This window comes from Phyllostomus discolor, chromosome 6 (assembly GCF_004126475.2).
Source record: "Phyllostomus discolor isolate MPI-MPIP mPhyDis1 chromosome 6, mPhyDis1.pri.v3, whole genome shotgun sequence".
In the NCBI taxonomy this organism is placed as follows: Eukaryota; Metazoa; Chordata; class Mammalia; order Chiroptera; family Phyllostomidae; genus Phyllostomus; species Phyllostomus discolor.
In genome coordinates this window covers 158,160,500-158,298,965 of record NC_040908.2, presented here as the reverse complement: position 1 = coordinate 158,298,965, position 138,466 = coordinate 158,160,500, and the positions used below count along the sequence as shown (strand labels likewise).

Genomic DNA, 138,466 nt, shown 5'->3' with positions numbered 1-138,466 from the left:
AAGGTCCCATTTGTTTATTCTTTCCTTTATGTCCCTTTCTCTAGGGGAGATATAGGTGAAATTATTGCTGCTTGAAATATCTGAAATTTTCCTGCTTATGTTCTCCTCTAGGACTTTTATGGTATTGCCACTTCTAATATTGTTTCCAGGAACGAGGAGATTAATGAAACTCATTTCCTTTGGTGTCATTACCAGGCATAAACTCCCAGAAATGGAATAGCTTGCTCATAAAACAGTTTCATTTTAATTTTTTTTTTTTTTTTTTAGTTAACTGCATACTTTCTACATGGCTGCACCAGTCTGAAAGGTCACAAACAGTTCAGGAGACATCCCTCTTCCCCATACCAAAAAATACAAATGGTTGTAAGAAAATAGTACAAACAACTATATGCTAACAAATCAGACAATCAGGAGGAAATAGATAAATTCCTACAAACACACAATCTTCCAACGCTGAATCAGGAAGAATCAAAGAATCTGAATAGACAGAATACAACTAGGAAAATTGAAGCAGTAACCAAAAAACTTCAAACAACTGGAAGTCTTGGACCAGATGTCTTCCCAGATGAATTTTACCAAACAGTCAAGAACACCTATTTTGAGCAATTTTTATGAATTTAGTGAAAATGTCTAAAAGACTCCAGTCACTTATTACCTCTAGTAGCTCTCCATTTCTGTATCAAATAATGACTTTATTAAAAACAACTCACGATGTATGTGCCATAACAATATGATAATATATGGTGATTATTAAACAACATAAAACATCTTACTCTGGTAAAAAGGCAAAAATGGAGCTTATTTACAGTCAAATTTATATGCCCTTAAAGTTCATATCTTACAATTTATTTTAAAGAAGAACACAGCTATGATAAATTATGAATGTATAATTATACTCAAATCAAAACTTGATGGTATAAAGATTCTTTATAAACCTATAGGATACTAGCAAATGAAGAATGAATCAATTAATATAAGAAAGGCTACATTGACATAATTCAGAAAAGTTATTTGCATATAAACTATATTTATTATCATGGAATTTTTGTTTGAATTAAAAATTCTATAATAGACACCAAAATCTAGTTTTCCCTAAGCAGTATGATTATAGTGCATTATTTTTGTATTTACAGAAACCTTCATTTTCTAAAAATGTTCAGTGTGAAAGTGTTTGTATATGTGTGCCTTAGTGTGCAATTTGAGTGGTTGTTTTTTGTCAATTAAGAGATGGAAACAACATACATGTATAAGATTTGGTGAGCTGGAAGTAAAGAGTGTTCAGTATGGGCACTGTAGTATTGCTAAGTAAGTACATGAGGCCATAAGGTAGGTGGGGAAAAAAGCAACATTTTAAAAAGGCCTCTGTTTCTTTCTCAATTATCCAGCCTGCAGGGAATAACAGATGATGAAACATCTTATTATACCTGTCCCATGTTCCTGAGAGACCAGCACCGGGTCCAGGCAAAGCCATGGTGATATAAGCCAGGTCACTGAGGGGGCAGTGCTGAACCCCCTCTGGCAGACAGAATGCAGGCAACAAAAAATCCATGATCTGGAACAGGTACAGGTTTAAATTATGGTTTTCTAATTTCTATTTTAGATTTCTTTAGCTTTTTATCTTTATTTGACCTAAAGCATGTTATGAAACTAATGGAGGGAAAGCTATAGTATGCAAATTTTTACTTACTTTTATCAATTTCATTATTTTAAAGACATTCATAAATGGCAATGAAGAACAAAATGTGACTATTACTTATGAAGGTAGTTGGAAAATTTTTTTTACTCTCTTACCTGTCCTTTTACATATTTTATAAATATGTAAAGTTTGATATGAACTTTAAAAAAAATATCTCTACAAGCAGAGGAAACTGAATGAGTTCAGACCAGGATTTTTACAGACCTGCATAAGGATTACTACATCATTATATAAATGCAATTCTTTGTCCATTTCATATTTCTCATATTCCCAAAGAATAGATGAGGTCACATATTATATTATAAACAAAATGCCTGGTTTGTGTGAAATATAACAGCAGAACATAGAATTTAATTGGCCTTCCAAGCACCAAGTTTTTTAAGCAAAGGAAAGCAGATTTCAGAGATTCTCAAGAGGAAGGGGATCAGGAACACACTCAAGCAATTTTACAATTTCTAGGGATATGGGATGGGACCCATGTCAGCTATAAATCTCTCTGAGGTTGTGGGACTGTGGACACATGAGGACATTGCCTTGCACCCTGCACATGTGATCTTTTGGTGAATAGATTAAGTGAATTCTAACAGATTAGAGTAGAGGGTCTTACACAGTAATCCACACTTGCCTCTCAGTCACCTGTGCTAAAAGAATTCCTATTATGGGGTCCGAACACCACTCCCCCAATCAGTTCTGTCTAAGGGCACATGGTAGGTAAACCCTACACGTTCCAGTGTGAGCACTCAAATCTATCATCCACAGGGACCCCGCCAACTTCTTCTCTACTGACCTGCGCCCCTGCTCTGGGAGTCCTGGATCACAGACTATCTTTATTCCTTGTAGATTGAGGCTGGATAGGACCAGGGGATCATGGGGAAGTGGGGACACAATACATCAAGAAACAAGCCAGTGATCTGCATGCTTTACAGTATTGGATAAGGGGGGAAGAATCAAGAAATATATTCATTATCTGCACCTCTCACTTCACTATGCTTTTTTATTACAGAATATAACAACACTTATAGTACATCAAGAACAGAAACAACCTTGTAATTAGACAGGGGTTTATTTGAACTAAATCATTCTAAGAACAACCTGGCCGACTCTGAGGACATCAATCTCTTAATCTATAAGATAAAAAATACTACATAGCATTGAAAATTATTTATTTTGTACCAAAGTGTGGCACCTATTCTATATAAGCTGCATTGCTATCATTTCATCAATTAAATTAAATTGAAAATATTGCAGAGAGTCTGTTTACTTAAAGAGAATGTGCATTGTTGAGCTCTTTTTCTAACTGCTGACAAACAGAAAGAACCAGCAGTGTAACTGCTAAGACACTCAGATGATTTGCCCTTCACTTGGATTTCCTTCCTCCACAACCAGGGATTTCCAGACCTGAGTGATGGCCATTGAGAACTGCACCGTGTTTACAGACTTCATACTCTTAGGACTCTCTGGCAGGCGGGATGTACAGCAGGGACTCTTTGTGCTCTTCCTGCTGCTCTATGGCATCACTGTGATTGCCAATCTGGGGATGATCATGCTAATCAGCATGGACCCACGACTCCACACGCCCATGTATTATTTCCTGAGCAACTTGTCTTTCTGTGATGTCTGCTACTCCTCTTCCGTCTCCCCCAAGATGCTGGCTGATTTCTTATCTCAGCAAAAGAAGATTGAATATCACTTATGTGTGCTGCAGATGTTCTCTTTTGGTGATTTTGGAACTGTGGACTGTGTCTTGCTGTCTGTGATGGCATATGACCGTTATGTAGCCATTTGTAATCCACTTCTGTATACTGTTACCATGTCCAGGAGAGTGTGCATCCAGCTGGTGGCCATTGCCTACACTGCAGGTTTTATGAATACCACCATCTTTACCTATTGCACAACTCGATTGTCATTCTGCAAGTCCAATATCATCAATCATTTTTTCTGTGATGTGCCACCCTTACTAGCCCTCTCCACCTCAGACACAACCACCACTGAAATAGCAATGACCATTTCCTGTAGTTGTATTGCGGTGGTCAAGCCTCATCACTGTTTTCCTCTCCTATAGCTACATCATGACCTACCATCCTTCACATGAAGTCAGCTGCAGGCAGACGCAAAGCCTTCTCTACCTGTACCTCCCATTTAACTTCTGTGGCTATATTTTATGGGACAGTCTTTTTCATGTATTTCCGACCTAGTTCCAGTTACTCCATGGATACTGACAAAGTGGCCTCTGTTTTCTACACAGTTGTCATTCCCATGTTAAACCCACTGATCTACAGTTTGAGGAATAAGGATGTGAAAGGTGCCCTGAAAAAAGCAGTTGACATTAAATCAGTACTGGGTGAAAGTGTGTTCAGTCACAAAGGTTTTATTTGCAGATGTTGACAACTAAAGTTTATGGACATTGGCACAGTTTTCTATAGTCTCACAAATACAATTGTGGATATTCCTTAACCCACCTTGTGCCTAATCTGAATGTGAAGAGTACTCATTATGAATCTTTATCGCTTTGAACCAAAGGAAAGAAGTAATAGGTTTACTCTACTGTTTTGCAAAGAGGATCTTGGTGTACTACTCTGCTCTATTCATGAGTATATATATCCCAGATTGATATGGGCACCGTACCGTCTTCTTCCGTATTTAAAGTTCCACTTTTTTAAGCAATGATCTTGATAAACTTGTGCCAGAAAGGAGTTTTAATAGTTCAAGTTAACTTTCATTTTCTTCTTCATCTGTGCTTGTTCCATCCTATAAATGTCCCACCATAAGATTTAGAAGTAATAAGTAGTAAATGAATGAATAAGAATAAATTAAAACTCTTATGGCTTAGATCAGAATCCCATAAATGCAAGGCTCTTGTCTGTCTCTTTCACTGGTATTTCTACTTTGTCATTTACAATGCTCATTTTCAGGATGCCATTCAAAAACATTGATTGAATGAATGAAGGTGTTTCCCCTGCAACACACATGTAAAAAGCAGCCTTTGTGAATGGAAAAGAAAATAGCTTTCTTTTGTTTTATTCTAGCATGTTCATTTTACTCAGAATTCACCTGTACTTCTTTGCCCAAGGCTGAGTAAGTGCCAGGGACACAGATCATGTCATGAAGACAACTTCTCAGATCCTCTATTTCTGATCATTCTACCCCAGGGGTCAGCAGGATCAGCAGCTCTACATTTATATGGCACATCATAGCCTTCACATCAGACTCTGGATTTGCCCTCTTGCCCTCACTCTGGGGAATAGATCCATGCTCTTGACAACTCTACAGAAACTGTATGAATGATGCTTGGGGATCAAGGACCTTGACCTTCTCTGATCGTCACTATCTTCTTAATGTATCAAGTGTGCTTAATGTATGTTACTTTACCTCCCTTTACAACATGTTCATAGCATTACACTGATCAATGTTTTTGAAAACATGGAATTCCCAATTGATATAGTTTAAGTTGAAGAGTTATAAACAAAAATTTCTGTTTGATGGAGAAAAAGTAACAACCAAGAAGTGTTTACATTACTATCCCAGTTGTAATGACTTAAATTGGTTCTCTGTCAACCTGTGAAATAAACTGAAACCTTAGTCTAAACACAATTGAATTGTGTTCATTGCTTAATGATTTGATGGTAAGTAATGCTAAGATCTATTTTATAATTTAAGGTGATTGTACTTTGTATTTACATTATTACTGAATAACCATGCTGTTATAAAAACATTGTATAATCTCAGGTTTTCAGATTACTCATTTAATTTTAAGGTTGCCATTTTATTAAAAAAACCTGGAGGCTATCTCTTCTTCTTCATGGAAGACAGAATAATATACTGCACAAGGCTTCTCATTTAGGTCTCTTTCTCTTTACATACACACACTCACACACGTCCCTTTAACATATAAAGTGTGCTATATGTACATTTTTCAAACATCATTAGAATGAAACAACACATTTCTCAGCTCTAGTCAAATGTCCCATTCTTAAGTCACAGACATCTATCTCCTTTCAGCGTTGTACTCATATCATTCTTTTATTAAATCACCATCTCCTATATGACATTGTGAGTGTTCTTAGCTCAAGGACGGAGCATTCCTTGTCTATTATCCAAAGCAGCTGCATTATGTCAGTGACACACTATGACAAAACAGACAAATACATGCAAAAATGAGGTACTTGATACCATTTTACCTCTAGTTAGATGTCACTGAAACAACAAATCTTAGGGTAGGAGGCTTGGCAATATATCTTTCATCATTCTTCAGAAAGTACATAAATGGGTGAGGACGCCAAAGTGATGGATCCGTAAAGACCTGCATATGACTTACACTCTAAGCAAACAGCATTCATCTCTCTGAATATTCCTCAGATTTGTCTGTTTCATCCATCTCTGCTCCACTTTCCACTGGAAGTATATTATGAGCAACAGTATAGTAGAATACATTGTATGTTTAAGCATATACCAACAACATATGTTTAATAAAAGATCATACTCACAGAGTGGGTGGAAGTGGATGAAAGTATAAATGTGATAATGGTAATGAAAAAATACAATGAAAATAAATGATTGAAAAGATCCCCATGCGAATGAACTATATTATCAGATTCAGCTTTTAATGGCTGTTAATTTCTATACTCTGTTGAATATCCACCAGCCCCAAAAGAGGAAAATATTCAAAACACACATTTACTGTGTCATTATTATTCATATAAGTTGTATGTTCACAATTATGAGAATGTAGAAAATCATATCTATACCCATATAGATCACATAGATAATGTGATAGATTTAAAATGCATACATACATATATATGTAAAATTTAAAAAAAATTGTGTACCAGGGGGATTCAATGTTATACAATTAAAGAAGAGAAGTTATACTACCCCACAAAATGCCACTTTGGCATAATGGTTACTTTGAAATTCAGTTACTCAAGAAAGCTGCTCTCTTGTCATACATTGGAGACAACATGAGTCCCTTGGTTCACAAATCCTTTGCATTTATTCTGAAGCACTGTGATAAAAATTGTTGTGAATCATTTTGTCTGTAGTCCCCTCCCCTGGATAAGCCAGCCTGCACAGACACATCATTTAACAAGTGGCATCTCTCCACTTAGGGCAACTAATGGACATGGTTTCATCACATCATCATCTCCTACTTGTTCACCCTTTTCTCAGTCTTAAATCCACTTTATTACGGGGAGGAGGAAAACTTTCTCTCTATGAGACTCTCACCTGACTTCTGTGTCCACCCATCTGGGCAGTCTTCTCCCAGTACTGTTAGAAGTATTGAGATAAATTGGTAAATTTGTCTCAGTTCTACACCATGGTCACCCTCTTCTTAAACCTGTTGAGTTACAGCTTGACAAACAAATACATAAATGACACCACTAAGAAAGCCACAGGACTGAAGGAAGATTCCTTGTAAGATACAACTTTCCAAGATGTGTCTATTTCCCAAACCACAAGCTCTAACTGGAAACCCAAAACAGCCTTACCAGCACACACACAACTTCTCTCACAAGAATTTCACCAAACACTCATTTTTCACTTAGTCCAATGCAGTTTATAGGCCCAAAGTATAAGAAAACATTTAAAATTCTTAAAATTGCTGCTTAAATTCGATGTGGCAAAGGATTATAGTTGATTGCCTTAAAGGATATAGTGAATACCTCAGAAAGATGTGTGTGTATGTATATGTAAGTGAGTGCGATCATCTATAAATTACCCTTTGACAAGGGTAGATCACTGGATGAGAGAAGAAGCCAGATTCCCTTGATTCATATGCCAGCTCTGTGCCCAGACACTGAGTGGCACATTGAATAAGTTACTTAATTTTTCTATGCCTCAGTTAACTATCTGTGAAATGGGGAGAATATAGTACCTGTCATTGATTTTTACATAATTAACTAAGTGAAGTTCGAGAAGACTCCCTAAGCCATTTGAAGTACTTCATCGATGTTGATAACATGTGTAGTCTACAACCCAAATAACAATCTTATAACTATACTCAAGAGAAACCAATGACTGTGTTCACTCCAACACTTGTACAAAATATTCACCATTGAATTATTTACAACAGTATGAAAGTGAAAACAACTCAGTTTTTCTCAACACATTAAATCAGAAGTTGACAAACTTTTCCTTAAAGTGATAAGTAGTACATTTTTTAAAGACATGCAGGCTATAAAATTTTTCCACAACCACTGAGATTTGCTTTTGTTTCAAAAAAGGAAACATCAATAATATATAAAGAAATGGTGCATCCCAGCTTCAATACAACTTTATGTGCTATAGTTTGCTGACCCAGGTCTAGGTATGGCACATTATTTCATGATGAGTTTGTACACTGAAAAACCACACAGGAATGAAGATGAATGAACTGCTTCCACATACAACAGGACAGAGAAATTTTACAAACATAGTGTTGAGTGAAACAAGCCAGACAAGGATGTGTAAAATATTATATGACTTGATTACTGTATACCTCAAAAACATACAAACTGATCTAGCATACTGGACATCAATTTGTGATGGGTGTGGGGATAATTTCTGAGATGCTAGTGATGTTCTTTTTCTTTTGGCCTCATTCTGGGTGCACACGCCAATGTATTTTTTTCCTCAGCCACCTCTCTTTCAGTGACTTCTAGAACAGCAACTGGACAACAGCAACTGGACCCAGAATGTTGGTAGGTTTCTTTGGCAAGATGTCAATTCTCTTCTGTGGTTGCTCTCTGAAATTCTTGCTCTTCTGCATTTTTGCAGAGTCTGAGTGTCTGAAGCTGGCAGTGATGGCCCTTGATGGACACAAGGCAAGTAGCAACCACTTCTTCTTTACATTCACCATGTCCAGTGAAGTGTGCACCCTGCTTGTGGCTGGGGAGCATATGATGGGAATTATAGATACTTCAATAAATACAATGTTAATTTGGTACTAATGTTCTTGTAGGTCAAATGACATCAACCATTTCTTCTGAGATGGCCCACCTCACCATCAGCTATACTGATGAGATTCTCAGGTGAATGACTTGGTGATATTCACAGTTTTGGGCTTCATTAACTGATTACTGTATCAGAACATTTTGTTCCAATTGTTATATATCCTAGCACTAATGAAAACCAACTGTGCTGAGGGGAGACTCAAACCTTATGCCACCTGGACCTCCTACTTAACTGTGGTGGTAATTTCTCAGGGAACTTGATCTTCATGTATTTCAGGCCAAGTTTTTCCTACTTCATAGTTCAAGACAAAGTGTGATCATTGTTTTACACCCTTGCGATGCTCATGCTAAACCCTGGGACTTATAACCTATAGCTGAAGATGGGAAAAAGGACCTGGAAAACCTTAGAAACAAAAAATGGCTCCACTGAAAAATTATTTATTGGGCTATGGAAATGTGGACTTATACTTACCAATTTTTATTGCATTGATCTTTTAATTGTACATTCACTTAATTTTCTAAAACTCACTGAGATTTCCAAAGTGTCTACTTCACTTCTATGAGATTTTATCCCACAGCAACTCCTGCACATTTTGTACTGAGGCAGCTTTCATCTATTGGAACTGACAAATTTTGATAAATGACCATTTGAATTATTTATAATAAACTATAACGATTCCATAACAAAGAAAGACTAGGCCCTATATCTCGAAAGCATAGTGATCAAATAGAAGGAAGAATAAATGTGCTTCCTCATATGAACACAATTACCTGCAAACAAAAAGATAAGTGGGAATTAACTGAGAGCTTTGAGTAGTTAGAGAAGCATTCTAGACTGATGGATCAGCTAGTAGAGAGGCCTTGAGTTGGACAAAACCATGTTGTTTCTCTGGATTTAAAAGCTTAGCCACCAATGTGGCTAAGGTATGAAAAGCAAAGAGGACTGGACTCCTGAGTCAATCCCTGTGCTATAATTCACAATTCATTGGCTTCCTCCAGGGGCTGTCCTTCCCTCCAGCACTCTCTAAACTGGTCCATACACCATCATGTGCCTTAGGACATTGTGGAATCTATGATTCTTTTTCCCATCATTGTCATCATGGTGGGGTTTCAAGCATTCTGAGGTTCAGGACTGTGCTTTCTATTTCTTTACCCAAGCTCCAGCATGGCACCTGAAAGAAAGATATCAAACATGTTCACTGATACTGAATGTTTTTACATCTAAGGTAGAAAAAATTCCCTCACAGCCTAGTACATGCCTTCATTTCATTTTTTGTTGCTTCTATGCAAGAACATAAAGTGGTTGTGGATATTAAAATGAGGGAATGTTAAAGACATACAGAAAAATTATTTGAAAAATAAATAAACCAAACAGCATCTATCAAACTATTTGACAACTTCACCTTTGTTGATGATCCAAGCACTGGAAGTGTCTTGTTTAGCAAACAGGGACAAGGATATGAATTTGAAGGATCACACAAGAAGCAAGGGCAATCTTAACTATTTACACAAACCAGAAGTCATTCCATTTCTAGATGCCCTTACAAAATGCCTTTGAGTGAAAATGATAGGGGACTAAAGAGTTGGAAATTTTTAGTTTAAGGAAAATAGTTATTAATCTAGTAAGTAACACATATGTTAAAGCTATTGTTTCAGAAACTATAGATAGATAAGGCCCATCCTGTTTCCTGGGAAAGACAGCCAGCCTCCTGGAGCACTGTCAAAGACGACTACCCAGCGGAAAAGTGAAGGCATCCAGACCATTGTGCTCCAGGGAAGGACAGACAATCACCTGCCCCAGGGAGCAGCTAACTGCCCAGAAGAATGCTAAAGTTTCTTTCACCTAATTCTCCCCAAATTTTAAAACCACTCAAAGCACCATCTTTATTCCCTGTTGAAAATATGTTGGCTTGGGAGGAAAATGTAAGACAGATTTTTTAGGATGCCAACACTCCTTCTCAGATCCCTGGCCATATGAACAAAGCGCCCATAAAAATTTAATCCCTGTTTCTGTTTACTGAATTTGGCACATGACCGGCAGCATGAACATGGTTCTGTACCAATTTCAAAAACATTTCAGATTGCTAGGGATACCCAAGGAGGACAACAAGACTGCTCTGTCTCTAGGAAGGTATTCTTTCTGAGATTCTGAAACACAGTATGGAGGAAAAACAATAGTGGATACTTCTTGTGGCACTAATACGTCCATTTTAACCCATGGCCTTGGAAATTTTACCTCTGGACTGGGTCCTGTCTTGAACAGCAACATGGTAGGAGTGTAACTGGACTAGACTAATGCCCAAGTAGAGATGGGTGTCAACCCTACAAGCACAAAAATAACAGCATTGAGCTAGCACACTCTTCCCCTGTAAGACATCTGAAACATACTTAAATTCAGATTGCATATGCTATAGCTACTATAAACAGAGATGAGTGTAATGTGTGAACTAAAGAGAACTGAAAAGAAGGGAGAAAGTAGAAGGGTTAGCGATTCAAATAATCTGTGTCTTGGTCTGGATACTTTTTACTAGGGTATTTTTAAAAACAAGTTGTATACTTACCACTTATGCATTTTCTGTATGTATATGCTGTGCTATGACTGACTAACGAGCAGCTACCCTGATATCAGTAATATCCATTAATATCAAGTACCTGTTTGAATGTGAAATGTAGATAGCTCTCACTCACTGACAACAATCAGAATTGACTTTCAACTTTGGAAATCTATATGGCAGTTTTCTGTTTGCAACTGCCCCTAAAATCCCACCAATAGTTTTATACCCAGTAGAAATGAGGAAGTGTGTACATACAAAGGTTGTACAAAAATGATCGATGTAGCATTATTTTGATTTTGACATAAATATCTAGTATAATTATTCATTGGAATGAATGAATTTGCACAGCAAAGAGAATGAATAAACTGTCCTCACATGCAATGCCTTGGGGGAATCTCAGGTACATAGTACTGAACCAAAGGATACACACATGAGATAATAAAAGAATGATTGTAATTCTGTACACTTTAGAAGAACATACACAACTATATACATTTTGACATCAGTTGTGTTAAGGTCCACAAACAGTCTCTGAAAGGCTATTTTTCTGATTTTTGTTCAGAGTTTGGGTCCAGGGGCATTTTAACTTTCTAAATTGTACAGTTTATTATATACATATGCATATCTTTAAAAGGGTTTTCTAAAAGCAAAGACCATTTACTATCAGATTATAAATGATTGTGGGATTTCATTGTTAATGTTTAATCACTAACAGTTTCTTATATACACACATTTTCAAAATATTATGGTAAAATTAACAAAGCATACAACTTCCATAAACTATTTCATTCAAAGATTGTGTTTTTTCACCAGAAAGTGCTACCTCCCTTATATATCAGAGGTATTTTTAGCAGCCTTCACTCACCACTTTCCTTGTTCTTGCACCAGGAAGCCTCACTGAACTGGTTTTCTTTGGAGGCATTGACATGTGCTGTACTTTGTGATAAGGTCCCATGCCTCAGGCCAACCCGCCATTAGCTGATAGAAGGATATTTTGAGAAAACTGTTCCCTGTGCATGACTGTGGGGAGAGGGGCACCTGTGATCAGGAAAACGCTGTAGATATAGAATACTTTTTCTCTCTTGTTTGCTCTGAAGTCTTAAATTGTGTTGCGAATCTTTGCCTCTCAATGCATACTTAAAGAAAGCCATTCTATTAGAAAATAAATCCTTTGGGAATCAATTAAATTATCCACTTTTTGACAATATATCCCTGGACCTACTCTATTAGTCTAACCCCAGACCCCACACTGCCAAGAAATGAGTTCAGATCATTCATCCCAGAGTTCCTCATTTCATGAAATTCTGTTTGTCCCTGTCCCAAGGACTGTGGCTATAATGCCACAATTAGCTGCAAAGGAACTAATATTCATCCTTTACAATGAAGTCATGTACTCTGGACATTTTCTGCTCAGTATTTAGAAAAAAGCATTTGATTCTCCTCACTCATAGGTCCTCATTCCATTCTTCTCTATTGAAACCCCACTTTCACCAGAGCCCTACCTCACCACTGATCTGCATAGACAAGTCCCTTTTTGGAAAGATAACTTCCCTTGCAATAAAGGATACAGTAATCTACATTGTAACCCAACATACATTTTCACTGTCAGAAGGCTTCCTCACTATTCCATCTCTCTACTCAAACTCACCTGAGATGTAGAAGGTCTGTCCAGAGGGTATCCAGCCATGGAATATGAAAAAGAGAGGCTTTTACTCAAGAAAACCCACGATATAAGAAACATTGCTCAAAAGACAATGGTATCTCAGCCCACTTCAAAGTAGGCACCTTGGGACCTCTCACAGTTCTCCCACTAGACATCACCTGCCCTGTCATATTTTCCTGGATCTCTTTGAGGCTCTGAAATCTCATTACTTTCAAAGCTGATTTTAGTTTTGGGAAAAGGCAGAGTCACAGGGCACCAATTCAGGGCTAGAGGGGTCTTAGTCACCTGGGTGATCAGATGTTTAGTCAAATGTCCTGTAGGCCACATGATGCACTAGGGGGCACATTGTTGTGATGAAGTTGCCAATCACCAGGTGCCTGTAGCTCTGTCCTCATGAGCCATCCCAACAGTTTACACAGAAATGTTCAGCTTATCATCAAATGTGATGCAGATTCTTTGCTCTACTTGCTTAGTCATTTTGAATGCATTGGCCACACAGCACAAATGCTCATTCAGTGGCTTCTACCATCCAACTAGTGTAGGGAAGTGCTCATTGTCCAATCATGGGGATCCCAGTACACTCTTTTTGGCTGACAGCTTACAATGATGTGACACAAGCTGTTCTTATGTTAACAATGGCTGGACTCTTTCCAGACACTCTTGATATGCTTTCAACTTACACTCCTAACTTCAGGAGGGTTTATTCCCCAGATGGCAACCACACTGTCGTCTCACCATCTGTAGGTTTCCCTTCCCATCTCTGGCCCCAGAGCATAGTCTCCTTCAGAAATTTTGTGTAATCAGTGTTACATATTGTAACTGTGTGTTTCACTGTAAGGCTAGTGAAAGAACTATCACTCATTTCTGCTCATGAATTAATACCTCCAAATACAAGCACTACTAGGGATGACAGTTAGTGTCTATGTATAATAATCCAACCAAATAGCACCGTGTCATAAATCTCATTAGCAAGATTTGTTAATTCAAAACAGATATAATTCTCATGATATCTAAAAGCCAATGGCTCCATTTGAAGGGGCAGCATACTCAAGTGAGCTTGAAATCTTGTGTAGAACCACGCCCTGAGTGCGGAGACATTGACAATGAAATTCAGTCCAAATGCCTCCTCCTATCTCACTCTACCTGTGGCCTTCAACAAACCACTCTCTTTGAACTTCAGATTCCATTCTGTCAAATGAGGGGCTGAAGCTGAATCATCTTAATTCTTTATTCAAGTTACTGCATCCTGGATTATATTAACTGAGTCAGTCAGTGCACATACCCACTGGGCATGATTGAGCAATGGCAGATGGCTGGGAATACACTTATACCAATGGAATACAGTACAGCTGTAGGCCAACCAGACCTGACCTGGAACTTGCAGTGAGAGCAGACAGAGTTTGGGATGCAGGAGTCTCACCACCATCAAGCTGATCTACTTCACAAGCCTTCAGTTCTGAATTTTTTCTTTTGAGATGGTTTTTAAAAGTGAATATTCAACTTTGTTAGTTGTCAGGAACATCAAACATTCCAAATAATGGCTACATTTAAAGGAAAAAAAACCTGTTAGTTATTAGTGAGGATGTTCAACAAGGCACTCACACAAAGGTAGTGTGATACAGCCAGGTGGATTGACAGATTTCATGCAAATCTGTATAATGATATTTACTAAATCTAAATTTTAAATACACAACCACAGACATTTTCAACACCTGGTTTTATATACACGATAAATGGGTGTTTTTGTCTATCAAAGGGTATTACCAGAGTGTTCACACTAAAATTATTGGAAATAACAAGAGAGAAAACAACTGTGCTGCCTCCCATGCTGGCTAAAGTAGATCAATAAAAAACAATATAGTTGTACAAAAGAATGCTTTACACCAGTGGGATCCATATTTGCAACTGAATGCACAATGTGAACAAGTGTGTAACTGCCTACAGCAGCACATACTTTACATGTCTGCTTGTGCTCAGTTCAAAAGTATTCTACCATGATAAGAATAAAGAATGTAATTACTTCTTGGATGAAGAGACAAGTGACTTAAGAGGATTTCTGGTGCCCTGACCTGTGTGACTCAGTTTGTTGGGTGTCATATGCAAAATGAAAAGTCACCAGTTTGATTCCCAATCAGGGCACAGGAGTGGAATGCAGGTTCAGTCTCCTGTGGGTAGTGCACAAGAGGCAATGAACTGCTGTTTCCCTCTCACAATATGTTTCTCTCCCTTTTTTTTCTCCCTCTCATCTCCTCTCTCTAAAAACAAATCAATAAAATATTTTTTAAAAAACGATATCCTCAAGTAGACGGCTTTTGTCATTCTGGTAGTGTTCTATTTGTTGTTTTGTCTTGGTTACAAAGTTATTTATTTTAAATGTATTTAGATATATGCTTATCACTTAAGTAATCTCTTGCACATTACATATCCGAAAGGTTATCCTAAAAGCAAATCTATGTATGTATTATTGAATTCTAAGAAACCTCAGAAATTCATTGTCCTAAAAGGTTTAGTTCCACTTCTGCCTTATCTACAATAAATTCCAGTATATTTTTGGGAAATAATAGACCACCTTTTAAGGAGTATTTCTCTGATAATGTCACTTCACTGATAAATGATTACTGCATTTTTAAGCAAATATGTCTTATTCAAAATATGAGTACCTTCTTATTTTATTGATGTTCAACTACAGTTGTCTCCATTTTCTCCCACTACTCCCACCAGCATCACCCATCCCCTCCTCCCATCCTCGATCTTACCATCCTTTGACTTTGTCCATATGTCCTTTATGTATGTTCATTGATGATCCTTCCCCTATTTTACTCCATTATTACAGTCCACTCTCCCCCTCCTCTGGTTCCTGACAGTTTGTTCTTTATTTCAATGTCTCTGGTTATATTTTGTTTGATCACTTGTTTGGTTGATTAGGTTCCACATGTGGGTGAGATTTTATGATATTTGTCTTTCAACACCTGGCTTATTTCACTTAGCTTAATGCTTCCAGACCCATCCATGCTGTTGCAAAGAGTAGGACCTCCTTCTTTCTTTCTGCTGCATAGTATTCCACTGGGTAACTGTACCATAATTTTTTGATCCACTCATTTACTGATAAGCACTTAGGTTGCTTCCAGCACTTGGCTATTGTAAATTGTGCTGCTATGAACGTTGGGGTGCATAGGTTCTTTTGAATTGGTGTTTCAGGATTCTAAGTGCATAATCCCAGCAAGAAATTGGTGGGTCCAAAGGCAGTTCCATTTTTAGTTCTCTGACAAAATCCCTAGTGTTTTCTAGAGTGGCTACAGCAGTCTGCATTCCCACAAACAGTGCACTAGGGTTTCCTTTTCTCCACAGCCTCACCAGCACTTGTTTGTTGATTGGTTATGTTGGCCATTTTGATGGGTGTGGAGTAGTATCTCATTATGGGTTTAATATGCCCCACTCTAAGGGTTAACATCCTTTCATGTGTCTCTGGGCCCTCTGTATGTCCTCTTTGGAGAATTCTCAATTCATGTCTTTTTTTCCATTTTCTTTTTCGTTGGAACATCTGTTTTCAATTTGTTTCATTTTTTTTTTAATTTTATTGATTATGCTTTTACAGTAGTCCTTTTTCCCCCCTTCATTTGCCTTCATGTTGCACACCCTCTTCCACCCACATTTCCCCCTTTAGTTCCTATCCATGTGTCATAAGTTCTTTATCTTCTACATTTCTCATACTATTCTTGCCCTCCCCCTGTCTATTTTCTACCTACCCTCTACGCTACTTATTCTCTGCACCTTTCCCCCCTCTCTCCTCCTCCCACAACCCTGTTAATTACCCTCCATGTGATCTCCATTTCTGTTGTTTTTCTCCTGTTCTAGTTGTTTGCTTAGTTTGCTTTTGTTTTGGGTGTGCTGGTTAATAATTGTGAGTTTGCTGTCATTTTACCTTTCATATTTTTTATCTACTTTATCTTAGATAAGTCCCTTTCACATTTCATATAATAAGGGCTTGGTGATGATGAACTCCTTTAACTTGACCTTATCAGAGAAGTGCTTTATCTGCCCTTCCATTCTAAATGAAAGCTTTTCTAGATAGAGGAATCTTGAATGGAGGTCCTTGCCTTTCCTGACTTGGAATACTTCTTTACAACCCCTCCTTTCCTGTCAGGTCTCTTTTGAGAAATCAGCTGACAGTCTGATGGGAACTCCTTTGTAGGTGACTGTCTCCTTATCTCTTGCTGTTTCTAGAATTCTCTCCTTCATTTTCATCTTGGGTAATGTAATTATGATGTGCCTTGGTGTGTTCCTCCTTGGGTCCAACTTCTTTGGGATTCTCTGAGCTTCCTGGACTTCCTGCAAGTCTATTTCCTTTGCCAGATTATGGAAGTTCTCCTTTATTATTTGTTCAAATAACTTTTCCACTTGTTGCTCTTCCTCTGCCTCTTCTGGTACCCCTATAATTTAGATGTGGGAACTTTTAAAGATGACCTGGATGTTCCTAAACCTCTCCTCTCCTCATTTTTTTTTGAATTCTTCTTTCTTCCTTCTTTTCTTTTTGGTTGTTTCTTTCTTCCTTCTGGTTCACTCCATTGATTTGAGTCCCAGTTTTCTTCCCTTCACTATTGGTTCCCTGTGTGTTTCCCTTCATTTCACTTAGAATAGCCTTCATGTTTTCATCTAATTTGCCACCAAAATAAACCAATTCTGTGAGCATTCTGATCACCAGTGCTTTGAACTGTGCATCTGATAGGTTGGCTATCTCTTCATCTCTTAAAAGTAATTGCTCTGAAGTTTGATCTGTTCTTCCATTTGGGCTTTTTTTTTTTTTTTTTTTTTTTGGTCCTGTCACATCTGTTATGTGTGAGGGCTGGAGCCTTAGGTATTCACCAGGGCAGGTTAACCCAGTCGCTGGATTGTGACACTGTCTGTCCGAGACGGGTTTCAGAGGGAACAATGGCGCTTCCTCCTCACTCTCTCACATTTCAGTCCCTTCAGTCATTTCCCATAAGCATATTGGGCCTGTCTGGTGGTGATTTCCATGTGGGTGGGCTTGTATACATTCTAGGTCCCTGTTGGTCCCTCCAACAAACTCTCCTGTGAGGTTGGGAGTCTCTCCCTGTGCCTCAACCCCCTCAGGTGTTTTCAATCAGTTTTTTTTCGGCTTTATTTTCCCACGCTGGGGCCCTGTGTTGCATGGCCTATCTTGTTCCCCAGCTTTGCCTGGTTTGTCTACATACAATATAGGTCTGCCTGGTCAGCCACATCCCTGCACACCTCACTTGGTCTGCCCACTGACACCCTAAGCCCAGGGTCTGCCTGCTGCCATGTGTGCACCTGGGAATGGCAAGCCACCACATTTTTTTGTTTGTTTTTGCTGCGACCTGTCTCATCCCCGCACCCAACTTGGCCAGTCACCCAACTCCACCCTTCCTACCAGACTGGATGAATGTGTCTAACTCCTTGGTTGTTGAACTTCTGTACAGTTCAATTTTCTGTCAGTTCTGTGTTTGTTTGTTTGTTTGTTTGTTTCCTTAATTTGGTTGTGTGATGATGCACAGTATGTCTATCTATGCCCCCATGTTGGCCAGCAGTCTCCTGCCCATTTTTTAATTGGGTTGTTTTTTCTGCTGGAGTGGTGTCCTGTAAGTTCTTTGTATATTTTGGAGAACAAATCCCTGTACAAGGTATCATTTGCAAATACATTTCCCCCTGTGCTAGGTTCCCTTTTTGTTTTGCTGTTTTCTTTAGCTGAGCAGAACCTTTTTATTTGATAAGGTCCCATTTGTTTATTCTTTCCTTTATGTCCCTTTCTCTAGGGGAGATATAGGTGAAATTATTGCTGCTTGAAATATCTGAAATTTTCCTGCTTATGTTCTCCTCTAGGACTTTTATGGTGTTGCCACTTCTAATATTGTTTACAGGAACGAGGAGATTAATGAAACTCATTTCCTTTGGTGCCATTACCAGGCATAAACTCCCAGAAATGGAATAGCTTGCTCATAAAACAGTTTCATTTTAATTTTTTTTAGTTAACTCCATACTTTCTACATGGCTGCACCAGTCTGCAAGCTCACCAACAGTGCAGGAGACATTCCTCTTCCCCATACCAAAAAATACAAATGGTTGTAAGAAAATAGTACAAACAACTATATGCTAACAAATCAGACAATCAGGAGGAAATAGATAAATTCCTACAAACACACAGTCTTCCAACACTGAATCAGGAAGAATCAAAGAATCTGAATAGACAGAATACAGCTAGGGATATTGAAGCAGTAACCAAAAAACTTCAAACAACTAAAAATCATGGACCAGATGTCTTCACAGGTGAATTTTACCAAACAGTCAAGAACACCTATTTTGAGCAATTTTTATGAATTTAGTGAAAATGTCTAAAAGACTCTAGTCACTTATTACCTCTAGTACCTTTCCATTTCTGTATCAAATAATGACTTTATTAAAAACAACTCACGATGTATGTGCCATAACAATATGATAATATATGGTGATTATTAAACAACATAAAACATCTTACTCTGGTAAAAAGGCCAAAATTGAGTTTATTTACAGTCAAATTTTTATGCCCTTAAAGTTCATATCTTAGAATTTATTTTAAAGAAGAACACAGCTATGATAAATTATGAATGTATAATTATACTCAAATCAAAATTTGATGGTATAAAGATTCTTTATAAACCTATAGGATACTAGAAAATGAAGAATGAATCAATTAATATAAGAAAGGCCACATTGACATAATTCAGAAAAGTTATTTGCATATAAACTATATTTATTATCATGGAATTTTTGTTTGAATATCAAAAATTCTATAATACACACCAAAATCTAGTTTTGGTGTGTATACCTAAGCAGTATGATTATAGTTCACTATTTTTGTATTTACAAAAACCTTCATTTTGTAAAAATGTCCAACATGAAAGTGCTTGTATATGTGTGTCTTAGTGTGTAATATGAGTGGTTGCTTTTGTCAATTATGAGATGGAAACAACATACATGTATGAGATTTGGTGAGCTGGAAGTAAAGAGTGCTGAGTATGGTCATTGTAGTATTGCTAAGTAAGTACAACATTAGGCCATAAGGTAGGCAGGAAAAAAAGCAACATTTTAAAAAAGCCTATGTTTCTTTCTCAATTACCCAGCCTGCAGGGAATAACAGATGATGAAACATCTTATTATACCTGTCCCATGTTCCTGAGAGACCAGCACCCAGATCCAGGCACAGCCATGGTGATATAAACCAGGTCACTGAGGAGACATTGCTGAACCCCCTGGCAGACAGAATGCTGGCAACAAAAAATCCATGATCTGGAACAGGTACAGGTTTAAATTATGGTTTTCTAATTTCTATTTTAGATTTCTTTAGCTTTTTATCTTTATTTGACCTAAAGCATGTTATGAAACTAATGGAGGGAAAGATATACTATGCAAATTTTTACTTACTTTTATCAATTTCATTATTTTAAAGACATTCATAAATGGCAATGAAGAACAAAATGTGACTATTACTTATGAAGGTGCTTGGAAATTTTTTGTTTTTACTCTCTTACCTGTAGTTTTACATATCTTATAGATATTTTCAGTTTGATATGAACTTTTTTACAAAAAATATCTCTACAATCACAGGAAACTGAATGCGTTCAGACCAGGATTTTTACAGACCTGCATAAGGATTACTGCATCATTATATACATGTAATTCTTTGTCCATTTCATATTTCTCATATTCCCAAAGAATAGATGAGGTCACATATTATATTATATGTAATATGCCTTGTTTGTGTGAAATATAACAGCAGAACATAGAATTTAATTGGCCTTCCAAGCACCAAATTTTTTAAGAAAAGGAAAGCAGATTTCAGAGATTCTCAAGAGGAAGGGGATCAGGAGCACACTCAAGCAATTTTACAATTTCTAGGGAATTGGGATGGGACCCATGTCAGCTATAAATCTCTCTGAGGTTATGGGACTGTGGACACATGAGGACATTGCCTTGTACCCTGCACATGTGATCTTTTGGTGAATAGATTAAGTGAATTCTAACAGATTAGAGGGTCTTACACAGTAATCCACACTTGCTTCTTGGTCACCTGTGCTACCAGGATGCCTATTATAGGGTCCTAACACACCTCCCCCAAGCAGTTCTGTCTGAGGGCACATGGTAAGCCTTACACGTTCCACTGTGTGCTCTCTAATCTATCATCCATGGGGACCCCTTCAACTTCTTCTCTACTGACCCGCCCCCCTGCTCTGGGAGTCCTGGATCACAGACTATCTTTCTCTCTTGTAGACTGAGGCTGGATATGACAAGGGGATAATGGGAAAGTGGGGACACAACACATCAAGGAACAAGACAGTGCTCTGCCTGCTTTAGAGTATTGGATAATGAGGGAAAAATCAAGAAACATATTTTTTATCTGCATGTCTCACTTCAATATGCTTTTTTTACAGAATATAACAACACTTATACTACATCAAGAACAGAAACAACCTTGTAATTAGATATGGTTTATCTGAATGAAATTATTCTAAAAGCAACTTGGTCAACTCTGAGGACATCAATTTCTTAATCTATAAGATAAAAAATACTACATAGCTTTGAAAATTATTTATTCTGTATCAAAGTGTGCTACTTATTCCAATAAGGTGCTGTATTATTATTTTATCAATTCACATTAAATTTGAAATATTGCAGAGAGTATGTTTACTTAAAGAGAATGTGCATTGTTGAGCTCTTTTTCTAAGTGCTGACAAACAGGAAGAACCAGCAGTGTAAAGGCTAAGACTTGCATTTCCTTCCTCCAGAACAAGGCATTTCCAGACCTGAGTGATGACCATTGAGAACTGCACCGTGTTTACAGACTTCATACTCTTAGGACTCTCTGGTAGGCAGGATGTGCAGCAGGGACTCTTTGTGCTCTTCCTGCTGGTTTATGGCATCACTGTGATTGCCAACCTAGGGATGGTCCTGCTAATCAGCATGGACCCCCGACTCCACACACCCATGTATTATTTCCTAAGCAATTTGTCTTTCTGTGATGTCTGCTACTCCTCCTCTGTCTCCCCCAAGATGCTGGCTGATTTCTTATCTCAGCAAAAGAAGATTGCATATAACTTATGCATGATGCAAATGTTCTTTTTTGGTGTTTTTGCAGCTGTGGACTGTGTCATTCTGTCTGTGATGGCATATGACCGTTATGTAGCCATTTGTAATCCACTTTTGTATACTGTTACTATGTCCAGGAGAGTGTGCATTCAGCTGGTGGCCATTGCCTACACTGCAGGTCTTATGGATATCACCATCTTTACATATTGCACAACTCGATTGTCATTCTGCAAGTCCAATATCATCAATCATTTTTTCTGTGATATGCCACCCTTACTAGCCCTCTCCACCTCAGACACAACCACCATTGAAATAGCAATGACCATTTCCTGTAGCTGTGTTGTGGGGTCGAGCCTCATCACTGTTTTCCTCTCCTACAGCTACATCATGACTACCATCCTTTGCATGAAGTCAGCTGCAGGCAGACGCAAAGCCTCCTCTACCTGTACCTCCCATATAACTGCTGTGGCTATATTTTATGGGACACTCTTTTTCATGTATTTTAGACCTAGTTCCAGTTACTCCATGGATACTGACAAAGTGGCCTCTGTTTTCTACACAGTTGTCATCCCCATGTTAAACCCACTGATCTACAGTTTGAGGAATAAGGATGTGAAAGGTGCCCTGAAAAGAGCAGTTGGCACTAAATTATGTACTTGGTGAAAGTGTGTTCAGTCACAAAGGTTTTATTTGTAGATCTTCACACCTAAAGTTTATGGACTTGGTCACAGTTCTCTATCACAAGTACAATTCTGGATATTTTCTTACCCACATTTATGTCTAAACTGAACATGAAGAATAGTCATCATAAATCTTTATGTCTTTGAACCAAAGGAAAGAGGTAATAGGTTTACTCTACTGTTTTGCAAAGAGCATCTTTGTATACTACTCTGCTCTTTTCATGAGTATATATATCCCAGAGTGATATGAGCATAGTACCATCTTCATCCATGTTTAAAGATTCAGTTTTTGAAGCAATGGTTTTAATAAACTTGCTGAGCCAGGAGGGAGTTTTAATAGTTTAAGTTAACTTTCATTTTCTTCTTCCTCTGTACTTGTATCATCCTATAAATTTCCCATTTTAAGACTTAGAAGTAATAAGTAGTAAATGAATGAACAAGAATAAGTTGAAATTCTTCTGCTTTTGGTCAGAGTCCCATAAATGTAAGGCTCTTGTCTGTCTTGTTCACTGGTATTTCCACTTTGTCATTTACAATGCTCATTTTCAGGATGCCATTCAAAAACATTGATTGAATGAATGAAGGTGTTTCCCCTGCAACACACATGTAAAAAGCAGCCTTTGTGAATGAAAAAGAAAATAGCTTTGTTTTGTTTTATTCTAACGTGTTTACTTTACACAGAATTCACCTGTACTTCTTCTTTGCCCAAGGCTGAGTAAGTACCAGGGACACAGATCATGCCATGTAGACAACTTCTCAGATCCTCTATTTCTGATCATTCTACCCCAGGGGTCAGCAGGATCAGCAGCTCTACATTTATATGGCACATCATAGCCTTCCCATCAGACTCTGGATTTGCCCTCTTGCCCTCACTCTGGGGAACAGATCCATGCTCTTGACACCTCTACAGAAACTGTATGAATGATGCTTGGGGGTCTAGGACCTTGACCTTCTCCATAGCCACTATCCTCTTAATGTAGAAAGTGTGCTTAATGTATGTTACGGTACCTCCCTTTACAACATGTTCATAGCCTTATACTAATTAACATTTTTGAAAACATGAAATTCCCAGTTGATATAGTTTAAGTTGAAGAGTTATTAACAAAAATTTATGTTTGATGGAGAACAAAAAAAAAAAACAAGTAGTATTTACATTACTATTCCAGTTGTAATGCCTTAAACTGGATCTCTGTCAACCTGTGAAATAAACTGAAACCTTAGTCTAAACACAATTGAATTGTGCTCATTTCTTAGTTTTTAGATGCTCAGTAATGCTAAGATCTATTTTAATAATTTAAGGTGATTGTACTTGGTATTTACATTATCACCGAATAACAATATTGTTATAGAATCATTATATAATCTCAGGTTCTCAGAATACTCATTTAATTTTAAGGTTGCCATTTTATTAATAACCTGGAAGCTATCACTTCTTCTTCCTGGAAGACAGAATAATAGACTGCACAAGGCTCTTCATTTAGGTCTCTTTCTCTTTACATACACACACTCACTCATGTCCCTTTAACATATAAAGTGTGCTATATGTACATTCTTCAAACATCATAAGAATGAAACAACACAATTCTCAGCTCTAGTCAAAGGTCCCATTAAGTCACAGATGTCTATCTCCTTTCAGCATTGTACTCATATCATTGTGTTATTAAATCACCATCTCCTATATGACACTGTGAGTGTTCTTAATCAAGGACTGAGCATTCCATGTCTATTATCCAAAGCAGCTGCATGATGTCAGTGAAACAGTATGACAAAACAGACAAATATATGCAAAAATGTGGGACTTGATACCATTTTACCTCTAGTTAGATGTCACTGAAACAACAAATCTTAGGGTACGAGACTTGGCAATACATATTTAATCATTCCTCAGAAAGTACATAAATGGGTGAGGACGCCAAAGTGATGGATCTGTAAAGACCTGCGTATGATGTACCCTCTAAGTAAACAGCAATCATCTCTGAATATTCCTCAGATTTGTCTGTTTCATCTATCTCTGCTCCAGTTTCCACTGGAAGTATATTATTAGCAAGAGTATAGTAGAATATATTGTATTTTTAAAGCATTATCCAACAACATATATTTAATAAAAGATCATACTCACAGAGTGGGTGGAAGTGGATGAAACTATAAGCGTGATAAAGGTAATGAAAAAATACAATGAAAATAAACTATTAAAAATATCCTCATGCAAATGAACTATATTATCAGATTCAGCTTTTAATGGCTGTTAATATCTATACTCTGTTGAATATCCACCAGCCCAACAAGAGAAAAATATTCAAAACACACATTTACTGTGTCATTATTCATATAAATTGTATGCTAACAATTATGAGAATATAGAAAATCATATCTATACCCATATAGATCACATAGATAGATAGATTTAAAATACATACATATATATGTAAAATAAAAAAAAATTGTGTACCAGGGGAATTCACTGTTATACAATTAAAGAAGATAAGTTATACTACCCCACAAAATGCCACTTTGACATACTGACTACTTTGAAATTCAGTTACTAAAGAAAGCTGCTGTCTTGTCATACATTGGAGGCCACATGAGTCCCTTGGTTCACACATCCTTTGCATTTATTCTGAAGCACTGTGATAAAAAATGTTGTGAATCATTTTGTCTGTGATCCCCTCCGCTGGATAAGCTAGCCTGCACAGACACATCATTTAATTAGTGGCATCTCTGCACATAGGGCAACTAATGGACATGGTTTCATCACATCATCATCTCCTACTTTTTCATGCTTTTCTCAGTGTTAAATACACTTTATTACTGATAGGAGGAAAACTTTCTCTCTATGAGCCTCTCACCTGACTTCTGTGTCCATACACCTGGGGAGTCTTCTCCCAGTATTGTTAGAAGTATTGAGATAAATTGGTAAATTTGTCTCAGTTCTACACTATGGTCATCCTTTTGCTAAACCTGTTGAGTTGCAGCTTGACAAACAAATACATAAATGACATCACTAAGAAAGCCACAGGACTGGAGGAAGATTCCCTGTGTGATACAACTTTCTAAGATTCGTCTAATTCCCAAACCACATGCTCTAATTGGAAACCCGAAACAGCCTTACCAGCACACACACAACTTCTCTCACAAGAATTTCACCAAACACTCATTTTTTACTTAGTCCAATGCAGTTTATAGCCCTAAAGTATAAGAAACCATTTAAAAGTTTTAAAATTGCTGCTTAAATTCAATGTGCCAAAGGATTATAGCTGGTTATCTTAAAGGATATAGTAAATACCTCAGAAAAGTGTGTGTGTGTGCATGTGAGTGCGTTCATCTATAGATTACCCTTTGACAAGGGTAGATCACCGGATGAGGGAAGAAGCCAGATTCCCTTGATTCATATGCCAGCTCTGTGCTCAAATACTGAGTATCACTTTGAATAAGTTACTTAATTTTTCTATGCCTATTTTTCTATAATACACACCAACATCTAGTTTTCCCTAAGCACTATGATTATAGTCCAATTTTTGTATTTACAAATATCTTCATTTTGTAAAAATGTTTAATGTAAAAGTGCTTGTATATGTGTGTCTTTGTGTGTAATTTGAGTGGTTGTTTTTGTCAATTATGAGATGGAAGCAACATACATGTATAAGATTTGGTGAGCTGGAAGTAAAGAGTGCTCAGTATGATCATTGTAGTATTGCTAAGTAAGTACATTAGGCCATAAGGTAGGCAGGAAAAAAAGCAACATTTTAAAAAAACCTATGTTTTTTTCTCAATTATCCAGCCTGCAGGGAATAATAGATGATGAAACATCTTATTATACCTGTCCCATGTTCCTGAGAGACCAGCACCGGGTCCAGGCACAGCCATGGTGATATAAGCCAGGTCACTGAGGGGACAGTGCTGAACCCCCTGGCAGACAGAATGCTGGCAACAAAAAATCCATGATCTGGAGCAGGTACAGGTTTTAACTGTGGTTTTGTCATTTCTATTTTAGATTTCTTTAGCTTTTTATCTTTATTTGACCTAAAGCATGTTATGAAACTAATGGAGGGTAAGATATATTATGCAAATTTTTACTTACTTTTATCAATTTCATTATTTTAAAGACATTCATAAATGGCAATGAAGAATAAAATGTGACTATTGCTTATGAAGGTAGTTGGAAATTTTTTTTTACTCTCTTACCTGTACTTTTACATATTTTATAAATATTTTCAGGTTGATATGAACTTTAAAAAAGTATCTCTACTATCACAGGAAACTGAATGAGTTCAGACCAGGATTTTTGCAGACCTGCATAAGGATTACTACATCACTATATACATGTAATTCTTTGTCCATTTTATATTTCTCATATTCCCAAAGAATAGATGAGGTCACATATTACATTATATACAATATACCTAGTTTGTGTGAAATATAACAGCAGAACATAGAATTTAATTGGCCTTCCAAGCACCAAGTTTTTTAAGCAAAGGAAAGCAGATTTCAGAGATTCTCAAGAGGAAGGGGATCAGGAACACACTCAAGCAATTTTACAATTTCTAGGGAATTGGGATGGGACCCATGTCAGCTATAAATCTCTCTGAGGTTGTGGGACTGTGGACACATGAGGACGTTGCCTTGTACCCTGCACATGTGATCTTTTGGTGAATAGATTAAGTGGATTCTAACAGATTAGAGTAGAGGGTCTTACACAGTAATCCACACTTGCCTCTCAGTCACCTGTGCTAAAAGAATTCCTATTATGGGGTCCGAACACCACTCCCCCGAGCAGTTCTGTCTGAGGGCACATGGTAAGCCCTACAAGTTCCAGTGTGAGCACTCTAATCTATCATCCACGGGGACCCCACCAACTTCTTCTCTAGTGAATACCCCCTGATCTGGGAGTCCTAGATCACAGACTATACTTACACCTTATAGAGTGAGGCTGGATAGGACCAGCGGATAGTGGGGAAGTGAGGGCACAATACATCAAGAAACAAGCCAGTGATCTGCATGCTTTACAGTATTGGATAAAGAGGGAAGAATCAAGAAATATATTCATTATCTGCACCTCTCACTTCACTATGTTTTTTTAATACAGAATATAACAACACTTATAATGCATCAAGAACAGAAACAACTTTATAATTAGATATGGGGTTATCTGAACTAAATCTTTCTAAGAACAACTTGGCTGACTCTGAGGACATCAATTTCTTAATCTATAAGATAAAAAATACTACGTAGATTTGAAATTATTTATTTTGTACCAAAGTGTGCTACCTATTCTACATAACCTGTATTACTATCATTTCATCAATTCATATTAAATTGGAAATATTGCAGTGAGTTTACTTAAAGAGAATGTGCATTGGTGAGCTCTTTTTCTAACTGCTGACAAACTGAAAGAACCAGCAGTGTAACTGCTAAGACAGTCAGATGATTTGCCCTTCACTTGCATTGCCTTCCTCCACAACCAGGGATTTCCAGACCTGAGTGATGACCATTGAGAACTGCACCGTGTTTACAGACTTCATACTCTTAGGACTCTCTGGCAGGCGGGATGTGCAGCAGGGGCTCTTTGTGCTCTTCCTGCTGGTTTATGGCCTAACTGTGATTGCTAATCTGGGGATGATTGTGCTGATCAGCATGGACCCCCGACTCCACACGCCCATGTATTATTTCCTGAGCAACTTGTCTTTCTGTGATGTCTGCTACTCCTCTTCTGTCTCCCCCAAGATGCTGGCTGATTTCTTATCTCAGCAAAAGAAGATTGTATATAACTTATGCATGGTGCAGATGTTCTTTTTTGGTGTTTTTGCAGCTGTGGACTGTGTCTTGCTGTCTGTGATGGCATATGACCGTTATGTAGCCATTTGTAATCCACTTCTGTATACTGTTACCATGTCTAGGAGAGTGTGCATCCAGCTGGTGGCCAGTGCCTACACTGCAGGTTTTATGGATAGCACCATCTTTACCTATTGCACAACTCGATTGTCATTCTGCAAGTCCAAAATCATCAATCATTTTTTCTGTGATGTGCCACCCTTACTAGCCCTCTCCACCTCAGACACAACCACCACTGAAACAGCAATGACCATTTCCTGTAGTTGTATTGTGGGGTCCAGTGTCATCACTGTCTTCCTCTCCTACAGCTACATCATAAATACCATCCTTCGCATGAAGTCAGCTGCAGGCAGATGCAAAGCCTTCTCTACCTGTACCTCCCACTTAACTGCTGTGGCTATACTTTATGGGACACTCTTTTTCATGTATTTCAGACCTAGTTCCAGTTACTCCATGGATACTGACAAAGTGGCCTCTGTTTTCTATGCAGTTGTCATCCCCATGTTAAACCCACTGATCTACAGTTTGAGGAATAAGGATGTGAAAGGTGCCCTGAAAAGAGCAGTTGGCACTAAATTATGTACTGGGTGAAAGTGTGTTCAGTCACAAAGGTTTTATTTGTAGATCTTCACACCTAAAGTTTATGGACATTGGCACAGTTTCTGTAGACTCACAAGTACAATTTTGGATATTTCCTTACCCACCTTTGTGCCTAATCTGAATGTGAAGAATAGTCATTATGAATCTTTATCTCATTGAACCGACGGAAAGAAGTAATAGATTTACTCTACTGTTTTGCAAAGAGGATCTTGGTGTACTACTCTGCTCTATTCATGAGTATATATATCCCAGAATGATGCTGGCGCCGTACCATCTTCTTCCGTGTTTAAAGTTCCACTTTTTTAAGCAATGATCTAAATAAACTTGTTGTGCCAGAAAGGAGTTTTAATAGTTTAAGTTAGCTTTCATTTTCTTCTTCATCTGTGCTTGTTCCATCCTATAAATGTCCCACCATAAGATTTAGAAGTAATAACAAGTAAATGAATGAATAAGAATAAATTAAAATTCCTATGGCTTAGATCAGAGTCCCATAAATGCAAGGCTCTTGTCTGTCTTGTTCACTGGTATTTCTACTTTGTGATTTACAATGCTCATTTTCAGGATGCCATTCAAAAACATTGATTGAATGAATGAAGGTGTTTCCACTGAAGGGCAAATGTAAAAAACAACCTTTGTGAATGGAAATGAAAATAGCTTTCTTTTGTTTTATTCTATCATGTTCATTTTACACAGAATTCATCTCTACTTCTTCTTTGCCCAAGGCTGAGTAAGTACCAGGGACACAGATCATGTCATGTAGACAACTTCTAAGATCCTCTATTTCTGATCACTCTACCCCAGGGGTCAGCAGGATCAGCACCTCTATAATCATATGGCACATCACAGTCTTCACATCAGACTCTGGATTTGGCCTCTTGCCCTCACTCTGGGGAATAGATCCATGCTCTTGACAACTCTACAGAAACTGTATGAATGATGCTTGGGGATCGATGACCTTGACCTTCTCTGATAGTCACTATCTTCTTAATGTATAAAGTGTGCTTAATGTATGTTACTTTATCTCCCTTTACAACCTGTTCATAGCATTACACTGATTAATATTTTTAAAAACATGGAATTCCCAATTGATATAGTTTAAGTTGAAGAGTTATTAACAAAAAATTTTTTATGGAGAAAAAAAACAACCAAGTAGTATTTACATTACTATTCCAGCTGTAATGCCTTAAATTGGTTCTCTGTCAACCTGTGAAATAAACTGAAGCCTTAGTCTAAACACAATTGAATTGTACTCATTCCTTAGTGGTTTGATGGTAAGTAATGCTAAGATCTATTTTATAATTTAAGGTGATTGTACTTTGTATTTACATTATTACTGAGTAACAATGCTGTTATAAAAACATTTGATAATGTCAGGTTCTCAGAATACTCATTTAATTTTAAGGTTGCCATTTTATTAAAAACCTGGAGGCTATCTCTTCTTCTTCATGGAAGCCAGAATAATAGACTGCACAAGGCTTCTCATTTAGGTCCCTTTCTCTTTACATACACACACTCACACAAGTCCCTTTAACATATAAAGTGTGCTATATGTACATTCTTCAAACATCATAAGAATGAAACAACACAGTTCTCAGCTCTAGTCAAAGGTCCCATTCTTAAGTCACAGACGTCTATCTCCTTTCAGCATTGTACTCATATGATTCTTTTATTATATCACCATCTCCTATATGACATTGTGAGTGTTCTTAGCTCAAGGACTGAACATTCCTTGTCTATTATCCAAAGCAGCTGCATGATGTCAGTGAAACAGTATGACAAAACAGACAAATATATGCAAAAATGTGGGACTTGATACCATTTTACCCCTAGTTAGAAGTCACTGAAACAACAAATCTTAGGGTACGAGGCTTGGCAATACATCTTTCATCATTCTTCAGAAAGTACATAAATGGGTGAGGATGCCAAAGTGATGGATCTGTAAAGACCTGCATATGACGTACCCTCTAAGTAAACAGCATTCATCTCTCTGAATATTCCTCAGATTTGTCTGTTTCATCCATCTCTGCTCCACTTTCCACTGGAAATATATTATGAGCAAAAGTATAGTAGAATTCATTGTATTTTTAAGCATTATCCAACAACATATATTTAATAAAAGATCATACTCACAGAGTGGATGGAAGTGGATGAAACTGTAAATGTGATAAAGGTAATGAAAAAATACAATGAAAATAAACTATTGAAAAGATCCCCATGCAAATGAACTATATTATCAGATTCAGCTTTTAATGGCTGTTAATTTCTATACTCTGTTGAATATCCACCAGCCCAACAATAGAAAAATATTCAAAACACACATTTACCGTGTCATTATTCATATAAGTTGTATGCTCAAAATTATGAATATGTAGAAAATCATATCTATACCCATATAGATCACATAGATAGAGTGATAGATTTCAAATACATACATACATATATATGTAAAATTTTTTAAAAAATGTGTACCAGGGGAATTCAGTGTTATACAATTAAGGAAGACAACTTATACTACCCCACAAAATGACACTTTGGCATAATGATTACTTTGAAATACAGTTACTCAAGAAACCTGGAGTCTTCTCATACATTGGAGGCAACATAAATCCCTTGGTTCACACATCCTTTGCATTTATTCTGAAGCACTGTGATAAAAAATGTTGTGAATCATTTTGTCTGTAGTCCCCTCCCCTGGATAAGCCAGCCTGCACAGATACATCATTTAACAAGTGGCATCTCTCCACTTAGGGCAACTAATGGACATGGTTTCATCACATCATCATCTCCTACTTGTTCACCATTTTTTCAGTCTTAAATCTGCTTTATTACTGGGAGGAGGAAAACTTTCTCTCTATGAGACTCTCACCTGACTTCTGTGTCCACCCATCTGGGCAGTCTTCTCCCAGTATTGTTAGAAGTATTGAGATAAATTGGTAAATTTGTCTCAGTTCTACACCATGGTCACCCTCTTCCTAAACCTGTTGAGTTACAGCTTGACAAACAAATACATAAATGACATCACTAAGAAAGCCACAGGACTGGAGCTAGATTCCTTGTAAGATACAACTTTCCAAGATGTGTCTGTTTCCCAAACCACAAGCTCTAACTGGAAACCCAAAACAGCCTTACCAGCACACACACAACTTCTCTCACAAGAATTTCACCAAACACTCATTTTTCACTTAGTCCAATGTACTTTATAGACCCAAAGTATAAGAAAACATTTAAAATTCTTAAAATTGCTGCTTAAATTCGATGTGGCAAGGATAATAGTTGATTGATTGTCTTAAAGGATATAGTAAATACCTCAGAAAAAAGTGTGTGTATGTATGTGAGTGCGATCTTGTACAAATTACCCGTTGACAAGGGTGGATTACTGGATGAGGGAAGAAGCCAGATTCCCTTGATTCATATGCCAGCTCTGTGCCAAGACACTGAGTGTCACTTTGAATAAGTTACTTAATTTTTCTATGCCTCAGTTAACTATCTGTGAAATGGGGAGAATATAGTACCTGTCATTGATTTTTACATGATTAACTAAGTGAAGGTCGAGAAGACTGCCTAAGCCATTTGAAGTACTTCATCGATGTTGATCACACATACAGTCTGCGACCCAAATAACAATCTTATAACTATACTCAAGAGAAACCAATGATTATGTTCACTCCAACACTTGTACAAAATATTCACCATTGAATTATTTACAACAGTATGAAAGTGAAAACAACTCAGTTTTTCTCAACACATTAAATCAGAAGTTGACAAACTTACCCTTAAAGTGATAAGTAGTACATTTTTTATAGATTTGCAGGCTATAAAATTTTTCCACAACCACTGAGATTTGCTTTTGTTTCAAAAAAGGAAACATCAATAATATATAAAGAAATGGTGCATCCCAGCTTCAATACAACTTTATGTGCTATAGTTTGCTGACCCAGGTCTAGGTTTGGCACATTATTTCATGATGAGTTTGTACACTGGAAAACCACACAGGAATGAAGATGAATGAACTGCTTCCACATACAACAGGACAGAGAATTTTACAAGCATAGTAAATGTTGAGTGAAACAAGCCAGACAAAGATGTGTAAAATATTATATGACTTGATCACTGTATACCTCAAAAACATACAAACTGATCTAGCATACTGGACATCAATTTGTGATGGGTGTGGGGAGAATTTCTGAGATGCTAGTGATGTTCTTTTTGTTTTGGCCTCATTCTGGGTGCACACACCAATGTATTTTTTCCTCGGCCACCTCCCTTTCAGTGGCTTCTAGAACACAACAGCAACTGGACCCAGAATGTTGGTAGGTTTCTTTGCCAAGATGTCAATTCCCTTCTCTGATTGCTCTCTGAAATTCTTGATCTTCTGCATCTTTGCAGAGACTGAGTGTCTAAAGCTGGCAGCGATGGTCCTTGATGGACACAAGTCTTGTAGCAACCACTTCCTTTTTACATTCTCCATGTCCAGTTAAGTGTGCACCCTGCTTGTGGCTGGGGAGCATATGCTGGGAAATATAGATTTTCAATAAATACAATGTAATATGCTACTAATGTTCTTGTGGGTCAAATGACATTAACCATTTCTTCTGATATGGCCCACCTCACCATCAGCTATATTGATGAGATTCTCAGGTGAATGACTTGGTGATATTCACTGTTTTGGGCTTCATTAACTGATTATTGTATCAGAACATTTTGTTCCAATTGTTATATATCCTAGCACTAATGAAAACCAACTGTGCTGAGGGGAGATTCAAACCTTATGCCACCTGGACCTCCTACTTAACTGTGGTGGTAATTTCTCAGGGAACTTGATCTTCATGTATTTCAGGCCAAGTTTTTCCTACTTCATAGATCAAGACAAAATGTGCTCATTGTTTTACACCCTTGCGATGCCCATGCTAAACCCTGGGACTTATAGCCTATAGCTGAATATGGGAAAAAGGACCTGGAAAACCTTAGAAACCAAAAATGGCTCCACTGAAAAATTATGTATTGGGCTATGGAAAGGGGTGTGTGTGTGTGTGTGTGTGTGTGTGTGTGTGTGTGTGTGTGTGTTTATAATCTCCCAATGTTAGATGTACTGTGTTGCAAAAAGTTGAACTGCTTTTAATTCATTTCATATCAACCAGTAACTATTTATACTATGTTTCAGCCACAGCAAAATGTGTCATTTCCAACATACTCTATGCTCTCTTTTATTTCTTGAATGTATACATGGTACTCTCTATTTGTCCAAATGCTGTGGACTTATACTCACCAATTTTTATTGCATTGATCTTTTAATTGTACATTCATTTAATTTTCTAAAACTTACTGAGATTTCCAAAGTGTCTGCTGCACGTCTATGTGATTTTACTCCACAGTAACTCCTGTACATTTTGTACTGAGGTAGTTTATCATCTACTGGAACTGACAAATTTTGATAAATGGTCATTTGAATTATTTATAATAAACTATAACTATTCTATAATAAAAAAAACTAGGCCCTATATCTCCAAAGCATATTGATGAAATAGAAGGAAGAATAAATGTGCTTCCTCATATGAACACAATTACCTGCAACAAAAAGATAAGTGTGAATTAACTGAGAGTTTTGAGTAGTTAGAGAAGCATTCTAGACTAATGGATCAGCTAGTAGAGAGTCCTGGAGTTGGACAAAACCATGTTATTTCTCTGGATTTAAAGCTTAGCCACCAATGTGGCTAAGGTATGAAAAGCAAAGGGGACTTGCCTCCTGAGTCAATCCCTGTGCTACAATTCACAATTTATTGTGCTCCAGGGGCTGTCCTTCCCTCCAGCACTCTCTAAACTGGTCCATACACCATCATGTGCCTTAGGACATTGTGGAGACTATGATTCTATTTCCCATCATTGTCATCACGGTGGGGTTTCAAGCACTCTGAGATTCAGGACTGTGCTTTCTATCTTTACCCAAGCTCTAGCATGGCACCTGAAAGAAAGATATCAGATATGTTCACTCTTATTGAATGTTTGTACATCTAAGGCAGAAAAAATTCCCTCACAGCCTAGTACATGCCTTCAATTCATTTTTTGTTGCTTCTATGCAAGAACATAAAGTGGTTGTGGATATTAAAATAAGGGAATGTTAAAGACATACAGATAAATCCTTTGAAAAATAAATAAACCAAACAACATTTATCAAACTATTTGACAGCTTCAAATTTGTTGATGATCCAAGCACTGGAAGTGGCTTGTTTAGCAAACTGGGACAAGGATATGAATTTGAAGGATCACACAAGAAGCAAGGGCAATCTTAACTATTTACACAAACCAGAAGTCATTCCATTTCTAGATACCCTTACAAAATGCCTTTGAGTGAAAATGATAGGGGACTAAAGAGTTGGAAATTTTTAGTTTAAGGAAAATAGTTATAAATCTAGTAAGTAACACATATGTTAAAGCTATTGTTTCAGCAACTACAGATAGATAAGGCCCATCCTGATTCCTGGGAAGGACAGCCAGCCTCCCGGGGCACTGTCAATGATGACCACCCAGTGGACAAGTGAAGGCATCCAGATCATTGTGTTCTAGGTAGGGCAGACAATCACCTGCCCCTGGGAGCAGCTAACTGCCCAGAAGAATGCTAAAGTTTCTTTCACCTAATTCTACGCAAATTTTAAAACCACTCACTGCACCGTCTTTATTCCCTGTTGAAAATATGTTGGCTTGGGAAGAAAATGTAAGACAGAGTTTTTAGGATGCCAACCCAGCTTCTTCTCAGATCCCTGGCCATATGAATAAAGTGCCCATAAAGATTTAATCCCTGTTTCTGTTTACTGAATTTGACACATGACGGGCAGCATGAACATGGTTCTGTACCAGTTTCAAAAACATTTCAGATTGCTAGGGATACCCAAGGAGGACAACAAGACTGCTCTGTCTCTAGGAAGGTATTGTTTCTGAGATTCTGAAACACAGTATAGAAGAAAAACAATAGCAGATACTTCTTGTGGCACTAATATGTTCATTTTAACCCATGGTCTTGGATATTTTACCTCTGGACAGGGTTCTGTCTTGAACAGCAACATGGTAGCAGTGCAACTGGACTAGACTAATGCCCAAGTAGAGATGGGTGTCAACCCTACAAGCACAAAGATAACAGCATTGAGCTAGCACACTATTCACTTGTAAGACATCTGAAACATACTTAAATTCAGATTGCATATGCTATAGCTACTATAAACAGAGATGAGTGTAATGTGTGAACTAAAGAGAACTAAAAACAAGGGAGAAAGTAGAAGGGTTAGCGATTCAAATAATCTGTGTCTTGGTCTGGATACTTTTTACTAGGGTATTTTTAAAAACAAGTTGTATACTTACCACTTATGCATTTTCTGTATGTATATGCTGTGCCATGACTGACTAATGAGCAGCTACCCTGATATCAGTAATATCCATTAATATCAAGTACCTGTTTGAATGTGGAATGTAGATAGCTCACACTCACTGACAAAAATCAGAATTGACTTTCAACTTTGGAAATCTATATGGCAGTTTTCTGTTGCAACTGCCCCTAAAATCCCACCAATAGTTTTATACCCAGTAGAAATGAGGAAGAGTGTACAGGCAAAGGTTGTATAAAAATGATCTATGTAGCATTATTTTGATTTTGACATAAATATCTAGTATGATTATTCATTGGAATCCTGCACAGCAAAGAGAATGAATAAACTGTCCTCACATGCAATGGCTTGGGGGAATCTCAGGTACATAGTACTGAACCAAAGGATACACGCATGAGAGAATAAAAGAATGATTGTAATTCTGTACACTTTAGAAGAACATACACAACTATATACATTTCGGCATCAGTTGTGTTAGGGTCCACAAACAGTCTCTGAAAGGATATTTTTCTGACTTTTGTTCAGAGTTTGGGTCCAGGGACATTTTAACTTTCTAAATTGTACATTTTATAATATGCATATACATATCTTTAAAAGGGTTTTCTAAAAGCAAAGACCATTTACTATCAGATTATAAATGTTTGTGGGATTTCATTTTTAATGTTTAATCACTAATGGTTTCTTATATACACATATTTTCAAAATATTATGGTAAATTAACAAAGCATACAACTTCCATAAACTATTTCAGTCAAAGATTGTGTTTTTTCACCAGAAAGTGCTACCTCCCTTATATATCAGAGGTATTTTTAGCAGCCTTCACTCACCACTTTCATTGTTCCTGCACCAGGAAGCCTCACTGAAATGGTTTTCCTTGGAGGCATTGACATGTGCTGTACTTTGTGTTGAGGTCCCATGCCTCAGGGCCAACCAACCATTAGCTGATAGAAGGATATTTTGAGAAAACTGTTCCCTGTGCATCACTATGGGCAGTGGGGCACCTGTGATATCAGGAACACGCTGTAGATATAGAATACTTTTTCTCTCTTCTTTGCTCTGAACTCTTAAATTGTGCTGCGAATCTTTGCCTCTCAATGCATACTTAAAGAAAGCCATTGTATTAGAAAATAAATCCTTTTGGAATCAATTAAATTATCCACTTTTTGACAATATATTGCTCTCCATACTGTGGATGTCATGGGGAGTGGGAGTTACACCACAGGGCTCTCACATTTATGAAGATCACCTTTGCATCCCTCTTGAAGAGAGTGTTGCCTGAAGCAGCTGGCATCCCTGGCCACAGGGAGCACCGAGGGGGAAGGGGAATGAGTGTGGGGAGGAATCTGAAGAAGGTGACCAAGGAGGACTCTGCCTCCTGCACATATACACCGGAGAAATAAGACAATGGTTAGAGCTCTTCAGTCAAACAGGTGCAGCACTCTCTTGAGTTTCGCTGGTGGAAACATTCTTAGGTAGTTTTTCAACACACCTAGCATTTTTTTAAAGTCTGTAGTTCTTGCTCAATAACCCTGCTAGTAGAAAAATAACACATGATAAAACATATAATTAATCATATCTGCCACATATTCCTGAGAGACCATGTTCAATGCCCAGGGACCAGACACGGACTTGGCAATGTAACCCAGCTCTGTCGGGAGGCAGGGCTGAATCCTGCTGCAGATGGACTGGATGGAACACGGAAGTCCGTGCACCGGGACGGGACAGGGACTCGCTGTTTGTCTGGTTTCTGTTTTAGATTTCTCTCATTTTTATCTTCCTTGGACTGAATTGGTGCTATGAAAGCTATGGAGGATATAAAAGGTTATAAAAAATTTTAATTATTTTTACCAATCTAATTACTTTAAAGATGTATACATAAATGGCAGGATATAAAATAAAATGCAAGCATAGATTGAGGAGCTGGGAGGATTTTTTATTCTTAATCTCTTACCTGTACTTTTCATATTTTTAATTACTGTCAGTATGGATATTTTATTTATTTATTTATTTATTTATTTATTTATTTATTTATTTTATTGTGTTATTACATTGTTCCATTCACCTCCCTTCTACCCTCACACCCCCTCACACCCACATTCCCCCTACATCGACCTTTAGTTCATGGCAATGGGTCACATATATAAGTTCTTTGACTTCTCCATTTCCTATATTTTGTATATTTTTAAAAGAAATATTTCCTTTTTCTTAAAGATGTGTCTAGGGAGGCACATCTTTAAGAAGAGATGTTCAAATCAGTTCATGCCAGGTGTTTGGGGAACTACATACTGATCACTACATCATTACACATATTTTCTTTTTCTGTTCTCCTAGCTTCAACTCCACTGTCACTGTATTCTCACAGAACAGAAGGGGTCACATATGACATACATGATATATTGATTGGGTAAATTATAACAGTGGGACATAGAACTCAATTAACCTCCTAAGTCCAATTTAAAGCAAAGAGAGGCAGATTTCAGAGCTACTCAAGGAAAAGACGAATCAAAGAAAACACTAAGAAATTTCCTCAGAATACTAAACATGGAACTGCCTTTTAACCCAGCATTTCTATTGCTGAGATTATATCCTAAAAATCCTGCAACACCAATTCAGAACAACCTATATATGCCAATGTGTACAGCAGCACAATTTACAATGGCCAAGTGCTGTAAACAGCCTAAGTGCCCATCAGTAAATGAGGGGATCAAAAAACTGTGGTACATTTACACAATGGAACACTACACAGCAGAAAGAAAGAAGGAACTCTCACCATTTACAACAGCATGGATGGAATTGGAGAATATTATGCTGAGTGAAATAGGCAAAGCAGGGGAAGACCATCTGCTGTCACCTCTACATAGAACCTAACCAACAAAACAAACAAAGTGGCAAAATAGAACCAGAGACATGGAAATAAAGAAGAACCTGACAGTTACCAGAGAGGATGGGAGAGGGAGAAGGGGAAAAATAGGGGGAAGAATGGTAAGGGTCAAGTCAAGGAACATGTATCAAGGACCCATGGACAAAGACAACTGTAGGGAGGAGAGATAGTGGAAGGTGGGAGGTGGGTAGAGCAAGGGAAAGTAATGGTGGGGGGGGATGGAGACAACTGTACTTGAACAACAATGCAAAAACCAATCCAATGAGCACAACTCACCAGAATTTTCACTTGCAATCCTTTCTCAATCTTTTACTCTACCTTTGAACTAAGCATAAATAGAAGGCTTTAAACAAAAAGAAAACAATCTTATCATGAGGTGTGGGTTACTGAGCTAATTAATTTAAGAACTATTGCTTCAGCTATGAGAACATCAATTTCTTAATCTCTAACAAAGGAGTAACAGAAACTATCACAAATACTACATAGGTTGGTATGGAAATAGCATGACTTAATATAAAAACTGTGCCAAAAACTTGGAAGAATGCTATGTAAATGTAAGAGACATTTTCACTAATATTTATTATATTTACATGATATAGCATGTATTTCCAAAGAGTCAGATTTCCTCATGGAGTTCTACCATTCTTTACCGCTTTTTCTAATTACTGAAAATTATAAAAAAACCCCAGCAATTTATCTAATAAGACAGATGATGTTAACACTGCGCATCCATTTCCTAGCTCCACAACCAGGGATTTCCAGACCTGAGTGATGGCCATTGAGAACTGCACCATGTTTACAGACTTCATACTCTTAGGACTCTCTGGCAGGCGGGATGTACAGCAGGGGCTCTTTGTGCTCTTCCTGCTTGTTTATGGCATCACTGTGATTGCAAACCCAGGGATGATCCTGCTGATCAGCATGGACCCAAGACTCCACATGCCCATGTATTATTTCCTGAGCAATCTGTCATTCAGTGATGTCTGCTACTCCTCCTCTGTCTCCCCCCAAGGTGCTGACTCATTTCTTATCTAAGCAAAAGAAGATTGCATATAATTTATGTGCTTTTCAGATGTTCTTTTTTGGTACCTTTGCAGATGTGCAATGTGTCATGCTGTCTATGACGGCATATGACCATTATGTAGCCATTTGTAATCCACTTCTGTATACAACAGCCATGTCTGGAAGAGTCTGTACCCAGCTAGTGGCCATTGTGTACATCCGAAGTCTGGTGAACTCTGCAATTATTACTTATTGCACAATTCAATCATCATTCTGTAATTCCAATATCATCAATTACTTTTTCTGTATCTTCTCACTTTACTATCCCTATCCACCTCAGACACAACCATTAATGAGGTAGTGATGTGCACTTCCAGTAGCTGTGTTCTGGGGTTCAGTATTGTCACTGTCTTCCTCTCCAACAGCTACATCATAAATACCATCCTTAGAATGAAATCAGCCAAGGGCAGACACAAAGCCTTCTCTACCTGTGCCTCCCATTTAACTTCTGTGGCTATGTTTTATGGGACATCCTGTTCATGTATTTCCAACCCAGCTCAAGTCACTCCATGGACTCAGAAAAAGTGGCCTCTGTTTTCTACTCAATTGTCATCCCCATGTTAAACCCACTGATCCACAGTTTGAGGAACAAGGATGTGAAAGATGCCCTGAAAAAAGCAGTTGGCACTAAATTATGTTCTGATGGAAGCCATGTTTTCACCCAAAGTGTTTATTTGAAGATCCTGAGAGCTAAAGTTCAGGTGTTTGATATACAATAGTATGGGTTCACCAGTGCCTGGTTATAAGTATTTTCAACTACTAATCATTGTGTCTAAATTAAATATAGGGACCAGTCATTAATGATCTTAATTGATTCATGTATTTGATATACATTATTATTTTTTTAAAGATTTTATTTATTTATTTTTAGAGAGGGCAGGGAGAGAGAGAGAGAGAGAGAGAGAGAGAAACATTAATGTGTGGTTGCTGGGGGTCACAGCTTGCAAACCAGGCATGTACCCTGACTGGGAATCAAACCTGCAACACTTTGGTTCACATCCCGGGCTCAATCCACTGAGCTATGCCAACCAGGGCCTATATACATTATTACTGACTCACTAGTGCCCAATGATAAATATTTTCCTTTACTTTTCATTGTTCTAAATTAAACATAGGAAACAGTTATTATTGATCTTAATCTTCTCCCCAAGCTAAGGGAGACTAGTAATAGGTAAACTTCACTGTGTTTCAGAGAGGATTTTATCCCTGCCTTCTTTATTCACTGGTAAGTCCCAGTGAGACATCATGGTCTGAGCAACTGCTCTACCCATGTCAATTCAACTCACCCTCCCAAGGTTCCATTTGTTTAAACAATGGGTGTAATAAACTTGCTCATTCAGGAGAGTTCATGGGTTAAAATAGGTTTGTCTTATTCCTATGTAATTGTCTCACTCTATAAATATTGCATCAGAACACTTACAAGTGTAAGCAGTAAATAAATAAATAACAATTAAAAAAACCTTTGCCCTGAACTGAAAGTTTCATTCCTGCATGACCCTTTCCATTCTTGTTCACAAATATTTCTACCTGCCTACTGACAATGCCCTTCTTCCAGGATGTTTTTTGTTGAATCACTGAATGAGTGCCCTCTGCAAAACTGAAGCAATAAAGAGCCTTTGTAAATTTTTTAAAAAATACTGAGCTCCCTTCATTTTATTTTATTCTGTGTTGTTATGTCCAACTTACACAAAGGTCATCAGTTCTCCTTGTCTTTCAGTCTAAGCTGAATAAGTTTCAGGGACAGAGATCACATACAGAGAACTTCCTGAATCCTCTATTCCTCATCGTTCTGCCCCAAATTTATTAACAAATATCCAAAGGATCAGGAGCTGTAGATTCATACTGCACCTCAGAGTTCACATCTGCCTATGGATTCCCCTCCTTGCCTTCACTGTGGAGAACAGACATGACCTTATTGATAAATGTACAGAAATGCATGAATGGAAGTTGGGCTTAAAAACACCAGGACCTCCTCAAGGTCACTGGAAAGGAAAACTCCATCTTGGTGTGCGTATAGCTCCACACTAGTTAAAACAAAATTTTTAAAAATGAATTGCCCAATTGATACAGATTAAATTGTAAAGTCATAGTTATAAACAAAAATATGTGTTCAATGGAAAAATAAGGAAAAATAGTAGTGTTCCATTTGTAATGGTTTACGTTTGCTCTCTGTATATCTGTGAAATAAACTGGAAGTATATTATAGACAACTCTAATAGTGGTCATTTCTGAGTATGTCATTGCTATTCTAATAGCTTAATTAAGTTAATCGCTTGTGTTGGTCTCCTGGCAGTCAATTGACAATTACCAGGTACGAAAAACAGAACACAATGTCCGATTCCAAAGAGTGCTTATTTTATTTTATGTAGTTGTCAGGAAGGGAACAAGGAGACATTCTTTTCTGAGTCCAAAAGGACAGGTACTGCGTCATAGAAGACTTTCTCTTTAGGTCCTCATCCCTAGTGTTATCTGTGCCTAGTGTTATCAGTGTATGAAAAGTGCTGAATGTCACATGCTTCCAAGCATGGAAGCATTTATAAGCATTAAACAGTACATTAAAAGCATTCAATTCTCAGCAAGAAAATTGCTTTCAATTACTGATTGAAAATTTTAAGACAAAATAATATTACTCTTACCTCTATTCTTTTATAATATATAATTTTGTTGTTGTTCATAGAATATTTAACACATCAGAACCTCTAATCATTGTCCAAACCCCTTCCACTTTCAACTACCTTATTAAAAACATACTAAATATATTCATATTTATAAAAATGAAATCTCTTCATGATGTATAAATTTGCATTGGATTGTCATGATTCACATATATGTTTAGGGGGGAAATATAGCATTTTGTTACATTTTTCTTTAAAGATACTGAAAGAATAGCTGTTACATATCATCAGCAAGTGGAATTTTTGTTCCCATTTGTGTCTTATTTTCATTTTAAGGGAATGATCAAATGGCAGACAGGTTAGGATAAGAACTGGACTTTGAAGTGAGACACACCTGAATTCAAATCTGTTTAAATCCTTTCCTGTCCCCAGTAAATTCAATAAAAAGAAAAAAAAAAAAGGGAGAAAAAATCCTTTCTGCATTAACTGTGTAAGCTTAAAGCACTTAATTGTTTTAAGTCTCAGATTCCTCATCTTTTTATCACAGGCTTAATATATACATTATTAGGATATATATATATATATATATATATATATATATATATATATTCACACGTTTGTGATTCTTGAAGAGAGTTTCTAATATCATACAGAGCCAACCATCTGCTCATCAGGAGATAAAGCCCTGCTGCTGAAAGAAGAGACTGTATCCTTCCTATACTCATGTCAGGGAGTGAAGTCTCCAGGATCCACCTTCATCTTCAGTAGAGCCTGCTCACCCCACAGTCACATTCCTGTGTGCATCCTAGCCTCAGAGGTTGTGGGGCTCTCTGCTATCCATCTCAGAACTTCTCTGTCCTGTCCCTGCCTTCACTCTTAGAGCTGCGTGGAGGTTTTCTCATGGCCACCTGTGCTGGCCACACCATTCCCATGTGCAGGACAAATCCCTGGACCTACTCTATTGGTCTAACCCCAGACCCCACACTGCCAAGAAATGAGTTCAGATCATTAATCTTGGAGTACCTCATTTCATGGAATTCTGTTTGTCCCTGTCCCAAGGACTGTGGCTATAATGTTACAATTAGATACAAAGAAACTAATATTTATCTGTTACAGTGAAGTCTTGTACTCTGGACATTTTCTGCTCAGTATTTAGAAAAAACAAATTTGATTCTCTCGCTCATAGGTCACCATTCCATTCTTCTTTATTGAAACCCCTCTTTGGCCAGAGCCCTACCTCCCCACTGATCTGCAGAGACAAGTCCCTATTTGGGAAGATAGCTTCCCTTGCAATAAAGGGTACAGTAATCTAGATTATAACCCAATATGCATTTTCACTATCAGAAGGCTTCCCTCACTACTCCATTCATGTACTCAAATTCCCCTGAGGTGTACAAGGTCTGTCCAGAGGGTATCCAGCCAAGGAATACGAAAAAGAGAGGCATTTACTCAAGAAGACCCACGATACAAGAAACATTGGCCAATAACAAGGACAAAGCATCTCAGTCCCCTTCAAAGTAGACACCTTGGGGCCTCGCAAAGTTCTCCCAATAGCCATCATCTGCTCTGTCATATTTTTCTGAATCTCTTTGAGGTTCTGAAATCTCTTCAATTTCAAAGGATTTTAGTTTTGGAAAGTCCATAAATTGCAGGGTGCCAAATCTGGGCTGGAGGAGTCTTGGTCACCTGGGTGATCAGATGTTTAGTCAAAAAACCGTGCAGGAGACATGATGCACTAGGGGGCACATTGTTGTGATGAAGATGCCAATCACCATTGCCCATAGCTGCAGCCTTCTAAGTCATCCCTATGGTTTCCAAAAGAATGTTCAACTGAACATAAAATTTGTTGCAGATTCTTTGCTTTAGTTGTTCAGTCATTTTCAATGCGATGGCACACAGCACACATACTCACTCAATGGCATCTACTGCCCCCACTGACTAGTGCAGGAAGTGGTCATTGTTCACACAGGTGCATTTTAGTGCACTCTCCTTGGCTGACAATTACATCAATGTTGCACAAACCATTCTCTTTATATTAACAATGGCTGGACTTTTTCCAGGCATGCCTCATATATCTTCTTTCAACTTACAGTCCTAACTTCAGCACAGGTCATTCCCCAGAAGACAACCACACTGTCATCCCACCATCTGTAGGTTTCTCTTCCCATCTCTGGCTCCTGAGTATGGTCCCCTTCAGTAATTTTGTGTAATCAATCAGTGTTATATGTCAAATCCATAACTATAGTTCTTTCTGCTCAGGTATTAATATCTCCAAGCAAAAGTGCTGGGGACTGCCCTGCCTGGTCTCAGGAAGCTATAAACCCCGCTGACTTAGGCTGAGTAAAAGACCTCTGGACCAGGAGCCACTCAGACAAAACTTATTTCCCTGGCATGAACGCTGCCTGTTCTAATGCCTGGCTTCCCTTTTGCATGACTGGCAGTCAGTGACAGGTAACAATTCTCTAAGAAAGAGAATGAATCTAAGACAGATGTGATCACATAGGAATGTCCTAAGTGAAGAGACTCAGGGCTGTGGATAAGAAGGGGTGATGGCCTCAACCCCTGCCCCCTTGGCTTTGTCAAAGCCTGAGTTCCTGTGAGAAATCCAAGTCTCCTGGCTGCCTTTGTCTTCTCTGTTAACTCAACCCTGCAGGAAATAGCAGGGGTGGTGCAGCCCAGACCAGAACCAGCGGAACCCCAAGGTAATCAGGCCTGTGACATAGAATATGCAAGATACTGTTAGATCTGTTTGCCTGGAGGATGTTATTAGGTTAAATTTTGAAGGCACAGACAGGAAACCAAAACTGCCCTTTGAGCCCTGTTAGATAAAACCCCAATCTCTGCCCAGAATCACAGCAGGGGTTCTGTCTACACCTTTGACAGTCACCTACTTCTTTTGATCTTTTCCACCAGACTGTGAATCCACAAACTAAGTCTTTTCTGAATAAAAATCTGCTTGGGAATGGAGACGAGGTGCTCTCCCCACCAGAGGGAGTGGCCATTCCGTTTTTACTGCCCCACAGAAATTGCTTTTCTCTGTGTATGTCTTTCTCATGTTTCCACGAGCCATCTGCAGCGTTCTATGCTCATTGCGGGCTGGTGAGCACGCATCACAAAAGCACTACCAAGGATGAAGGGTCTATGTATAATAACCTAAGCAAATAGCTCTGTGTGGTAAAAATCTTGTTAGCAAAACTTGTTAAATCAAAACTGATATAATTCTCATGATATCTATAAGCCTGTGGAGCCATATGAAGAGGCAGCATACTCAAGAGATCTTGAAATCTTCTGTAGAAACACACTCTGAACTGTGGAGGCAATGAAAACAACATTCAGTGCAAGTGGCTCCTCCCATCTCACTCTACCTGTGGCCTTCAGCAAACTGCTCTTTCTCTTTGGGCCTCAGGCTCTACTCTGTCAAATGAGGGGCTAAAACTGAATCATCTTAATTCTTTATTCAAGTTACTGCATCCTGGATTTTATTAACATGAGTCTATCAGTGCATGTACCCACTAAGCATGACTGAGACAATGACAAATGGCTAGGAATACACTCATTCCAAGGGAATACATTACAGCTGCAGGCCAACTGGACCTGAACTGGCAGTGACAGTGAGAGCAGACAGACAGTTTAGGGTGCAAGAGTCCTCCTACATCAAGCTGGATCTACTTAACAGGCCTTCAGTTCTGACTTTCCACTGTGAGACACAGTTTGTAAAAGTGAATATTCAACTTTGCTAGTAGTCAGCAATATCAAATACTCCAAATAATGTCTATAGTCAAAGGAAAAGATCCTGTTAGTTATTGCTGAGGATGTTCAACACGGCACTCACACAAGGGTAGTGTGTTACAGCCAGGTGGATTGACAGACTTCATAGAAAACTGTATGATGGTATTTACTAAATCTAAATTTTATATACACACCCACACACATTTTCAACTCCTGGTTTTATATGCAAGATACATGGGTGTTTTTGTTTACCAAAGGGTATTACAAGAGTGTTCACACTAAAATTATAACTAATAACAAGGGAGAAAACAACTCAATGCCTCCCATGCTGGTTAAAGTAGATCAATAAATAACAATATAGTTGTACAAAAGAGTGCTCTACACCAATGGGATCCATCTTTGCAACTGAATGCAACAACATGAACAAGTTTATAACTGCCTACAGCAGCTCAAGCTTTAGGTGTCTGCTTGTGCTTGGTTCAAAATTAATCGACTGTGATAATAACAAAACATGTAGTTATTCCTTTGGATGAAGAAATCGTGACTTAAGAGGATTTCTGGTGCCCTGACCAGTGTGGCTCAGCATGTTGGGTGTCATATGCAAAATGAAAAGTCACCAGTTTGATTCCCAGTCAGGGTACAGGCCTGGCTTGCAGGTTCAGTCTCCTGTCAGGGTGTGTACAGGAAGCAACCAACTGCTATTCCCCTCCCACAAAATGTTTCTCCCCCTCTTTTCTCCCTCCCATCCCCTTTCTCTAAAAACAAATCAATAAAATATTTTTAAAAAGGATACCCTCAAGTAGAAAGAAGGCTTTGGTGATTCTGGTAATGTTCTATTTGTTGTTTTGGTCTTACTTACAAGGGTATTTGTTTTAAATTTATCTAGCTATATTCTTATCATTTAAGAAATATCATGTATATTACATATCAAAAAGGTTATCCAAAAAGCAAATCTATGTTTGTGCCATTAGATTCTAAGAAACTTCAAAAATTTATTGTTGTAAAAGGTTTGGTTCCAGTGTTGCCTTGTCTACAATAAAGCCCAGTAAATTCTTGGAAAATAATTGAACAACTTTTAAGGAATATTTCTGTGATAATATGTCACTTTGTGTATAAATGATTACTGCATTTTTAAGCAAATATGTCTTATTCAAAATATGAGTACTTTCTTTTTTTATTGATGTTCAGCTACAATTGTCTCCATTTTCCCCCTCTATTGCCACCCACATCACCAATCCTCTCTTCCCATTCTCCATCCTACCACCCTTTGACTTTGTCCATGTGTCCTTTATGTATGTTCATTGATGACCGCTCCCCTTTTTCATTCCATTATTACCCTCCCCTCTCCCCTCTGGTTACTGACAGTTTTTTTTTCTTTATTTCAATGCCTCTGGTTATATTTTCTTTGCTTGTTTTTTGGGTGATTAAGTTCCACTTGTGGGTGCGATCTTACGGTATTTGTCTTTCAACACTTGGCTTATTTCACTTGGCATAATGCTCTCCAGATCCATCCATGCTGTTGTGAAGAGTAGCAGCTCCTTCTTTCTTTCTGTTGAGTAGTATTCTATTGTGTAATTTTACCATAATTTTTTGATCCTCTCATTTACTGATAGGCACTTAGGTTGCTTCCAGCACTTGGCTATTGTAAATTGTGCTGCTATGAACATTAGGGTGCATCGGTTCCTTTTAATTGGTGTTTCAGAATCCTAAGTGCATAACCCCAGCATAGAATTGCTGGGTCAAAAGGCAGTTCCATTTTCAGTTTCCTGAAGAAATCCCTAATGTTTTCCAGAGTGGCTAAAGCAGTGTGCATTCCCACAAACAGTGCACTGGGGTCTGCTTTTCATCACAAGCTCACCAACACTTGTTGTTTGTTGATTGGTTATGTTGGCTATTTTGATGGGTGTGGAGTGGTATCTCATTGTAGTTTTAATTCGCATCTCTCTAATGGCTAGCATCCTTTCATGTTCCTTTGTGCCCTCCTTATGGCCTCTGGAGAATTCTCCATTCACATCTTTTGCCCATTTTTTAATTGGCTTGTTTTGCTTCCTGGAGTGGCGTCTTGTCACTTCTTTATATATTTTGAGATCAAACCTTTGTCCAAGGTATCATTTGCAAATACATTTTACTATGTGGTAGGTTCCCTTTTCATTTTGCTGCTTCCTTTAGCTGTGCAGAAGTTTTTATTTGTTGAGGTCTCATTTGTTTATTCCTTCCTTTATGTCCCTTGCTCTAGGGCAGATATAGGTGAAAATACTGCTGCTTGGAATATCTGAGATTTTCCTGCCTATGTTCTCCTCTAGGACTTTCATAGGGTTGCCACATCTAATATTATTTTCAGGAACAAGGATATTAGTGAACCTCATTTTCTTTGGTGCCATTACCAAGCATAAACTCCCAGAAATGGAATTTTTTCATCATGAAGAAGTTTCATTTTTATTTTTTTTAGTTAAGTCCATACTGCTTTCTACGTGGCTGCACCAATCTGCAAGCTCACCAACAGTGCATGAGACATCCCTCTTCCCCATACCAAAAAATACAGATGGTTGTAAGAAAATTGTACAAACAACTATATGCTAAGAAATTGAACAATCATGAGGAAATAGACAAATTCCTACAAACACACAATCTTCCAACACTGAATCAGGAAGAATCAGAGAATCTGAATAGACAGAATAAAAACTAGGGAAATTGAAGCAGTAACTAAAAAACTTCCAACAAAAAAAAGTCCTGGACCAGATAGCTTCACAGGTGAATTTTTCGAAACACTCAAAAAACACCCATTTTGAGCAACTTTTATGAATTTAGTGAAAATCTCTGAAAGACTCCAGTTTACTTCTTACCTCTAGGTTTCCATTTCTGTATTTTAAAATGAGTTTATTAGAAACAACTCAGGATGTATATATCATAACATATATGATAATATATGGTGATTATTAAAAAACATAAAACATCTCACTTTGGTAAAAAAGCCAAAACTGACTTTTACAGTCAAATTTATATTCCCTTAAAGATCATTTCTTAGAGTTTATTTTAAAGAAGAACATAGCTGTGATAAATTATGAATGTATAATTATGCTTATAAAAAATTTGATAGTATAAAGATTCTCTAGAAACCTATAGGATACTAGCAAAAGAAGAATGAATAAATTAATATAAGAAAGGCTGCATTGACATTATTCAGAATAAATATTGCATATAAGCTATATTTATTGTGATGGAATTTTTGTTTGTATATTAAAAATCTTATAATAGACACCAAAATCTAGTTTTCCCTAAGCACTATGGTTATAGTCAGTTTTCTCTGTATTTACAAAAATCTTTATTTTGTAAAAATGTTTAATGTGAGGGTGTATACATGTGTCTTTGTGTGTAATTTGAGTGGTTGTTTTTGTCAATTATGAGATGGAAACAACATACATTTATAATATTTGTGAACTGGAATTAAAGAACTCTCAGTGTAGTAATTGTACTTTGGTAAGTAAATACAATATTAGCCAAAATGGTAGGGAGGCACAAAAGCAACATTTTAAAAAGGCCCTTGTTTCTTTCTCAATTATCGAGCCTGTAGGGAATAACAGATGATAAAACATTTTATTACACTTGTCACTTGTTCCTGAGAGACCAGCACCCAGGTCCAGGCAAAGCAGGGTGATATAAGCCAGGTCACTGAGGGGGGAGTGCTCAACCCTCTGGCAGACAGAATGCAGGCAACAAAAAAATCCGTGATCTGGAACAGGTACAGGTCTTAACTGTGATTTTCTCATTTCTATTTTAGATTTCTTTAGCTTTTTATCTGTATTTATCTTGCAGCATGTGATAGAACTAATGAAGGGTAAGAAATATTATACAAACTTTTCCTTACTTTTATCAATCTCATTATTTTAAAGACATTCATAAATGGCAAGGAAGAATAAAATGTGAGTACTATTTATGAAGGTGATTGGACATTTTTTTGTTTTTACTCTTACTTATACTTTTACATATTTTATAAGTATTTTTCATTTGAAGTGAAGTTTTTTGAAAAAATATATCTCTACAAGCACAGAAATTTGGACAAGTTCAGACAAGGTGTTTTTTAGAAACCTGCATAAGGATGACCACATCATTTTTCAGATGTAATTCTTTGTCCTTTCTACATTTCTCATTTTCTCATATTCTCACAGAATAAAAGAGGTCACGTATTATATTATATATGGTATGCTTAGTTTGTGTAAAATATAACAGCAGAACATAGAATTTAATTGGCCTTTGAAATACCAAGTCTTTTTAACCAAAGGATTGCACATTTCAGGAATTCTCAAGAGGAAGGGAATCAAGAACACACTTGAGCCATTTTACAATTTCTAAGGAACTGAATGAAGCCCAATTCACATGGAGATCATTCTCAGGTTATGGGACTGTGGACACATGAGAACATTACCTTGTATCTTGCACATTTGATCTTTTGGTAAGTAGATTAAGTGGCTTCTAGCAGATTAGAGTAGAGGGTCTCACACACTAATCCACACTTGCCTCTGGGTCACCTGTGCTACCAGAATGCCTATTATGGAGTCCCAACACACCTTGCAGAACTGCACACCCCAAGCAGTTCTGTCTGAGGGTGCATGGTAAGCCCTACACGTTCCAGTGTGCGCACTCTAATCTATCATCCATGGTGACCCCTCCAACTTCTTCTCTAGCCAACCCCGCTGTTCTGGGAGTCCTGGACCACAGACTGTCTTTATCCCCTGTTGAGTGGGGCTGGATAGGACAAGGGGATAGTGGGGAAGTGGGGACAAAATACATCAAGAAACAGGCCGGTGATCTGCATGCTTTACAATACTGGGTAAAGAGGGAAGAATCAAGAAATATATTTGTTATCTGCATCTCTCACTTCACTATGCTTTTTTATTACAGAATATAATGACACACTACATCAAGAACAGAAACAACCTTGTAATTAGATGTGGTTTACCTGAATCAAATCATTCTAAGAACAACATGGTGTACTCTGAGGACATCAATTTCTTAATCTGCAAGATAAAAATACTACCTAGTTAGGTATGAAAATTATTTATTTTGTATCAAAGTGAGCTACCTATTCTATATAAGCTGTATTATTATCATTTTATCAAATCACATTAAATTGGAACTATTGCAGAGAGTCAGTTTACTTAAAGAGAATGTGCATTGTTGAGCTCTGTATCCAATGGCTGACAAATAGAAAGAACCAGTAGTGTAACTGCTAAGACACTCAGATGATTTTGCCCTTCACTTGCATTTCCTTCCTCCACAAATAGGGATTTCCTGACCTGAGTGATGGCCATTGAGAACTGCACTGTGTTTACAGACTTCATACTCTTAGGTCTCTCTGGTAGGCAGGATGTGCAGCAGGGACTCTTTGTGCTTTTCCTGCTGGTTTATGGCATCACTGTGATTGCCAACCTGGGGATGATGCTGCTGATCAGCATGGACCCCCGACTCCACACTCCCATGTATTATTTCCTAAGCAATTTGTCTTTCTGTGATGTCTGCTACTCCTCTTCTGTCTCCCCTAAGATGCTGGCTGATTTCTTATCACAGCAAAAGAAGATTGCATATAACTTCTGCGTGGTGCAGATGTCCTTTTTTGGTGCCTTTGCAGCTGTGGAGTGTTTCATGTTGTCTGTCATGGCGTATGACCGTTATGTAGCCATTTGTAATCCACTTCTGTATACTGTTACCATGTCCAGGAGAGTGTGCATCCAGCTCGTGGCCACTGCCTACACCGCAGGTTTTATAGATATCACCATCTTTACCTATTGCACAACTCGATTGTCATTCTGCAAGTCCAATATCATCAATCACTTTTTCTGTGACTTCCCACCTTTACTAGCCCTCTCCACCTCAGACACCACCACCACTGAGATAGCATTGACCATTTCCTGTGGCTGTGTTGTGGGGTCCAGTGTCATCACTGTCTTCCTCTCCTACAGCAACATCATAAATACCATCCTTCGCATAAAGTCAGCTGCAGGCAGACGCAAAGCCTTCTCTACCTGTGCTTCCCATTTCACCACTGTGGCTATATTTTATGGGACACTCTTTTTCATGTATTTCCGACCTAGTTCCAGTTACTCCATGGACACAGACAAAGTGGCCTCTGTTTTCTACACAGTTGTCATCCCCATGTTAAACCCACTGATCTACAGTTTGAGGAACAAGGATGTGAAAGGTGCCCTGAAAAAAGCAGTTGGCACTAAATAATGTTCTGGTTGAGGCCATGTTTTCACACAGAGTGTTTATTTGAAGATCCAGAGAGTTAAAGTTCAGGTATTTTTTAAATTGTTTTCAGTTACAATTTTTCACCTTTTTCCCTATTGCTCCCCTCCACCCTGCCCCCTCAAAGCTCCACAGGAAATGTCCCACCATTCTCCATCCCCCTGAGTCCTCTATTTGTGTCTCTTGCTTGTTCCTTCCCCTTCTTTCTCTCTTTATACTCCTCCCTTGCCCCTTCTGGTCACTGTCACTTTGTTCTTTATTTCCTAATCTCTGGTTCTATTTTGCTCTTTGGTTTGTTTTTGTTTTGTTTTGTTTTGTTTTGTTTTGTTTTGTTTTGGTTAGATTCCACTTATAGATGAGATCATATGGTATTTGTCTTTCACCACCTGGCTTACTTCACTTAGAATAATGTTCTCTAGATCTATCCATGATGTTGCCACGTTAGGAACTCTTTCTTTCCTTCTTCTCTGTAGTGTTCCATTGTGTAAATGTCCCATCATATTTTGATCCACTCATTTACTGATAGGTACTTAGCTTGCTTCCAACACTTGGATCATGTAAATTTTGCTGCTATGAACATTGGAGTGCCTCAGTTCTTTTCAATTGGTATTTCATTTATATTATAGTATAATCCCAGCAGTGGAATTGCTGGGTCAAAATGCAGTTCCATTTTAAGGCATTTTGACATACATATCTATTGGCTTTAGATATTTTTCATTACTGATCATTGTGTCTAAATGAAACATAGGGGTCAATCACTATTGGACATAATCTCCTCCAGCTAAGGGAGACTAGTAATACCTTTACTTTAATGTTTTTCAAAGAGGGATTTTTTATGCCTCTTTCTCTAATCATGGGTAAGTCCCAGTGAGACATCACAGGGAGAGCACCCCTTCCTTATGAACTGACTCATGTCAGTTCAAATCACTCTCCCAAGGTTTCACTTTTTTCTTGAACAATGGATATAATAAACTTGCTCATTCAGGAGGAGTTTAAGTGTTGAAATTTGTTTTTGTCTTATTCCTATGCACTTGTATCACCCTATAAATATTTCATCATAACACAGAATTATATGTAGTAAGTAAATAAGAACTTTAAAAAGAGCTCTAGCCAAAAGTGAAAGTTGCATAACTGCATGGCCCTTTCCTGTCATGTTCAAAAATATTTCTACCTTGCTATTGACCATGCCCTTTCCCAGGGTGTTACTCAAATACAATTGTTGAATGAATAAACATGTATCCTCTGCAAAAGTGATGCAATTTTTTTTTTGAAATACACAGTTCCCTTTACTATATTTTACTCTATTCTAATATGTTCACCTTAGACAAAAGTTATGGGTGCTCCTTGTCTTTCAGCCTAGTCTGAATAAGTTTCAGGGACAGAGATCACATACAGAGAACTTCCTGGATCCTCTATTCCTCATCGTTCTGCCCCACATTTATTGACAAATATCCAAAGGATCAGGAGCTTAGATTCATACTGAACCTCAGAATATTCACATCAGCCTATGGATTTCCCTTCTTGCCCTCACTGTGGAGAACAGACATGATCCTATTGATGAATGTATACAAAAGCATGAATGAGAATTAGGCTTAGTAACACCAGAACCTCCTCAAGGTCACTGGATAGGGAAACTCCATCTTCATGTGCTCATTGCTCCACACTACTGAAAACAAAATTTTAGAAAATGAATTGCCCAACTGATACAAATTAAATTGTAAAGGTATAGTTATGAACAATAAACGGGTTCAATGGAAAAATAAGGAAAAATAGTATTTCATTTGTAATGATTTACATTTGTTTTCTGCCTGTGAAATAAACTGGAACCATATTTTACACACAACTCTAATAGTGGTCATCTCTGAATATGTCAACCCTATTCCAGTAACTTAATTAAATTAATTGCCTTGTGTTGGTCTTCTGGCAATCAATTGACAATTACCAGCTATAAAAAACAGAACACAATTTCAGATTCCAATGAGTGCTTATTTTATTTTATGTTGTTGTCAGAAAGGGAACAAGGAGGCATTCTTTTCTGGGTCCACAAGGACAGGATACTGGGTGATAGAAGGCTTTCCATTCAGGTCATAATCCCTAGTGTTATCTATGCCTTCAGTGTATGAAAAGTTCTGAGTGTCTTGTGCTTCCAAGCATTGAAACATTTATAACAATAAACCAGTACATTAAAAGCATGCAATTTTCAGCAGGTAACTTGCCTTCAATTACTGACTGGGAAGAGTTTAAAGACAAAAATATTTTATTACTCTTACCTCTTTTCTTTTATAATACCAAATAATTTCATTGTCGTTTATAGAATATTTAACACATCAGGACCTCTCAATCTTTGTCCAAACCCCTTGCACTCTCACTTTATTAAAAACATACTAAATGTATTCATATCTATTTATATTGTGCAAAGTTAGATTTGTTGGGCATAATTTGCATATATGTTTAGGGGGGAAACTCCCATGCTTTTTTATTTATCTTTTTCTTTAAAGATACTGAAATTATAGCTTTTGCATATGGTCAGTAAAGCTAAATTTTTGTTTCCGTTTGTGTCTTATTTTCATTTTAAGGGAATGATCAAATGGGAGACAGGTTAAGATAAGAACTGTTACAAACTGACAGTAACCAGTGGGGAGAGAGGAGGAAAATGGGGGAGAAGGGCTAAAGGTTTACAGGAACAACTATATAGGACATATGGACAAAAACAAGGTGGGGTGGAAACAGGGGAGGGAGGTGGGGATGGCTAGGGTGGTGGGGACGGGTTGGGGGGAAGGCAGAAAACTGAACTTGAACAACAATAAAGTGTAAACATAAGAACCAGAATTTGAAGTGACACATATCTGCATTCAAATCTCTCCAAATAGTTTCCTGTCTTCAGTACATTCAATAAAAAAGAAAAAAAAGGAGAAAAAAAATCCTTTCCTTGTTAGCTGAATAACCTTAGAGCACTTAATCTTCTTGAGCCTCAGTTTCCTCATCTCTTTATCACAGGTTTATTATATACATTATTAGGAGAAATATATATCTAATCACATATTTGTGATTCTTCAAGAAAGTTTTTAAAATCATACAGAGCCAACCATCCACCTATGAGGAGCTAAGCCCTGCTGCAGAGAGAAGAGACTGTGTCCTTGCTGGCCTCAATCAAGGAGTGAAGTCTCCAGAATCCACCTTCATTTGCAGTAGAGCCTACTCACCCCACAGACACATTCCTGTGTGCATCTTAGCCTCAGGGGGTGTGGGGTTCTCTGCAACCCACCTCAGAACTTGTCTTTCCTGACCCTGCCTTCATTCTTAGAGCTGAATAGAGGTTTTCTCATGCCCACCCATGCTGGCCACACCATTCCCATGTGCATGCCAAATCCCTGGACCCAATCTATTAGTCTAACCCCAGACCACATACTGCCAAGAAATGAGTTCAGATCATTCATCCCAGAGTTCCTCATTTCATGAAATTCTGTTTGTCCCTGTCCCAAGGACTGTGGCTATAATGCCACAATTAGCTGCAAAGGAACTAATATTTATCTGTTACAGGGAAGTCTTGTACTCTGGACATTTTCTGCTCTGGACATTTAGAAAAAAGCATTTGATTCTCTTCACTCATAGATCACCATTCCATTCTTCTCTATTGAGACCCAATTTTGGCCAGAGCCCTACCTCACCACTGATATGCATAGACAAGTCTCTCTTTGGGAAGATAGCCCCCCTTGCAATAAAGGGTACAGTAATCCACATTGTAACCCAACATACATTTTCACTATCAGAAGGCTTCCCTCATTACTCTATCTCTCTACTCAAACTCACCTGAGGTGTACAAGGTCTGTCCAGAAAGTATCCAGCCATGGAACATGAAAAAGAGAGGCATTTACTCAAGGAGACCCACTATACAAGAAACATTGCTCAAAGGACAATGGTATCTCATTCCCCTTCGAAGTAGGCACCTTGGGACCTCTCACAGTTCTCCTAGTAGCCATCACCTGCCCTGTCATATTTTCCTGGATCTCTTTGAGGCTCTGAAATCTCATTACTTTCAAAGCTGATTTTAGTTTTGGGAAAAGGCAGAGTCACAGGGTGCCAAATCAGGGCTGGAGGGGTCTTAGTCACCTGGGTGATCAGATGTTTAGTCAAATGCCCTGCAGGCCACATGATGCACTAGGGGGCACATTGTCCAGATGAAGCTGCCAATCACCAGGTGCCTGTAGCTCTGTCCTCATGAGGCATCCCAAAAGTTTACACAGAAATGTTCAGCTTAACATCAAATGTGATGCAGATTCTTTGCTCTACTTGCTTAGTCATTGTGAATGCATTGGCCACACAGCACACATGCTCATTCAGTGGCTTCTACCATCCAACTAGTGTAGGAAAGTGCTCATTGTCCAATCATGGGGATCCCAGTACACTCTTTTTGGCTGACAGCTTACAATGATGTGACACAAGCTGTTCTTATGTTAACAATGGCTGGACTCTTTCCAGACACTCTTGATATGCTTTCAACTTACACTCCTAACTTCAGTACGGTTCATTCCCCAGATGGCAACCACACTGTCGTCTCACCATCTGTAGGTTTCCCTTCCCATCTCTGGCCCCAGAGCATAGTCTCCTTCAGAAATTTTGTGTAATCAATCAGTGTTACATATTGTAACCCTGTGTTTCACTGTAAGACTAGTAAGAGAACTATTATTCCTTATTTCTGCTCATGAATTAATACTTCCAAACACAAGCACTACTAGGGATGACAGTTACTGTCTATATATAATAATTGAACCCAATAGCAGGTGTCATAAAATCTCATTAGCAAGATTTGTTAAATCAAAACAGATATAATTCTCATGATATCTATAAGCCTGTGGCTCCATTTGAAGGGGCAGCATACTCAAGTGAGCTTGAAATCTTGTGTAGAACCATGCCCTTACTACATAGACATTGACAATGACATTCAGTCCAAATGCCTCCTCCCATCTCACTCTACCTGTGGCCTTCAACAAACCACTCTCTTTGAACTTCAGGTTGCATTCTGTCAAATGAAGGGCTGAAGCTGAATCATCTTAACTCTTTATTCAAGTTACTGCATCCTGGATTATATTAAGATGAGGCTATCAGTGCACGTACCCACTGGGCATGATTGAGCAATGGCAGATGGCTGGGAATACACTTATACCAATGGAATGCCATAGAGCTGTAGGCAAACCGGACCTGACCTGGAACTTGCAGTGAGAGCAGACACAATTTGGGATGCAGGAGTCTCACTGCCATCCAGCTGGTCTACTTAACAGGCCTTCAGTTCTGAATTTTTGTTTTGAGACAGTTTGTAAAGGTGAATATTCAACTTTGTTAGTTGTCAGGAATATCAAACACTCCAAATAATGGCTACATTTGAAGGAAAAAATCCTGTTAGTTATCGGTGAGGATGTTCAACAAGGAATTCACACAGGGGTAGTGTGATACGGCCACATGTATTGGCAGATTTCATGCAAAACTATATAACGATATTTACTAAATCTAAATTTTAAATACACACCCACACACATTTTCAACTCCCGGTTTTATATACACGATAAATGGGTGTTTTTGTCTACCAAACGGCATTACCAGAGTGTTCACACTAAGATTATTGGAAATAACAAGAGAGAAAACAACTCTGCTGCCTCCCATGCTGGTTAAAGTAGATCAATACAATCAATATAGTTGTGCAAAAGAATGCTCTATACCAGTGGGATCCATCTTTGCAAATAAATGCAACAATGTGAACAAGTGTATAACTGCCTACAGCAGCACATACTTTACGTGTCTGCTTGTGCTCAGTTCAAAACTATTCTACCATGATAAGAATAAAGAATGTAAGTACTTATTGGATGAAGAGACTAGTGACTTAAGAGGATCTCTAGTGCCCTGACCAGTCTGGCTCAGTTTGTTGGGTGTCATATGCAAAATGAAAAGTCACCAGTTTGATTCCCAATCAGGGCACAGGAGTGGAATGCAGGTTCAGTCTCCTGTGGAGTAGTGCACAAGAGGCAATGAACTGCTGTTTCCCTCTCACAATATGTTTCTCTCCCTTTTTTTCTCCCTGCCATCCCCTGTCTCTAAAAACAAATCAATAAAATGTTTTTTAAAAAAGGATATCCTCAAGTAGACGGCTTTTGTCACTCTGGTAGTGTTCTATATGTTGTTTGTCTTGGCTACAAGATTATTTATTTTAAATTTATTTAGCTATATACTTACCACTTAAGTAATCTCTTGCACATTACATACCAAAAAGGTTATCCTGAAAGCAAATCTATGTATGCTCCATTAGATTCTAAGAAACTTCTGAAATTCATTGTCCTAAAAGGTTTAGTTCCACTGCTGCCTTATCTACAATAAATTCCAGTATATTTTTGGGAAATAACAGAGCAACTTTTAAGGAGTATTTCTGTGATAATGTCACTTCACTGATAAATGATTACTGCATTTTTAAGCAAATATGTCTTATTCAAAATATGAGTACTTTCTTTTTTATTGATGTTCAACTACAGTTGTCTCCATTTTCCCTCACTACTTCTACCAGCATCACCCATCCCCTCCTCCCATCCTCGATCTTACCATCCTTTGACTTTGTTCATGTGTCCTTTATGTATGTTCATTGATGACCCTTCCCCTATTTTACTGCATTGTTACACTTCCTCTCCCCTCTGGTTACTGACAGTTTGTTCTTTATGTCAATGTCTCTGGTTATATTTTGTTTGCTCATTTGTTTGGTTAGGTTCCACATGTGGGTGAGATTTTATGATGTTTGTCTTTCAACACCTGGCTTATTTATCTTATCTTGGTGCTTCCAGACCGATCCATGCTGTTGCAAAGAGTAGCACCTCCTTCTTTCTTTATGCTGCATAGTATTCTACTGGGTAACTGTACCATTATTTTTTGATCCACTCATTTACTGATAAGCACTTAGGTTGCTTCCAGCACTTGGCTATTGTAAATTGTGCTGCTATGAATGTTGGGGTGCATAGGCTCTTTTGAATTGGTGTTTCAAGATTCTAAATGCATAATCCCAGCAAGAAATTGGTGGGTCCAAAGGCAGTTCCATTTTTAGTTCTCTGACGAAATTCCTAGTGTTTTCCAGAGTGGCTACAGCAGTCTGCATTCCCACAAACAGTGTACTAGGGTTTCCTTTTCTCCACAGCCTCACCAGCACTTGTTTGTTGATTGGTTATGTTGGCCAATTTGATGGGTGTGGAGTGGTATCTCATTATGGGTTTAATTTGCCCCACTCTAAGTGTTAACATCCTTTCATGTGTCTCTGGGCCCTCTGTATGTCCTCTTTGGAGAATTGTCAATTCATGTCTTTTTTTTCCATTTTCTCTTTCGTTGGAACATCTGTTTTCAATTTGTTTCGTCTTTTTTAAATTTTATTGATTATGCTTTTACAGTATTCCTATTTCCCCCCTTCATTTGCCTTCGCACTGCACAACCTTTTCCACCCACATTCCCCCCTTTAGTTCCTGTCCATGTGTCATAAGTTCTTTATCTTCTCCATTTCCCATACTATTCTTGCCCTCCCCCTGTCTATTTTCTACCTGCCCTCTATGCTACTTATTCTCTGTACCTTTTCCCCCTCTCTCCTCCTCCCACACCCCTGTTAATTACCCTCCATGTGATCTCCATTTCTGTGGTTCTGCTCCTGTTCTAATTGTTTGCTTACTTTGCTTTTGCTTTTGTTTTAGGTGTGGTGGTTACTAATTGTGAGTTTGCTCTCATTTTACCTTTCATACTTTTTATCTACTTTATCTTAGATAAGTCCCTCTAACATTTCATATAATAAGGGCTTGGTGATGATGAACTGCTTTAACTTGACCTTATCAGAGACGTGCTTTATCCATTCTAAATGAAAGCTTTTCTGGATAGAGGAATCTTGGATGAAGGTCCTTGCCTTTCATGACTTGGAATACTTCTTTGCAACCCTTCCTATCCTGTTAGGTCTCTTTTGAGAAATCAGCTGACAGTCTGATGGGAACTCCTTTGTAGGTGACTGTCTCCTTATCTCTTGCTGCTTCTAGAATTCTCTCCTTCATTTTAATCTTGGGTAGTGTAATTATGATGTGCTTTGGTGTGTTCCTCCTTGGGTCCAACTTATTTGGGACTCTCTGAGCTTCCTGGACTTCCTGCAAGTCTATTTCCTCTGCCAGATTATGGAAGTTCTCCTTTATTATTTGTTCAAATAACTTTTCCACTTGTTGCTCTTCCTCTTCCTCTTCTGGTACCCCTATAATTCAGATATTGGAACTTTTAAAGATGACCTAGATGTTCCTAAACCTCTCCTCTCCTCATTTTTTTTTTTGAATTCTTCTTTCTTCCTTCTTTTCTTTTTGGTTGTTTCTTTCTTCCTTCTGGTTCACTCCATTGATTTGAGTCCCAGTTTTCTTCCCTTCACTATTGGTTCCCTGTGTGTTTCCCTTCATTTCACTTAGAATAGCCTTCATGTTTTCATCTAATTTGCCACCAAAATAAACCAATTCTGTGAGCATTCTGATCACCAGTGCTTTGAACTGTGCATCTGATAGGTTGGCTATCTCTTCATCTCTTAAAAGTAATTGCTCTGAAGTTTGATCTGTTCTTCCGTTTGGGCTTTTTTTTTTTTTTTTTGGTCTTGTCACATCTGTTATGTGTGAGGGCTGGAGCCTTAGGTGTTCACCAGGGTGGGTTAAGCCAGTCGCTGGATTGTGACACTGTCTGTCCCAGATGGGTTTCAGAGGGAACAATGGTGCTTCCTCCTCACTCTCTCAGATTTCAGTCCCTTCACTCATTTCCCATAAGCATATTGGGTCTGTCTGGTGGTGATTTCCATGTGGGTGGGCTTGTATACATTCTAGGTCCCTGTTGGTCCCTCCAACAAACTCTCCTGTGAGGTTGGGAGTCTCTCCCTGCACCTCAACCCCCTCAGGTGTTTTCAATCAGTGTTTTTCGGCTTTATTTTCCCACGCTGGGGCCCTGTGTTGTGTGGTCTATCTTGTTCCCCAGCTTCGCCTGGTTTATCTACACACAATGTGGGACTGCCTGGTCAGCCACATCCCTGCACACCTCACTTGGTCTGCCCACTGACACCCTAAGCCCAGGGTCTGCCTGCTGCCATGTGTGCACCTGGGAATGGCAAGCCACCACATTTTTTATTTCTTTTTCTACGACCTGTCTCAGCCCCGCACCCAACTTGGCCAGTCACCCAACTCCACCCTTCCTACAAGACTGGATGAATGTGTCTAACTCCTTGGTTGTTGAACTTCTGTACAGTTCAATTTTCTGTCACTTCTGTTTTTGTTTGTTTGTTTTTTTTTTGTTTGTTTCCTTAATTTGGTTGTGTGATGATGCACAGTATGTCTACCTACGCCCCCATGTTGGCCAGCAGTCTCTTGCCCATTTTTTAATTGGGTTGTTTTTTTCTGCTGGAGTGGTGTCCTGTAAGTTCTTTGCATATTTTGGAGAACAAATCCCTGTACAAGGTATCATTTGCAAATACATTTTCCCATGTGCTAGGTTCCCATTTCGTTTTGCTGTTTTCTTTAGCTGAGCAGAACCTTTTTATTTGATAAGGCCCCATTTGTATATTCTTTCCTTTATGTCCCTTGCTCTGGGGGAGATATAGGTGAAATTATTGCTGCTTGAAATATCTGAAATTTTCCTGCTTATGTTCTCCTCTAGGACTTTTATGGTGTTGCCACTTCTAATATTGTTTCCAGGAATGAGGAGATTAATGAAACTCATTTCCTTTGGTGCCATTACCAGGCATAAGCTCCCAGAAATGGAATAGATTGCTCATAAAAGTTTCACTTTATTTTTTTTTAGTTAACTCCATACTTTCTACGTGGCTGTACCAGTCTGAAAGGTCACAAACAGTGCACCAGACATTCCTCTTCCCCATACCAAAACATACAAATGGTTGTAAGAAAATAGTACAAACAACTATATGCTAACAAATCAGACACTCAGGAGGAAATAGATAAATTCCTACAAAGACACGATCTTCCAACACTGAATCAGGAGTTATCAAGGAATCTGAAAAGACAGAATACAACTAGGGAAATTGAAGCAGTAACCAAAAAACTTCAAACAACTAAAAGTCTTGGACCAGATGTCTTCACAGGTGAATTTTACCAAACAGTCAAGAACACCTATTTTGAGCAATTTTTATGAATTTAGTGAAAATGTCTAAAAGACTCTAGTCACTTATTACCTCTAGTAACTTTCCATTTCTGTATCAAATAATGAGTTTATTAAAAACAACTCACGATGTATGTGCCATAACAATATGATAATATATGGTGATTATTAAACAACATAAAACATCTTACTCTGGTAAAAAGGCCAAAATTGAGTTTATTTACAGTCAAATTTATATGCCCTTAAAGTTCATCTCTTACAATTTATTTTAAAGAAGAACATAGCTATGATAAATTATGAATGTATAATTATACTCAAATCAAAATTTGATGGTATAAAGATTCTTTATAAACCTATAGGATACTAGCAAATGAAGAATGAATATATTAATATAAGAAAGGCTACATTGACATATTTCAGAAAGGTTATTTACATATAAACTATATTTATTATCATGGAATTTTTGTTTGAATATTAAAAATTCTATAATAGACACCAAAATCTAGTTTTCCCTAAGCACTATGATTATAGTCCATTATTTTTGTATTTACAAAAACCTTCATTTTGTAAAAATGTTCAGTGTGAAAGTGCTTGTATATGTGTGTCTTTGTGTGTAACTTGAGTGGTTGCTTTTGTCAATTATGAGATGGAAGCAACATACATGTATAAGACTTGGTGAGCTGTAAGTAAAGAGTGCTCAGTATGGTCATTGTAGTATTGCTAAGTAAGTACATGAGGCCATAAGGTAGGTGGGAAAAAAAGCAACATTTTAAAAAGGCCCTTGTTTCTTTCTCAATTACCCAGCCTTTAGGGAATAACAGATGATGAAACATCTTATTATACCTGTCCCATGTTCCTGAGAGACCAGCACCAGGTCCAGGCACAGCCATGGTGATATAAACCAGATGACTGAGGGGACATTGCTGAACCCTCTGGCAGACAGAATGCAGGCAACAAAAAATCCGTGATCTGGAACAGGTACAGGTTTAAATTATGGTTTTCTAATTTCTATTTTAGATTTCTTTAGCTTTTTATCTTTATTTGACCTAAAGCATGTTATGAAACTAATGGAAGGTAAGAAATATTATGGAAACTTTTACTTACTTTTATCAATTTCATTATTTTAAAGACATTCATAAATGGCAATGAAGAATAAAATGTGACTTACTTATGAAGGTGGTTGGACATTTTTTTTTTACTCGTTTACCTGTACTTTTACATATTTTACAAATATTTTCAGTTTGATATGAATTTTAAAAAATATATCTCTACAATCACAGGAAATTGAATGAGTTCAGACCAGGATTTTTACAGACCTACATAAGGATTACTACATCATTATATAAATGCAATTCTTTGTCCATTTTATATTTCTCATATTCCCAAAGAATAGATGAGGTCACATATTATATTATATATAAAATGCCTGGTTTGTGTGAAATATAACAGCAGAACATAGAATTTAATTGGCCTTCCAAGCACCAAGTTTTTTTAAGCAAAGGAAAGCAGATTTCAGAGATTCTCAAGAGGAAGGGGATCAGGAACACACTCAAGCAATTTTACAATTTCTAGGGATATGGGATGGGACCCATGTCAGCTATAAATCTCTCTGAGGTTGTGAGACTGTGGACACATGAGGACATTGCCTTGTACCCTGCACATGTGATCTTTTGCTGAATAGATTAAGTGGATTCTAACAGATTAGAGTAGAGGGTCTTACACAGTAATCCACACTTGCCTCTCAGTCACCTGTGCTAAAAGAGTTCCTATTATGGGGTCCGAACACCACTCCCCTGATCAGTTCTGTCTAAGGACACATGGTAGGTAAACCCTACACGTTCCAGTGTGAGCACTCAAATCTATCATCCACAGGGACCCTGCCAACTTCTTCTCTAGTGACCTGCCCACCCTGCTCTGGGAGTCCTGGATCACAGACTATCTTTATTCCTTGTAGATTGAGGCTGGACAGGACCAGGAGATCATAGGGAAGTGGGGACACAATACATCAAGAAACAAGCCAGTGATCTGCATGCTTTACAGTATTGGATAAGGAGGGAAGAATCAAGAAATATATTCATTATCTGCACCTCTCACTTCACTATGCTTTTTTATTACAAAATATAACAACACTTATACTGCATCAAGAACAGAAACAACCTTGTAATTAGATAGGGGTTTATCTGAACTAAATCATTCTAAGAACAACTTGGCCAACTCTGAGGACATCAATTTCATAATCTATAAGATAAAAAATACTATATAGGTTTGAAAATTATTTATTTTGTACCAAAGTGTGCTACCTATTCTATATAAGCTGCATTACTATCATTTCATCAATTATATTAAATTGGAAATATTGCAGAGAGTCTGTTTACTTAAAGAGAATGTACATTGTTGAGCTCTTTTTCTAACTGCTGACAAACAGAAAGAACCAGCAGTGTAACTGCTAAGACAGTCAGATGATTTGCCCTTCACTTGGATTTCCTTCCTCCACAACCAGGGATTTCCAGACCTGAGTGATGGCCATTGAGAACTGCACCGTGTTGACAGACTTCATACTCTTAGGACTCTCTGGCAGGCAGGATGTGCAGCAGGGGCTCTTTGTGCTCTTCCTGCTGGTTTATGGCCTAACTGTGATTGCCAACCTGGGGATGATCGTGCTAATCAGCATGGACCTCCGGCTCCACACGCCCATGTATTATTTCCTGAGCAACTTGTCTTTCTGCGATGTCTGCTACTCCTCTTCTGTCTCCCCCAAGATGCTGGCTGACTTCTTATCTCAGCAAAAGAAGATTGAATATCACTTATGTGTGGTGCAGATGTTCTTTTTTGGTGTTTTTGCAGCTGTGGACTGTGTCTTGTTGTCTGTCATGGCATATGACCGTTATGTAGCCATTTGTAATCCACTTCTGTATACATTTACCATGTCCAGGGGAGTGTGCATCCAGCTCATGGCCACTGCCTACACTGTAGGTTTTATGAATACCACCATCTTTACCTATTGCACAACTCGATTGTCATTCTGCAAGTCCAATATCATCAATCATTTTTTCTGTGATATGCCACCCTTACTAGCCCTCTCCACCTCAGACAAAACCACCACTGAAATAGCATTGACCATTTCCTGTAGTTGTATTGTGGGGTCCAGTGTCATCACTGTCTTCCTCTCCTACAGCTACATCATAAATACCATCCTTCGCATGAAGTCAGCTGCAGGCAGACACAAAGCCTTCTCTACCTGTACCTCCCACTTAACTGCTGTGGCTATATTTTATGGGACAGTCCTTTTCATGTATTTCCGACCTAGTTCCAGTTACTCCATGGATACTGACAAAGTGGCCTCTGTTTTCTACACAGTTGTCATCCCCATGTTAAACCCACTGATCTACAGTTTGAGGAATAAGGATGTGAAAGGTGCCCTGAAAAAAGCAGTTGGCACTAAATTATGTACTTGGTGAAAGTGTGTTCAGTCACAAAGGTTTTATTTGCAGATGTTGACAACTAAAGTTTATGGACATTGGCACAGTTTTCTATAGTCTCACAAATACAATTGTGGATATATCTTTACCCATCTTTGTGCCTAAACTGAATGTGAAGAATAGACATTATGAATCTTTATTGCTTTGAACCAAAGGAAAGAAGTAATAGGTTTACTCTACTGTTTTGCAAAGAGAATCTTTGTGTACTACTCTGCTCTATTCATGAGTGTATATATCCCAGACTGATACGAGCACCGTACCGTCTTCTTCCGTATTTAAAGTTCCACTTTTTTAAGCAATGATCTTAATAAACTTGTGCCAGAAAGGAGTTTTAATAGTTCAAGTTAACTTTCATTTTCTTCTTCATCTGTGCTTGTTCCATCCTATAAATGTCCCACCATAAGATTTAGAAGTAATGAATGAATAAGAATAAATTAAAACTCTTATGGCTTAGATCAGAATCCCATAAATGCAAGGCTCTTGTGTGTCTCTTTCACTGGTATTTCTGCTTTGTCATTTACAATGCTCATTTTCAGGATGCCATTCAAAAACATTGATTGAATGAATGAAGGTGTTTCCCCTGAAGGACAATGTAAAAAGCAACCTTTGTGAATGGAAAAGAAAATAGCTTTGTTTTCTTTTATCTAGCATGTTCATTTTACTCAGAATTCACCTGTACTTCTTCTTTGCCCAAGGCTGAGTAAGTGCCAGGGACACAGATCATGTCATGTAGAAAACTTCTCAGATCCTGTATTTCTGATCATTCTACCCCGGGGAGCAGCAGTTTCAGCAGCTCTAGATTTATATGGCACATCATAGCCTTCCCATCAGACTCTGGATTTGTCCTCTTGCCCTCACTCTGGGGAACAGATACATGCTCTTGACAACTCTAAAGAAACTGTATGAATGATGCTTGGGGATCAAGGTACTTGACCTTCTCTGATAGTCACTATCTTCTTAATGTATCAAGTGTGCTTAATGTATGTTACTTTATCTCCCTTTACAACATGTTCATAGCATTACACTGATTAATGTTTTTGAAAACATGGAATTCCCAATTGATATAGTTTAAGTTGAAGAGTTATTACCAAAAATTTATGTTTGATGGAGAAAAAGAAACAACTAAGTAGTATTTACATTACTATTCCAGTTGTAATGCCTTAAATTGGTTCTCTGTCAACCTGTGAAATAAACTGAAACCTTGTTCTAAACACAATTGAATTGTGCTCATTGCTTAATGATTTGATGGTAAGTAATGCTAAGATCTATTTTATAATATAAGGTGATTGTTTTGTATTTACATTATTACTGAATAACAATGCTGTTATAAAAACATTGTATAATCTCAGGTTCTCAGACTACTCATTTAATTTTAAGGTTGCCATTTTATTAAAAAAACCTGGAGGCTATCTCTTCTTCTTCATGGAAGACAGAATAATATACTGCACAAGGCTTCTCATTTAGGTCTCTTTTTCTTTACATACACACACTAACACACATCCCTTTAACATATAAAGCGTGCTATATGTACATTCTTCAAACATCATAAGAATGAAACAACACAGTTCTCAGCTCTAGTCAAATGTCCCATTCTTAAGTCACAGACATCTATCTCCTTCCAGCGTTGTACTCATACCATTCTCTTATTATATCACCATCTCCTATATGACATTGTGAGTGTTCTTAGCTCAAGGACTGAGCTTTCCTTGTCTATTATCCAAAGCAGCTGCATTATGTCTGACACAGTATGACAAAACAGACAAATATATGCAAAAATGAGGTACTTGATAACATTTTACCTCTAGTTAGAAGTCACTGAAACAACAAATCTTAGGGTAGGAGGCTTGGCAATACATCTTTCATCATTCTTCAGAAAGTACATAAATGGGTGAGGATGCCAAAGTGATGGATCTGTAAAGACCTGCATATGACGTACACTCTAAGCAAACAGCATTCATCTCTCTGAATATTCCTCAGATTTGTCTGTTTCATCCATCTCTGCTCCACTTTCCACTGGGAATATATTATAAGCAACAGTATAGTAGAATACATTGTATTTTTAAGCATTATCCAACAACATATGTTTAATAAAAGATCATACTCACAGAGTGAGTGCAAGTGGATGAAACTATAAATGTGACAATGGTAATGAAAAAATACAATGAAAATAAACTATTGAAAAGATCCCCATGCAATTGAAGTATATTATCAGATTCAGCTTTTAATGGCTGTTAATTTCAATACTCTGTTGAATATCCACCAGCCCAAAAAGAGGAAAATATTCAAAACACACATTTACTGTGTCATTATTCATATAAATTATATGCTAACAATTATGAGAATGTAGAAAATCATATTTATACCCATATAGATCACATAGAGTGATAGATTTCAAATACATACATACATATATATGTAAAATTTAAAAAAAAAAATTGTGTACCAGGGGAATTCAATGTTATACAATTAAAGAAGAGAAGTTATACTACCCCACAAAATGCCACTTTGGCATAATGGTTACTTTGAAATTCAGTTACTCAAGAAAGCTGCTCTCTTGTCATACATTGGAGACAACATGAGTCCCTTGGTTCACACATCCTTTGCATTTATTCTGAAGCACTGTCATAAAAAATGTTGTGAATCATTTAATCTCTAGTCCACTACCCTGGATAAGCCAACCTGCACAGACACATCATTTCATAAGTGGCATCTCTCCACATAGGGCAACTAATGGACATGGTTTCATCACATCATCATCTCCTACTTGTTCACACTTTTCTCAGTCTTAAATCCACTTTATTATGGGGAGGAGGAAAACTTTCTCTCTATGAGACTCTCACCTGACTTCTGTGTCCACCCATCTGGGCAGCCTTCTCCCAGTATTGGTAGAAGTATTGAGATAAATTGGTAAATTTGTCTCAGTTCTACACCATGGTCACCCTCTTCCTAAACCTGTTGAGTTACAGCTTGACAAACAAATACATAAATGACATCACTAAGAAAGCCACAGGACTGGAGGAAGATTCCTTGTAAGATACAACTTTCCAAGGTGTGTATTTTCCAAACCACAAGCTCTAACTGGAAACCCAAAACAGCCTTACCAGCACACACACAACTTCTCTCACAAGAATTTCACCAAACATTCATTTTTCACTTAGTCTAATGCAGTTTATAGGCCCAAAGTATAAGAAAACATTTAAAATTCTTAAAATTGCTGCTTAAATTCGATGTGGCAAAGGATTACAGTTGATTGTCTTAAAGGATATAGTGAATACCTCAGAAAGATGTGTGTGTATTTATATGTATGTGAGTGTGATCATGTATAAATTACCCTTTGACAAGGGTAGATCACTGGATGAGAGAAGAAGCCAGATTCCCTTCATTCATATGCCAGCTCTGTGCCCAGACACTGAGTGGCACTTTGAATAAGTTACTTAATTTTTCTATGCCTCAGTTAACTATCTGTGAAATGGGGAGAATATAGTACCTGTCATTGATTTTTACATAATTAACTAAGTGAAGTTCGAGAAGACTGCCTAAGCCATTTGAAGTACTTCATCGATGTTGATCACATGTATAGTCTGCGACCCAAATAACAATCTTATAACTATGCTCAAGAGAAACCAATGAGTGTGTTCACTCCAACACTTGTACAAAATATTCACCATTGAATTATTTACAACAGTATGAAAGTGAAAACAACTCAGTTTTTCTCAACACATTAAATCAGAAAGAAGTTAACAAACTTTCCCTTAAAGTGATAAGTAGTACATTTTTTAAAGATTTGCAGCCTATAAATTTTTTCCACAACCACTGAGATTTGCTTTTGTTTCGAAAAAGGAAACATCAATAATATATAAAGAAATGGTGCATCCCAGCTTCAATACAACTTTATGTGCTATAGTTTGCTGACCCAGGTCTAGGTTTGGCACATTATTTCGTGATGAGTTTGTACACTGAAAAACCACACAGGAATGAAGATGAATGAACTGCTTCCACATACAACAGGACAGAGAATTTTACAAACATAGTGTTGAGTGAAACAAGCCAGACAAGGATGTGTAAAATATTATATGACTTGATTACTGTATACCTCCAAAACGTACAAACTGATCTAGCATACTGGACATCAATTTGTGATGGGTGTGGGGATAATTTCTGAGATGCTAGTAATGTTCTTTTTGTTTTGGCCTCATTCTGGGTGCACACGCCAACGTATTTTTTCCTCAGCCACTTCTCTTTCAGTTACTTCCAGAACACAAGTGCAACTGGACCCAGAATGTTGGTAGGTTTCTTTGCCAAGATGTCAATTCCCTTCTGTGATTGCTCTCTGAAATTCTTGATCTTCTGCATCTTTGCAGAGTCTGAGTGTCTGAAGCTGGCAGTGATGGTCCTTGATGGACACAAGGCAAGTAGAAACCCTTCCTCTTTACATTCTCCATGTCCAGTGAAGTGTGCACCCTGCTTGTGGCTGGAGAGCATATGCTGGGAAATACAGATACTTCAATGAATACAATGTTAATATGCTACTAATGTTCTTGTGGGTCAAATGACATTAACCGTTTCTTCTGAGATGGCCCACCTCACCTTCTGCTATATTGATGAGATTCTCAGGTGAATGACTTGGTGATATTCACAGTTTTGGGCTTCATTAACTGATTACTGTATCAGAACATTTTGTTCCAATTGTTATATATCCTAGCACTAATGAAAACCAACTGTGCTGAGGGGAGATTCAAACCTTATCCCACCTGGACCTCCTATTTAACTGTGGTGGTAATATCTCAGGGAACTTGATCTTCATGTATTTCAGGCCAAGCTTTTCCTACTTCATAGATCAAGACAAAGTGTGCTCATTGTTTTACACCCTCGTGATGCCCATGCTGAACCCTGAGACTTATAGCCTATAGCTGAAGATGGGAAAAAGGACCTGGAAAACCTTAGAAATAAAAATTGACTCCACTGAAAAATTATGTATTGGGCTATGGAAAGGTGTGTGTGTGTGTGTGTGTGTGTGTGTGTGTGTAATCTCCCAATGTTAGATGTACTGTGTTGCAAAAAGCTGAACTGCTTTTAATTCATTTCATATCAACCAGTAACTATTTATACTATGTTTCAGCCACAGCAAGATGTGCGATTTTCCAACATACTCCATGCTCTCTTTTATTTCTTGAATGTGTACATGGTACTCTCTATTTGTACAAATGCTGTGGACTTATACTCACCAATTTTTATTGCATTGATCCTTTAATTGTACATTCATTTAATTTTCTAAAACTTACTAAGATTTCCAAAGTGTCTGCTGCACGTCTATGTGATTTTACTCCACAGCCACTCCTGTACATTTTGTACTGAGGTAGTTTATCATCTACTGGAACTGACAAATTTTGATAAATGGTCATTTGAATTATTTATAATAAACTATAACTATTCCATAATAAAAAAGCTAAGCCCTATATCTCTAAAACATATTGATGAAATAGAAGGAAGAATCAAAGTGCTTCCTCATATGAACACAATTACCTGCAAACAAAAAGATAAATGGGAATTAACTGAGAGCTTTGAGTAGTTAGAGAAGCATTCTAGATTGATGCATCAGCTAGTAAAGAGGCCTTGATTTGGACAAAACCAGGTCTTTTCTCTGAATTTAAAGCTTAGCCACCAGTGTGGCTAAGGTATGAAAAGCAAAGGGGACTGGCCTCCTGAGTCAATCCCTGTGCTACAATTCACAATTCATTGGCTTCCTCCAGGGGCTGTCCTTCCTTCCAGCACTCTCTAAATTGGTCCATAAACCATCATGTGCCTTAGGACATTGTGGAATCTATGATTCTATTTCCCAACATTGTCATCATGGTGGGGTTTCAAGCATTCTGAGATTCAGGACTGTGCTTTCTATTTCTTTACCCAAGCTCTAGCACAGCACCTGAAAGAAAGATATCAAACATGTTCACTGTTATTGAATGTTTGTACATCTAGGGCAGAAAAAATTCCCTCACAGCCTAGTACATGCCTTCAATTCATTTTTTGTTGCTTCTATGCAGGAACATAATGTGGTTGTGGATATTAAAACGAGGGAATGTTAAAGACATACAGATAAATTATTTGAAAAATAAATGAACCAAACAGCATTTATCAAACTATTTGACAACTTCAACTTTGTTGATGATCCAAGCACTGGAAGTGTCTTGTTTAGCAAACAGGGACAAGGATATGAATTTGAAGGATCACACAAGAAGCAAGGACAATCTTAACTATTTACACAAACCAGAAGTCATTCCATTTCTAGATGCCCTTACAAAATGTCTTTGAGTGAAAATGATAGGGGACTAAAGAGTTGGAAAATTTTAGTTTAAGGACAATAGTTATAAATCTAGTAACACATATGATAAAGATATTGTTTCAGCAACTACAGATAGATAAGGCCCATCCTGATTCCTGGGAAGGACAGCCAGCCTCCTGGGGCACTGTCAAAGATGACTACCCAGTGGACAAGTGAAGGCATCCAGACCATTGTGTTCCAGGGAGGGCAGACAATCACCTGCCCCTGGGAGCAGCTAACTGCCCATAAGAATGCTAAAGTTTCTTTCACCTAATTCTACCCAAATTTTAAAACCACTCACTGCACTGTCTTTATTCCCTGTTGAAAATATGTTGGCTTGGGAGGAAACTGTAAGACAGAGTTTTTAGGATGCCAACCTACCCTCTTCTCAGATCCCTGGCCATATGAATAAAGTGCCCATAAAGATTTAATCACTGTTTCTGTTTACTGAATTTGGCACATGACCAGCAGCATGAACATGGTTCTGTACCAGTTTCAAAAACATTTCAGATTGCTAGGGATACCCAAGGAGGACAGCAAGACTGCTCTGTCTCTAGGACGGTATTGTTTCTGAGATTCTGAAACACAGTATAGAAGAAAAACAATAGCAGATACTTCTTGTGGCACTAATATGTTCATTTTAACCCATGGCCTTGGAAATTTTACCTCTAGTCTGGGGTCTGTCTTCAACAGCAACATGGTAGGAGTGCAACTGGACTAGACTAATGCCCAAGTAGAGATGGGTGTCAACCCTACAAGCACAAAGATAACAGCATTGAGCTAGCACACTATTCCCCTGTAAGACACCTGAAACATACTTAAATTCAGATTGCATATGCTATAGCTACTCTAAACAGAGATGAGTGTAATGTGTGAACTAAAGAGAACTGAAAAGAAGGGAGAAAGTAGAAGGGTTAGCGATTCAAATAATCTGTGTCTTGGTCTGGATACTTTTTACTAGGGTATTTTTGAAAACAAGTTGTATACTTACCACTTATGCATTTTCTATATTTATATGCTGTGCTATGACTGACTAACGAGCAGCTACCCTGATATCAGTAATATCCACTAATATCAAGTACCTGTTTGAATGTGGAATGTAGATAGCTCGCACTCACTGACGAAAATCAGAATTGACTTTCAACTTTGGAAATCTATATGGCAGTTTTCTGTTGCAACTGCCCCTAAAATCCCACAATAGTTTTATACCCAGTAGAAATGAGGAAGTATGTACATGCAAAGGTTGTATAACAATGATCAATGTAGCATTATTTTGATTTTGACATAAATATTTAGTATGATTATTCATTGGAATCCTGCACAGCAAAGAGAATGAATAAACTGTCCTCACATGCAATGGCTTGGGGGATCTCAGGTACATAGTAATGAACAAAAGGATACAGACATGAGAGAATAAAAGCAGAATGATTGTAATTCTGTACTCTTTCTAAAAACATAAGCGACTATTTACCATTTTGGCATCAGTTGTGTTAGGGTCCACAATCAGTCTCTGAAAGGATATTTTTCTGATTTTTGTTCAGAGTTTGGGTCCAGGGACATTTTAACTTTCTAAATTGTACATTTTATAATATGCATATACATATCTTTAAAAGGGTTTCTAAAAGCAAAGACCATTTACTATCAGATTATAAATGATTGTGGGATTTCATTGTTAATGTTTAATCACTAACGGTTTCTTATATACACACATTTTCAAAATGTTATGGTAAAGTTAACAAAGCATACAAATTCCATAAACTATTTCATTCAAAGATTGTGTTTTTTCACCAGAAAGCTCTACCTCCCTTATATATCAGAGGTATTTTTAGCAGCCTTCACTCACCACTTTCCTAGTTCCTGCACCTGGAAGCCTCACTGAACTGGTTTTCCTTGGAGGCATTGACATGTGCTGTACTTTGTGATAAGGTCCCATGCCTCAGGGCCAACCCGCCATTAGCTGATAGAACGATATTTTGAGAAAACTGTGCCCTGTGCATGACTGTGGGGAGAGGGGCACCTGTGATATCAGGAAAACGCTGTAGATATAGAATATTTTTTCTCTCTTCTTTGGTCTGAACTCTTAAATTGTGTTGCGAATCTTCGCCTCTCAATGCATACTTAAAGAAAGCCATTCTATTAGAAAATAAAACCTCTGGGAATCAATTAAATTATCCACTTTTTGACAGTATATTGCACTCCATACTGTGGATGTCATGGGGAGTGGGAGCTACACTACAGGGCTCTCATGTTTATGAAGATGACCTGTGCATCCCTCTTGAAGGGAGTGTTGCCTGAAGCAGCTGGCATCCCTGGAGACAGGGAGCATGGAAGGGGAAGGAGAATGCGTGTGGGGAGGAATCTGAAGAAGGTGACCAAGGAGGACTCTGCCTCCTCCACATAAACACCAGAGAAATAAGACAGTGGTTATGATAGGGGTTTAAGACTTGGGAAAATTTAGCTGAAGGTAAATAGTCATAAATCTAGCAAGTCATGTGTATGTTAAGCTTTTTGTTTCAGAAACTACAGATAAGGCCCATCTGGCACCTGAGGAAAAAAAAAGTGACCTTCTGGAGTGCTGGCTAAAAATACCACCTGGAGACATCCCTACCAGGTGACTACCCTTCCCCTTGGAATTTTAAAGACTCTCACTAACTCCTGTTTGCCCTCCCCCAACCCCCTTATAAAAGATCTGGCCAAGAAAGAAAGGGAAAGATGGTTCGTTAGCCACCTTCTCAGATCGCTGGCCATCTTAATAAAGCGCCTATAAAAGATTCAATCACTGTCATTGCTTATTGGATTTGGTAGTGACAGGCAGCACGAACGCCGGTGTCTTTTCCAGTTACAGTTAGAGCTCTTCAGTCAAACAGGTGGAGCACTCTCTTGAATTTGGCTGATGGAAACATTCTTAGGTAGTTTTTCAACACATCTAGCATTTTTTTAAAGTCCGTAGTTCTTTCTCAATGACCCTGGCTGTAGAAAAATAACACATGATAAACCATATAATTAATTATATCTGCCACATATTCCTGAGAGACCATGTTCAATGCCCAGGGACCAGACATGGACTTGGCAATATAACCCAGCTCTGTCGGGAGGCTGGGCTGAACCCTGCTGCAGATGGACTGGATGGAACATGGAAGTCAGTGCACCGGGACGGGGCAGGGACTCTCTGTTTGTCTGGTTTCTGTTTCAGATTTCTCTAACTTTTATCTCCCTTGGACTGAATTTGTGCTATGAAAGCTATAGAGGATATAAAAGGATATAGAAAATTTTAATTATTTTTACAATCTAATTACTTTAAAGATGTATACATAAATGGCAGGATATAAAATAAAATGTAAGCATATATTGAGGAGATGGGAGGATTTTTTATTTTTAACCTCTTACCTGTACTTTTCATATTTGTAATTATTGTCAATATGGACATTTTATTTATTTATTTATTTATTCATTTTATTATGTTATTACATTGTTCCATTCCCCACCTTTATTTCCCTTCTACCTTCACACCCCCTCATACCCACATTATCCCTACATCCACCTTTAGTTCATGGCCATGGGTCATACATATAAGTTCTTTGACTTCTCCATTTCCTATACTTTGTATATTTTTAAAAGAAATATTTCCTTTTTCTTAAAGATGTGTCTAGGGAGGCACATCTTTAAGAAGAGATATTCAAATCAGTTCATGCCAGGTGTTTGGGGAATGGCATACTGATCACTACATCATTATACAGATTTTCTTTTTCTGTTCTCCTAGCTTCAACTCCACTGTCACTATATTCTCACAGAACAGAAGGGGTCACATATGACATACATGATATATTGATTGGGTAAATTATAACAGTGGGACATAGAACTCAATTAACCTCCTGAGACCAATTTAAAGCAAAGAGAGGCAAATTTCAGAGCTACTCAAGGAAAAGACGAATCAAAGAAAACACTAAGAAATTTCCTCAGAATACTAAACATGGAACTGCCTTTTAACCCAGCATTTCCATTGCTAGATTATATCCTAAAAATCCTGCAACACCAATTCAGAACAACCTATATATGCCAATGTTCACAGCAGCACAATTTACAATAGTCAAGTGCTGTAAACAGCCTATGTGCCCATCAGTAAATGAGGGGATCAAAAAACTGTGGTACATTTACACAATGGAACACTACACAGCAGAAAGAAAAAAGGAACTCTCACCTTTTACAACAGCATGGATGGAATTGGAGAATATTATGCTGAGTGAAATAGGCAAAGCAGGGAAAGACCATCTGCTCTCACCTCTACACAGAACCTAACCAACAAAACAAAGTGGGAAAATAGAAACAGATACATGGAAATAAAGAAGAACCTGACAGTTACCAGAGAGGATGGGAGAGGGAGAAGGGGAATAATAGTGGGAAGAATGGTAAGGGTCAAGTCAAGGAACATGTATCAAGGACCCATGGACAAAGACAAGAGTAGGGAGGAGAGATAGTGGAAGGTGGGAGGTGGGTAGAGCAAGGGAAACTAATGGCGGGGGGGATGGAGACAACTGTACTTGAACAACAATGCAAAAAACAACCCAATGAGCAGAACTCACCAGAATTTTCAGTTGCAATCTTTTCTCAATCTTATGTTCTACCTCTAAACTAAGCATAAATAGAAGGCTTTAAAAAAAAGAAAACAATCTTATCAGGAGGTGTGGGTTACTGACCCAATTAATTTAAGAACTATTGCTTCAGCTATGAGAACATCAATGTCTTAATCCCTAACAAAGGAGCAACAGAAACTATCACAAATACTACATAGGTTGGTATGGAAATAGCATGACTTAATATAAAAACTGTGCCAAAAACTTGGTAGAATGCTATGTAAATGTAAGAGATATTTTCACTAACATTTATTATATTTACATGACATAGCATGTATTTCCAAAGAGTCAGATTTCCTCATTGAGTTCTACCATTCTTTGCTGCTTTTTCTAATTACTGAAAATTATTTAAAAAAAAAAACAGCAGTTTATCTAATAAGACAGATGACGTTAACACTGCACATCCATTTCCTTCCTCCACAACCAGGGATTTCCAGACCTGAGTAATGCCATTGAGAACTGTACCGTGTTGACAGACTTCATACTCTTAGGACTCTCTGGCAGGTGGGATGTGCAGCAGGGACTCTTTGTGCTCTTCCTGCTGGTTTATGGCATCACTGTGATTGCAAACCCAGGGATGATCCTGCTGATCAGCATGGACCCAAGACTCCACATGCCCATGTATTATTTCCTGAGCAATCTGTCATTCAGTGATGTCTGCTACTCCTCCTCTGTCTCTCCCCAAGATGCTGGCTCATTTCTTATCTAAGCAAAAGAAGATTGCATATAATTTATGTGCTTTTCAGATGTTCTTTTTTGGTACCTTTGCAGATGTGCAATGTGTCATGCTGTCTGTGATGGCATATGACCATTATGTAGCCATTTGTAATCCACTTCTTTATACAACAGCCATGTCTGGAAGAGTCTGTACCCAGCTTGTGGCCATTGTGCACATCCAAAGTCTGGTGTACTCTGCAATCCTCATTTATTGCACAATTCAATTGTCATTCTGCAATTCCAATATCATCAATCACTTTTTCTGTGTCTTCTCACTCTTACTATCCCTCTCCACCTCAGACACAACTATCAATGAGGTAGTGATGTGCACTTCCAGTAGCTGTGTTCTGGGGTTCAGTATTGTCACTGTCTTCCTCTCCAACAGCTACATCATAAATACCATCCTTAGAATGAAATCAGCCAAGGGCAGACACAAAGCCTTCTCTACCTGTGCCTCCCACTTAACTGCTATGACTATGTTTTATAGGACACTCCTGTTCATGTATTTCCAACTCAGCTCAAGTCACTCCATGGGCACAGACAAAGTGGCCTCTGTTTTCTACACAGTTGTCATCCCCATGTTAAACCCACTGATCTACAGTTTGAGGAACAAGGATGTGAAAGATGCCCTGAAAAAAGCAGTTGGCACTAAATTATCTTCTGTTGGAAGCCATGTTTTCATCCAAAGTGTTTATTTGAAGATCCTGAGAGCTAAAGTTCAGGTATTTCATATACATTAGTATGGGTTCACCAGTGCCTGATTATAAGTATTTTTCATTACTTATCATTGTACCTAAATTAAACATAGGGACCAGTCATTAATGATCTTAATTGATTCATGTATTTGATATACATTATTATTTTTAAAAAATTTTGATTTATTTAATTTTAGAGAGGGAAGGGAGGGAGAGAGACAAAGAGAGAGAAGAAACATCAATGTGCGGTTGCTGGGGGTCATGGCTTGCAGCCTAGGCATGTGCCCTGACTGGGAATTGGACCTGCAACACTTTGGTTAGCAGCCCATGCTCAATCCACTGAGCTACCCCAGCCAGGGCCTATATACATTATTATTGACTCAGTAGTGCCCAATGATAAATATTTTCCTTTACTTTTTATTGTTCTAAATTAAACATAGGGAACAGTTATCATTGATCTTAAGCTTCTCCCCAAGCTAAGGGAGACTAGTAATAGGTAAACTTCACTGTTTTTTCAGAGAGGATTTTATCCCTGCCTTCTTTATTCACAGGTAAGTCCCAGTGAGACATCATGGTCTGAGCAACCCCTCTACCCATGTCAATTCAACTCACTCTCCCAAGGTTCCATTTGTTTAAACAATGGGTGTAATAAACTTGCTCATTCAGGGAGAGTTCATGGGTTAAAATAGGTTTGTTTGTCTTATTCCTATGTAATTATGTCACTCTATAAATATTGCATCATAACACTTACAAGTATAAGCAGTAAATAAATAACAATTAAAAAAACCTTTGCCCTCAACTGAAAGTTTCATTTCTACATGACCCTTTCCATTTTGGTTCACAAATATTTCTACCTGCCTACTGACAATGCCCTTCTTCCAGGATGTTTTTTGTTGAATCACTGAATGAGTGCCCTCTGCAAAACTGAAGCAATAAAGAGCCTTTGTAAATTTTTTAAAAAATACTGAGCTCCCTTCATTTTATTTTATTCTATGTTGTTATGTCCAACTTAGACAAAGATCATCACTTCTCCTTGTCTTTTAGCCTAGGCTGAATAAGTTTCAGGGACAGAGATCACATACAGAGAACTTACAGAATCCTCTATTCCTCATTGTTCTGCCCCAAATTTATTAACAAGTATCCAAAGGATCAGGAGCTGTGGATTCATACTGCACCTCAGAGTATTCACATCAGCCTATGGATTCCCCTCCTTGCTTTCACTGTGGAGACATGACCTTATTGATAAATGTACAGAAATGCATGAATGGAAGTTGGGCTTAAAAACACCAGGACCTCCTCAAGGTCACTGGAAAGGAAAACTCCATCTTGATGTGTGTATAGCTGCATGCTAGCTAAAACAAATTTTAAAAAATGAATTGCCCAATTGATACAGATTAAATTGTAAAGTCATAGTTATAAACAAAAATACGTGTTCAGTGGAAAAATAAGGAAAATAGTAGTATTCCATTTGTAATGATTTACACTTGCTGTCTATATTTCTGTGAAATAAACTGGAAGCATATTATAGACAACTTGAATAGTGGTCATTTCTGAGTATGTCATTGCTATTCTAATAGCTTAATTAAGTTAATTGCTTGTGTTGGTCTCCTGGCAGTCAATTGACAATTACCAGGTATGAAAAACAGAATACAGTTTCAGATTCCAATGAGTGCTTATTTTATTTTATGTTGTTGTCAGGAAGGGAACAAGGAGACATTCTTTTCTGAGTCCAAAAGGACAGGGTACTGCGTCATAGAAGACTTTCTCTTTAGGTCCTCATCCCTAGTGTTATCTGTGCCTAGTGTTATCAGTGTATGAAAAGTGCTGAATGTCACATGCTTCCAAGCATGGAAGCATTTATAAGAATTAAACAGTACATTAAAAGCATTCAATTCTCAGCAAGAAAATTGCTTTCAATTACTGATTGAAAATTTTAAGACAAAAATAATATTACTCTTACCTATATTCTTTTATAATATCAAATAATTTCGTTGTTGTTCATACAACATTTAACACATCAGAACCTCTAATCATTGTCCAAACCCCTTCCACTCTCTACTACCTTATTAAAAGCATACTAAATATATTCATGTTTATACAAATGAAATCTCTTCATGATGTATAAATTTGCATTGGATCGTCATGATTCACATATATGTTTGGGGGAAAATATACCATTTTCTGTTACAGTTTTCTTTAAAGATACTGAAAGAATAGCTGTTACATATAATCAACAAGTGGAATTTTTGTTCCTGTTTGTGTCTTACTTTCATTTTAAGGGAATGATCAAATGGCAGACAGGTTAGGATAAGAACTGGACTTTGAAGTGATACACAACTGAATTCAAATCTGTTCAAATCCTTTCCTGTCCCCAGTAAATTCAATAAAAAGAAAAAGAGGAGAAAAAAATCCTGTCTGCATTAACAGTGTAAGCTTAAAGCACTTGTTTTAAGTCTTAGATTCCTCATCTTTTTATCACAGGCTTAATATATACATTATTAAAAGAAATATATATATATATAATCCGACATTTGTGATTCTTCAAGAGAGTTTCTAATGTCATACAGAGCCATCTGCCTATCAGGAGCTAAGTCCTGCTGCAGGGGGAAGAGACTGTGTACTTCCTGGCCTCATGTCAAGGAGTGAAGTCTCCAGGATCCACCTTCATCTGCAGTACAGCCTGCTCACCCCACAGTCACATTCCTGTGTGCATCCTAGCTTCAAGGGGTGTGGGGTTCTCTGCCATCCACCTCAGAACTTGTCTTTCCTGACCCTGCCCTCATTTTAGAGCTGAGTAGAGGTTTTCTCATGGCCACCTATGCTGCCCACACCATTCCCATGTGCCGGCAAAACCCCGGGACCCACTCTATTTGTCTAACCCCAGACCCTACACTGACAAGAAATGAGTTCAGATCATTAATCCCAGAGTTCCTCATTGCATGGTATTCTGTTTGTCCCTGTCCCAAGGACTGTGCCTATAATGGCACAGTTAGCTACAAAGGAACTAATATTTATCTGTTACAATGAAGTCCTGTACTCTGGACATTTTCTGCTCAGTATTTAGAAAAAATAAATTTGATTCTCCTCACTCATAGGTTATCATCCCATTCTTCTCTATTGAAACCCCACTTTGACCAGAGACCTACTTCACCACTAATCTACATAGACATGTCCCTTTTTGGAAAGATAGCTTCCCTTGCAATAATGGGTACTGTAATCTAGATTATAACCCAATAGACATTTTCACTATCAGAAGGCTTCCCTCACTATTCCGTCCTCTGTCCTTCTACCAATATTCCCCTGAGGCTACAAGGTCTGTTCAGAATGTATCCAGCCATGGAATATGAAAAAGAGAGACATTTATTGAAAAAGATGCAAGACATAAGGAACATTGGACAATAACAAGGACAAAGTATCTCAGTCCCCTTCAAAGTAGACACCTTGAGGCCTCTCAAAGTTCTCCCAATAGCCATCATCTGCCCTGTCATTTTTTCCCGAATCTCTTTGAGCCTGTGAAATCTCTTCCATTTCAAAGGATTTTAGTTTTGGGAAGGTCCATAAATTTCAGGGTACCAAATCTGGACTGGAGGGGTCTTGGTCACTTGGATAATCAGATGTTTAGTCAAAAAGCCCTGCAGGAGACATGATGCACTAGGGGCACATTGTTGTGATGAAGCTGCCAATCACCATTGCCCATAGCTGCAGCCTTCTAAGTCATCCCAACACTTTCCAAAGGAATGTTCAGTTTAACATAACGTTTGTTGCATATTCTTTGCTCTAGTAACTCAGTCATTCTGAATGCATGGCACACAGCACACATACTCACTCAATGGCATCTACTGCCCCCACTGACCAGTGCAGGAAGTGGTCATTGTTCACACAGGTGCATTTTAGTCCACTCTCCTTGGTTGATAGTTACATCAATGTTGCACAAACTGTTCTCTTTTTATTTATAATGACTGGATTTTTCCAGGCCTGCCTCATATACCTTCTTTCAACTTACAGTCCTAACTTCAGTAGGGGTCATTCACGAGAAGAGAACCAAACTGTCATCCCAACATCTGTAGGCTTCTCTTCCCATCAATGGCTCCTGAGTATAGTCTTCTTCACTAATTTTGTGTAATCAATCAGTGTAACATGTCAAATCCTTAACTATAGTTCTTTATTTCTGCTCAGGCATTAATATCTCCAAACACAAGCACTACCAAGGATGAAGGGTCTATCTATAATAATCTAAGCAAATAGCTCTGTGTGGTAAAAATCTGGTTAGAAAATTTGTTAAATCAAAACAGATATAATTCTCATGATATCTATAAGCCATGGCACCATATGAAGAGGCAGCATACTCAAGTGATCTTGAAATCTTCTGTAGAAACACACTCTGAACTGCAGAGGCAATGAAAACAACATTCAGTCCAAGTGCCTCCTCCCATCTCACTCTACCTGTGGCCTTCAACAAACCAGTCTTTCTCTTTGGGCCTCAGGTTCCACTCTGTCAAATGAGGGGCTGAAGCTGAATCATCTTAATTCATTATTCAAGTTACTGCATCCTGGATTTTATTAACATGAACCTATCAGTGCACATACCCACTGGGCACAATTGAGCAATGGCAGATGGCTGGGAATACACTCATTCCAATGGAATACAGTACAGCTGTAGGCCAGCCAGACCTCACCTGTAACTTGCAGTGAGAGCCGACAGATAGCGGCAGATGCAAGAGTCTCACCACCATCAAGCTTGTCTACTTAACAGGCCTGCAGCTCTTTTTGCTGTGAGACACAGTTTGTAAAACTGAATATTCAACTTTGTTATTTGTAAGGAATATCAAACACTCCAAATAATGGCTACAGTTAAAGGCAAAGGTCCTGTCAGTTATTGGTGAGGATGTTCAACAAGGTACTCACACAAGGGTTGCGTGTTATGGCCAGGTGGATTGACAGACTTAATAGAAATCTGTATGATGGTATTTATTAAATCTAAATTTTATATATACACCCACATACATTTTCAACTCCCAATTTTATATGGAAGATAAATGGGTGTTTGTGTCTACCAAAGGGCATTACCAGAGTGTTCACACTAAAATTATTGGAAATAAAAAGAGAGAAAATAACTCCACTGCCTCCCGTGATGGTTAAAGTAGATCAATAAATAACAATATAGTTGTACAAAGAATGCTTTACACCAATGGGATCCACCTTTGCAACTGAATGCACAATGTGAACAAGTGTATAACTGCCTACAGCAGCACATGCTTTAGGTGTCTGCTTGTGCTTGGTTCAAAATTAATCAACTGTGATAATAACCAAAAAAGTACTTATTCCTTTAGATTAAGACACTAGTGACATAAGAGGATTTCTGGTGCCCTGACCAGTGTAACTCAATTTGTTGAGTATCATATGCAAGATGAAAAGTCACCAGTTTGATTCCCATCAGGGTACAGGCCTGGCTTGCAGGTTCAGTCTCCTGTCAGGGAGTGTACAGGAGGCAACTAACTGCTATTCCCCTCCCACAAAATGTTTCTCCTTCTCTTTGCTCCATCCCATCCCCTCTCTCTAAAAACAAATCAATAGAATATTTTAGAAAAGGATATCCTCAACTAGAAGGCTTTGGTGACACTGGTAGTGTTCTATTTGTTGTTTTGGTCTTACTTATAAGGGCATTTATTTTAAATTTATGTAACTATATACTTATCATTTAAGTAATATCATGTACCTTACCTATCAAAAATGTTATGCAAAAAGCAAATCTATGTTTGCACCATTAGGTTCTAAGAAACTTCAAAAATTTATTGTGGTAAAGTGTTTAGTTCCAGTGTTGCCTTGTCTACAATAAAGCCCAGTAAATTCTTGGAAAATAATTGAGCAACTTTTAAGGTATATTTCTGTGATAATATGTCACTTTACTTATAAATTATTACTGTATTTTTAAGCAAATATTTCCTGTTCCAAATATGAACACCTTTTTTATTGATGTTCAACTACAGTTGTCTCCATTTTCCCCCTCTATTGCCACCTACATCACCCATCCCCTTCTCCCATTCTCCATCCTACCACCCTTTGACTTTGTCCATGTGTCCTTTATGTATGTTCATTGATGACCCCTCCTGTATTTCATTCCATCATTAACTCCTCCCTTCCCTCTGGTTACTGACAGTTTCCTCTTTATTTCAATGTCTCTGGTTATATTTTGCTTGCTTGTTTGTTTGGGTGATTAGGTTCCCCTATGGGTGAGATCTTATGGTATTTGTCTTTGAACTCCTAACTTATTTCACTTAGCATAATGTTCTCCAGATCCATCCATGCTGTTCTGAAGAGTCCTTCTTTCTTTCTGCTGTGTAGTATTCTATTGGGTAATTGTACCATAATATTTGATCCTCTCATTTACTGATAGGCACTTCGGTTGCTTCCAGCACTTGGCTATTGTAAATTGTGCTGCTATGAACATTGGGGTGCATTGATTCCTTTTAATTGGTGTTTCAGAATCCTAAGTGCATAACCCCAGCATGGAATTGCTGGATGAAAAGGCAGTTCCATTTTCAGTTTTTTGAGGAAATCCCTACTGTTTTCCAGAGTGGCTAAAGCAGTGTGCATTCCCACAGACAGAACAATGGGGTTTCATTTTCTTCATAAGATCACCAGCACTTGTTGTTTGTTGATTGGTTATGTTGGCTATTTTGATGGGTGTGGAGTGGTATCTCATTGTGATTTTAATTTGCAACTCTCTAAAGGCTAGCATCCTTTCATGTGTCTCTGGGCTCTCTGTATGGCCTCTTTGGAGAATTCGTTGCTCATATCCTTTGCCCATTTTTTAATTGGCTTGTTTTGCTTCCTGGAGTGGTGTACTGTCACTTCTTTATATCTTTTAGAGATCAAACCCTTGTCCAAGGTATCATTTGCAATTACATTTTCCCATGTAGTAGGTTCCCTTTTCATTTTGCTGTTTTCTTTAGCTGCGCAGAAGCTTCTTATTTGATGAGGTCCCATTTGTTTATTCTTTCCTTTATGTCCCTTGCTCTAGGGGAGATGTAGGTGAACATATTGCTGCTTGGAATATCTGATATCTTCCTACCTATGATCTCCTCTAGGACTTTCATGGTGTTGCCTCTTCTAATATTATTTCCAGGAACAAAGATATTAGTTAAGCTCATTGCCATTGGTGCCATTACCAAGCATAAACTCCCAGAAATGGAATTGCTTGCTCATAAAACAGTTTTATTTTAATTTTTTTAGTTAACTCCATTCTTTCTACATGGCTGCACCACTCTGCAAGCTCGAGACACCCCTCTTCCCCACACCAAAAAATACAAATGGTTCTAAGGAAATAGTACCAACAACTATATGCTAAGAAATTGATCAGTAGGAAATAGATAAATTCCTAGAAACATACAATCTTCTAACACTGATGAGAAAGAATCAGAGTGTCTGAATAGAAAGAAGACAACTAGGGAAATTGAAACAGTAACCAAAAAACTTCCCCCCCCCCAAAAAAAAAAGTCCTGGACCAGATGTCTTCACAGGTGAATATTATCAAACATTCAAAAAACGCTATTTTGAGCAACTTTTATGAATTTAATGAAAATCTCTAAAAGACTCTAGTTCACTTATTGCCTCTAGGTTTCCATAACTATATCATGTAATGAGTTTATTAGAAAGAAGTCAGGATATGTATCATAACATATATGATAATATATGGTGATTATTAAACAACATAAAACATCTCACTCTGGCAAAAAAGACAAAATTGACTTTATTTACAGTCAAATTTATATGCCCTTAAAGTTCATTTCTTAGAATTTAGTTTAAGAAGAACATAGCTATGATAAATTATGAATGTATAATTATGCTCATAACAAAATTTGATGGTATAAAGATTCTCTAAAAACTAACAAGATAGTAGCAAAAGAAGAATGAATGAATGAATGTAAAAAAGGCTGCACTGACATTATTCAGAATAACTATTCAGGCTACATATAAGCTATATTTATTCCGATGGAATTTTTGTTTGAATGTCAAAAATCCTATAAGAGACACCAAAATCTAGTTTTCCCTAAGCTCTATGGTATAGTCCACTTTTTCTGTATTTACAAATATATTTATTTTGTGAAAATGTTTAATGTGAGAGTGTATATGTGTGTCTTTGTGTGTAACTTGAGTGGTTGTTTTTGTCAATTATGAGATGGAAACAACATACATGTATAAGATGAGGTGAGCTGGAAGTAAAGAACACTCAGTGTAGTAATTGTACTTTGGTAAGTAAGTACAATATTAGGCAACAAGGTAGGGAGGCACAAAAGCAACATTTTAAAAAGGCCCTTGTACCTTTCTCAATTATCAAGCCTGTAGGGAATAACAGATGATAAAACATCTTATTATACTTGTCACTTGGTCCTGAGAGACCAGCACCCAGGTCCAGGCAAAGCAGGGTGATATAAGCCAGGTCACTGAGGGGGCAGTGCTCAACCCTCTGGCAGACAGAATGCAGGCAACAAAGAAATCTGTGATCTGGAACAGGTACAGGTTTTAACTGTGGTTTTCTCGTTCCTGTTTTAGATTTCTTTAGCTTTTTATCTGTATTTAACTTACAGCATGTTATAGAACTAATGAAGGATAAGAAATATTATACAAACTTTTACTTACTTTTATCAATTTCATTATTTTAAAGACATTCATAAATGGCAAGGGAGAATAAAGTGTATTATTTATAAAGGGGATTAGACATTTTTTGTTTTTACTCTCTTACTTGTACTTTTACATATTTTATAAGTATTTTTCATTTGAATTGAAGTTTTTTTGAAAAAATATATCTCTACAAGCACAGATATTTGGACAAGTTCAGACAAGGTGTTTTAGAAACCTGCATAAGGATGACCACATCATTTTTCAGATGTAATTCTTTGTCCTTTCTACGTTTCTCATTTTCTCATAATCCCACACAGTAAAAGAGGTCATGTATTATATTATATATGATATGCATGGTTTGTGTGAAATATAACAGCAGAACATAGAATTTAATTGGCCTTACCAATACCAAGTCTTTTTAACCAAAGGATTGCACACTTCAGGAATTCTCAAGAGGAAGGGAATCAAGAATGCACTTAGCCATTTTACAATTTCTAAGGAATTGAATGAGGCCCAATTCACACGGAGATCATTCTGAGGTTATGGGACTATGGACACATGATAACATTACCTTGTATCTTGCACATTTGATCTCTCGGTAGGTAGATTAAGTGGCTTCTAGCAGATTAGAGTAGAGGGTCTCACACACTAATCCACACTTGCCTCTGGGTCACCTGTGCTACCAGAATGCCTATTATGGGGTCCCAACACACCTCCACCAAGCAGTTCTGTCTGAGGGTGCATGGTAAGCCCTACACGTTCCAGTGTGTACACTCTAACCTAACATCCATGGTGACCCCTCCAACTTCTTCTTTAGTGAACCCTGCTGTCTGGGAGTCCTGGACCACAGACTATCTTTATCCCTTGTTGACTGAGGCTGGATAGGACCAGGGGATAATGGGGAAGTGGGGACACAACACATCAAGAAACAAGCCAGTGATCTGCATGCCTTACTGTATTGGGTAATGAGGGAAAATAAAAAAAATATATATTTGTTATCTGCATCTCTCACTTCACTATGCTTTTTATTACAGAATATAAAACACTTACACTACATCAAGAACAGAAACAACCTTGTCATTAGATATGGTTTATCTGAATCAACTCATTCTAAGAACAACTTTGGCCAACGCTGAGGACATCAATATCTTAATCTATAAGATAAAAAGTACCACATAGGTATGGAAATAAAATGAATTACTTTGTCTCAAAGTGTGCTACTTATTCTATATAAGCTGTATTATTATCATTTTATCAATTTATATTAAATTAGAAATATTGCAGAGAGTCAGTTTACCTAAGGAGAATGTGCATTGTTGAGCTCTTTTTCTAACTGCTGACAAATAGAAAGAACTAGCAGTGTAACTGCTAAGACACTCAGATGATTTGCCCTTCACTTGCATTTCCTTCCTCCACAACCAGGGATTTCCAGACCTGAGTGATGGCCATTGAGAACTGCACCGTGTTTACAGACTTCATACTCCTAGGACTCTCTGGCAGGCAGGATGTGCAGCAGGGACTCTTTGTGCTCTTCCTGCTGGTTTATGGCATCACTGTGATCGCCAACCTAGGGATGATCCTGCTCATCAGCTTGGACCCCCGGCTCCACACACCCATGTATTATTTCCTGAGCAATCTCTCATTCAGTGATGTCTGCTACTCCTCCTCTGTCTCCCCCAAGATGCTGGCTGATTTCTTATCTCAGCAAAAGAAGATTGCATATAACTTTTGTGTGGTGCAGATGTTCTCTTTTGGTATTTTTGCAGCTGTGGACTGTCTCATGCTGTCTGTCATGGCATATGACCGTTATGTAGCCATTTGTAATCCACTTTTGTATACTGTTATCATGTCCAGGAGAGTGTGCATCCAGCTGGTAGCCACTGTCTATACTGTAGGTTTTATAGATATCACCATCTTTACCTACTGCACAACTCGATTGTCATTTTGCAATTCCAATATCATCAATCACTTTTTCTGTGACTTCCCTCCTTTACTAGCCCTCTCCACCTCAGACACAACCACCAGTGAAATAGTAATGATCATTGCCTGTAGTTGTATTGTGGGGTCCAGTCTCATCACTGTCTTCCTCTCCTACACCTACATCATGATTACCGTCCTTCACATGAAGTCAGCTGCAGGCAGACACAACGCCTTCTCTACCTGTACCTCCCACATAACTGCTGTGGCCATATTTTATGGGACAGTCTTTTTCATGTATTTCCGACCTGGTTCTAGTTATACCATGGACACTGACAAAGTGGCCTCTGTTTTCTACACAGTTGTCATCCCCATGTTAAACCCACTAATCTATAGCTTGAGGAATAAGGATGTGAAAGATGCCCTGAAAAAAGCAGTTGGCACTAAATTATGTACTGGGTGAAAGTGTGTTCAGTCACAAAGTTTTTATTTGTAGGTCTTCAGAGCTAATGGTTATGGACATTGGCACAGTTTTCTATAGTCTCACAAGTACAGTTCTGGGTATTTCTTTACCCACGTTTGTGCCTAAACTGAATGTGAAGAATTAGTCATCATGAATCTATGTCTTTGAACCAAAGGAAAGAAGAAATAGGTTTACTCTACTGTTTTGCAAAGAGGATCCTGGTGTACTACTCTCCTCTCTTCATGAGTGTATATACCCCAGAGTGATATGGGCATAGTACCATCTTCCTCCATGTTTAAAGTTCCAGTTTTTTAAGCAATGGTTTTAATAAACTAGCTGAGCCAGAAGGGAGTTTTAATAGTTTAAGTTAGCTTTCATTTTCTTCTTCTGTACTTGTATCATCCTATAAATTTCTCATTATAAGACTTAGAAGTAATAAGTATTAAATGAATGAATAAGAATAAGTTGAAATTCTTCCTCCTTAGCTCAGAGTCCCATAAATGCAAGGCTCTTGTCTGTCTTGTTCACTGGTATTTCTACTTTGTCATTTACAATGCTCATTTTCAGGATGCTACTCAAAAACATTGATTGAATGAATGAAGGTGTTTCCCCTGCAACACACATGTAAAAAGCAACCTTTGTCAATGCCTATTTCTTTGTCAAAGAAAATAGCTTTGTTTTGTTTTATTCTAACATGTTCACTTTACACAGAATTCATCTGAGCTTCTTCTTTGCCCAAGGCTGAGTACTAGGGACACACACCATGTCATGTAGACAACTTCTCAGATCCTCTATTTCTGATCATTCTACCCCAGGGTCAGCAGGATCAGCAGCTCTAGATTTATATGGCACATCATAGCCTTCACATCAGACTCTGGATTTGCCTTCTCGCCCTCAGTCTGGGGAACAGATCCATGCTCTTGACAACTCTACATAAACTGTATGAATGATGCTTGGGGATCGAGGACCTTGACCTTCTCCAATAGCCACTATCCCCTTAATGTAGAAAGTGTGCTTAATGTATGTTACTTTATCTCCCTTTACAACATGTTTGTAGCATTATACTAAATAACTCTTTTGAAAACATGAATTTTCCAATTGATATACTTTAAGTTGAAAAGTTATTAACAAAAAATTATGTTTGATGGAGAAAAAAAAACAACCAAGAAGTGTTTACATTACTATTCCAGTTGTCATGCCTTAAATTGGTTCTCTGTCAACCTGTGAAATAAACTGAAACCTTAGTCTAAACACAATTGAATTTTGCTCATTGCTTAGTGGTTCGATGTTAATAGTGCTAAAATCTATTTTAATAACTTAAGGTGATTGTACTTTGTATTTACATTATTACTGAATAACTATTAACACTGTTATAAAAAAACATTACATTATCTCAGGTTCTCAGAATATTCATTTAATTTTAAGGTTGTCACTTTATAAAAATCCTGGAGGCTATCTCTTCTTCTTCGTGGAGGACAGAATAATAGGCTGCTCAAGGCTTTTCATTTTGGTCCTTTTCTCTTATATACACACACACTTTTCCCTTTAACATATAAAATGTGCTTAAAGTATGTTGTTCAAACGTCGTAAGAATGAAACAACACACTTCTCACCTCTTGTTAAATGTCCCATTCTTAAGTCACAGACATCTATCTCCTTCCAGCATTGTACTCATATCATTCTGGCATTATATCACCATCTCCTATATGACATTGTGAGTGTCCTTAGCTCAAGGGCTGAGCAGTCCAAGCCTATTATCCAAAGCACCTGCATGGTGTCAGGGACACAAAATGACAAAACAGAGGAATATATGCTAAAATGAAGTACTGGTAACATTTTACCTCTTTAGAGTTCACTAAAACAACAAATCTCAGGGTATGAGGCTTGGCAATACATATTTCATCATTCTCCAGAAAGTACATAACTGAATGTGGATACTAAAGTGATGAATCTATGAAAACCGACATTTGACGTACACTCTAAGTAAAGAGAATTCATCTCTAATGATTCCTCAGATTTGTCTGTTTCATCTGTCTCTGCTCAAGTTTGTTGGGAACTGCCCTGCCTGCTATCAGAAGCTGTAGCCCCTGCCTAGGCTAAGGCTAAGGGTATGCCATTGGAACCGTAAGCCAGCAAGGAGACAAACGCTTGTCTTCCTGGCAGGAGCACTGCTTTTGCTGCTTCATTCATAACTGAACTCCAAAGCTTGGTCGGTTAGCCAAAGACAGGTAAGATTCCCCAAGGGGGAGACAACCTCAGATAGGCATGATCACGTGGGAGGCCCCCAAAAGGACTTTGGGGGCTACAGCAAAAGGGGGTGATGGACCCTTGCTCCTTGGCTTTGATATAGCCTGAGTCCTCAGCGTCTGGGAGAAAATCTCCTTATCTCTTGGTTGCCTTAGTTCCCTTGCTCCACCTAAGCCTGAAACAATGACAGGGTGGTGCAACTCTGTGCTGAAAAGGGCAGGTTCCCCAGGTGATCAGGCCTAAGAAAGAATATGTAAAATCCTGTGAAACCTGCTTTGTTTAGAATGTTCTCAGTTGAATGAAAGGTTCCAAGGAGGAAGTTAGTTTGTTCCTTATAAGTCTTAGAGCTCTTTGGCCCTGACTCACAATAGACTTGCAGAGTTCCTTGTTATCTATTGTTCCTTACTTCCTTGTAATGAGTAATGTACTTTACCTGAATTATTATGCAAAACGAGCCCAATAAAAGCAGGTTTGGATGGTAATTTGGTGCGGTCCCCACTAGAGGGGTGGCCATCCTGTCCCTACTTCTCCACAGAAACTTGTCTGTCTCTGTGCATGTTTTTTCTTGCATGTTTTTTGATGAGCCATCTGTAGCGTTCCATGATCACCGCTGGCTGGTGACCCACGCATGACAAGTTTCCACTGGAAATATATTATGAGCAACAGTATAGTAGAATACATTGTATTTTTAAAGCATTATCCAAGAACATATACTTTATAAAAGATCATACAGGGTGGTGGAAGTGGATGACAGTATAAGGGTGATAAATGGTAATGAAAAAATGCAATGAAAATGAACTATTAAAAATATCCTCATGCAAGTGAACTACATTAGCAGATTCAGCTTTTAATGGCTATTAATTTCTATACTCTGTTGAATATCCACCAGCCCAACTGTTACAGGACACACAACAAGGGGGGCGGGGGCCTGGGACAATATACTATTATTGAAAGAAGGCCCCGGGTCCGTTATGTCCGCCGCCCAAGGAAAGACGTCTCTCAATGCCAGAGATTCGTGAAAAGGAAAGGAAATGTTTATTTAATGCTATACAAACTTCAAGTAGTGACTTAATGTCTTTATCAAAAATTCTGAAGTCCCTAAAAACACCCACAAACACACAGTCCTTCCTTCCTTCCCCCTTTGCCCAGTCCAGAGTACCGTATCTCAGGAAAGGAAATAGAAGTCCATGGCTCAGGCAGTCCTCTGGTTCTTCCCAGTTAGTCCTCCATCTAGACTGGGAGACCTCCCTGGGTTCCCGGCACCCTCGGCTGAGTCACCGGGATCTCTGCTAAAACCAGGTGGTGGTTCCCCTTCTAAAGCTGTGGGGGTCCCCACTCTGTCCAGGCCGAGTGGTTCTCCCTCTCTCAGGGCTGTGGGAAGGGAGAGTCCCCACTCTGTCCAGGCTGCGTGGTTCTCCCTCTCAGGGATGCAGGAGTCTTCACTCTGCTTAAGCTGTGTGGCTCTCTCTCCAATGGCCATGATCCTCTCTGCACTTCCACAGCCACATGGTTCTCTCCTCTCCTCAGGGCTGCGCATGGTTCTCTCTCCTAAAGCAGCATGGTTCTCTCCTCTCAATGGCGGCAGCCTCTGGGTTTTAAATCCCCGTGCCCACCTTCCTCTGCAGCGCCATTTCTGATTCCTCCCACACTCAGCTTCACATGCCAGAACTCATATCCTTCCAGCTTTACTGGAATGCCATCATGAGCCTGGGCAGGTGTGGCCCCATGTCATGGAGCCAATCATCTCCAAGCTCCCACGCAGGTGCTGTAACTCGGGGGGACCTGCCCCCCCAGTTACGTCTTGGTGGGGAAGTTACTTCCATTCCCCTTGCTCAGGGCTTGGCCACAGCTATTTCACATATCTAAGCGACCAGCCAAAGGCTATAGATATGTTAAATGACCACACCAGAGCTTAGGTGTAAAGCTGTTGCTATGCAAAACAGCTCTCAATGGCCCTGCTCCATTTGTCCCTTCCCCCAACCGACACCCTGGCCAGAGGTGGGGGGGTGGGGGGGGTGGGGGGGGTGATGGAGACATCTTAAAATCTCCTGGACACCTTAAGTTCTAGACCCCATTTCAAATGCCCATTTGGGGTCCCCCGTCTTGGCTACACCCTGTAACACAATAAGAGAAAAATATTTAAAACACACATTTACTGAATCATTATTCATACAAACTATATGCTAAGGATTGTGAGAATGTATAAATTCATATTTATACCCATATAGACAACATAGATAGAGTGATAGATTTCAAGTACATACATACATATATTTGTAAAATACAAAAATTGTGTCCCAGGGTAATTCAATGTTATACAAATAAAGGAGAGAAATTATACTACCCCACAAAATGTCACTTTGGCACAATGATTACTTTGAAATACAGTTACTCAAGAAAGCCACTGTCTTGTCATACATTGGAGGCAACATAAATCCCTTGGTTCACATATCCTTTGCATTTATTCTGAAGCACTGTGATAAAAAATGTTGTGAATCATTTAATCTGTGATCCGTTCCCCTGGATAAGCTAACCTGCATAGACACATCATTTAATGAGTGGCATGTCTCCACATAGAGCAACTAATGGACATGGTTTCATCACATCATCATCTCCTACTTGTTCACCCTTTTCTCATCTTAAATCTGTTTTATTATTGGGAGGAGGAAAACTTTCTCTCTACGGGCCTCTCACCTGACTTCTGTGTCCACCCATTAGCAGAGTCTTCTCCCAGTATTGGTAAATTTATCTCCCTTCTACACCATGGTCATCCTTGTGCTGAACCTGTTGATTGATGGTTTGACAAACAAATACATAAATGACAACACTAAAAAAGCCACAGGGCTGAAGGTAGATTCCTGGTGAGATACAACTTTCCAAGATGTGTCTAATTCCCTAACCACAAGCTCTAACTGGAAACCAGCAACAGCCTTACCAGCACACACACAACTTCTCTCATAAGAATTTCACCAAACACACATTTTTTCACTTAATCCAATGTACTTTATAGCCCCAAAATATAAGAAAACATTTAAAATTCTTAAATTGCTGCTTGAAGTTAATTTGGCAATGGACTGTAGCTGGTTGTCTTAAAGGATATAGTAAATACCTCAGAAAAGTGTGTGTGTGTGCATGTGTGTGTGATTATGTGTAGATTATCCATTGACAAGGGTAGATCACTGGATAATGGAAGAAGCCAGATTCCCTAGATTCATATGCCAGCTCTGTGTCCAGATACTGAGTGGCACTTTGAATGAGTTACTTAATTTTTCCATGCCTCAGTTAAGTATCTGTGAAATGGAGAGAATATAGTACCTGTCATTGATTTTTACATGATTAACTAACTGAAAACTGAGAACATTGCCTAAGCCATTTGAAGCACTTCATCCATGTTAATCATATATATAGTCTTTGACCCAAATAACAATCTTAGAATTACACTCAAGAGAAACCAATGATTATGTTCACTCCAACACATGTACAAAATATTCAACATTGAATTATTTATAACAGTATAAAAGTGAAAACGACTCAGTTTATCTCATCACATTAAATCAGGAGTTGACAAACTTTCCCTTGAAGTAATGAGCAGTGCATTTCTTTTAAGATTTGCAGGCTATAAAATTTTTGCACAACCACTGAGATTTGCTTTTGTTTCAAAAAAGGAAACATCAATAACATATAAAGAAATGGTGCATCCCAACTTCAATAAAACTTTATGGGCTCTAGTTTGCTGACCCATAATCTAGCTTTGTCAAATTACTGCAGGATGAGTTTGGACATTGGAAAACTACACAGCAATAAAGATGAATGAACTGCTTCCACATACAACAGCATAGAGAAATTTTACAAACATAGTGTTGAGTGAAACAAGCAAGACAAAGATGTGTAAAATATTTTATGATTTGATTACTATATACCTCAAAAACATACAAGCTGATCCAGCATACTGGATATCAAGTCCTGATGGGTGTGGGGAGAATTTCTGAGATGCTAGTGATGTCCTTTTTCTTTTGGCCTCATTCTGGGTGCACACACCAATATGTTTTTTCCTTGGCCACCTCTCTTTCAGGGACTTCCACTACACAACAGCAACTGGACACAGAATGCTGAAGGTTTCTTTGCCAATAAGTCAATTCCCTTCTGTGGCTGTTCTCTGCAATTCTTCATCTTCTTCACCTTTGCAGAGTCTGAGTGTCTAAAGCTGGCAGTAATGGCCCATGATGGACACAAGACTTGTAGCAACCCTTCCTCTCTACATTCACCATGTCCAGTGAAGTGTGTACGCTGCTTGTGGCTGGGGAGCACATGATGGGAATTATAGATACTTCAATAAATACAATGTTAATGTGCTGCTTATGTTCCTGTGGGTCAAATGAGATTAACCATTTCTTCTGAAATGGCCCACCTCCCCTTTTGCTATATTGATGACATTCGAAGGTGAATGACTTGGTGGTTTTCAGTTTTGGGCTTCATTAACTGATTACTGTATCAGAATATATTGTGCCAATTATTATATATCTTAGCACTAATGAAGACCAACTGTGCTGACTGGAGGTTCAAACCTTATTCCACCTGCACCTCCTACTTAACTGTGGTGGTAATTTCCCAGGGAACTGAATCTTCATGTATTTCAGGCCAAGTTGTTCCCACTTTATAGATCAAAACAAAATAAGCTCATTGTTTTACACCCTGTGATGCTGATGGTAAACCCTGGGACTTGTAGCCTAGAAGCCGAACATGTGAAAGAGGACCGGGAACCACTTAGAAACAAAAAATGGCTCCATTGAAAAATTATGTTTTGGGATATGTACCCAATGGTACGTATACTATGTTGCAAAAAGTTGAACTGTTTTTGATTTATTTGGTATCAACCAGTAACTATTTATACGATGTTTCAGCCACAGCAAAATATGTCATCTTCTAAATAATCCATGCTCTCTTTTATGTCTTGAATGTATATGTGGAACCCTCTGTTTGGACAAATGCTGCTGAATTCTAGTTACCAAACTTTTATTGCATTGATCTTTAATTGTACATTCATTTAATTTTCTAAAACTTACTGAGATTTCCAAAGTGTCTGCTGCATTTCTGTGTGATTTTATTCCACAGAAACTCCTGCACATTTTGTACTGAGGCAGCTTATCATCTACTTGAACTGACAAATTTTGATAAGTGATCATTTGAATTATTTATAATAAACTATAACTATTCCATAATGAAAAAAGACTAGGCCCTATATCTCCAAAGCATATTGATCAAATAGAAGGAAGAATAAATGTGCTTCCTCACATGAACACAATCACCTGCAAACAAAAAGATAAGTGGCAATTAACTGAGAGCTTTGAGTAGTTAGAGAAGCATTCTAGACTGATGGATCAGCTAGTAGAGAGGCCTTGAGTTGGACAAAACCATGTCATTTCTCTGGGATTTAAGAGCTTAGCCACCAGTGTAGCTAAGTTATGAAAAGCAAAGGGGACTGGCCTCATGAGGCAATCCCTGTGCTGCAATTCACAATTCATTGGATTCCTCCAGGGGCTGTCCTTCCCTCCAGCCCTCTCTAAACTGGTCCATACACCATCATGTGTCTTAACACATTGTGGAATCTATGACTCTGTTTCCTAATCATTGTCATCAGGGTGGAGTTTCAAGCACTCTGAGATTCAGGACTGTGCTTCTATTTCTTTACCTAAACACTAGCATGGCACCTGAAAGAAAGATATTAAACATGTTCAGTGTTATTGAATGTTTGCACAGGTAAGGCATAAAAAAATTCACTGACAGCCTAGAATATGCCTTCAATTCATTTTTTCTATTTTGTATGCACAAACAAAAAGTGGTTGTGGATGCCAAAATAAGAAAATGTTAAAGACATACAGATAAACTCTTTGAAAAATAAATATACCAAACAATATTTATCAAGATATCTGTCAACTTCACATGCCTCTGTTCTGCTTTGTTGATGATCAAGTCACTGGAAGTGGCTTGTTTAGCAAACAGGGACAAGTAGATAAATTTGAAGGATCACACAAGAAGCAAGGACAAAGCCCTGGCTGGCATAGCTCAGTGGATTGAGCGCGGGCTGGGAACTAAAGTGTCCCAGGTTCGATTCCCAGCCAGAGTACATTCCTGGGTTGCAGGCCATAACCCCCAGCAACCGCACATTGATGTTTCTCTCTCTCTCTCTCTCTCTCTCTCTCTCTCTCTCTCTCTCTCTCCCTCCCACCCTTCCCTCTCTAAAAATAAATAAACAAAATCTTTTAAAAAAAAGAAGAAGCAAGGACAAACTTAACTATTTACACAAACCAGAAGTCATTCAATTTCTAGATGCTTTTACAAAATGCCTTTGAGTGAAAATGCTAATGCACTAAAGAGTTGGAAAATTATAGTTTAAGGAAAATAGTTATAAATCTAGTAAGTAACATGTTACGGAAAAGTCACTCAGACGCAGGGAAGATGATGTAGCACAAACTTTATTACCTGGTGGGCTCAGAGGGGATTTCCAAATTCTGAGCCGAAAAAGCTGCTTCAGGAGTCCTTTTTATATACCAGTTACACAGGCAGAAAGGGAGGGGGTACCAGCTGCTGAAAGCAAACATTCAGAAGCAGGAACAAGGTCAGTGGCCTTGAGATAACCAGCCGTTGCCTTGGTAATGACTGGTCAGCTTCTACAGTCCTGTGTGAAATTTTACAAGTGTTACAGGTACAGAGGAACTTTTGAAGTTTTTCTTTTCCTGCCACAGCACATATGTTAAAGCTATAGTTTCAGAAACTACAGATAGATAAGGCCCATTCTGGTTCCTGGGAGGGACAGCCAACCTCCTGGGGCACTGCTAAAGACCATTGCCTGGGGACAAGTGGAGGCATCAGGCCCAGGTGTTCCAGGGAGGGACAGACAACCAACCTGAGAACAGCTAACTTCCCCATAAGAATGTGAAAGTTTCCTTCACCTAATTCTCCCTGAATTTCAAAATCCCTCACTGCACCTTTTTTATTCCCTGTTGAAAATATGTTGGCTTATGAAGAAAATGTGAGACAGTTCTCTTAGGGTAAGAACCTGTCTTCCTCTCAGATCCCCGGCCATCTGAATAAACTGCCCATAAAGATTCAATCCCTGTTTCTGCTTACTAGGTTTAGCGCATGACAGGCAGCATGAACATGGTGTCTTTTCCAGTTTCAAAAACATTTCAGATTGGTAGGGAAACCCAAGGAGGGCAATCAGACTGCTCTGTTGTATAAGAAGGTATTGTTTGACATTCTGAAACACGGTATGGTAGAAAAACAATAGCAGATACTTCTTGTGGCAATAATATGTCTATTTTAACCCATGGCCTTGGAAATTTTACCACTGGACTGGGGGTCCTGTCTTGAACAGCAACATGGCAGGAGTGACACTGGACTAGACTAAAGCCCAAGCAGAGATGGGTGTCAATCCTACAAGCACAAAGATAATAGCATTGAGCTAGAACACTATTCCTCTATAAGACAACTGAAACGTATTTAAATTCCCATTGCATATGCTTCTAGCTACTATAAGCAGAGATGAGTCTAATGTGTGAGCTAAAGAGAACTAAAAAACAGGGAGAAAGTAGAAGATTTTAGCAATTCTAATGGTCTGATTCTTGTTCTGGATACTGGTTGCTAGGATACTTTTTAAAACACGTTGTATACTTACCACTTAAGCATTTTCTGTGTGTACATGCTGTGCCATGACTCACCTAAAGAGCAGCTGCCATGAGAAAAATTCTCATATTAACATAAAGTGTCTCTTTGAATGTGGAATGTAGATAGTTCCCACTCACTGACAGGCGTCAGAATTGACTTTCAGCTTTGGAAAACTATATGGCAGTTTTCTGTTGCAGCTGCCCTTAAAATCCCGCCAGTAGTTTTGTACCCAATAGGAATGTACCTGGAAAAGACACTGGCTACCTGTCAATACCAAGTCCTATAAGCAATGACAGTGATTGAATCTTTATGGGTGCTTTATTCATATGGCCAGCAACCTGAGAAGATGGTTGGTTCATACCCTAACAAACCTTCTTTTCTTCTCTTCTTGGCCAGAATTTTTATAAGGTGGGGGTGAGTGGATAAACAAGGAGAGGTGAGGGCTTTAAAGTTCAGGTAGGATTAGATGAGCAAAGCTTCAGCATTCCTGTCTGGACAGTTAGCTATTTCCAGGGGAGGGTGGTCATCTGGAAGACAAAAGGTCCAGATTTCCCCAGGTGGTAATCTTGTATAAGTGCCCCAGGAGGCCAGCTGTTTACCCAAGAGCCAGGATGGGCCTTATCTGCAGTTTCTGAAAGGAAAGCTTTAACATACACATTACTTGCTAGACTTATAACTTTTTTACCTTAAGCTAAAACTTTCCATGTCTTGAGTCCCCTATCAGAAATAAGAAAGTATGTACAAGCAAAGGTTGTACAGAAATGATCAATGTAGCATTGTTTGGGATGTGACAAAAAATATTTAGTATGATTATTCATTGGAACACTGCACAGCAAAGAGAATGAATAAACTGTCCTCACATGCAATGGCTTGGGGGAATCTCAGGTACACAGTAATGAACAAAAGGATACAGACATGAGAAAATAAAAGCAGAATGATTGTAATTCTGTACTCTTTCTAAAAACATACGCAACTATTTACCATTTTGGCATCGATTGTGTTAGAGTCCACAAACAGTCTATGAAACGCTAGTTTTCTGATTTTTGCTCAGGGCTTGGATGCAGAGGCATTTTAACTTTCAAAAGTCTACATTTTAAAATAAACATACACATATCTTTAAAAAGTTTTTCAAAAAGTAAATACTATTTCCTATCAGATTACAGAAGATTGTGGGATTTCATTATTGATTTTTTACTTTCTAATAGTTTTTTTCTTTTAAAGATTTTATTTATTTATGTTTAGAGAAGGAAGGGAGAGAGAAAGAGAGAGAGTGAGAGAGACATCAATGTGGGGTTGCTGGGGGCCATGGCCTGCAACCCAGGCATGCGCCCTGACTATGAATAGAACCTACTGTGCTTTGTTTTGCAGCCTGCACTCAATCCACGGAGCTACGCCAGCCAGGGCCTTCTAATAGTTTTTATATACTCACATTTTCAAAATACTATTGTAAAGTCAAGAAAGCATACAACTTCCCTAAACTGTTTCATTAAATGATTGTCTTGTGTCAGCAGATACTGGAAACTCACTCATATATCGGAGGTGTTTTTAGCAGCCTTCACTCACCACTTTCCTTGTTCCTGCACCAGGAAACCTCACTGAACTGGTTTTCCTTGGAGGCATTGTCCTGTGCTGCACTTTGTGATAAGGTCCCATGCCTCAGAGCTACATAGTGATTATATGGGAGGAGATTATGAGAAGACTGTTCTCTGTGCCATACTCCCTGGGGAGCACCTGTGATATCAGGAAAACCCTGTAGATATAAAATATTTTTCTCTCTTGTTTGGTCTGAACTCTTAAATTGTGTTGTGAATCTTCCCCTCTCAACTCATACTTAAAGAAAGCCATTCTATTACTGTTACAGAACACACAACAAGGGGGGCCTGGGACGATATACTATTATTGAAAGAAGGCCCCGGGTCCGTTATGTCCGCCGCCAGAGGAAAGACGTCTCTCAATGCCAGAGATTTGTGAAAAGGAAAGGAAACGTTTATTTAATGCTATATACAAACTTAAAGCAGTGACCTAATGTCTTCACCAAAATCCCAAAGTCCCTTAAAACACCCACAAACACACAGTCCTTCCTTCCTTCCCCCTTTGCCCAGTCCAGAGTACCGTATCTCAGGGAAGGAAATAGAAGTCCATGGCTTAGTCCTCTGGTTCTTCTCAGTTAGTACTCCCTCTCGACTGGGAGACCTCCCTGGGTTCCCGGCACCCTCGGCTGAGTCACCGGGATCTCTGCTAAAACCAGGTGGTGGTTCCCCCTTCTAAAGCTGTGGGGGCCCCACTCTGCCAGGCCGCGTGGTTCTCTTCTCAGGGCTGCAGGAGTCTTCACTCTGCCAAAGCTGTGGGGTTCTCTCTTGCAGGGCTGCGCATCTCTCTCCCCCTCCAACGGCTGCTGCGTCTCGGTTTGAATCCCGGTGCCAATCTTCCTCTGAAGCCCCATTTCCGGCTCCTCTCACAATTGGCTACAGCTGCCAGATTCTGGGCAGGTGTAGCCCTGTGGTGTGGAGCCAATTATCTCCAGGCTCTTCTGGATCTTTTTACAGATCCCTATTTGAGGCTCCCCTCTTGGCTGCACCCTGTTACACTCTCACAATTGGCTACAGCTGCCAGATTCCGGGCAGGTGTGGCCCTGTGGTGTGGAGCCAATTATCTCCAGGCTCTTCTGGATCTTATTACAGATCCCTATTTGAGGCTACCCTCTTGGCTGCACCCTGTTACATTGCAACATAAAACCTCTGGGAATGAATTTAAACTATCTACTTTTTGACAATATATTACTTTCCATACTCTGGATGTCATGGGGAGTGGGAGTTACACTACAGGGCCCCCACGTTTATGAAGATCACCTTTGCATCCCTATTGAAGGAAGTCTTGCCTGAGGCAGCTGGCATCCCTGGATACAGGGAGCACCTGAGGGGAAAATGAGTGTGGGGAGGAATCTGAAGGAGGTGAACATTGAGGACACTGCATCCTCCACATATACGCCAGAGAAATAAGGCAGTGGTAAGAGCTCTTCAGTCCCACAGGTACAGCACGCTCTTGTGTTTAGCTGATGGAAACCTCTTGGGTGGTTGTTCAAGACACCTAGTATTTTTTAAGTCTGTAGTTGTTTCTCAATGACCCTGCCTATAGAAAAATAACACATGATAAAACATATAATTAATTATATCTGCCACATGTTCCTGAGAGACCATGTTCAATACCCAGGTACCAGACATGGACTTGGTGATATAACCCAGCTCAGTCGTGAGGCAGGGCTGAATCCTGGCGCAGACAGACTAGATGGAACACGGAAGTCAGTGCACCGAGATGGGGCAGGGACTCCCTGTTTGTCTGGTTTCTGTTTTAGATTTCTCTCATTTTTATCTTCCTTGGACTGAATTGGTGCTATGAAAGCTATAGAGGGTATAAAAGGTTATACAAAATTTTAAGTACTTTTATCAATCTAATTACTTTAAAGATGTATACATAAACGGCAGGATATACAATAAAATGCAAGCATAGATTGAGGAGATGGGAGGATATTTTATTTTTAATCTCCCACCTGTACTTTTCATATTTTTAATTATTTTCAGTATGGACATTTTATTTATTTATTTATTTTATTATGTTATTACATTGTTCCATTCCCCCTTTATTCCCCTTCTACCTTTACACCCCCTAATACCCGCATTCCCCCTACATCCACCTTTAGTTCACGGCCAAGGGTCATGTGTATAAGTTCTTTGACTTCTCCATTTCCTCTACTTTGTATATTTTTTAAAAGAAATATTTCCTTTTTTTTTTTGATTTGTCTACAGGAAGAGACATTCAAATAAGTTCATGCCAAGTGTTTGGAGAACAGCATACTGATTACTACATCATCACACAAATTTTCTTTCTATTCTCCTACCTCCAACTCCACTCACTATGTTCTCACAGAACAGAAGGGGTCACATATGACATACATGATATATTGATTGGGTAAATTGTAACAGTGGGACATAGAACTCAATTGACCTCCAAAGACCAATTCTTTAAAACAAAGACAGGCAGATTTCAGAGCTACTCAAGGAAAAGAGGAATCAAAGAAAACAATAAGAAATTTTGTAACAGGGTGCAGCCAAGAAGGGAGCCTCAACTAGGGATCTGTAATAAGATCCAGAATAGCCTGGAGATAATTGGCTCCACACCACAGGGCCACACCTGCCCAAAATCTGGCAACTGTAGCCAATTGTGAGAGGAGCTGGAAATGGGGCTGCAGAGGAAGATTGGCGCTGGGATTTAAACTGAGATGCGGCAGCCATTGGAGTGGGGAGGACTATGCGCAGCCCTGCAAGAGAGAACCCCACAGCTTTAGCAGAGTGAAGACTCTCGTGGCCCTGAGGGAGAGAACCACGTGGCTCTGGCAGAGTGGGGACTCCTGTGGTCCGGGGAGAGAGGACCACGTGCCTTTGCCAGAGTAGGGACGCCCGCAGCTTTAGGAGATATGGTACTCTGGACTGGGCAAAGGGGGAAGGAAGGAAGGAAGGACTGTGTCTGTTTGTGGGTGCTTTAAGGGACTTTAGGATTTTTGGTGAAGACATTAGGTCCTTACTTTAAGTTTGTGTAGCATTAAATAAATGTTTCCTTTCCTTTTCACAAATCTCTGGCATTGAGAGACGTCTTTCATCTAGCGGCAGACATAACGAACCTGGAGACTACTTTCTGTAATAGTATATCATCCCAGGCCCCCCTTGTTTGTTCTGGAACAATTTCATCAGAAATCTAAAATAGGAACTGTCTTTTAACCCAGCATTACCATTGCTGGGATTATATCCTAAAAATCCTGCAACACCAATTCAAAAGAACTTATATATGCCAATGTTCACAGAAGCACAATATACAATAGCCAAGTGCTGGCAACACCCTATGTTCCCATCAGCAAATGAGTAGATCAAAAAGCTGTGGTACATTTACACAATGGAACACTACACAGCAGAAAGAAAAAAGGAACTCTTACCTTTTGCAACAGCATGGATGGAATTGGAGAATATTGTGTTAAGTGAAATAGGCAAAGCAGAAAAGACCATAGGATCTCACCTATAACCAGAGCCTAATCAACAACAACAACAACAACAACAACAAAACCAGCAAAATAGAACCAGAGACATGGAAATAAAGAAGAACCTGACAGTTACAAGAGAGGATGGGAGAGGAAGAAGGGAGATAATAAGGGGAAGAATGGGAAGCATCAAGTCAAGAAACATGTATAAAGGACCCATGGACAAAGAGAACAGTGGGGAAAAAAGAAAGTGGAAGGTGGGAAGTGGGTCCATAGGGGAGAGTAATGGGGGTGGGGGGATGGAGACAACTGTACCTGAACAACAATTCAAAAAATAATACAGTGATCAGAACTCACCAGAGTTTTCACTTACAATCCTTTCTCAATCTTATATTCTACCTTTGAACTATCCATAAATAGAAAGCTTTAAATAAAAAAGAAAACAATAAGCAGTATTTCCATATGGGGGGAAATGGGGGCAAAGTTCAACATGATTCCTCTCTGAATTCACTGGACTTTGGACAGATGAGGACCTTTATCCTGCTACTGACACATCTGTTCTGTTGGTGAATACATCATGTGGATTCTACTTGATTAGAGGAAAGTGACTCACACAGAAATATATCAACCCTTTCTTACCTCTCTGTCACCCTTGAGACCAGCATGCTTGGAGTCAGGTCCCAAACATTCTGCAGAAGCTCTGCTGTTCAGCACCCACTGTCAGAGGGAGCACAGTTAGCCCAGGCCTATTCCAGTCTAACTAACTATCACTCATGGGGACCCTCCAGCCTCTTCTCCAGCAACCACCACCCTCCTGTTACAGTGGGTCCTGGATCACAGACTATCTCTATCCCTGTCTATGGATACTGGAAAGGACAGGAGGGGTTAATAAACAATAGGGGAACAGGGAAATGTTATATTCAGAAACCCACCATATCTCTGCCCATCTACAATTGTAACAATGAAGGAAAATCAAACAACATAGTCATTATTTGTACATCTCAAAAATGTTTCTCAATGACAGGATATAATACAGCCTCTGCAGTACTGAAAAACAGAAACAATCTTATCAGGAGGTGTGGGTTACTGACCCAATTAATTTAAGAACTATTGCTTCAGCTATGAGAACATCAATTTCTTAATCTCTAACAAAGGAGTGACAGAAACTATCACAAATACTACATAGGTTGGTATGGAAATAGCATGACTTAATATAAACACTGTGCAAAAAACTTGGTAGAATACTATGTAAATGTAAGAGACATTTTCACTAACATTTATTGATTTACATGATATAGCATGTATTTCCAAAGAGTCAGATTTCCTCAGGGAGTTCTACCATTCTTTACTGCTTTTTCTAATTACAGAAAATTATTTTAAAAAACCCAGCAATTTAACTATCAGACAGATGACGTTAACACTGCACATCCATTTCCTTCCTCCACAACCAGGGATTTCCAGACCTGAGTGACGACAATTTAGAATTGCACAGTGTTTACAGACTTCATACTCTTAGGACTCTCTGGCAGGCGGGATGTGCAGCAGGGACTCTTTGTGCTCTTCCTGCTGGTTTATGGCATCACTGTGATTGCCCACCTGGGGATGATCCTGCTGATCAGCATGGACCCCTGGCTCCACACGCCCATGTATAATTTCCTGAGCAATCTCTCATTCAGTGATGTCTGCTACTCCTCCTCTGTCTCCCCGCAAGATTCTGGCTGATTTCTTATCTAAGCAAAGAAGATTGCTTTATGTGCTGTTCAGATGTTCTTTTTTGGTACATTTGCAGATGTGCAATGTGCATTGCTGTCTGTGATGGCATATGACCATTATGTAGTCATTTGTAATTCACTTCTGTATACAACAGCCATGTCTGGAAGAGTCTGTGCCCAGCTAGTGGCCATTGTGTACATCCAGAGTCTGGTGTACTCTGCAATTATTACTTATTGCACAATTCAATTGTCCTTCTGCAATTCCAATCACTTTTTCTGTGTCTTCTCACTCTTAGTAGCCCTCTCCACATCAGACACAACTATCAAAGAGGTAGTGATGTGCACTTTCAGTAGCTGTGTTCTGGGGTTCAGTATTGTCACTGTCTTCCTCTCCTACAAGTACATCATAAATACCATCCTTAGAATGAAATCAGCCAAGGGCAGACACAAAGCCTTCTCTACCTGTGCCTCCCATTTAACTGCTGTATCTATGTTTTATGGGACATCCTGTTCATGTATTCCCAACCCAGTTCAAGTCACTCCAAGGAAACAGACAAAGTGGCCTCTGTTTTCAACACAGTTTTCATCCCCATGTTAAACCCAATGATCTACAGTTTGAGGAACAAGGATGTGAAAGATGCCCTGAAAAAAGCAGTTGACACTAAATTATGTTCTGATGGAAGCCATGTTTTCACCCAAAGTATGTATTTAAAGATCCTGAGAGCTAAAGTTCAGATGTTTTATATACATTAGTATGGGTTCACCAGTGCCTGGTTGTAAGTATTTTTCACTACTTATCATTGTGTCTAAATTAAACATAGGGACCAGTCATTAATGATCTTAATTGATTCATGTATTTGATATACATTATTATTTTTTTAAGATTTTATTTATTTATTTTTAGAGAGGGAAGGGAGGGGGAGAGAGAGAGAGAGAGAAACATCAATGTGCGGTTGCTAGGGGTCATGGCTTGCAACCCAGGCATGTACCCTGACTGGGAATCGAACCTGCGACACTTTGGTTAGCAGCCCATGCTCAATCCACTGAGCTACTCTAGCCAGGGCCTATATACATTATTATTGACTCACTAGTGTCCAATGATAAATATTTTCCTTTACTGTTCATTGTTCTAAATTAAACATAGGGAATGGTTATTATTGATCCTAAGCTTCTCCCAAGGTAAGGGAGACTACTAATAGGTAAACTTCACTGTGTTTCAGAGAGGATTTTATCCCTCCCTTCTTTATTCACTGGTAAGTCCCAGTGAGACATCATGGTCTGAGCAACCCCTCTAACCATGTCAATTCAACTCACCCTCCCAAGGTTCCATTTATTTAATCAATGGGTGTAATAAACTTGCTCATTCTGGAGAGTTCATGGGTTAAAATAGGTGTGTTTGTCTTATTCCTATGTAATTGTCTCACTCTATAAATATTGCATCAGAACACTTACAAGTATAAGCAGTAAATAAATAACAATTAAAAAAAAACCTTTGCCCTGAACTGAAAGTTTCATTCTTGCATGACCCTTTCCATTCTTGTTCACAAATATTTCTACCTGCCTACTGACAATGCCCTTCTTCCAGGATGTTTTTTGTTGAATCACTGAATGAGTGCCCTCTGCAAAACTGAAGCAATAAAGAGGCTTTGTAATTTTTTTAAGAAATACTGAGCTCCCTTCATTTTATTTTATTCTATTTTGTTATGACCAACTTAGAGAAAGATCATCACTTCTCCTTGTCTTTCAGTCTAAGCTGAATAAGTTTCAGGGACAGAGATCACATACAGAGAACTTCCTGAATCCTCTATTCTTCATCGTTCTGCCCCAAATTTATTAACAAATATGCAAAGGATCAGGAGCTGTAGATTCATTCTGCACCTCAGAGTATTCACACCAGCCTATGGATTTCCCTTCTTGCCTTCACTGTGGAGAACAGACATGACCTTATTGATAAATGTACAGAAATGCATGAATGGAAGTTGGGCTTAAAAACACCAGGACCTCCTCAAGGTCAATGGAAAGGAAACTCCATCTTGATGTGCTCATAGCTCCACACTAGTTAAAACAAAATTTTAAAAAGTGAACTGTCCAATTGATACAGATTAAATTGTAAAGGCATAGTTATAAACAGAAATATGTGTTCAATGGAAAAATAGTAGTATTCCATTTGGCATGATTTATGTTTGCTGTCTGTATATCTGTGAAATTAAATGGAACCATATTATTGACAACTTTAATAGTGGTCATTTCTGAGTATGTCATTGCTCTTCCAAAGCTTAATTAAATTAATTTCTTGTGTTGGTTTCTTGGCAGTCAATTGACAATTACCAGGCATGAAAAACAGAATACAATTTCAGATTCCAATGAGTGCTTATTTTATTTTATGTTGTTGTCAGGAAGAGAACAAGGAAACATTCTTTTCTGGGTCCAGAAGGACAGGTACTGAGTGATAGAAGACATTCTCTTTAGGTACTCATCCCTAGTGTTATCTGTGCCTAGTGTTATCAGTGTATGAAAAGTGCTGAGTGTCTTGTGATTCCAAGCATTGAAGCATTTATAAGAATTAAACAGTACATTAAAGACATGCAATTCTCAGCAGGTAAATTGCTTTCAATTACTGATTGAAGAAAGTTTTAAGAGAAAAACAAAATTACTCTTACCTCTATTATTTTATAATATCAAATAATTTTGTTGTTGTTCATACAACATTTAACACATCAGAACCACTAATCATTGTCTAAACCCCTTCTACTCTCAACTACTTTATTAAAAACATACTAAATATATTCATATTTATAAAAATGAAATCTCTTCATGTTCTATAAATTTGCATTGGATGGTCATGATTCACATATGTGTTTAGGGGGAAAAATATCTCATTTTCTGTTACAGTTTTCTTTAAAGATACTGAAAGAATAGCTGTTACATATAATCAGCAAGTGGAATTTTTGTTCCCGTTTGTGTCTTACTTTCATTTTAAGGGAATGATCAAATGGCAGACAGGTTAGGATAAGAACTGGACTTTGAAGTGAGACACAACTGAATTCAAATCTGTTCAAATCCTTTCCTGTCCCCAGTAAATTCAATAAAAAGAAAAAGAGGACAAAAAAATCCTGTCTGCATTAACTGTGTAACCATAAAGCACTTAATCATTTTAAGTCTCAGATTCCTCACCTCTTTACCACATGCTTACTATATACATTATTAGGAGAAATATATATATAATCACACATCTGTGATTCTTGAAGAGAGTTTCTAATATCATACAGAACCAACCATCTGCCTATCAGGAGCTAAGCCCTGCTGCAGAAGGAAGAGACTGTGCCCTTGCTGGCCTCATGTCAACAAGTGGTGTCTCCAGGATCCACCTTCATCTGCAGTAGAGCCTGCTCACCCCACAGTCATATTCCTGGTGTGCATCCTAGCCTCAGAGGATGTGGGGCTCTCTGCCATCCACCTCAGAACTTGTCTTTCCTGACCCTGCCTTCACTCTTAGAGCTGAGTGGAGGTTTACTCATGGCCACACCATTCCCATGTGCTGGCAAAATCCCTGGACTCACTCTATTTGTCAAAACCCAGAACCCACACTGCCAAAAAATAAGTTCGGATCATTAATCCCAGAGTTTCTCATTCCATGGTATTCTGTTTGTCCATATCCCAAGGACTGTGACTATAATGGTATAATTAGCTACAAAGGAACTAATATTTATCTGTTACAATGAAGTCCTGTACTCTGGACATTTTCTGCTCAGTATTTAGAAAAAATAAATTTGATTCTCCTCACTCATAGGTTATCATCCCATTCTTCTCTATTGAAACCCCACTTTGACCAGAGACCTACTTCACCACTGATCTGCATAGACATGTCCCTTTTTGGAAAGATAGCTTCCCTTGCAATAAAGGGTACTGTAATTTAGATTATAACCCAATATACATTTTCACTGTCAGAAGGCTTCCCTCACTACTCCATCCTCTCTCCCTCTACTCAAACTCCCCTGAGGCTACTAGGTCTGTTCAGAATGTATCCAGCCATGGAATATGAAAAAGAGAGACATTTATTGAAAAAGATGCAAGACATAAGAAACATTGGACAATAACAAGGACAAAGCATCTCAGTCCCCTTCAAAGTATACACCTTGGAGCCTCCCAAAGTTCTCCTAATAGCCATCATCTACCCTGTCATATTTCCCTGAATCTCTTTGAGGTTCTGAAATCTCTTCCATTTCAAAGGATTTTAGTTTTGGGAAAGTCCATAAATTGCAGGGTGCCAAATCTAGGCTGGAGGGTCTTAGTCACCTGGGTGATCAGATGTTTAGTCAAAAAACCGTGCAGGAGACATGATGCACTAGGGGGCACATTGTTGTGATGAAGCTGCCAATCACCATTGCTCATAGCTGCAGCCTTCTAAGTCATCCTAATGGTTTCCAAAGAAATGTTCAACTTAACATAAAATTTGTTGCAGATTCTTTGCTCTAGTAACTCAGTCATTTTGAATTCATGGCACACAGCACACATACTCACTCTATGGCATCCATCTACTGCCCCCACTGACTAGTGCAGGAAGTGGTCATTGTTCACACAGGTGCATTTTAGTCCACTCTCCTTGGCTGACAATTACATCAATGTTGCACAAACTGTTCTCTTTTTATTTACAATGACTGGCCTTTTTCCAAGCATGCCTCATATACCTTCTTTCAATTTAAAGTCCTAACTACAGTAGGGTTCATTCCCCAGAAGACAACCAAACTGTCATCCCACCATCTATAGGTTTCTCTTCCCATCAATGGCTATTGAGTATGGTCCCCTTCAGGAATTTTGTGTAATCAATCAGTGTAACATGTCAAATCCTTAACTATAGTTCTTTATTTCTGCTCAGGCATTAATATCTCCAAACACAAGCACTACCAAGGATGAAGGGTCTATCTATAATAATCTAAGCAAATAGCTCTGTGTGGTAAAAATTTGGTTAGAAAATTTGTTAAATCAAAACAGATATTATTCTCATGATATCTATAAGCCCGTGGCTCCATATGAAAGGGCGGCATACTCAAGTGATCTTGAAATCTTCTGTAGAAACATGCTCTGAGCTGCAGAGGCAGTGAAAACAACATTCAGTCCAAGTGCCTCCTCCCATCTCACTCTACCTGTGGCCTTCAACAAACCACTCTGTTTGAACCTCAAGTTCCACTCTGTCAAACGAGGGGCTGAAAGTGAGTCATCTTAATTCTTTATTCAAGTTACTGCATCCTGGATTTTATTAACATGAGTCTATCAGTGCACATACCCACTGGGCATGATTGAGCAATGGCAGATGGCTGGGATACACTCATACCAATGGAATACATTACAGCTGTAGGCCAACCAGACCTGACCTGGAACTTGCAGTGAGAGCAGACAGAGTTTGGGATGCAGGAGTCTCACCACCATCAGGCTGGTCTACTTAACAGGCCTTCAGTTCTGAATTTTTGTTTTGAGGCAATTTGTAAAAGTGAATACTCAACTTTGTTAGTTGTCAGGAATATCAAACACTCCAAATAATGGCTACAGTTAAAGGAAAAGGTCCTGTTAGTTATTGATGATTATGTTCAACAAGGCAGTCACACAAGGGTTGTGTGTTATGGCCAAGTGGATTGACAGACCTCATAGAAAACTGTATGATGGTATTTATTAAATCTCAATTTTATATACACACCCACACACATTTTCAACTCCCAGTTTTATATAGAAGATAAATGGGTGTTTGTGTCTACCAAAGGGCATTACCAGAGTGTTCACACTAAAATTATTGGAAATAACAAGAGAGAAAACAACTCCACTGCCTCCCATGCTGTTTAAGTTCATCAATAAATAACAACATAGTTGTACAAGAGAATGCTCTACACCAATGGGATCCATCTTTGAAACTGGATGCACAATGTGAACAAGTGTATAACTGCCTACAGCAGCACATGCTTTAGGTGTCTGCTTGTGCTTGGTTAAAAATTAAACGATTGTGATAATAACCAAAAATGTAGTTATTCCTTTGGATGAAGTGACTAGTGACTTAGAGGATTTCTGGTGCCCTGACCAGTGTAGCTCAGTTTGTTGAGTGTCATATGCAAGGTGAAAATTCACCAGTTTGATTCCCAGTCAGGGTACAGGCCTGGGTTGCAGGTTCAGTCTCCTTCAGGGAGTGTACAGGAGGCAACTAACTGCTATTCCCCTCCCACAAAATGTTTCTCTCCCTCTTTTTCTCCATCTCATCCCCATCTCTAAAAACAAATCAATAAAATATTTTAGAAAATGATATCCTCAACTAGAAGGCTTTGGTGACTCTGGTAGTGTTCTATTTGTGGTTTTGGTCTTACTTACAAGGGCATTTATTTTAAATTTATGTAACTATATACTTATCATTTAAGTAATATCATGTATATTACATATCAAAAAGTTTATCCAAAAAGAAATCTATGTTTGCACCATTACATTCTAAGAAACTTCAGAAATTTATTGTTGTAAATGGTTTAGTTCCAGCATTGCCGTGTCTACAATAAATCCCAGTAAATTTTTGGAAAATAATTGAGCAAATTTAAGGAATATTTCTGTGATAATATGTCACCCTACTTGTAAATAATTACTGTATTTTTAAGCAAATATGTCTTATTCAAAATATGAGCATTTTCTTTTTTATTGATGTTCAACTACAGTTGTCTCCATTTTCCCCCTCTATTGCCACCTACATCACCCATCCCCTTCTCCCATTCTCCATCCTACCACCCTTTGACTTTGTCCATGTGTCATTTATGTATGTTCATTGATGACCCCTCTTCTATTTCATTCCATTATTAACTTCTCCCTTCCCTCCGGTTACTGACAGTTTGTACTTTATTTCAATGTCTCTGGTTATATTTTGTTTGCTTGTTTGTTTGGGTGATTAGGTTCCTCTGTGGGTGAGATCTTATGGTATTTGTCTTTGAACTCGTAACTTATTTCACTTAGCATAATGCTCTCCAGATCCATCCCTGCTGTTCTGAAGAGTCCTTCTTTCTTTCTGCTGTGTAGTATTTTATTGGGTAATTGTACCATAATTTTTTGATCCTCTCATTTACCCATGGGCACTTAGGTTGCTTCCAACACTTGGCTATTGTAAATTGTGCTGCTATGAACTTTCGGGTGCATCAGTTCCTTTTAATTGGTGTTTCTGTATCCTAAGTGCATAATCCCAGCATGGAATTGCTGGATGAAAAGGCAGTTCCATTTTCAGTCTTCTGAGGAAATCCCTAGTGTTTTCCAGAGTGGCTAAGCAGTCTGCATTCCCACAAACAGTGCACTTTTTCATTTTCTTCATAAGCTCACCAGCACTTTTTGTTTTTTGATTGGTTATGTTGGCTATTTTGATGGGTGTGGAGTGGTATCTCATTGTGGTTTTAATTTGCGCCTCTCTAATGCCTAGCATCCTTTCCTGTGTCTCTGGGCCCTCTGTATGTCCTCTCTGGAGAATTCTCTGTTCATGTCCTTTGCCCATTTTTTAATTGGCTTGTTTTGCTTCCTGGAGTGGTGTCCTGTCACTTCTTTATATCTTTTGGAGATCAAACCCTTGTCCGAGATATCACTTGCAATTACATTTTCCCATGTATTAGGTTTCCTTTTCATTTTGCTGTTTTCTTTAGCTGTGCAGAAGCTTCTTATTTGATGAGGTCCCATTTGTTTATTCTTTCCTTTATGACCCTTGCTCAAGGGGAGGTGTAGGTGAAAATGTTGCTGCTTCAAATATCTGAGATTTTCCTGCATATGTTCTCCTCTAGGACTTTCATGGTGTTGCCTTTTCTAATATTATTTCCAGGAACAAAGATATTAGTTAAGCTCATTGCCATTGGTGCCATTACCAAGCATAAACTCCCAGAAATGGAATTGCTTGGTCATAAAGCAGTTTCATTTTAATTTTTTTTAGTTAACTCCATACTACTTTCTATGTGGCTGCACCAATCTGCAAACTCACCAACAGTGCACAAGACACCCCTCTTCCCCATACCAAAAAATACAAATGGTTGTAAGAAAATTGTAAAAACTACTATATGCTAAGAAATTGGACAATCAGGAAGAAATAGATAAATTCCTAGAAACATACAATCTTCCAACACTGAATCAGGAAGAATCAGAGTGTCTGAATAGACAGAATACAACTAGGGAAATTGAAGCAGTAACCAAAAGACTTCCAAAAAACAAAAGTCCTGAACCAGATGGCTTCACAGGGGAATTTTCCAAACACTCAAGAACACCTATTTTGAGCAACTTTTATGAATTTAATGAAAATCTCTAAAACACTCTAGTTCACTTATTACCTCTAAGTTTCCATTTCTATATCAAATAATGAAGTTCTTAGAAAAAACTCAGGATGTATGTGCTATAACATATATGATAATATATGGTGATTATTAAACAACATAAAGCATCTCACTCTGGTAAAAAGGCCAAAATTGACTTTACTTACAGTCAAATTTATATGCCCTTAAAGTTCATTTCTTAGAATTTATTTTAAAGAAGAACATAGCTATGATAAATTATGAATGTATAATTATGCTCATAACAAAATTTGATGGTATAAAAATTATAAACTAACAGGATAGTAGCAAAAGAATGATGAATGAATGAATGTAAAATTAGCTGCACTGGCATTATTCAGAATAACTATTTGCATATAAGCTATATTTATCGTGATGGAATTTTTGTTTGAATGTCAAAAATCCTATAAGAGACACCAAAATCTAGTTTTCCCTAAGCTCTATAGTATAGTCCACTTTTTCAGTATTTACAAATATATTTATCTTGTGAAAATGTTTAATGTGAGAGTGTTTGTATATGTGTTTCTTTGTGTGTAATTTGAGTGGTTGTTTTTGTCAATTATGAGATGGAAACAACATACATGTATAAGATGTGGTGAGCTGGAAGTAAAGAACACTCAGTGTAGTAACTGTACTTTGGTAAGTAAGTACAATATTAGGCAACAAGGTAGGGAGGCACAAAAGCAACATTTTTAAAAAGTCCCTTGTTTCTTTCTCAATTATCGAGGCTGTAGGGAATAACAGATGATAAAAATATCTTATTATACTTGTCACTTGGTCCTGAGAGACCAGCACCCAGGTCCAGGCAAAGCAGGGTGATATAAGCCAGGTCACTGAGGGGGCAGTGCTCAACCCTCTGGCAGACAGAATGCAGGCAACAGAAATCTCCATGATCTGGGACAGGTACAGGTTTTAACTGTGGTTTTCTTATTTCTATTTTAGATTTCTTTAGCTTTTTATCTGTATTTATCTGGCAGCATTTTATAGAACTAATGAAGGGTAAGAAATATTATACAAACTTTTAGTTACTTCTATCAATCTCATTATTTTAAAGACATTCATAAATGGCAAGGAAGAATAAAATGTGAGTATTATTTATAAAGGTGATTGGACATTTTTTGTTTTTACTATCTTACATGTACTTTTACATATTTTATAAGTATTTCTCATTTGAAGTAAAGCTTTTTTTAAAAAAATATGTCTCTACAAGCACAAATATTTGGACAAGTTCAGACAAGGTGTTTATAGAGACCTGCATGAGGATGACCACATCATTTTTCAGACGTAATTCTTTGTCCTTTCTACATTTCTCATTTTCTCATATCCCCACACAATAAAAGAGGTCATGTATTATATTATATATGATATGCATGGTTTGTGTGAAATATAACAGCAGAACATAGAATTTAATTGGCCTTACCAATACCAAGTCTTTTTAACCAAAGGATTGCACACTTCAGGAATTCTCAAGAAGAAGGGAATCAAGAACACACTTGAGCCATTTTACAATTTCTAAGGAATTGAATGAGGCCCAATTCACACCGAGATTGTTCTGAGGTTACAGGACTATGGACACATGAGAACATTACCTTGTATCTTGCACATTTGATTGTTGGTAAGTAGATTAAGTGGTTTCTAGCAGATTAGAGTAGAGGGTCTCACACAGTAATCCACATTTGCCTTTGGGTCACCTGTGCTACCAGGATGCCGATTATGGGGTCCCACAACACATCCCCCAAGCAGTTCTGTCTGAGGGTGCATGGTAAGCCCTGCAAGTTCCAGTGTGTGCACTCTAACCTATCATCCATGGTGACCCCTCCATCTTCTTCTCTAGAGAACCTCAGCTGTTCTGGGAGTCCTGGATCACAGACTCTCTTTATCCCTTGTTGACTGAGGCTGGATAGGACAAGGGCATAATGGGAAAGTGGGGACACAACACATCAAGAAACAAGATGGTGATCTGTCTGCTTTACAGTATTGGATAATGAGGGAAAAATCAAGAAATGTATTTGTTATGTGCATCTCTCACTTCAATATGCTTTTTATTACAGAATATAACAATACTTATACTACATCAAGAACAAAAACAACCTTGTAATTAGATATGGTTTATCTGAATCAAATTATTCTAAGAACAACTCTATCAACTCTGAGGACATCAATTTCTTAATCTATAAGACAAAAAATACTATGTAGTTAGGTATGAAAATTATTTATTTTGTATCAAAGTGTGCTACCTATTCTATATAAGCTGGATTATTATCATTTTATCAATTCACATTAAATTGGAAATATTGCGGAGAGTCTGTTTACTTAAAGAGAATGTGCATTGTTGAGCTCTTTTTCTAAGTGCTGAAAAAGAGAAAGAACCAGCAGTGTAACTGCTAAGACAGGCAGATGATTTGCCCTTCACTTGCATTTCCTTCCTCCACAACCAGGGATTTCCAGACCTGAGTGATGGCCAATGAGAACTGCACCGTGTTGACAGACTTCATACTCTTAGGACTCTCTGGCAGGCGGGATGTGCAGCAGGGACTCTTTGTGCTCTTTCTGCTGGTTTATAGCATCACTGTGATTGCCAACCTAGGGATGGTCCTGCTGATCAGCATGGACCCCCAACTACACAAGCCCATGTATTATTTCCTGAGCAATCTCTCATTCAGTGATGTCTGCTACTCCTCCTCTGTCTCCCCCAAGATGCTGGCTGATTTCTTCTCTCAGCCAAAGAAGATTGAATATAATTTATGCATGCTACAGATGTTCTTTTTTAGTGTTTTTGCAGATGTGGACTGTGTCATGCTGTCTGTCATGGCGTATGACCGTTATGTAGCCATTTGTAATCCACTTCTGTATACTGTTACCATGTCCAGGAGAGTGTGCATCCAGCTCATGGCCACTGCCTACACTGCAGGTTTTGTGGTTACCACCATCATTACATATTGCACAACTCGACTGTCATTCTGCAAGTCCAATATCATCAATCATTTTTTCTGTGATTTGCCACCCTTACTAACCCTCTCCACCTCAGACACAACCACCATTGAAATAGCAATGACCATTTCCTGTAGTTGTATTGTGGGGTCCAGCCTCATCACTGTCCTCCTTTCCTACAGCTACATCATCACTACCATCCTTCTCATGAAGTCAGCCGCAGGCAGACACAAAGCCTTCTCTACCTGTGCCTCCCACTTAACTGCTGTGGCTATATTTTATGGGACACTCTTTTTCATTTATTTCCGACCTAGTTCCAGTTACTCCATGGATACTGACAAAGTAGCCTCTGTTTTCTACACAGTTGTCATCCCCATGTTAAACCCACTGATCTACAGTTTGAGGAATCAGGATGTGAAAGGTGCCCTGAAAAAAGTATTTGGCACTAAATTGTGCACTGGGTGAAAGTGTCTTCAGTTGAAAAGGTTTTATTTGCAGATGTTGACAGCTAAAGTTTACGGACATTGGCACAGTTTTCTGTAGTCTCACAAATACAATTCTAGATATTTCCTTACCCACTTTTGTGCCTAAACTGAATGTGAAGAATTAGTCATCATGAATCTTTATCTCTTTGAACTAGAGGAAAGAAGTAATAGGTTTAGTCTACTGTTTTGCAAAGAGGATGTTTTTGTACCACTCTCCTCTCTTCATCAGTGTATATATCCCAGAGTGATATGGGCATAGTACCATCTTCCTCCATGTTTAAAGTTCCAGTTTTTTAAGCAATGGTTTTAATAAACTAGCTGAGCCAGAAGGGAGTTTTAATAGTTTAAGTTAGCTTTCATTTTCTTCTTCCTCTGTACTTGTATCATCCTATAAATTTCCCATTATAAGACTTCGAAGTAATAAGTAGTAAATGAATGAATAAGAATAAGTTAAATTTCTTCTGCTTTAGATCAGAGTTCCATAAATGCAAGGCTCTTGTCTTTCTTGTTTACCGGTATTTCTACTTTGTCATTTACAATGCTCATTTTCAGGATGCCATTCATAAACATTGATTGAATGAACAAAAGCAAGTCCTCTGCAAGACAGATGTAAAAAGCAGCCTTTGTGAATGAAGAAAGAAAATAGCTTTCTTTTGTTTTATTTTAGCATGCTCATTTTACACAGAATTCACCTCTACTTCTTCTTTGCCCAAGGCTGAGTAAGTGCCAGGGACACAGATCATGTCATGTAGACAACTTCTCAGATCCTCTATTTCTGATCACTCTATCCCAGGGGTCAGCAGGATCAGCACCTCTATAATCATGTGGCACATCATAGCCTTCACATCAGACTCTGGATTTTCCCCTTGCCCTCACTCTGGGGAACAGATACATACCCTTGACAACTCTACAGAAACTGAATGAACAATGCTTGGGGGTCTAGGACCTTGACCTTCTCTGATAGTCACTATCCCCTTAATGTAGAAAGTGTGCTTAATGTATATTACTTTATCTTCCTTTACAACATGTTCATAGCCTTATACTAATTAACATTTTTGAAACATGAAATTCCCAATTGATATAGTTTAAGTTGAAGAGTTATTAAGAAAAATTTATGTTCGATGGAGAAAAAAACACAACCAAGTATTATTTACATTACTATTCCAGTTGTAATGCCTTAAATTGGTTCTCTTTCAATCTGTGAAATTAACTGAAACCTTAGTCTAAACACAATTTAATAGTGCTCATTTCTTAGTGGTTTGATGTTCAGTAATGCTAAGATCTATTTTAATACCTTAAGATGATTGTACTTGGTATTTACATTATTATTGAATAACAATTAATACTGTTATAAAAACATTATACAATATTGTGTTCTCAGAATATTCATTTAACTTTAAGGTTGTCTTTTTATAAAAAAAAAAACCTGGAGGATCTCTCTTCTTCATGGAAGACAGAAAAATGGACTGCACAAGACTTTTCATTTAGGTCCTTTTCTCTTTATACACATGCACACACCCCTCAAACATATAAAGTGTGCTTCATGTACGTTCTTCAAATGTCATAAGAATGAAACAACACACTTCTCACCTTGGTTAAATGTCCCATTCTTAAGTCACAAGCCACTGTCTCCTTTCAGCATTGTACTTATATCATTCTGTTATTATATCACCATCTCCTATATGACATTGTGAGTGTTCTTAGCTCAAGGACTGAGCATTCCATGTCTATTATCCAAAGCACCTGCATGGTGTCAGTGACACAAAATGACAAAACAGACAAATATATGCTAAAATAAAGTACTTGATAACATTTTATCTCTTGTTAGATGTCACCAAAACAAGTGTCAGGGTGTAAGGCTTGGCAATACATATTTCATCATTCTCCAGAAAGTACATAAATGGCTGTGGATGCTAAGGTAATGGATCTGTAAAGACCTACATATGACTTACACTCTAAGTAAAGAGCATTCATATTTGAACATTCCTCAGATTTGTCTGTTTCATCTACCTCTGCCCATTTCCACAGGAAATATATTATGAGCAACAGTATAGTAGAATACATTGTATTTTTTAAAGCATTATGCAAAAACATATATTTTATAAAAGACCATACTCACAGGATGGGTGAAAGTGGATGAGAGTATACGGATAATAAATGGTAATGAAAAAATACAATGAAAATGAACTATTAAAAATGTCCTCATACAAATGAACTACATTAGCAGGATCAGCTTTTAATGGCTGTTAATTTCTATACTCTGTTGAATATCCACTGGTCTAACAAGAGAAAAAATATCAGAGCACACATTTACTGAGTCATTACTCATATAATTTGTATGCTAAGAATTCTGAGAATGTTGAAAAACATATCTATACCCATATAGATTAGATATATAAAGTGATAGATTTCAAATACATACATACATGTATTTGTAAAATACAGAAATTTTGTACCAGGGGAATTCAATGTTATACAATTAAAGAAGAGAAGTTATACTACCCCACAAAATGCCACTTTAACATACAGATTACTTTGAAATACAGTTACTCAAGAAAGCTGCTCTCTTGTCATACATTGGAGACAACATGAGTCCCTTGGTTCACACATCCTTTGCATTTATTCTGAAGCACTGTCATAAAAATTGTTCTGAATCATTTTGTCTGTAGTCCCCTCCCCTGCATAAGCTAACCTGCACAGACACATCATTTACTGAGTGGCATCTCTCCACATAGGGCAACTAATGGACATGGTTTCATCACATCATCATCTCCTACTTTTTCACACTTTTCTCATTCTTAAATCCACTTTATTACTGGGAGGAGGAAAACATTCTCTTTAAGGGCGTCTGACCTGACTTCCGTGTCCACCCGTTAGTTGAGTCCTCTCCTAGTATTAGTAAATTTGACTCAGTTCCACATGAAGGTCATCCTTATGCTGAACTGTTGATTTACAACTTGACAAACAAATACATAAATGACACCACTAAGAAAGCCTCAGGACTGAAGGTGGATTTCTTGTGAGATACAACTTTCCAAGATGCATCTAATTCCCTACTCACGAGCTCTGACAGACAACCCACAACAGCCTTACCAGGACACACACACAGTCTCTCACAAGAATTTCACCAAACACTCGTTTTTCACATAGTCCAATGCAGTTTATAGCCCCAAAGTATAAGAAAACATTTAAAATTCTTAAAATTGCTGCTTAAAGTTAACTTGGCAATGGACTGTAACTGGTTGTCTTAAAAGATATAGTAAATACCTCAGAAAACTGTGTGGTAGTGCATGTGTGTGTGATCATGTGTAGATTACCCATTGACAAAGGTAGATCATTGGATGAAGGAAGAAGTCAGATTACCTTAATTCATATGCCAGCTCTGTGCCCAGATACTGAGTGGCACTTTGAATAAATTATTTAATTTTTCTATTCCTCACTTAACTCTCTGTAAAATGGGGAGACCATAGTACTTGTCATTGATTATCACATGATTAACTAACTGAAGTTTGAGAAGACTACCTAAGCCATTTGATGCACTTCATCAATGTTCATCATATATATAGTCTATGACCCAAATAACAATCTTAGAATTATCCTCAATGGAAACCAATGAATATGTTCACTCCAACACATGTCCAAAATATTCACCACTGAATTATTTACAACAGTATGAAAGAGAAAACAACACAGCTTTTCTCAACACATTATATCAGGAGTTGACAATCTTTTTCTTAAAGGAACAAGTAGTGCATTTTTTAAAGATTTGTAGGCTATAAAATTTTTCCACAGCCACTGAGATTTGCTTCTGTTTCATAAAAGAAAACATCAATAATATACAAAGAAATGGTGCATCCAAAGCTTCAATTAAGCTTTATGAGCTGTAGTTTGCTGACCCATGGCCCAGGTTTGGCACATTACTGCATGATGAGTTTCTACGTTGGAAAACTACACAGATATGAAAATTAATGAACTGCTTCCACATACAACAGCATAGAGAAACTATATAAACATAGTGTTGAGTGAAGCAAGCCAGACAAAGGTGTATAAAAAATTGTATGACTTGATTACTGTATACCTCAAAAACATACAAACCGATCTAGCATACTGGACATCAATTTGTGATGGGTGTGGGGAGAATTTCTGAGATGCTAGTGATGTTCTTTTTCTTTTGGCCTCATTCTGTGTGCACACACCAATATATTTTTTCCTCGGCCACCTCACTTTCATTGACTTCTGCTACACAACAGCAAACAGCAACTGGATGCAGAATGCTGGTAGGTTTCTTTGCCAAGATGCCAATTCCCTTCTATGGCTGTTGTCTGCAATTCTTCATCTTCTGCATCTTTGCAGAGTCTGAGTGTCTAAATCTGGCAGTAATAGCCCTTGATGGACACAAGGCCACTAGAAACCCTTCATCTTTACATTCTCCATGTCCAGTGGAGTGTGCACCCTGTTCATGGCTGGGGAACACATGATGGGAATTATAGATACTTCAATAAATACAATGTTAATGTGCTGCTTATGTTCCTGTGGGTCAAATGAGATTAACCATTTCCTCTGTGATGGCGCACCTCACCTACTGCTATATTGATGAGATTCTCACGTGAATGAGTTGGTGATATTCACAATTTTGGGCTTCATTAGGATGAAGGATGTTTTGTGCCAACTGTTATATATCCTAGCACTAATGAAGAGCAACTCTGCTGAGGGGAGGTTCTAACCTTATTCCAGCTGCACCTTGTACTTAACTGTGGTGGTAATTTCCCAGGGGACTTGATCTTCATGTAGTTTAGGCCAAGTTGTTCCTCCTTCATAGATCAAAACAAAATGAGCTCATGGTTTCACACTCTTGTGATGCCCATGCTAAACCATCAGACTTATGACCTGCAGACCAAGAATGTGAAAGAGGACCTGGGACAACTTAGAAACAAAAAATGGCTCCATTGAAAAATTATGTTCTGGGATATAAAGGTGTGCATGTGTGTGTGTATACACACATATGTATGTATATATAATCACCCAAAGTTACATATACTATGTTGCAAAAAGTTGAACTGTTTTTGATTCATTTTGTATGAACCAGTAACTATTTCAGGCACAGCAAAATGTGTCGTTTCCAACATACTCCATGCTCTCTTTTATGTTTGAATGTATACATGGTACTCTCTATTTGTACAAATGCTGTGGAATTCTACTTACCAATTTTATTGCATTGATCTTTTGTTTGTACATTAAGTTAATTTTTCAAAACTTACTGACAGTTTCCAAAGTGTCTGTTGCATTTCTATGTCAGGTTATTCCACAGCAACTCCTGCACATTTTGCAATGATGAAGCTTATCATCTGCTGGAAGTGACAAATTTTGATACATGATCATTTGAATTACTTATAATAAACTAAAACTATGCCATAAAGAAAAAAGCGTAGGCACTATATATCCAAAGCATATTGATCAAATAGAAGGAAGAATAAATGTGCTTCCTCATATGAACACAATTACCTGCAAAACAAAAAGATAAGTGGAAATTAACTGAGAGCTTCGAGTAGTTAGAAAAGCATCCTGGGCTGATGGCTCTGCTAGTGGAGTGGCCTTGAGTTGGAAAAACTATCTCATTTCTCTGGGATTTAAGAGCTTAGCCACCAGTGTGGCTAAGGTATGAAAAGCAAAGGGGTCTGGCCTCCTGAGTCAATCCCTGTGCTGCAATTCACAATCCATTGGCTTCCTCCAGGGGCTGTCCTTCCCTCCAGCCCTCTCTAAACTGGTCCATACAGCATCATGTGCCTTAGGAAATTGTGGCTTAGGAATCTATGACTCTGTTTCCTAGTCATTGTCATCAAGGTGGGATTTCAAGTACTCTGAGATTCAGGACTGTGCTTTCTAATGCTTTATCCAAGCTCTAGCACAGCACCTGAAAGAAAGGTATCAAACATGTTCACTGTTACTGAATGTTTGTACATCTAAGGCAGAAAAAATTCCCTGACAGCCTAGTATGTTCCTTCAATTCATTTTTTGTTGCTTCTATGCAAAAACATAAAGTGGTTGTGGATGCTAAAATAAGGGAATATTAAAGACATACAGATAAATTGTTTGAAAAATAAATAAACCAAACAGCATTTACCAAGATATTTGACAATATCACAAACCTCTGCTCTACTTTGTTGATGATCAAAGCACTGGAAGTGTCTTTTCTAGCAAACTGGGACAAGGATATGAATTTGAAGGGTCACACAAGAAGCAAGGGCAATGTTAAATATTTACACAAACCAGAAATCATCACTTTCTTAATGTCCTTACAAAATGCCTTTGAGTAAAAATGATAGGGGACTAAGGAGTTGGAAAATTTTAGTTTAAGGCAAATAGTTAAAATCCTAGTAAGTAATGCATCTATTAAAGCTATTGTTTCAGAAACTACAAATAGATAAGGCCCATCCTGGTTCCTGGGAGGGACACCCAACCTGCTGGGGCACTGTCAAAGACCACCACCCACGGGACAAGTAGAGGCATCTGCACCATTCTGTTCCAGGGGGGAACAGACAACCACCCATCCCTGTGAGCAGCTAACTGCCCCATAAGAATGCTAACGTTTCTTTCACCTAATGCTGCCTGATTTTCAAAACCCCTTACTGCACCTTGTTCCTTCCCTGTTGAAAAAATGTGGGCTTGGAAAGAAAATGTAAGACACTTTTATTAGGGTGCAAACCACCCTTCTTCTCAGATTCCTGTATATCTGAATAAAGCGCCAATAAGAATTCAATCCCTGTTTCTACTTACTGGGTTTTCCACATGACAGGCAACAGGAACATGCTGTCTTTTCCAATTTAAAAACATTTCAGCCTGCTAGGAAAATCCAAAGAGGACAATGAGACTGCTTTGTTGTTAAGGAGCTATTATTTCTGAGATTCTGAAACACAGTACAGTAGAAAAACAATAGGAGATGCTTCATGTGGTAATAATGGGTCGATTTTAACCCATGGCTTTGGAAATTTTACCTCTGGATGGGTCCTGTCTTGAACAGCAACATGGCAGGAGTGCAGCTGGACTAGACTAAAGCCCAAGCAGAGGTGGGTGTCTACCCTACAAGCACAAAGATAATAGCATTGAGGTAGCACACCAGCCCCCTATAAGACAACCAAAATTTATTTAAATTTAGATTTCATATGCTTGTAACTACTATAAGCAGAGATAAATCTAATGTGTGAACTAAGAACTAAAAAGCAGGGAGAAAGTAGAAGATTTTAGTAATTCTAATGGTCTGTTTCTTGTTCTGGATACTGATTGCTAGGATACTTTTTAAAACACGTTGTATACTTACCACTTAAGCATTTTCTGTGTGTACATGCTGTGCCATGACTCACTTAAAGAGCAGCTGCCATGAGAAAGATTCTTAATATCAATACCAAGTATCTGTTTGAATGTGGAAGGCAAATACCTCCCACTCACTCATGGAAGTCAGAACTGGCTTTCAATTTTGGAAAACTATATGGCAGTTTTCTGTTGTAGCTGGTCCTAAAATCCCACCAGTAGTTTTGTACCCAATAGAAATGTAGCTGGAAAAGTCACCGGCTACCTGACACTACCAAATATATAAGCAATGACAGTGATTGAATCTTTATGGGCGCTTTAATCATAGAACTGGCGATATGAGCAGATGATAGGTTCATACCCTAACAAATCATCTTTCCTTCTCTTTCTTGGCCAGAATTTTTATAAGGTGGGGGTGAGTGCATAAACAAGGAACAGTGAGGGTTTTGAAATTCATAGGATTAGATGAGCTAAACTTCAGCATTCCTGTTCTGTGCAGTTAGCTGTTTGCAGGACAGGCTGGGGGTTTGCTCTCCCTGGAACACAAAAGGTCCAGATGTCCCCAGGCAGTAATCTTCTATCAGTGCCCCAGGAGGCCAGCTGTTTTCCCAGGAGCCAGGATGGGCCTTATCTGCAGTTTCTGAAAGGAAAGCTTTAACATACACATTACTTGCTAGACTTATAACTTTTTACCTTAAGCTAAAATTTTCCATGTCTTCAGTCCCCAATCAGGAATAAGAAAGTATGTACATGCAAGGGTTGTACGAAAATCATCAATGTAGCATTGTTTGAGATTTGACAAAAATATGTAGTATGATTATTCATTGGAATACTGCATAGCAAAGAAAATGAATAAACTGTCCTCTCATGCAATGGGTGTGGGAATCTCCTGTACATAGTACTGAACAAAAGGATGCAGACATGAGACAATAAAAGCAGAATGATTGTAATTCTGTATGCTTTATAAAAACATACTCAACTATTAACCATTTTGGCATTTATTGTGTTAAGGTCCACAAAGAGTCTTCGAAAGGCTAGTTTTCTGATTTTTCTTCACGGCTTGGATGCAGGGACATAACTTTCAAAAATCTACATTTAAAAATATACATATATATATCTTTAAAAATTTTTTCAAAAAGCAAAAATTATTTACTATGAGATTGTAGGCAATTGTCTAATTTCTGTTTTAGATTTCTCTAATTTTTATCCTTTTTGGACTGAAAGTTTGCTATGAAATTTATTAGATATTCCAAATCTCTAACAGTTTCTTATATACAAACATTTTCAAAATATTATTGTCAAGTTAACAAAGAATACAACTTCCATAAACTATTTCATTAAGTGATTGTCTTTTGTCACCAGGAAGTACTAGCTCACATATATATCAGAAGAATTTTTTGCAGCCTTCACTCACCACTTCCCTTGTCCCTGCACCAGGAAGCCTCACTGAACTGGTTTTCCTTGGAGGCATTGTCAGGTGCTGCCCTTTGTGATAAGGACCCATGCCTCAGGGCCACACAGCCATTTTCTGGGAGAAGGAGATTATGAGAAGACTGGTCTCTAGGCAGTACTGTGTTGGGGGCACCTGTGATACCAGGAAAACTCTGTAGATATAGAATATTTTTCTCTCTTGTTTGCCCTAAAACCTTAAATTGTGTTGTGAATCTTCCCCTCTCAACTCATACTTAAAGAAAGACATTCTATTAGAACATAAAACCTTTGGGAATGAATTTAAACTACCTACTTTTTGACAATATGTTGCTCTCCATACTCCGGATGTCATAGGGAATGGGAGTTACACTACACAGGTCCCCGTTTTATGAAGATGACCTTTGGATCCTGCTTGAAGGGAGTCTTGCCTGAGGCAGCTGGCATCCCTGGAGACAGGGAGCACCTGAGGGGAAAATGAGTGTGGGGAGGAATCTGAAGAAGGTGACAAAGGAGGACTCCACCTCCTCCACATATACACCAGAGAAATAAGACAATGGTTAGAGCTCTTCCATCCCACAGGTACAGCACCCTCTTGTGTTTAGCTGGTGGAAATATTCTTAGGTGGTTTTTCAACACACCTAGTATTTTTTTTAAGTCGGAAGTTCTTTGTCAGTCATTCTGCCTGTAAAAAATAACATATGACAAAACACATACTTAATTATATCTGCCACATATTCCTGAGAGACCATGTTCAACGCCCAGGGACCAGACGTGGACTTGGTGATATAACCCAGCTCTGTCGGGAGGCTGGGCTGAAACCTGCTGCAGACAGACTGGATGGAACATGGAAGTCAGTGCACCGGGACGGGGCAGGGGCTCGCTGTTTGTCTGGTTTCTGTTTTAGATTTCTCTAATTTTTGTCTTCCTTGGACTGAATTTGTGCTATGAAAGCTATAGAGGATATAAAAGGTTATAGAAAATTTTAATGATTTTTATCAATCTAATTACTTTAAAAATGTATACATAAATGGCAGGATATACAATAAAATGGAAGCATAGATTGAGGAGCTGGGAGGATTTTTTGTTTTTAATCTCTTACCTGTACTTTTCATATTTTTAATTACTGTCAGTATGAATATTTTATTTATTTATTTATTTATTTTATTATGTTATTACATTGTTCCATTCACCTCCTTTATTTCCCTTCTACCCTCACACCCCCTCACACCCCCATTCCCCCTACATCCACCTTTAGTTCATGGCAATGGGTCATATATATAAGTTCTTTGACTTCTCCATTTCCTATATTTTGTATATTTTTAAAAGAAATATTTCCTTTTTTTTCAAGATGTGTCTAAGGGAAGAGATATTCAAATCAGTTCATGCCAGATGTTTGGGGAATGGCATACTGATCACTACATCATTATACAGATTTTCTTTTTCTGTTCTCCTAGCTTAAACTCCACTGTCACTATATTCTCACAGAACAGAAGGGGTCACATATGACATACATGATATATTGATTGGGTAAATTGTAACAGTGGGACATAGAACTCAATTAACCTCCTGAGACCAATTTAAAGCAAAGAGAGGCAAATTTCAGAGCTACTCAAGGAAAAGAGGAATCAAAGAAAACACTAAGAAATTTCCTCAGAATACTAAACACGGAACTGCCTTTTAACCCAGCATTTCCATTGCTAGATTATATCCTAAAAATCCTGCAACACCAATTCAGAACAACCTATATATGCCAATGTTCACAGCAGCACAATTTACAATAGTCAAGTGCTGTAAACAGCCTATGTGCCCATCAGTAAATGAGGGGATCAAAAAACTGTGGTACATTTACACAATGGAACACTACACAGCAGAAAGAAAGAAGGAACTCTCACCATTTACAACAGCATGGATGGAATTGGAGAATATTATGCTGAGTGAAATAGGCAAAGCAGGGAAAGACCATCTGCTCTCACCTCTACACAGAACCTAACCAACAAAACAAAGTGGGAAAATAGAAACAGATACATGGAAATAAAGAAGAACCTGACAGTTACCAGAGAGGATGGGAGAGGGAGAAGGGGAATACTAGTGGGAAGAATGGTAAGGGTCAAGTCAAGGAACATGTATCAAGGACCCATGGACAAAGACAACTGTAGGAAGGAGAGATAGTGGAAGGTGGGAGGTGGGTAGAGCAGGGGAAAGTAATGGCGGGGGCGGGGAGGATGGAGACAACTGCACTTGAACAACAATGCAAAAAACAACCCAATGAGCAGAACTCACCAGAATTTTCAGTTGCAATCTTTTCTCAATCTTATGTTCTACCTTTAAACTAAGCATAAATAGAAGGCTTTAAAAAAAAGAAAACAATCTTATCAGGAGGTGTGGGTTACTGACCCAATTAATTTAAGAACTATTGCTTCAGCTATGAGAACATCAATGTCTTAATCCCTAACAAAGGAGCAACAGAAACTATCACAAATACTACATAGGTTGGTATGGAAATAGCATGACTTAATATAAAAACTGTGCCAAAAACTTGGTAGAATGCTATGTAAATGTAAGAGATATTTTCACTAACATTTATTCTATTTACATGACATAGCATGTATTTCCAAAGAGTCAGATTTCCTCATGGAGTTCTACCCTTCTTTACTGCTTTTTCTAATTACTGAAAATTATTTAAAAAAAAAAACAGCAATTTATCTAATAAGACAGATAACGTTAACACTGCACATCCATTTCCTTCCTCCACAAGCAGGGATTTCCAGACCTGAGTAATGGCCATTGAGAACTGTACTGTGTTGACAGACTCCATACCCTTATGACTCTCTGGCAGGCGGGATGTGCAGCAGGGGCTCTTTGTGCTCTTCCTACTGGTTTATGGCATCACTGTGATTGCAAACCCAGGGATGATCCTGCTGATCAGCATGGACCCAAGACTCCACATGCCCATGTATTATTTCCTGAGCAATCTGTCATTCAGTGATGTCTGCTACTCCTCCTCTGTCTCCCCCCAAGATGCTGGCTCATTTCTTATCTAAGCAAAAGAAGATTGCATATAATTTATGTGCTGTTCAGATGTTCTTTTTTGGTACCTTTGCAGATGTGCAATGTGTCATGCTGTCTGTGATGGCATATGACCGTTATGTAGCCATTTGTAATCCACTTCTTCATACAACAGCCATCTCTGGAAGGGTCTGTACCCAGCTTGTGGCCATTGTGCACATCCAAAGTCTGGTGTACTCTGCAATCCTCATTTATTGCACAATTCAATCGTCATTCTGCAATTCCAATATCATCAATCACTTTTTCTGTGTCTTCTCACTCTTACTATCCCTCTCCACCTCAGACACAACTATCAATGAGGTAGTGATGTGCACTTCCAGTAGCTGTGTTCTGGGGTTCAGTATTGTCACTGTCTTCCTCTCCTACAAGTACATCATAAATACCATCCTTAGAATGAAATCAGCCAAGGGCAGACACAAAGCCTTCTTTAGCTGTGCCTCCCACTTAACTGCTATGACTATGTTTTATAGGACACTCCTGTTCATGTATTTCTGACCCAGCTCAAGTCACTCCATGGACACAGACAAAGTGGCCTCTGTTTTCTACACAGTTGTCATCCCCATGTTAAACCCACTGATCTACAGTTTGAGGAACAAGGATGTGAAAGATGCCCTGAAAAAAGCAGTTGGCACTAAATTATCTTCTGTTGAAAGCCATGTTTTCATCCAAAGTGTTTATTTGAAGATCCTGAGAGCTAAAGTTCAGGTATTTCATATACATTAGTATGGGTTCACCAGTGCCTGATTATATGTATTTTTCATTACTTATCATTGTACCTAAATTAAACATAGGGACCAGTCATTAATGATCTTAATTGATTCATGTATTTGATATACATTATTATTTTTTAAAAAATTTGATTTATTTAATTTTAGAGAGGGAAGGGAGGGAGAGAGACAAAGAGAGAGAGAGAAACATCAATGTGCGGTTGCTGGGGGTCATGGCTTGCAACCCAGGCATGTACCCTGACTGGGAATCGGACCTGCGACACTTTGGTTTGCAGCCTATGCTCAATCCACTGAGCTACGCCAGCCAGGGCCTATATACATTATTATTGACTCACTAGTGCCCAATGATAAATATTTTCCTTTACTTTTTATTGTTCTAAATTAAACATAGGGAACAGTTATTATTGATCTTAAGCTTCTCCCCAAGCTAAGGGAGACTAGTAATAGGTAAACTTCACTGTTTTTTCAGAGAGGATTTTATCCCTGCCTTCTTTATTCACAGGTAAGTCCCAGTGAGACATCATGGTCTGAGCAACCCCTCTACCCATGTCAATTCAACTCACTCTCCCAAGGTTCCATTTATTTAAACAATGGGTGCAATAAACTTGCTCATTCAGGGAGAGTTCATGGGTTAAAATAGGTGTGTTTGTCTTATTCTTATGTAATTGTGTCACTCTATAAATATTGCATCATAACACTTACAAGTATAAGCAGTAAATAAATAACAATTAAAAAAACCTTTGCCCTGAACTGAAAGTTTCATTTCTACATGACCCTTTCCATTTTCGTTCACAAACATTTCTACCTGCCTACTGAGAATGCCCTTCTTCCAGGATGTTTTTTGTTGAATCACTGAATGAGTACCCTCTGCAAAACTGAAGCAATAAACAGCCTTTGTAAATTTTTAAAAAAATACTGAGCTCCCTTCATTTTATTTTATTCTATGTTGTTATGTCCAACTTAGACAAAGATCATCACTTCTCCTTGTCTTTTAGCCTAGGCTGAATAAGTTTCAGGGACAGAGATCACATACAGAGAACTTACAGAATCCTCTATTCCTCATCGTTCTGCCCCAAATTTATTAACAAGTATCCAAAGGATCAGGAGCTGTAGATTCATACTGCACCTCAGAGTATTCACATCAGCATATGGATTCCCCTCCTTGCTTTCACTGTGGAGAACAGACATGACCTTATTGATAAGTGTACAGAAATGCATGAATGGAAGTTGGGCTTAAAAACACCAGGACCTCCTCAAGGTCACTAGAAAGGAAAACTCCATCTTGATGTGTGTATAGCTGCACGCTAGCTAAAACAAATTTTAAAAAATGAATTGCCCAATTGATACAGATTAAATTGTAAAGTCATAGTTATAAACAAAAATACATGTTCAGTGGAAAAATAAGGACAATAGTAGTATTCCATTTGTAATGATTTACACTTGCTGTCTATATTTCTGTGAAATAAACTGGAAGCATATTATAGACAACTTGAATAGTGGTCATTTCTGAGTATGTCATTGCTATTCTAATAGCTTAATTAAGTTAATTGCTTGTGTTGGTCTCCTGGCAGTCAATTGACAATTACCAAGTATGAAAAACAGAATACAGTTTCAGATTCCAATGAGTGCTTATTTTATTTTATGTTGTCAGGAAGGGAACAAGGAGACATTCTTTGCTGGGTCCAAAAGGACAGGGTACTGCATCATATAAGACTTTCTCTTTAGGTACTCATCCCTAGTGTTATCTGTGCCCAGTGTTATCAGTGTATGAACAGTGCTGAATGTCACATGCTTCCAAGCATGGTAGCATTTATAAGCATTAAACAGTACATTAAAAGCATTCAATTCTCAGCAAGAAAATTGCTTTCAATTACTGATTGAAAATTTTAAGACAACAATAATATTACTCTTACCTATATTCTTTTATAATATCAAATAATTTTGTTGTTGTTCATAGAATATTTAACACATCAGAACCTCTAATCATTGTCCAAACCCCTTTCACTCTCTACTACCTTATTAAAAACATACTAAATATATTCATATTTATAAAAGTGAAATCTCTTCATGATGTATAAATTTGCATTGGATTGTCATGATTCACATATATGTTTAGGGGGAAAATATACCATTTTCTGTTACATTTTTCTTTAAAGATACTGAAAGAATAGCTGTTACATATCATCAGCAAGTGGAATTTTTGTTCCTGTTTGTGTCTTACTTTCATTTTAAGGGAATGATCAAATGGCAGACAGGTTAGGATAAGAACTGGACTTTGAAGTGAGACACAACTGAATTCAAATCTGTTCAAATCCTTTCCTGTCCCCAGTAAATTCAATAAAAAGGAAAAAAAGGAGAAAAAAATCCTTTCTGCATTAACTGTGTAAGCTTAAAGCACTTAATTGTTTTAAGTCTCAGATTCCTCATCTTTTTATCACAGGCTTAATATATACATTATTAAAAGAAATATATATATATATATAATCTGACATTTGTGATTCTTGAAGAGAGTTTCTAATATCATACGGAGCCAACCATCTGCCTATCAGGAGCTAAGCCCTCCTGCAGAGGGAAGACACTGTGTCCTTGCTGGCCTCATGTCAAAAAGTGATGTCTCCAGGATCCACCTTCATCTGCAGTAGAGCCTGCTCACCCCACAGTCACATTCCTGTGTGCATCCTAGCCTCAGGGTATGTGGGGCTCTCTGGCATCCACCTCAGAACTTGTCTTTCCTGACCCTGCCTTCACTCTTAGAGCTGAGTGGAGGTTTTCCCATGGACACGCCATTCCCATGTGCTGGCAAAATCCCAGGACCCACTCTATTTGTCTAACCCCAGACCCCACACTGCCAAGAAATGAATTCAGATCATTAATCCCAGAGCTCCTCATTGCATGGTATTCTGTTTGTCCCTATCCCAAGGACTGTGACTGTAATGGCATAATTAGCTACAAAGGAACTAATATTTATCTGTTACAATGAAGTCCTGTACTCTGGACATTTTCTGCTCAGTATTTAGAAAAAATGAATTTGATTCTCCTCGTTCATAGGTTATCATCCCATTCTTCTCTGTTGAAACCCCACTTTGACCAGAGCCCTACCTCACCACTGATCTACATAGACATGTCCCCTTTTGGAAAGATAGCTTCCCTTGAAATAAAGGGTAGAGTAATCTACATTATAACCCAATATACATTTTCACTATCAGAAGGCTTCCCTCACTACTCCATCCTCTCTCCCTCTACTCAAACTCCCCTGAGGCTACAAGGTCTGTTCAGAATGTATCCAGCCATGGAATATGAAAAATAGAGACATTTATTGAAAAAGATGCAAGACATAAGAAACATTGGACAATAACAAGGACAAAGCATCTCAGTCCCCTTCAAAGTAGACACCTTGGAGCCTCCCAAAGTTCTCCCAATAGGCATCATCTACCCTGTCATATTTTCCTGAATCTCTTTGAGGTTCTGAAATCTCTTCCATTTCAAAGGATTTTAATTTTTGGAAAGTCCATAAGTTGCAGGGTGCCAAATCTAGGCTGGAGGGGTCTTAGTCACCTGGGTGATCAGATGTTTAGTCAAAAAACCCTTCAGGAGACATGATGCACTAGGGGGCACATTGTTGTGATGAAGCTGCCAATCACCATTGCTCATAGCTGCAGCCTTCTAAGTCATCCCAGTGTTTACCAAAGAAATGTTCAACTTAACATAAAATTTGTTGCAGATTCTTTGCTCTAGTCACTCAGTCATTTTGAATTCATGGCACACAGCACACATACTCACTCTATGGCATCCATCTACTGCCCCTACTGACTAGTGCAGGAAGTGGTCATTGTTCACACAGGTGCATTTTAGTGCACTCTCCTTGGCTGACAATTACATCAATGTTGCACAAACTGTTCTCTTTTTTATTAACAATGACTGGCCTTTTTCCAAGCATGCCTCATATACCTTCTTTCAATTTAAAGTCCTAACTACAGTAGGGTCCATTCCGCAGAAGACAACCAAACTGTCATCCCAACATCTGTAGTTTCTCTTCCCATCAATGGCTCCTGAGTATAGTCTCCTTCAGTAATTTTGTGTAACCAATCAGTGACACATGTGAAATCCTTAACTATAGTTCTTTATTTCTGCTCAGGCATTAATATCTCCAAACACAAGCACTACCAAGGATGAAGGGTCTATCTATAATAATCTAAGCAAATAGCTCTGTGGTAAAAATCTTGTTAGCAAATTTGTAAAATCAAAACATATATAATTCTCATGATATCTATAAGCCCGTGGTGCCATATAAAGAGGCAGCATACTCAACTGATCTTGATAACTTCTGTAGAAACACATTCTGAACTGTGGAGGCAATGACAACAGCATTCAGTCCAAGGGCTTCCTCCCATCTCACTCTACCTGTGGCCTTCAACAAACTGCTCTTTCTCTTTGGGCCTCAGGTTCCACTCTGTCAAATGAGGAGCTGAAACTGAATCATCTTAATTCTTTATTCAAGTTACCGCATCCTGGATTATATTAACATGGGTCTATCAGTGCACGTACCCACTGGGCATAACTGAGCAATGGCAGTTGGCTGGGAATACACTCATACCGATGGAATACATTACAGCTGTAGGCCAGCCGGACCTGACCTGGAACTTGCAGTGAGAGCAGACAGAGTTTGGGATGCAGGAGTCTCACCACCATCAAGCTGGTCTACTTCACAAGCCTTCAGTTCTGAATTTTTGTTTTGAGACAGTTTGTAAGAGTGAATATTCAACTTTGTTATTTGTCAGGAATATCAAACATTCCAAATAATGGCTACAGTTAAAGGAAAAGGTCCTGTTAGTTATTGATGATTATGTTCAACAAGGCAGTCACACAAGGGTTGTGTGTTATGGCCAAGTGGATTGACAGACCTCATAGAAAACTGTATGATGGTATTTATTAAATCTCAATCTTATATACACACACACACACATTTTCAACTCCTCGTTTTATATAGAAGATAAATGGGTGTTTGTGTCTACCAAAGGGCATTACCAGAGTGTTCACACTAAAATTATTGGAAATAACAAGAGAGAAAACAACTGTGCAGCCTCCCATGCTGGTTAAAGTAGATCAATAAATAGCAATATAGTTGTACAAAAGAATGCTCTACACCAGTGGGATCCATCTTTGAAACTGGATGCACAATGTGAACAAGTGTATAACTGCCTACAGCAGCACATGCTTTAGGTGTCTGCTTGTGCTTGGTTAAAAATTAAAAGACTGTGATAATAATAGAAAATGTAGTTATTCCTTTGGATGAAGTGACTAGTGACTTAAGAGGATTTCTGGTGCCTTGACCAGTGTAGCTCAGTTTGTTGAGTATCATATGCAAAATGAAAAGTCACCAGTTTGATTCCCAGTCAGGGTACAGGCCTGGGTTGCAGGTTCAGTCTCCTTCAGGGAGTGTACAGGAGGCAACTAACTGCTATTTCCCTCCCACAAAATGTTTCTCTCCCTCTTTTTCTCCATCTCATCCCCATCTCTGAAAACAAATCAATAAAATATTTTAGAAAATGATATCCTCAACTAGAAGGCTTTGGTGACTCTGGTAGTGTTCTATTTGTGGTTTTGGTCTTACTTACAAGGGCATTTATTTTAAATTTATGTAACTATATACTTATCATTTAAGTAATATCATGTATATTGCATATCAAAAAGTTTATCCAAAAAGGAAATCTATGTTTGCACCATTACATTCTAAGAAACTTCAGAAATTTATTGTTGTAAATGGTTTAGTTCCAGCATTGCCTTGTCTACAATAAATCCCAGTAAATTTTTGGAAAATAATTGAGCAACTTTTAAGGTATATTTCTGTGATAATATGTCACCCTACTTATAAATTATTACTGTATTTTTAAGCAAATATGTCTTATTCAAAATATGAGCATTTTCTTTTTTATTGATGTTCAACTACAGTTGTTTGCAATTTCCCTCTCTATTGCCACCTACATCACCCATCCCCTTCTCCCATTCTCCATCCTACCACCCTTTGACTTTGTCCATGTGTCATTTATGTATGTTCATTGATGACCCCTCCTCTATTTCATTCCATTATTAACTCCTCCCTTCCCTCTGGTTACTGACAGTTTGTACTTTATTTCAGTGTCTCTGGTTATATTTTTCTTCCTTGTTTGTTTTGGTGATTAGGTTCCTCTGTGGGTGAGATCTTAAGGTATTTGTCTTTGAACTCGTAACTTATTTCACTTAGCATAATGCTCTCCAGATCCATCCATGCTGTTCTGAAGAGTCCTTCTTTCTTTCTGCTGCATAGTATTCTATTGGGTAATTGCACCATAATTTTTTGATCCACTCATTTACCCATAGGCACTTAGGTTGCTTCCAGCACTTGCCTATTGTAAATTGTGCTGCTATGAACTTTTGGGTGCATCAGTTCCATTTAATTGGTGTTTCTGTATCCTAAGTGCATAATCCCAGCATGGAATTGCTGGATGAAAAGGCAGTTCCATTTTCAGTCTTCTGAGGAAATCCCTAGTGTTTTCCAGAGTGGCTAAAGCAGTTTGCATTCCCACAAACAGTGCACTGTTTCATTTTCTTCATAAGATCACCAGTACTTGTTCTTTGTTGATTGGTTATGTTGGCTATTTTGATGGGTGTGGAGCGGTATCTCACTGTGGTTTTAATTTTCACCTCTCTAATGCCTAGCATTCTTTCATGTGTCTCTGGGCTCTCTATATGGCCTCTTTGGAGAATTCTCTGTTCATGTCCTTTGCCCATTTTTTTAATTGGCTTGTTTTGCTTCCTGGAGTGGTATCCTGTCACTTCCCTATATCTTTTGGAGATCAAACCCTTGTCCTAGATATGTTTGCAAATACATTTTCTCATGTAGTAGGTTCCCTTTTCATTTTGCTGTTTTCTCTAGCTGTGCAGAAGCTTCTTATTTGATGAGGTCCCATTTGTTTATTCTTTCCTTTATGTCCCTTGCTCTAGGGGAGATGTAGGTGAAAATATTGCTGCCTGGAATATCTGAGATTTTCCTGCATATGTTCTCCTCTAGGACTTTCATGGTGTTGCCCTTTCTAATATTATTTCCAGGAACAAAGATATTAGTTAAGCTCATTGCCATTGGTGCCATTACCAAGCATAAACTTCCAGAAATGGAATTGCTTGGTCATAAAGCAGTTTCACTTTAATTTTTTTAGTTAACTCCATACTACTTTCCATGTGTCTGCAAGCTCACCAACAGTGCACAAGACACCCCTCTTCCCCATACCAAAAAATACAAATGGTTGTAAGAAAATTGTACAAACAACTATATGCTAAGAAATTGGACAATCAGGAGGAAATAGATAAATTCCTAGAAACATACCATCTTCCAACACTGAATCAGGAAGAATCAGAGTGTCTGAATAGAAAGAATATGACTAGGGGAATTGAAGCAGTAACCAAAAGACTTCCAAAAAACAAAAGTCCTGGTCCAGATGGCTTCACAGGTGAATTTTTCCAAACACTCAAGAACACCTATTTTGAACAACTTTTATGAATTTAATCAAAATCTCTAAAAGACTCTAGTCACTTATTACCTCTAGGTTACCATTTCTATATCATATAATGAGTTTATTAGAAA

At 38.3% G+C, this 138,466-nt stretch overlaps 9 protein-coding genes, 1 long non-coding RNA gene and 2 pseudogenes across 10 annotated transcripts; 11 read left to right on the top strand and 1 right to left on the bottom strand.

Moving 5' to 3' along the window:
* Window positions 1-2,949: 2,949 nt before the first annotated feature.
* On the top strand, window positions 2,950-4,081 carry LOC114499061 (olfactory receptor 1052-like). The gene is given in 3 exon segments (XM_028515017.2): window positions 2,950-3,728; window positions 3,730-3,771; window positions 3,773-4,081. Coding segments are annotated over 3 exon segments (978 nt in total). The 5' UTR covers window positions 2,950-3,101.
* A 17,585-nt stretch (window positions 4,082-21,666) lies between these two features.
* Window positions 21,667-22,605, top strand: LOC114499060 (olfactory receptor 1052-like). Its single transcript, XM_028515016.1, has one exon. The coding sequence runs from the start codon at window positions 21,667-21,669 to the stop codon at window positions 22,603-22,605; it is 939 nt and encodes a 312-aa protein (XP_028370817.1).
* A 5,275-nt stretch (window positions 22,606-27,880) lies between these two features.
* Window positions 27,881-29,090, top strand: LOC114499059 (olfactory receptor 1052-like). Its single transcript, XM_028515015.2, has one exon. The coding sequence runs from the start codon at window positions 28,104-28,106 to the stop codon at window positions 29,040-29,042; it is 939 nt and encodes a 312-aa protein (XP_028370816.1). The 5' UTR covers window positions 27,881-28,103; the 3' UTR covers window positions 29,043-29,090.
* Window positions 29,091-40,076: 10,986 nt separating this feature from the next.
* On the top strand, window positions 40,077-41,086 carry LOC114499058 (olfactory receptor 1052-like). Its single transcript, XM_036030006.1, is given in 4 exon segments — window positions 40,077-40,310; window positions 40,312-40,618; window positions 40,621-40,836; window positions 40,839-41,086. Coding segments are annotated over 4 exon segments (1,005 nt in total).
* Window positions 41,087-51,623: 10,537 nt separating this feature from the next.
* On the bottom strand, window positions 51,624-77,708 carry LOC118501353. Its single transcript, XR_004903992.1, has 3 exons — window positions 77,666-77,708; window positions 61,981-61,989; window positions 51,624-51,726 (listed from the first exon to the last, which is right to left on the bottom strand). It is a non-coding gene; the product is annotated as an uncharacterized LOC118501353 (long non-coding RNA).
* LOC114499057 (olfactory receptor 1052-like) lies at window positions 51,780-52,941 on the top strand. The gene has a single exon (XM_028515013.2). The coding sequence runs from the start codon at window positions 52,013-52,015 to the stop codon at window positions 52,937-52,939; it is 927 nt and encodes a 308-aa protein (XP_028370814.1). The 5' UTR covers window positions 51,780-52,012; the 3' UTR covers window positions 52,940-52,941.
* Window positions 65,417-66,806, top strand: LOC114499056 (olfactory receptor 1044-like). Its single transcript, XM_028515012.2, has one exon. The coding sequence runs from the start codon at window positions 65,611-65,613 to the stop codon at window positions 66,547-66,549; it is 939 nt and encodes a 312-aa protein (XP_028370813.1). The 5' UTR covers window positions 65,417-65,610; the 3' UTR covers window positions 66,550-66,806.
* An 84-nt stretch (window positions 77,709-77,792) lies between the features above and the next one.
* Window positions 77,793-78,977, top strand: LOC114499054 (olfactory receptor 8U9-like). Its single transcript, XM_036030005.1, is given in 3 exon segments — window positions 77,793-77,807; window positions 77,948-78,199; window positions 78,201-78,977. Coding segments are annotated over 3 exon segments (1,044 nt in total).
* Window positions 78,978-88,782: 9,805 nt separating this feature from the next.
* LOC114499053 (olfactory receptor 1052-like) lies at window positions 88,783-89,934 on the top strand. The gene has a single exon (XM_028515010.2). It carries the CDS (start codon window positions 88,996-88,998, stop codon window positions 89,932-89,934), a length of 939 nt encoding a protein of 312 aa, XP_028370811.1. The 5' UTR covers window positions 88,783-88,995.
* A 16,558-nt stretch (window positions 89,935-106,492) lies between these two features.
* Window positions 106,493-107,337, top strand: LOC114499052 (annotated as a pseudogene).
* Window positions 107,338-117,266: 9,929 nt separating this feature from the next.
* On the top strand, window positions 117,267-118,298 carry LOC114499051 (olfactory receptor 1020-like). Its single transcript, XM_028515009.2, has one exon. The coding sequence runs from the start codon at window positions 117,360-117,362 to the stop codon at window positions 118,296-118,298; it is 939 nt and encodes a 312-aa protein (XP_028370810.1). The 5' UTR covers window positions 117,267-117,359.
* Window positions 118,299-129,981: 11,683 nt separating this feature from the next.
* LOC114499050 lies at window positions 129,982-130,843 on the top strand (annotated as a pseudogene).
* The last annotated feature ends 7,623 nt before the right edge of the window (window positions 130,844-138,466 follow it).

Coding starts and splice junctions, on each gene's coding strand:
- LOC114499057 (XM_028515013.2), top strand. CDS start 52,013: ATGGCCATTGAGAACTGCACTGTGTTTACAGACTTCATACTCTTAGGT.
- LOC114499051 (XM_028515009.2), top strand. CDS start 117,360: ATGGCCAATGAGAACTGCACCGTGTTGACAGACTTCATACTCTTAGGA.
- LOC114499056 (XM_028515012.2), top strand. CDS start 65,611: ATGGCCATTGAGAACTGCACCGTGTTGACAGACTTCATACTCTTAGGA.
- LOC114499059 (XM_028515015.2), top strand. CDS start 28,104: ATGACCATTGAGAACTGCACCGTGTTTACAGACTTCATACTCTTAGGA.
- LOC114499053 (XM_028515010.2), top strand. CDS start 88,996: ATGGCCATTGAGAACTGCACCGTGTTTACAGACTTCATACTCCTAGGA.
- LOC114499060 (XM_028515016.1), top strand. CDS start 21,667: ATGACCATTGAGAACTGCACCGTGTTTACAGACTTCATACTCTTAGGA.